Source organism: Rhododendron vialii, chromosome 3a, assembly GCF_030253575.1.
Source record: "Rhododendron vialii isolate Sample 1 chromosome 3a, ASM3025357v1".
NCBI classification, from domain to species: domain Eukaryota; kingdom Viridiplantae; phylum Streptophyta; class Magnoliopsida; order Ericales; family Ericaceae; genus Rhododendron; species Rhododendron vialii.
This window is the reverse complement of record NC_080559.1, coordinates 5,849,993-5,963,695: the sequence shown is the minus strand read 5'-3', so window position 1 is coordinate 5,963,695 and position 113,703 is coordinate 5,849,993. Positions and strand designations below refer to the sequence as shown.

General features: G+C 38.4%; 11 protein-coding genes across 14 annotated transcripts; 6 read left to right on the top strand and 5 right to left on the bottom strand.

The window, feature by feature from the left end:
* Window positions 1-4,789: 4,789 nt before the first annotated feature.
* LOC131319269 (probable lysophospholipase BODYGUARD 4) lies at window positions 4,790-9,214 on the top strand. The gene is made up of 4 exons (XM_058349453.1): window positions 4,790-5,306; window positions 6,720-7,072; window positions 7,260-7,456; window positions 8,491-9,214. The coding sequence occupies exons 1-4, from the start codon at window positions 4,868-4,870 to the stop codon at window positions 8,825-8,827; spliced, it is 1,326 nt and encodes a 441-aa protein (XP_058205436.1). The 5' UTR covers window positions 4,790-4,867; the 3' UTR covers window positions 8,828-9,214.
* A 4,477-nt stretch (window positions 9,215-13,691) lies between these two features.
* On the top strand, window positions 13,692-22,142 carry LOC131319272 (NADH--cytochrome b5 reductase 1). The gene is made up of 9 exons (XM_058349458.1): window positions 13,692-14,186; window positions 16,125-16,266; window positions 17,330-17,420; window positions 17,532-17,609; window positions 18,595-18,675; window positions 18,797-18,886; window positions 20,550-20,615; window positions 21,453-21,539; window positions 21,793-22,142. Exons 1-9 carry the CDS (start codon window positions 14,081-14,083, stop codon window positions 21,883-21,885), a joined length of 834 nt encoding a protein of 277 aa, XP_058205441.1. The 5' UTR covers window positions 13,692-14,080; the 3' UTR covers window positions 21,886-22,142.
* A 6,245-nt stretch (window positions 22,143-28,387) lies between these two features.
* Window positions 28,388-34,088, top strand: LOC131319267 (probable arabinosyltransferase ARAD1). Its single transcript, XM_058349452.1, has 2 exons — window positions 28,388-30,230; window positions 33,358-34,088. The coding sequence occupies exons 1-2, from the start codon at window positions 29,289-29,291 to the stop codon at window positions 33,913-33,915; spliced, it is 1,500 nt and encodes a 499-aa protein (XP_058205435.1). The 5' UTR covers window positions 28,388-29,288; the 3' UTR covers window positions 33,916-34,088.
* Window positions 34,089-39,230: 5,142 nt separating this feature from the next.
* Window positions 39,231-39,977, bottom strand: LOC131319274 (mini zinc finger protein 1-like). The gene has a single exon (XM_058349461.1). The coding sequence runs from the start codon at window positions 39,855-39,857 to the stop codon at window positions 39,444-39,446; it is 414 nt and encodes a 137-aa protein (XP_058205444.1). The 5' UTR covers window positions 39,858-39,977; the 3' UTR covers window positions 39,231-39,443.
* A 1,772-nt stretch (window positions 39,978-41,749) lies between these two features.
* LOC131319270 (S-sulfo-L-cysteine synthase (O-acetyl-L-serine-dependent), chloroplastic) lies at window positions 41,750-63,027 on the top strand. 2 transcript variants are annotated; one of them, XM_058349454.1, is made up of 10 exons: window positions 41,750-42,105; window positions 43,173-43,282; window positions 50,684-50,741; window positions 50,896-51,159; window positions 51,272-51,409; window positions 51,646-51,697; window positions 51,800-51,849; window positions 54,253-54,312; window positions 60,369-60,449; window positions 62,561-63,027. In XM_058349454.1, exons 1-10 carry the CDS (start codon window positions 41,836-41,838, stop codon window positions 62,648-62,650), a joined length of 1,173 nt encoding a protein of 390 aa, XP_058205437.1. In that variant the 5' UTR covers window positions 41,750-41,835; the 3' UTR covers window positions 62,651-63,027. The 2 variants fall into 2 exon arrangements, with proteins under 2 accessions (XP_058205437.1, XP_058205438.1); XM_058349455.1 differs by having other exon boundaries at window positions 41,964-42,105; window positions 43,154-43,282.
* A 13,941-nt stretch (window positions 63,028-76,968) lies between these two features.
* On the bottom strand, window positions 76,969-78,945 carry LOC131319483 (transcription factor MYB60). The gene is made up of 3 exons (XM_058349735.1): window positions 78,592-78,945; window positions 78,171-78,300; window positions 76,969-77,912 (listed from the first exon to the last, which is right to left on the bottom strand). The coding sequence occupies exons 1-3, from the start codon at window positions 78,836-78,838 to the stop codon at window positions 77,228-77,230; spliced, it is 1,062 nt and encodes a 353-aa protein (XP_058205718.1). The 5' UTR covers window positions 78,839-78,945; the 3' UTR covers window positions 76,969-77,227.
* Window positions 78,946-79,082: 137 nt separating this feature from the next.
* On the bottom strand, window positions 79,083-79,903 carry LOC131320370 (uncharacterized). Its single transcript, XM_058351066.1, has 2 exons — window positions 79,800-79,903; window positions 79,083-79,726 (listed from the first exon to the last, which is right to left on the bottom strand). The coding sequence occupies exon 2, from the start codon at window positions 79,690-79,692 to the stop codon at window positions 79,222-79,224; it is 471 nt and encodes a 156-aa protein (XP_058207049.1). The 5' UTR covers window positions 79,693-79,726; window positions 79,800-79,903; the 3' UTR covers window positions 79,083-79,221.
* Window positions 79,904-82,649: 2,746 nt separating this feature from the next.
* Window positions 82,650-90,316, bottom strand: LOC131319370 (F-box protein SKIP24). 2 transcript variants are annotated; one of them, XM_058349594.1, is made up of 5 exons: window positions 89,873-90,316; window positions 88,412-88,585; window positions 84,136-84,298; window positions 83,891-84,041; window positions 82,650-83,732 (listed from the first exon to the last, which is right to left on the bottom strand). In XM_058349594.1, exons 1-5 carry the CDS (start codon window positions 90,175-90,177, stop codon window positions 83,695-83,697), a joined length of 831 nt encoding a protein of 276 aa, XP_058205577.1. In that variant the 5' UTR covers window positions 90,178-90,316; the 3' UTR covers window positions 82,650-83,694. The 2 variants fall into 2 exon arrangements, with proteins under 2 accessions (XP_058205577.1, XP_058205578.1); XM_058349595.1 differs by having other exon boundaries at window positions 83,897-84,041; window positions 89,873-90,315.
* An 839-nt stretch (window positions 90,317-91,155) lies between these two features.
* LOC131318453 (presenilin-like protein At1g08700) lies at window positions 91,156-93,109 on the top strand. The gene has a single exon (XM_058348246.1). The coding sequence runs from the start codon at window positions 91,395-91,397 to the stop codon at window positions 92,760-92,762; it is 1,368 nt and encodes a 455-aa protein (XP_058204229.1). The 5' UTR covers window positions 91,156-91,394; the 3' UTR covers window positions 92,763-93,109.
* A 2,399-nt stretch (window positions 93,110-95,508) lies between these two features.
* Window positions 95,509-105,535, bottom strand: LOC131318452 (probable ADP-ribosylation factor GTPase-activating protein AGD14). Its single transcript, XM_058348245.1, has 13 exons — window positions 105,122-105,535; window positions 104,005-104,066; window positions 102,954-103,041; window positions 102,811-102,872; window positions 102,627-102,723; window positions 101,782-102,228; window positions 99,080-99,736; window positions 98,822-98,938; window positions 98,619-98,730; window positions 98,442-98,530; window positions 97,321-97,450; window positions 97,200-97,245; window positions 95,509-95,855 (listed from the first exon to the last, which is right to left on the bottom strand). Exons 1-13 carry the CDS (start codon window positions 105,215-105,217, stop codon window positions 95,801-95,803), a joined length of 2,058 nt encoding a protein of 685 aa, XP_058204228.1. The 5' UTR covers window positions 105,218-105,535; the 3' UTR covers window positions 95,509-95,800.
* Window positions 105,536-107,432: 1,897 nt separating this feature from the next.
* On the top strand, window positions 107,433-112,480 carry LOC131319240 (uncharacterized). 2 transcript variants are annotated; one of them, XM_058349406.1, is made up of 4 exons: window positions 107,461-107,871; window positions 110,710-111,225; window positions 111,499-111,636; window positions 111,957-112,097. In XM_058349406.1, the coding sequence occupies exons 1-3, from the start codon at window positions 107,596-107,598 to the stop codon at window positions 111,601-111,603; spliced, it is 897 nt and encodes a 298-aa protein (XP_058205389.1). In that variant the 5' UTR covers window positions 107,461-107,595; the 3' UTR covers window positions 111,604-111,636; window positions 111,957-112,097. The 2 variants fall into 2 exon arrangements, with proteins under 2 accessions (XP_058205388.1, XP_058205389.1); XM_058349405.1 differs by lacking the exon at window positions 111,499-111,636 and having other exon boundaries at window positions 107,433-107,871; window positions 111,957-112,480.
* The last annotated feature ends 1,223 nt before the right edge of the window (window positions 112,481-113,703 follow it).

Here is a 113,703-nt window from a genome sequence, read left to right as displayed (position 1 = left end):
TCCTTAAAATCACGTTCTAAACACATTGGGCGGCTCGGATCATCAAAATTTGATCGGGAACTATGAGATTAAGATTTGGAGGGTTTTTTTAAGTGTCTCCGGAACCGCCCCGATATACATATATATATATATATATATATATATAGAGAGAGAGAGAGAGAGAGAGAGAGAGAGAGAGAGAGAGAGAGAGAGAGTTCTTTTTAGGTCCGGCGCCTTACGGTCCGGACCTCACATTTTCCGATCGAATTTCGATGATCTGAGCCGCTCAAAGTAATCAGAACGTGATTTTAAGGGTACCCGCGAGAAATCAGCAAAAAAAATAATCGGGAAGGGCTTGATCCGAACAATTTTTTATTGAACGGTTCAGTAAAAAATTGTTTGGATCAAGCCCTTCCTGATCATTTTTTTTGCTGATTTCTTGAAAGTACCCTTAAAATCACGTTTTGAACACATTGAGCGGCTCGGATCATCGCAAATCGATCGGGAAAAGGAAAATCCGGACCATAAGAAAATCCGGACGAGTGGACCTGAAAATTACTGATATATATATTTATGCATACTATCTCAAGATTACACTGACATCATATGTTCTTTATTTACTTCAATAATTTTGCGCATTCTTGACTTCGTTCCAACTTACACATGTAAATTAGTTATAGTTGTTCACTGGCCACTTAATATTGAAATAAAAATTTGTAAACAATATTATGGTGGGGCTTGAACCATACACATACTACAGTGAAGGCATTCTATATGCATAAATCCAGTGGAAGCTTAGAATATTTTTAGAATGTGACCGGCATGTCTGCTCCACGGAACACACTATTTCGTAGGAAACAATGGAGTTCCGCACACGAAATTCTCTCTCCCTCTAGTTCTGTAGTTCTCTCGCACCTCTGTCTATCCGCGCTCTGCTCCCCCCTCTGACCATACACAATATACATGTTACATATATGTAGGAGAACAAAAGAGAGAAACAGAAAAGGCCTTATTTCAATGGCCATCAGGCTTGATCAAAGAGCTTTTTGTCAATAGCCTCCTACCACACCTTTGATCCACAGAAGCACATTGTTATGATATGCATTTCTCAGAAACTTTTCAATGTTCAAAATTTATTAACAGTAGTAGTAGTATACAAGAGTAGGAGTACAAAAAGTATAATAGTTATGCAATTAATGAAGATTAATTAGCATTAATTGAAGTTAAGAACATGGCATATATCTTCCAACAAAGCCTAAAATAGTGTGGACCAAACATAAAAATTCACCATTCCAAGGAGGAGATAATTAAGATACCAAACAAATACTATAAAAGGGAAACATGTACCAACCCCAAAGTGTCAACTGGAGATTGTTTAATCATTCACCAGCTAATATTGTCCAAGGGAATCTTATTGGTGAACCAACCTTGATAGCTTAGTTTAGTTTCCCTGTCTCGCCATTCTTGACTTTAGAAAGAAATATTGTAGTATGAGTTAAATAAGAAGAAGAAAGAACTGGGAATTGAGGCCTGCTTGCTTACCAACACACTTGACAAGCTCGACCAACTACACTAGCAAAAAAGAAGAAGAGAGTAGAACCCCAAGAAAAAAAAAGTGTGGAGGAGGGGATGACCAGGTGTAGCAACCTTTCCTTAGGCGTGATCATAGGGACTTTCAGCCTTGCGGCACCCCCATTTTCCCATAAGGAGACCCGAAACCCATAGGTACTGCCCCACCCGCTCGAGGCTGAAGGCAACAGGCCATAGCGGATCATGGGATTCAAAAGAGAGCAAGGGAGTGCAGGCTGCTAGTTTTTGGTTATATTAAAAATGAGACGTTGCACTTTATATGAAAAGTCTTGCTACATATACTAAAGAGGCGTAAACCGCTTCACACTGCTCTTCTTTGCTGAGAAAATTAAGTAAGAAAATCATACAAAATTTCACACCACCCTCTCCTCTTTTCTAAACTCTCTATCCATTTTATTTTTCCACCTTGCACTTTCTTTCCCAAGTCATTCTTTGGCCTCCACCCTCTTTCATCTCACTCCACTTTCTTTCTTCATCGATCCTTTCACTTTCCCAAGTCACTTATTAATTATCAGCTAATATATATTTTTTTGGAATTTAAATTAAAAATGAGACGTCGCACTCTAAATGACAAATAATCAATGCCACAGGGGGCTACGTGAAGTCTGCTCTCATATTTTTTGGTAAGGTCTTTTTAACTTGCTTGGTAGGCACTTAAATTATTCATGACGTGGTGGTTTAAGTTTCAAAGAGTTCACGTTTAGGAAGTCAAATATTGTGTGAATTCTGTTCACCTACTTCAAAGATAGATAAACACAATCCATCTACCATCCAAGTGCTTCGACTAACTTTTTCAAAGTCAGCTATATATACAAGAATAATGTATATCATATATTATACATATATGTACATGAATATACATTCATTATCATGTACATTTTACAGATCATTAGCAACCATTTTACTTAATTATTTTCGACGAGTTAGGCCAGCAAATCCCCTTCTTGAGTAAAAAAAAGCGTAAGCTCAAGTGTTCGGGCCAGCTGACTAATCATGTGGTTCCAATCCCACCGTGCAGTACTTACAGGGGCAAAAGTCTATATGAACTGACCCCAAAAGAATTGATAGCATAGGTTTCGAACCTAATATCTTAATTGGGAGGGAGCAAACCCTTAAATCTTAAGCATTGACCATGAGGCCATGTCACGCCCTGGATTTTTAAACATAAATATATAATTCATTTCGATAAAAGATATTCGCATAAGGTAGATAATACCCAAAATGAGTTTCCCACCTGCTTAATTACAACCGAAGTCCCCAAGTTAAAGGAAATATACAATATTGGCACACCGACCTCAAAATAAGACACAACAACGGCTATTATCCACCCTTTTGTTCTTTTATTGTGTGGTTTGATCACCAAACTTGATGGTGTTGCAGTTGTTCGAGTAATTGTTAATTTCATGCTCATGGGGCATTACGTGGTGGTATTCTAAACTCTTCTCTATCACTCATTTTGTCATGGTGATAACACAAATATGTGGTGGAGAAAAAGTTTGGGGCACGCCAATGGGGCGGTGCCTCATAAGCATTGATAATTTTTCCAGTTTTTCGGGTTTACGACTTTGTATTACTAACAACTACGAGCATACCATGCCGAATTTATACAAAAGTCTTACCTGAACTCCACTTTCATCTGTCAACTTTATTACTTTATTCTACTTGTTTATCAATTCCGTTGTACCACTTTATTTTATTGAAGGGCTAGTAGCACATTTTGATTTTATACTAGTAGGAATCACATATTAATTTAGGTATAAATAAATTACAAAGGGCATCCGCACAAGCCTCTTTAAATTTTGGACCAAATTACACCTTAAAAAGCTAATTTTTTACTTTAGCTACTCACTTTTAAAATATCTACTATATCAGGCTCTCTATATTAAAATTATTCCATTAAAATATTGATTCTTTATTCTTCTTTATTCATGTTTCATATAGTACACGTACAATCAAACAGGCTGCAAGTTGAGATGCTACGGAATAATAATAAAGTAATGCTTACCGAATGAACAGGAGCTCGTTTACATAAACGAGGAACTGTAGCTACTTTAGTTTTCCCCGAGTTGTCAGCAAGGCTGATGCTCACTGGTTTTGGTTGACTTTCTCGCTATAATAGCGACAAGAGCTGGTTTAACCAGCTTGGTGCGAATGCTCTAAAAAAAAGAAGAAAATGGCATTTATTCTTTGTCATTTGAACTTTTTGACCCAGGAAGCTTGATGCCACCTTCCATGAGGGAACCGTACTAGTCGATAAAGGTTTTTTATTCAATTGAAAGAAGAGATTGTATAATAAGCCCATCATACCAAAGGAATAAATGCCTTGTTTCGATTGGTTTTGGAAAAAAAATTTTCAACTCAAAAAATACTCATTACCCCTACTTTCAATCATTACTTTTTACTTCTTACCTTTATTTTCAATCATTATTCTCATTTCTCTCTTTATCTCTCTCCACTCATTATTCATACTTTTAATCATTATTTTATTTCTCTCTCCATTCATAATCTCAAAAACTGATCTAAACACAGCAAAAAGAAAGAAAGGAAAAGTTTTTCTAAAAGAAGAACACCCACACGCAAAATGGAGATATGCGAACTTCTGAACTCATAGTGAGATGCAAATGTCCTGATCAACTGAGCGGGCCCAGTTGGTTAATCGATCTGTTTATAATTTTAAAACACAACAACGGACATAACATCATTTTAGATTGATCTGCTCAATACATGTGGATCTACATACATCCTACTGTTCTAATACAGTTGTGTCTGAAAGATGTGTTCCAACACTTGTCCATACGAAAAGAAAAAATAGAGAAATGAGCTCTTTCCTTTTTTTTTTTTGAACTGTTTTAGAATTTGTCGAGAATACAATTACAATGAAAATCGCTTTGATTATATCATCCAAGATCTATCCGATTAATGTGATTTTCGATATAAATGATGCTTTTAATAAATTTTTAAAATGCGGATAATTTCTATCATCATTAAGAAAACTTGAAAAAATAAAATAAAAACTGAACTAGATGCTCCAGTTATCAAGCGAACGAGAGGTAAGTCACATAACACACGTGTGAGCGCGTGAGTGCCACCGCATGCAAAAAAGCGTCCTTTGAAAAATACTCCAAAGTAGTTAAATTCACGAGAGCGAAGTTTGAGAGGACAAACACATAGATGGAATTAAAAGTAGCCTGTAAACTTCTAGACGTGGCCCAATCCCCACCCTTTAAATGTCCCGCGGATCCAGTACGTTCCACGCTCCAATCCCCTGCTCTCTCTCTCTCTCTCTCTCCACGTCCACATGGGCACGGCTTGGCCAATTTCCTCCGGAAAATGGCCGAGAAAAACTGCCGAGGTCCTTGTTTCAGCCATAAGTTGGGTTGTTTTCCTCGTCCTCGACTTCCTCGACACTGTTCTCTGCATTTTCTTCAGAATCGCAGATGAATACATTGAAGGAAACGCCAGGGAGTGTTACTGCCACAGCAGGGGAGAGAAAGGAACGAGTGTCATGAGCGATGAGAGAGAAAGTGAAGTTTCAGAGACTCTTTATGGGAGGAAAAACCTGTTCAGGGAAATCGGTTTTCTTGGATTTCCAAGAAAGTTGGAGGGGTTGCAGGAAAATGGAGGTGGGAAGGGGGTGGTGGGGAGTAGGTGGTCCGACTGTGGGTGTGAGTCTTGTGTTTCTTGGATGAGCAATGGTGATCAGAGGCTTCATGTTGTTGTGAAAGAACCATCAAAAGGTATTAGTGCAATTTACAATTGAGCCACACAATTTTTTAGTTGCTAATGGTAATTATTTTCGTGTAACTTTTTAATCGGTTTTCGGAGTAAGTAGGAGTGCTAAATATGTGAAAGTTATTCAAGCTTGTACGACTCGTTAACAAGGTGTAAGAGAGGTCTGATGTGTGAGTCAAATGTTTTTTGTCTCCCTTCTGGGGATCATGCCAACACTTCTCCCCTTTCTCGGGCTCTTTGTCTCCGTTCGAGCTACCTGGAGGAGCTATCTCTTTGGTGTATCGGGGCTCGCGCCCCGGCCCTCCCGTCTCTTGTAGTGGTCGCGAGAGAGGTTACATCCCTTGTGAATCTCTCGCGGGCACTGTACTAGCATCCCACGTGGCGTAGGGTTAGCATCACTTTTACTGCTGTGTCACTGTTGCGACCCTTGCGAGCCATTCGTCACCTGAACCCATTGCCACGTGTTAGGCTCTGATTGAAGGGTCAACCAGGTCAACTGCTTCTCGGACGCTGACCTTCCCTACAACGTGCATTCAGAATAATCGGGAACAAAGATCGATCGAGGAAGAGTACTCAACCCGATGAAAAACACGATTTATCCGACGGAAAAAGAGAACAATTATCACATTGTCGATTTTCTTGGGCTTATCTCATCTAAATTACCTCAACGAGGTAAGTCCAAGAAAATCCTTCCCTAAACTTAATTCATTATTGACTAATAGTGTATGCCTTACACAAACACATATGTTTTATCTTACACTTTGGGTCCAAAGAGTGTCGGTACTTCATAGCCGGTTGGTATCGTTCGATCCTTCCAATCTCATTATACTGCATGGCAACGATTACATATCTCGTTACCTATATAGAACCTTGCTTATTAAAAAGCTTGGTTTCGTACATACTTGCATACTTGAACAAAACAAACTTGAGCACATATTTAAAGCTTCTTAGGTTTAGAATCAAGCTTGAACAAATCACTACCAGTCTCCATAAGTCTGTACTGCTTGAAAAAAAACCCCCAAGTAATTGAGTTTGACTCGGTTAAAACTCGTTTTAGATTGACTTGATTAATAAACAACTCAAAGCTTGGAGGTGTTTCTGAAACCTGTATATGCAGGCTTGTTTACGAACCTAATTTTAGACGTGCGAAACCTTGGCTTCTCTCTAATCACATCCCCCACAGATGCCCCTAAAATTTTAAGATTATTCATCTATCCAAGTGAACCCTTTCTTCTGTAAGTTGTAACAGGAGTGGGATTTCCTTTGCCCTCAAGTTTGCTTTTTGATTTCACTGATACGTGTTTATACTCCATCGCATGCAACAGTTGTTGAAATTTAGTTAAGAGATAGCTACAATTTTCCTTCTCTTTGGCAGAAGCAGAAGATGGTTACTTATGTTTCCATTTTGTGTTTCACAGCTACATTTGGACATGGTTGCAGTGAAAGGCCAGCAGAAAATGTGATATTCTTACATGGCTTCCTCTCCTCCTCCTCACTTTGGACAGAAATGGTGTTTCCTTGCCTATCCGAGTCCACAAACCGTAATTACCGATTATTTGCGGTGGACCTCTTAGGCTTTGGAAGAAGCCCAAAGCCAAGAGACTGTTTATACACTCTGAGGGATCACTTGGAAATGATTGAGGAATCAGTCATCAGTCCTAATGAGTTGGGTTCTTTCCATTTGGTTTCACATTCCATGGGTTCTGTAATTGCACTGGCATTGGCTGCAAAGTACTCCAAGTCTGTAAAATCTATCACCCTTATAGCACCGGTAAGTGCACAAAATGTTTCCATGGTATTGTTCAACCTATAACCCTCTACTTGGATCACGGATTTATGGAAGAGAAGAAATGATAAGCAAAAAATAATGAAGTGAAAAGACATTGAATTCCAGTTGTTTGGTTTCCCGTTTAGGTTCTTCTTGTTATGTGCTTATGTCAATGTTGCTGTAATTTCAGCCTTATTTCCCTTCTCCTAGAGATGATGCCAGTTTGACAGCACTAGGAAGGCTTGCAGAAAGGAAAATTTGGCCACCATTGTCATTTGGATCAGCAGTTATGTCATGGTATGAGCATTTGAGTCGATGTGTATGTTTCCTCATCTGTCGGAACCATAGGGCATGGGAGTGGATTCTCAAGCTACTAGCTAGAAAAAGGTAACAACATTTCATTAAGTTCCCAAATATTGGCAACCCGTACTCATTTGACTTATTGCTCCTTGTCACATTTGTTACAAAACGTTAGAAAATGGGTTTTGATAACACCATTGTGGCATACTTTGAGCAAAAATGAATGTGGCATCAACACATATTTTACCCGGGTTCATATGGTAATGTTTTTCCCTTCATAAGGAGATTAATGTCGTATATTTCTCTTTTGATCTAAACCTTTTTAGGAGTAAATGAGAAATTGGCTCTAAATCCCATTGCATGGACGTTGGTTAAGAATGGATAGAAGGTTCTTTCCCGTATCTGTTAAGTACAGTAGCTTGAGTGGCTATATATCATTTCTTCTAGAACAAGGGACTCATCCCCTCGGGGTGGGTACTGAAGTCTTTGTAGGAGGACCCATCCTTGGGTTGTTTCGGTCTTGTATAAAACTCAACCCCAAAAGCAAGGCAATGCGGAACTTCGCTCCACAAGGTTCACTATCACACGCGCCCACCAAGCCGGTCAGGCCAAGTTGGGATTTGCCGTAAGAGGTGGGCTATGTTGTATGCATATGTGTGTGTGTGTGTGTGTATTGAGATATATATATTTGCAGGAAATTTTGCATCTAATAATCACATTTTCCAGCGGTTAAGAAGCTTCTGTTATTGATCACCATTAACAGTCAAGTCTGTTACCATTTGATTGATTCGGGTAGTCACTTCTTCCTAAATGAATTACATCCATCATTCTCATTTTCTGCATCAATTTCTGTATCTTCCTACATATTGTGAGTCCAAACACTGTCCAGATTCAAGTCACACAACTTTTAAACACAGTCGAGGTTCAAGTCACACCACTTTTAGTAGAGCAGTTAACACTAGGCATGAGCTCTTCAGCAAAGGTGTCCCAAAATTGGCTAAAGTAATCCCTTCAAGTCTAAACTGCATTCTTCTGCATAAATATAAACTCGATCCTTCTTTTCTGTTCTCTTTCTCTTTCCTCTCGAAGCATAATTTGCTTGTTTCTGTTTTCTCTCTCAGGGATTTACACTTCCTGGTCTTGGACTTGGCAAGACACACTCATCAGTCAGCATGGCACTCCATGCATAATGTGATATGCGGCGGTGCAAAATCAATGGACAAGTATTTGGACGCTTTGAATGGTTCTGGAGCAAAGGTCCACATCATGCACGGTACTCAGGACCAGTTAGTTCCTCCGGAATGCAGCTTTAGCATCAAGATGAAAGTTCCTCACACACAGCTTAACATTCTTCCCAATGCTGACCATATAACTGTAATTCTCGACAGAGAGAAGCATTTTACTCGGGATTTAGAGCGTATATGGGCATCAGCATCTGGTGTTAGGATAGGAGAATAATGTTAGGATAGGAGAATAATGTACTTGAAGCCTATATATTCGGTTCAATGGAGTCAAAGTTGATATGGAATGGAATTGAAGACCGGAATAAAACCGAATGGAATAAAGCCGGAATGGTCATTCTTATTCCTATGTTTGGTTGTGCCTAGGAATCACTATGTTGGATGAAAACCGAAACCCAGGAAAGGGAACATCTCTCTCATGTGTGTATCAGCATGCTGGACGGATAAGTTATTTCCTGAGCATTTAACTCCCGTCCTTCTCGTCTTCCATCCTATGCATAACGGCTTGTATTTTCTCAACATTTCATACACATAAAGATACATACGTGAATACAAAACAAAATGTCAGTATGTTCAATATTGATTCTCGTCTTCGATTGGAACTGAGTTGCATTGTGATTTTCATTCATAGATAACTGAAACGAATCTCAGGGTTCTCCCGAAACAGATACGCTTTCTCTGTTTTTCATTTGAATGTCATTGATTTATATGCATGATCATAGGTAAATGTTTACACGAGTTCTGAAAGTGAATCCACGGGATGCTTGTATCCTGATTTTTGCGCTTTCAAGCGTTAGGCTAGGCTATTCTAAGGTGGCTAGGTTCCCTTCTAATGCCTATCAGGCTAAATTTTCCTTCTTCCGCGCCCCCATGGTTTTCGTTGAGCTTCAACTTGAGAGGCTGAGGGGTAAGTTAGTTTTTTGCGAGCTGTAGTACTAGGACAGTGTTATACTCTTTGAAGCTTTAATGCACTTTCTTTCTTCTTATACTGTTTTTTTGTATTTTTTTTTTATGATAATGAAATTTTCTTTGCTGATAAAAAGAACTCGATGCAGAGTCCTGTTTATATATGTCTATATGATCATTTTGTACACTATCTTATTGTATTTATTATCAATTCTTTTATTTCGTTAAAAGAATTAAAACAAAAATCCAAAACAACAACTTTGCCGAATCAAGTGTCTGGTTAAAACAAAGGTAAAAGAATCATATTTGAATGGAACATCCTCTCCGGTATGGACCAGACGACTTAGTTTCGATCGTCTTTTGGGTTCTTTCCAAAACTAATTGATGATCCAAAAAGGTTCGTATTTTAGAGCTGGTCGAAAATATCGACGATGCCAAAATCTCACATTGATACGTTTTGGGAGAATTACAGTGACTTTCCACGAGGTTTCTCACAAATATCATAGTGTACTCATGCAAACAACTATGCAATACATTAGAAAGGGAAGTAAATAAGTGTAATTCAAACTATTTCTATTGAGTTTATTTTGGTATTAATTACTCCCTCCGTCCCGATTTGTTTGTCTACTTTTTGACTTTTAAGTGTCCCAAAATGTTTGTCCATTTGACTTATAATTGAATCGATTTTCCTTTTTTGCCCTTTCTTTAGTGGAATAAAGTAACTTTAAAAAAAAAATGAGGGTAAATGTGAAAAAGTTGTATCTTTTTAGGTGTAATCATTGTGTTCCCTAAAAAAGTTGAATTTTTTTAGGTTGGACAAACAAATTGGGCCGGATAGAATATGTTCAAAGATGACGTTGTCATGGTAGACTTGACGGAACGGGAGAATCTATAACCATAGTTAATAGTTTGATTAGTTTCAAAAGAAAGAGGTGTGATAGTAATTTTCAAAACCAGATGGCAGGACAGTGCATTTTCAAAAACCTCATGGAGGTTTTAGTCTAATTCACTCATTAAGTTTTTATTACTTTTCGTGCACCTCGTGCGAGGTCGCCTATCAGTGTCCCATTTGCCTTTAAATGGAAAACTTATAATCAAAAGTTCACTAAAGAAAAATAGTAAACTAGAAAGGGACAAACTTTCAAGTGTTTTTTTTTTCCTATAATTATTTTAAAATTCAATCTGGGTTTTTTGTTTTTTTTACTTCTCGATTCCTCTCATCGAAGTAAATTCAAAAAATCAAACATTTAAAAAAAAAAAAAAACCTAAAGAAACTCATTAACAAGGCAAATAAGTCATTGAATTGCTTAAAGCTAGTAATTCCAGCTCCTCTTCACGCTCATGAAAGTATTAGTAAAAATTAAGCATTCACTATTATACCTAGATTAGTACAGGTTGTTGCCCACAGTTTTTTTTTTTCATTTTGTAGTCAAATGCTCACAGAATGTGGTGCCCATAGATTTTGAAAATGGTACATTCACAAACCTAGAGAAAATATCGAAAAAAGTACTCATTGACATTCTATTCAATGTCACTCTGTACCCTACACCTCAAATTAGGCCTTTCTTTTTACCAATATTGCATACATCAGTTTGGAGTTAGTGAAAAAATTAGTGCATGTGTTAACAACCTAGGGGGTTCAATGTCTCTCCATAGACTCGAACTCCAAACTTCTCCCTTGCAAGGCAAGAGGTACAATCATATAGGCTGAGAGCGACGTCTCTCCAATTTAAGCCTTTTGGCTCTCACAATTTAGGTTAATCTACAAAGTTTTCCTCTCTTCATAATCAGTTCGTTAAGAGGTCACGAAAAACATTTATGCGATTTCGTACTTAATTGTTACTATCTTATATTATGAACATATCAAGTAGTAATAATAAATATACCAAATAATGTGAAATTAAATTAATCATGAAATTTTTTTATCTGACTACTAATAAATTTGATAATCAAGTAACAACATAATTTAAGGGTATTAGGTTTTTTTCAACTTATTTTCTTTTCACTGTATCCCCTTTTTACTCTAAAACTCATTCTCATTATCCCTCTCATTTTCCCACCTCCACCAGCACTCCCCATCAGCATTGCCACCAAAAGTCCACTTTTTTCCTATTCTCAATTCTTTGGGCGACAACTGCTGTCATCAAGGACGGAACCAGAATTTTATCTTAGCAGTGGCGAAATGTATACTAAAAAAATCTAATAGTGGCGAAACTATATAAGTTGGGCATAATTTTTTTTTACATATAATAATTACATTTTCTAAAATTCTTGTCGTGGCGGTCGCCGCTACTAGACCCCCTCTGATTCCATCCTTGGCTGTCATGAAAAACACACACGCACACACTCCCTTTTTACTCTTATCTTTCCACCTCTACCGTGAGCCACCCTTCACCATTGCCACCAAAACTCATATTCAAACAACCTCTTACCCTTTGGATGGGAGTTTTCAGGAGAAAAAAAAAAAAGAAATAGAAGGAAAGAGTTTCTTCTCTCTTGTTTGGATGGTAAAGAGGTGCGAGATGGTGATAATCAAGAATTCCTTATGCGGCTATTTTTGTTTCTCACTAAAAGTGGTGAGATTTGGTAAAAAAAGAAAGTGTAAGGTCTATCCAAATGAGATGATGAGAAAACATACTCTCTTTTTTTCTTTTCTTATCATTAAGAGAAATTGCACCTTTTTCTTTTCATTTCGTACCAAAAGTAGCCTAAGGGCCGTTTAAGGATTAAAGCGTCATTTATCCCAAATTTTTCAACCCACCAAAAAAAAAAACCTTCTTAGGCCTATTTGTTTATTTGTTTAGATTCATTTCATTATTATGACGAAGTAATAATCCATACAAAAAATCATCAAAAAACTAATAAATGAGAAAAAACTAAATAAAGACAAATAAATAATTAAATAAAATAAGACCATGTTTGATAAGTGTGTTGGATTAGATAGGATTAGTAGGGAGGTGGGATGGTAAGGAGATGTGATTGATAATCCCAAGTGGGTGTTTGATTGTATAAGGATTAAATTATGGGATTGAAATTCAAAAGGATATGATAACAAATTGTATTTTTTCAATAATAACCATGGGTGAAAAACCAAATTCTTGTGTATTTTGTCAAATGCCACATCATAACCTGGTCTCTGTGCATGTATTTTGCCCCTGGTATCTGCATATGTATTTCACCTAATTCAAGTTCTTCATGATTTCTGCAAGCCACGAGAATGGATCCTAAACTTTTGAAGTTGATAAGTGTTACAGTCACCGCACTAAGTCTACCGCACATGTGTACGTGGGGCTTACTTTGGGTCTTACAAAAATACAAAAGAAAATATCCACAAATTTTAAAATAATTTTTTATGGAGCCCTATAAAAATCAACTTCAACGAATATTGGTAAGTATTTTTTCTGGAGTCGTAAGAACGAAATTGAGCAATTTAGCAATTTCACTCTACGAATTCAAAAAAAATACTTATTGATATCCGTTGGAATTGATTTTTTTATAAAGCCCCGTAAGAAATTAAAATTTATAATTATTTTTTGTATTTTTGTGGGATCTAGAGTGGCTCCACATGCATGCGGTGGACATGTGCAGTGAGCCTAAACTTTCTGACAAACTCGTAAGCTTCCACCACCCTCCCAACTGTCCCCAACATGTCTGTAATGCAAAAATGGTGTTCATATGAAGACAGAAAAGAAAAGAAGCAAAACCTAGGATTTTTGGCATATAGGTGGGTAAATACTAATAAGGGTACTACTGTTATTAACATAAAATATCATGGGCAAGGGCGTCTTTTGCATCATAGAGCTTGAGATAGAATTAATAATATCTAGTGGGAGGTGGTATTGATAATCCCATGAATTAAAATAATTAGTAATATCATGGTATTCTTAATCTAAAGAATTTAGAATAATATCAGGATTAACAATCCTATCCTAACCCCTAAGGCTCCGTTCCCCAACGCAAAAAAAGTCATTATTTTTTAAAAATGTAATTTCAAGCTAAAAATTTATGAACTTATTAAAATATAAAAATATGTAATATGAATTTTGTTATACAATGTAAAAAAAATTAAAATTTTATTTTTTATTTACATTATTTTTTAATTTAAAAATATAAAATAAACTGTTTATTTTGGAAGAAAATTTCTGGAACGGAGCAGAACTCACTTACCATGGCCTAAGAGTATACCTTCCGCCTATTATGCTATTATGCCAAAATGGGAGTTTATGCCAAACCCACCACCAGTCCAACTTCTCAGCCCACAGTTTTAACAGCTGAGAGTAGCGTAGTGGGTAGCTGGGAACCAGATCCCTTACTCCAACAGTCCAACTACTCCACCAACCCTCCCTCTATCTCTCCGTCCATCTTCTCTGTGACGTGAGATACAAACCCGTACCCAGATTCTCCTTATCCTTTTCGGTCGTGTATTCCTGTCCCAAGATTCAAAACAAATTTCCACCCAAATAATCAGTCCTTTTAATTATTTTACAACGGTTTCATTTTTTCTTGATTGATTACGTTTCCACTTTTGCGGGGGGATCTAGGCGTTTTTCCATTACCTATCCCGATGGATTTCTTAGAACCATTTCATATGCAGATCGTGGGTGTAGCTGTTGCCCTTGTTGCCATTGTCGCTGCCGCTGCCTACTTTTCGTCCAAGAAATCCAAGAACGGTTTGTTTCTCTCTTTCGATCGAATGCATTTGTGCGTTTGTGATGTGATTTATAGTGGGTTTTCACAATTTTTGGTTAATTCTTCTTAGAGCTTGTAGAATAGAGCATGTGGAAGAATGATGTGTAAAGATAGCTACTCAAAATTGATTTCTTATTTTATCTTACCGGGTCACTTTTTTTCTTGGCACTGCTCTCTATTTTCTTCATCTCCATTGCAATTATCGACACTATATATATATATATATATATATATATAGAGAGAGAGAGAGAGAGAGAGAGAGAGAGAGAGAGAGAGAGAGAGTCCCCTTCCTTAATACGGTAAGCCCTTACTTGAAGTTGTATATATATATATATATATATAGTCCGGTTCCCTTAAAGGATCCCGCACTGTAAGACCGTGCGGGACGCCCATTTCCCGATCGAATTAGGACGATCCGAGCCGCTGAAAGTGATCAGAACGTTAAGGGTACCCGCAAAAAATCAGCAAAAAAAATGATCGGGAAAGGCTTGATCCGAGCAGTTTTTTATTGAACGGTTCAGTAAAAACTGTTCGGATCAAGCCCTTCCCGATCATTTTTTTGTTGATTTCTCGCGGGTACCCTTAAAATCACGTTCTGAACACATTGAGCGGCTCGGATCGTCGCAATTCGATCGGGAAAGGGGAGGTCCGCGCGGTAGACTGGTAAGGGATCCCTCACTGGATCCGTGGTGTGTGTGTATTTTATATATATATATAATACACACACATGCATTATTCTTTGTGAATTCAAGTAAAAAGAAAGAAATTAAATAAGTGGGATAGAGAGTGTATTTTTGTACCCAAAAAAAAAAAAGCTTTCTTTTTCAATAATGCTAGGAACACAACAACGGGACACAACACCAACCACACCCGCCTCCGTGGCACTACACCAATATATATATATATATATATATATATATATATATATATATATATATATATATATATATATATATAGTCCGGTTCCCTTAAAGGATCCCGCACTGTAAGACCGTGCGGGACTCCCATTTCCCGATCGAATTGGGACGATCCGAGCCGCTGAAAGTGATCAGAACGTGATTTTAAGGGTACCCGCAAAAAATCAGCAAAAAAAATGATCGGGAAGGGCTTGATCCGAGCAGTTTTTTATTGAACGGTTCAGTAAAAACTGTTCGGATTAAGCCCTTTCCGATCATTTTTTTGTTGATTTCTCGCGGGTACCCTTAAAATCACGTTCTGAACACATTGAGCGGCTCGGATCGTCGCAATTCGATCGGGAAAGGGGAGGTCCGCGCGGTAGACTGGTAAGGGATCCCTCACTGGATCCGTGGTGTGTGTGTATTTTATATATATATATAATACACACACATGCATTATTCTTTGTGAATTCAAGTAAAAAGAAAGAAATTAAATAAGTGGGATAGAGAGTGTATTTTTGTACCCAAAAAAAAAAAAGCTTTCTTTTTCAATAATGCTAGGAACACAACAACGGGACACAACACCAACCACACCCGCTTCCGTGGCACTACACCAACCACACCCGCGCCTCCGTGGCACTGGATGATTGGTGGTTGCAAAGTGGTTGTTCCCTCATTACCAATCATGCAGTGCCACGTTGGCGGATCTAGTTGGTGTGGTGGTGGAGTGTTGTTGTGTCCGATGCATTATTGTTTGTGTGTGTGTGTGTGTGTTTAATGGGTGCATAGACAGTTAGTGCCTCAATACATTTGTTGAATCGCTAGAGCCCATACCAAATCATTGAAGCTGATGGAGCATCATTTCTCTAAATAGCTAAAAATTCCATGTAACTAAGCTTTTTTTAAGCAACAATGAGAAGAGCCGTATTTTTTGGTTGGAAATTTAATGGAATGGTGTACGAATTCTTACCCATTTTGGATTTTTGTGTACTTACATAATCCTATGTGGGATTTTCTTAATAGGGTGCTTAGATCCTGACAACTTCAAGCAATTCAAGCTCGTGAAGAAAACGCCGATCAGTCATAATGTGGCTAAGTTCAGATTTGAACTCCCCACACCCACTTCAGTCTTGGGCCTGCCTATTGGACAACACATAAGCTGCAGGTATTTCGTTTATTGAGTTAATGTAAAGTAACTATGCTTAAGCATTGCCAAGGCTGGTTGTCAATACTGGAGAAGCATACCTTTTTTAATTTTATTTATCGTATTAGGATACTCATGAGTACGGTAAGAAACGTCAACAACAAGCGTAGACATAGAAAATGAATCATACCCAAAATAAAATGCCAAATTTGTTGCACATGAAGACTTTGATTATACAAATTTTTTTCCTTAAATGAAAAAGTTTTGCGTACCACATCATGGCTCGTGCAAGAATATTTGCTTCAACCTAAGGTACTTTTCGAGATACATATTGGTTTTACCTCTAAATACATGGAATTGTTTGCATTTCATAAGATTTATTTAAACTTGACATACGTTTTTTTGATCGGCAAATTTTTTATTAAAAACGGGGAGAGGGGAAAGGGGAATCCAACCAATAGTTGGATAGTACACCACATGGGCCGAAACCCAACCACCTGAGGTCTAACGGGGAGCCCAAAAAAATACAGCAATCTAGCACAACCCGTTTCCCAAATATACAACAAAGCCCAAAAAAACAAACAGGCTCAAAAAGACCCACCTGGCAGACCCAAACCCACAATACCCTAACCCTCTTCCTAACCACCGCAGCACAAAACACCATAGGCATCACCGCCCGGACCAGCACCACCACCCAAACAGCCTCGCCGTTAAGCAGATCCGGTCACACCCAGATATTGAGACCGGCAGTATGAAGGAACCCCACAGACCCACCAAGATGATGTAAACGGCCTACAACGGTAGAGAGGAAACAACGAGAGGGCAGTGGGAAAGGAATATCTGCCGCCTAACAGCTGCCTCTCCACGAACATACGTTGGAGAGATACATACAATTTTACCTCTAAACTAATGGAATCATAAGATATATACAACGTATCATAGACTTTGAACACAAAACTAATTCTTTGTTTGCACAATTGATCATTTACACATTAGGCCTGTTCATTCTTTTTCCGCATTGTCTTTTTTCTTTTCCTTTTCCACCCGTGCTTACCTTTTTATTTTTATTTCATTCTCAAAACAGGGGTAAGGATAGCCAAGGTGAAGATGTTATCAAACCTTACACCCCAACTACTCTAGACTCTGATCTTGGACATTTTGAATTAGTCATAAAGGTATATGGGACGAACTATTCTAAGTCATGTGTTGTAAGTTTTATCTAGTCTATATATGATGTTATAGCATTTTGATAGACTTAACCGGATTGGTGTTTTATGCTTAAACAGATGTATCCACAAGGAAGGATGTCACATCATTTCCGGGAAATGTGTGTTGGTGATTATCTAGCTGTTAAGGGACCAAAGGCATGTACTTCCTTCTCTGATGTTGATATCAAGGAACTTTTTTTGGTCTACATGCTTTTTTGTTTCTTGAAGCGAACTTGTGGCCTATAGAAGGCAGAGACTTTGTGCCGTATTATCTTTTTTACTGGTGCATTTTAGGCTAGATAGATTTCTAGCACTGGAAAGAAGGCATAGTTGATCTGCATGATACATGTTCACAAAAATCATCTTGCTGGAAGCTTCTACATAAGTTGAAGTCATGGTCTTTATGCCCCTTGCCTAGCTTTTATCTTTGCGCGCCCCGCCCCCCCCCCCCCCCGCCAATGGCCATCATATGTCAACTTGACAAGTTCGTAGTGGCATCCTACATTTCAGTGAAGTAATGCGAACTATGCTGTCCAATCTATTCAGAAACTTGTGAACTTGGTTTAATATTTATGAACCATGGTGTTACAGCGGTGAAATTTTTCACAGAAAAAGACACCATCAATTTTCCTTGAGAAAGCAAAAATAGTTCCTCCAGGTGTTTGCAAAAATGTGCTTAGTGATAATCAACCATGTATGTCTCTGTTTAGCTCTGTGGTTTGCCGAGTAACTTAACCAAACCAAACTAATCCAATTGGGGTTGGCTTCATGAATCCTATTTTACATTGAGTTTTTTCCGGGGCTACCTGTTCACTTAGATTTAGCAAGCCCAAATCCTTCCGTATCACTTCATCGAAAGTTGCCACGCAAAATAATTTTGAGAAAATATGGACTTTAATGATTTATTTGAAGTAAAAATCTTTTTGAAAAGCAGCGATTGCTGGCTTGTCACAAATCAATTTCCTAATTTCACTTATAGCTTTCAGATGTGAAGTCAGTAGTTCTTGAACTTAACTAACCTGTATTCTTATTATTGCAATGTATATGCACTGGGTACACATATAGCCATTCATCCTTTATAGAAATAAAGTTACTGCTAGCATTTGAAGGTGCTAATAGGAGGGCAATATTATCTTTCCAGGGGCGTTTTAAGTATCAACCTGGCCAAGTGAGAGCATTCGGAATGCTTGCTGGGGGTTCTGGCATTACTCCAATGTTCCAGGTATGTTTCTGAGAATCTATCGTAGGGTGGTTGATGAACTACTAAGTCCCGTTTATTCAATGCTATTGTCTTTTAATTGTTACTATTTTGCTTTGTTCCTGTACTATTCTGTTCACTTTAGGTTGCAAGGGCTATTTTAGAAAACCCGAAGGACAAGACAAAGGTGCATCTCATTTATGCTAATGTTACACATGAGGACATTCTTGTCAAGGTAATTTCTAAGATATCTTGAGGTTACTATGGGCCAAATGCATGTTTACAACTTTGGCAATGATTATATAGACTCAGAAAAAGCCATGTGGACTCTCTTGACAAATGAAATTTTGCATTGCATCTCGCGGAAGTAATTGGGGGTGAGCAAGACTAATTGAAACCATTTTGACCCAGTCAAAACCGAGCAGATGTAGTTTGGTCTTGGTTTAGAAAGTGAAAGATTGAATCAAATAGTTTCGTTTGTGAATCTCTGCCAAGGGTTCCGATTCCAATTCATTTTCAACCGCAACTAGATATGTATGGATGTAATAGTAAATACATAAAGTTATAATGTTATGGTGGATCACCCTTTAAAAATGAACTCATGCATAAATGACGTACATTGGATTTTTTGTAGCTTTTGGTAACTTCCAGTGGAATTTGTTCAAAAATAATTTTTGAGTTGATTATTTTACACGATTCTAAGTATAATACTCCCTCCGTCCCAAAATGGATGATCATGTTAGGGATTCTAAAAATATTAGGAGACACAATCATTACCCTTTTCAAGGTACAACTTTCCAAGAACACCCTTCAATCATAACTCCTTTTGTCCTTTTGTTTGGTATCTAAAATAGTTAGAGTAAGGGCAAAGGTGGAAAATCAATGGTTTTGTCCCTTATACTTTTCTAAATGGACAAAGAATCTGGGACAGCAAAAAGCGTCAAAATGGTCATCCATTTTGGGACAGAGGGAGGATCTCAACATGAAGCAGGTTTGAAACCGAAATCAAACGGCAGTTAAATGGTTAGAATTGCCCTGGTTCTATGAGTTGGACGGATTGCATTGGCTTTGACCTAAGATACAATGTAGTTTCAAGTTAAAGCAGTCTAGATTTTGGACTGGAATATTAAACATAACCTATCAGTAGAACAGTTGTGGAACTTTCTCTCTACCTGAAGCCTATTTTCTCCTATTAATGCGAACTAATGTAATAGTGAGAAGTGAGAACAGAAGTTCTTTTTGGATTTAAAGTAGTTATCATGAAATAGACTTGGGAGTGACAGTAGTCAAAACCATATAAACAGGTGTGCAGCACTTTACATATGTTCACATTTAAAAGTTATTACACGTATATTATGTAGAGAGAGAGAGAGACATGAGTTGGTGTGTTGAGCCATTGTTTTTACAGTCTTGGAGAATGGCATGGGGTGTCAAAAGTCAAAAACATATAAACATATGTACTGCACTTCATATAAATATTCAAGAGAGAGAGAGAGAGATGTGTAGTGCCGTTTTTTTTAATTAACAGTCTTGGAGAATGGCATGGGGGAGTAATGGCGTATGTTGTTTTTATATTTCTCACTGAATATACTCAAATTATTATTTTCCTCATTGGGACCGAATATACTTAGCTGCCTTAAATTTATGATTTACTTTTATGAGGTATAAAGCTTCTGTCTCTATTTTATGCTTGTGATAATGGCATGTGATTGTTTCAATTGTTTCACCATTTTTAGTTTTTATGCCAAATTGGATGATCCCGGCAAGTGACATTTATAGGGACCAGTGGTATTATTTGAAGTTGAAGTACAACGGATTTTGCTGTATTTTTGTAGGAGTATTAAGACATCTGGTTGATGAAAGTGGAACAAATGAGCTCACATTCTATGTCTTTGCAGGAAGAATTGGATGGCCTTGCTGCCAACTATCCTGATCGCTTCAAGATATATTATGTGCTGAATCAGGTCAGTCAGCCTTCTTGCGTAGCACATCTATTCTTGTTCTCATTTCTCTTCTTTCCTTACCATCACTTCTGGAGAATTAAGCTTCTATTTTACTTTTTCTCATGTTTGGTCTTAGAAGCCATTTTGCCTTACTTGCTTATTTGCTTCTTTTTTTGTGTGCTTGTGTCTGTGGGTGTGCGTCTTTTCTAGACTTATTCTCAACTTTGGGTCAAAATGATCTAAAAAGACTAAAAAAATCCAGCTTTTTGAAGCTTATTTTTGTGGTTTCTAAACTTTTTCTTATTGCTTCTGTTTGTATTTTTTCTCAATTTGTTCCTTGAAACGACAAAATTGTGACAACAAGTTAAAAAATAAAAATAAAAAATCCACTACAAACGAAAGTGAGTCATTATGAAAAATTGGTCCAGACTTATTCCAATTGTACACACCTAGGGCATGGACATGCTAGTGTTCTAAAGTGCCTTTAAAGAAACCAAGCAATGTCAGGATTTCCTTGCTGGTAGCTTAATTGAGAAGCTAAACGGTGTTATGAAGGCTATTAATCAAGGTTAGTCAATGGTTGAACATAGTTTCTTTTAATATTGATGCATTGGAGTTCTCTCTCTTGAATGTGCTAGTTACTTGCCAAACAAGATCAATTGCTATGTCATTTAGGGTTGCTATTTAGCATGTTGCACTCCATAATTTGGCACCGTTGAGAGGTTTTTTCAGATCACGAGTACACTTGTATAGTTGGAGAGTAGTTCCCAGTGTTATATAGCTGAAACTTTTATGAGCATGCGAGCTTGTATGTTTTTCTCTACTGATTTACTACTGCCTGCTTAAATACTTTTGCAGCCTCCAGAAGTGTGGAATGGTGGTGTTGGTTTTGTATCCAAGGAAATGATTCAAGCCCACTGCCCTGCGCCGGCTGCTGATATTCAGGTATATTTACATTTGCTTCTTTTTGAAGGCTAGGAATATTTCTTATCAATAGTTCAATACTATAGAAAAAAAAATTGACGCCTCTGTTTGGATCATGGGATTTGTCGCGTCAAAAGTAATGCCACAATAAGCCTAAGATCGCAGTTGAGGAAATTGTGTCCCTATTTATTACATTCTACCTCCACACGGCATTGCCCCGTCAGGCTTTCGCCCAGTGCGGGAAATTTCCCTAACACCAAAACCTTTTATGCAGGTCTTGAGGTGTGGTCCTCCACCCATGAACAAGGCAATGGCTGCTCATCTTGACGCTCTTGAATATTCTCCCGAAATGCAGTTTCAGTTCTGATCCTCTTCATGTGGGGTGTGGTCCTTTGCCAAATTCAGGCATATTTAGCCCTTTTCATTGGCTGAGCAAAACACTGCTTCGTTTATTTAGTGTTGTATTTCTCGGTGTTTTTATTGGAACCTGTCCTGTATCGGAGCCACTGTAAACTTTCTTGCCGACCACTTTTTTTTTTTGACAAACAAGATCATCCCAGCGTGAAAGGTGTTTTTTTTTTAGCCAACCACTTCAATAAAGAAATTTCCAGGTGAATTTTCAAAGCTCACGAGTTATCCCATTGTTGAGATCTTAGTCACGTAATCTTTCCAAAAGTTTTGAGCTCGCGTTCTCAATTCTTGCTCTCGCAACTTTTAATGGTTTAAGATGTGTTTCAAAGATGCTTACATGCTCACGCACGAGCACGCGGGTTGTGTGTCTCAAGGTTGAGATTGCATGTAACAAGAAGAAATGAACCAAGTATGCCTGAACTTAGCCATGTGTTTTGATCCTCGTGAAGATGTAGCTGCTAGTGGGAGTATTATTTTTCTACGTTCGACTTGGTTCTTTTCATTTTAAATAGTTTTTCACTATTAAGAAAAGACAAGGAAGATAAAAACGGGCTTGTTTTATAGCAATAGTAATTAATCATTTTTGTTTTAAGGTCAATCTATTAACTCGTCTCAATAATATTTTTTCTTGTGGACTAATTAATCGATTAATTACACTCATGTTTCTATAATCTGTTATTGGGGCTTATATCAACAAATGTTTACATCTTCGAGTACTATGGGATTAATGTGGCTCTTTGTCTTCTCAACCATGCCCACATTATGAGACAATTTCTATTCATCACTTAGTGAATTTTGTTCAAATTTCTCCTGGTTTAAACCCCTTAACTAGGAGTATCTAATTAAACTCACTTTAGACCCACCTCAAAATGTGTTTGGGTGACACTTTATTTTGGCTCAAAAAATGCTAAAACGTCCAACTGGATGAAATTAATTGGTAGAATAACTAAATGAAATTGGTAGAATAACGAACTGGAAAATCTACACAAACTCAGACATAGAATAATTCCTGCGTAGAGGAAGGTAGCTTTGGAACTCAGACATAGAATAATTCCTGCGTAGAGGAAGGTAGCTTTTGAGCTTCAATCTTCCCCGGTGAAAGCCTATCGATTTTACTAGCCAACCAGTGCTAGAAGTTATGTATGTCTCCACTTCAAGTTTTGTTATCTGCAAAAAAAAAAAAAAACATGCTTGCGTGCATTTTAGACTAATCTCTACAGCTCCTTCTATCCTCCAATAGTCGTTTCATACGCTTATGCGTAGGTGAGGTGGCTCCAGGAGTTATAGCAAAGAGAATTGAACCAGAGACCTTAATTTGGAGGGAGTAAACTCCTAAATCTTAGGCCAAGACCACTTGGCTAACCCTTTGGGGTTAACTAATGCGGGATGTTGAGTGTTCGTGAAAGAGAAATTCGCGCACTACATATTATATTATTATGGTTGATTTTATAACTAGGACAAAAAAACCTATTTTAACAATTAAAGAACACAATCTTCATGTGATAATCTTGTATTCGAAAACTTGACACAAACCCTAGATTCTAGGGACCCAGGGTCTTCCCTTCGTTTATTGTATTACATCATGCAATTATTCAAACTGTGGTTGTGTCATTTTGTGATGTGTGTGGATAGTTAATTCAACATAAAATAATGTGGTCTGTAAACTCAACTCTTCTCTATCATAAAAAATTTCGCAACCCAGTTGGACCGGAGTACCTCGTAAGTCGTATCGGTACGAAATTAAATAAGTTCTAGCCCGGTTTGTGCCGGACCTAGTTATGGCCTGGTTAATTAGTTGACTATCATGATGACCAAGTCTATCTTGGGTTTTAAATAATAGTAGTACAACATACAAGTATGTCATTTAAATATTCAAACAGGAATCTTGAAAACTTGCTGAGAGACCAAAACCATAAAATTAAGTACGTTTTAAGAAAGAAAAGAAAAGATGTTTAAGTACTACTGTACTAACGTACAACCTTGTTGGGAATTTTAAACTTTGAGTCATTTGAACGAGAGCAATGCTATCAACACGACTTTAAAATATAATTTCGAAACCTTCTGTTCCACAGCCTGCCATATCATTTGAACGGCATCGTGCGCCCTCCTTTGACGGGTACCAAAACTCGAAGAAATTTTCAACCTATTTCAGCCTAGTTCACATACGGGTCCCATCTTCTCTTCCTCATATGGTTCCAGCAATCAGAATGAAGATTCACAAATCTAGAAAAAATTTCAAAATGCATGCGTGTATGTATGTATGTAGTGTTGCTTTGGTGGTTCCGAGGTGGTGTTGGTTGCTTTCCGTGGTAGTGGCCAATGGGGATAGAGAGGATGGAGGGAGAGAACGACTGTAAAAGAGGGGAGGGAGGGAGAGAGTTTTCATGTTTTCAATTCAAACTTCTTAATGTTGTCCTTCAAGTATAATCTTTGGGATAGTTTTAGGGGTTTTAAGAGGGGAGGGGTATGTTGGAAACTTTTGGTGAATTTATTGGGTTGTATGGAGAAAGTTGTATTAGTAGAAAGGAGGTGGGTTGTATGAAGAAATTGGATTATATGGAGAAGAAAGTGAGTTGCAAATAGCTGGCCCCAACCCCTTTTGCTTAGGAGTATGAGAGTATCCAAATCCACTTAGACCCACCTCAAAATGAATATGGGTTACTTTAATTTTGCCTAAAAAATGCTAAAAAGTCTTAAACAAGCAACAATTTCTCCAAAAAATTGTCCATGTGAACGAAGTTAGATGAATAACTAGCGAGAAAAACTACACGGACTCTGAGATAGAGTATCATGAGATGAATAACTAGCGAGAAAAGCAACAATTACTCCACATGTTTTGTACTAGCCAACCAATGTCAGAACTTATTTTATTTCTCCACTTCAAGTTTTGCAGCTATATATAAATATACTAAACATGTGGAGTATAAAATATATATTGTGTCAAACTTGAAATATTACTAAGATACACATCTGTATTGATACGTACCATTTCAGTTGGAAAAAGTAAAAAAAGCACAATAGCAGAGACCAGATTGGCCAGTTCGACAGTGATAGTCACTGATAACCAAAGTGAATCTTTTGTTATCAGCAAAAGTTGTGTTTGGTTAACACTTAAAAGCGAAATAATACAATGTAGGATGTTGAGTGATGGTGAAAGTGGAATTTACGCACTACATATTATTAGTTATGGCCAGCTGGTTTTTTTTTGTTAATAATTTTAGTTGACTATCATAACGATTCTGGGGTGTTTCCACTAAGAAAAAATTTTGTTGTTGAAAAATTATTAGTGGTTTTCGATAGTGAATAAGTTGGTAAGAAATGTAAAGTTTGTTTTCACTAGTAAATAAGTTGTTGATGAGTACTATATGAGTAAAAAAATTGTTGAGAAAGAAGTTATTGTTAATAACTTTTTTGTTAGTGTAAACGAGATTGTAAAATGCTAAAACTTGTTGATTAGTGTGAACAAAATAAATAAAAAAAGCCTAAATTTTTTCCCTTTTTCCCTTTGTGGAAACACGGCCGCAGCAGTACTCCATTATTTTTATCTTTGAGTTTTAAATAAACAGTATCGTAGTGTCAAGTGTTGGTTATCATTTATATATATTCAATAGGGAAAGATCACAATACACATTTTTTATTTGGGTATGTATTATATGCACTTCCAAATATTATGAATTATAGAGAAAATGTTACGAATCGTATTGCTAAAAAGTTACGAATCGTATAAAGATTATGAGATATACCAAAATGTTACGAATTGTACCGGTGAAAGGTTATGAATTCTAGAACAAAAGTTACGAAACACACTAAAATATTATGAATGAACCATAAAATAGGTGCATATGATACAATTTTTTAAAGAATGTGTATTGTAGACTTTCCCTATTCAATAACATACAGATGCCATTAAGATCTTCAAACAGGACTCTTGAACACTTTGAGGGACCAAAAGTAAGTGTGTGTATGTGTGTGTGTATATATATGTATATTAAAAAAGACAGATGTCATTAAAGTAGTACTAACGTGCAACCTAGTTGCGAATTTTAAACTCGAGTCGTATCAATGAGAGCAATGCTACGTACCAACACAACTTTAAACAGAACTATGTCCGAAGCTGTTCGACACACATGAATTTACATGTATCGAACGATTTCGAACACAATTATATCTAAAGTAGTATCTGTAGGCTTTTTATTTAAACTGTGATGATACTCATCTCCCCCGGAATTTGAATTATAGGAACACGTCCCATTTTTCATTTTACCCCCTTCATCTAAAAATCCTTGTAGCTTGCCTCCTTAATCTCTCATTATCGCTTAATTAGCCCCCTCTATCACTCTTTCGTTCGGATTTCAGCCTTAGATTCTAATATGACATGCACGAGTGAGTAGTTTATGACCGAAATATCTCTTTCTCTATGAGACGTTGAATATGTTTCTCATAGTCATTTATTTGCTCTATGTAGCTCACTATGACTCTAAATTTCACGATTCAACAATTTCTAAATATTATAAATATGAGACGTAAAATGATTGTATGCTAACATCTCGGTGAACACACACATTTACCGTATGAACTATTCGTATCATGTGTATGTCACATTGGAATCTGACGCTCAAATTAGGACACGAAAGAGTAGTAACAAAAGTTGCTAGGAACATCGAAGTCTGTCCCAGGAAGACCGTGTGTGCTGTAACCAAACAAAACCCCACTACCGCAATATCAATAAGTGTTGGAAAAATGGATGTTCGACAAAGAGATTTGCTCACTTTAAAGCAATTCATTGAAGTGGGTCCAACTCACATTACCTCCATTCCTTTAAACTCATCTTTCTTCTTCATATATTGTGTCTGATTCGTTTTTTTCTGAATTTTTGTTAGATTCAAGTAATATTTTTTGGATTAATCATTCGTCGAGATGAATGATTAATCCTAAAAATTACGATGAAAAGGTAAATAAAAAGTTACGAAAAATTAAAAAAAATACTAAAATAAATTTCAGACTTATAAATTTACAAGAACGCAATCTACTAGTAGAAGTTGTTCCCTCTTCTCCGGGGATTACATTCATGTAATTATTTTGAAAAAAAAAAAAAAAAACAATGTATAGAGTGAATGATACTCCTTAACTCCAAAGTAGGCCAAGCAGTAATTGAACTTGAGTCACACCATTGAAAAATTGAAAGAAACCAAGTGAGTATATAAGTTTCTAACTTGCAATTTTAGTAGCATGCATGGGTCGCAACTCGCAAGGATTACTCTAGTTTTGTTAGGGAGAGATGACATACAGTATTTTTCGTCTTTATTAAAAAAAATTAGGTTTCGATCGTATTTTTTACTTTTTAGATTCATTTCATCATGACGAAGTAATAATCTCCAAAAATTTAACGAAAAGCTAACAAATGCAAAAAAAAATTGAATAAAAACGAAAAAATAAATCACTTGGCTTATTTAACCGAACGACCCCTAAGTGAGCTTCGACCCATTTATCAGTTATCACGCGTGCCACCACCGACAGATCCGGATCGACCCCATGCACATCTAAAGATTACCTATTGGACATTGATAAAGTCTCTCTTTTTCTAAACCGGAAAGACAAATTTTCGCTTAAATGGAAAATCTCACTTTCCTTTAATTCTCCTTTTTGTTCTTTCTATATATATATATTTGCAGGATGATAGTTCTTAGTTGCGGGGACTTTGTAATAAAGGAGTATAGTTCTATTATTACTATGCTGTAACATAATTATGGTTGAGTTTCAGTTAAGCACTAATTAAGTACAGTAGTAATAAAATAGGAAATGGTTTTCACTCTCTCCAAAGTGTGAAAATCATTCTCCAATAAATGAACTCCAAAAAATACTATGGAGGAGTATTGGTGTTTCACCGATGACTTATTTTTTAAGAAGGCAATTTTAAGCTCAAAAATAATGTGTTTACTCAAATAATTTTTCTACCAATATGAATCTTGTTTAATAAATCTCATCAAGATCTTTAATACAGTGCAAAAAAAATTAAAAAATTATTTTTCATTTACATTATTTTTGAGTTTGAAAATGTGAAATAAACTGCTTATTTTTTAAGAAAGTTTCTGGAACAGGGCCTTAGAACTTTTTTTGTTCTGTTCTTATTTGTATTTTTTTCGCGTTTGTTATTTTTGCACCTCACTTTTTTGATTTTATTATTCGTATTGTCAAGACAAATCGAAAAAGTAAATTTTTTACTTTTACTAAAGTATTTTGGGAAATAACCTTTTTTTAGCAAAAAGAAAATCAAATTAAAAAATGATTATTTTCTAAAATATTTGGATAAAAGTATTTTTTTTGTACTTTTTTGATTAATCTCATCGAAACGAATAATAATTCACAAAAATTTGGCACAAAACTACAAAAAAAAAATTCGAATGACAGTCAAAAAAATGCTACTAAAAGTTAAGAAAACAGCGTTTTAAAGATGGCAGCCAGAAAAAACAGAATTAGAATAAAAAAATACACAGGGAGAGAGAGAGAGAGAGAGAGAGAGAGAGAGAGAGAGAGAGAGAGAGAGACATCAAGATCCAGATGTTTGAGTGCAATGCGAGAAGTCCGCTGCCACAAAGACCCTATTTCCCCGCCACCTACGAAGCCTTCGTTCCAGAGAGAGAGAGAGAGAGAGAGAGAGAGAGAGAGAGGAAGCTGGATCAAAACAACTCTGGGTTTGTGTTTTTCTAGGTGAGTTGTCTCTTTACGTTACTTATCACACCATTCGTTCCGGCGAACCGACAACGCCTTTCCCTCTCCCTTCTCCTTCACTCTTTCTTTCATCACATCAACCTCACCTACTCTATTTCTGTTCAAAATTGGGTTCAAAACTAATCTGGGTTTTCCTCATTTCGAATATTGTTTCTGAATTTGGTTTCTTCTTCTGAATGTGGGTTAGTTGAGATTGGGTTCAAATTCACCTGGGTTTGCATTTTCTTGACATTTGGGGGATTGTTTTAGAAGTGGGTTCTTTTTCTTCTCTTGGTATTAGCATCAAGAACCAATGTAGAGAGAGAAAGAGGCATGATTCAGTTTGTGTAGCTTTGAGAGATTGAATGACTCTAAAAAACTATATTTTGATGCTCCTTTTTTGCATTTGAAAGGAAATTAGACTGTGTATGTTGGTATTCAAGAAATTAAGGTTCCAATACTTCTGTATGAGCCCTTTTAGGTAATTCTTGAGCAGCAAATGAATAGCTGGTTTCTGGTTTTGTCCATTTGATCTTTACAAGTGCTTTGGAATTTGTAAGACTGGTATTCTCTCTGTTTTATCGATTGAAACTTAAGGCTCGGTTTGGTTTCATTAGGTTGTTGAGTACAAGTTCCTTTGATATTGGGGTTATGAGTATAATGGGAGAGAGAAATGCATCTTCCATTGGGCATAAGAAGTCTTTGTTTTATTTGTTTTCAATAACATCCATCCTGTTTATATTATCTTGGTTGTTTGTGCTGCGTTCAACTGGCCATCCTTACTTCATTGACCATAATCTGTTACCCAATCACAAGCTTTTTTCTACATTTCACGGCGGGAACCTCGCAACCCGAAGTCGAAATGGTAATAATGACCCCTCAATCGCAGCAAACCCAGTCATTCTTGAAGATCAAGTGGCAGCACTGCGGGGAAGTAATATGGTGAAAGCAAATCCAGATAATAAAGCTGTCCTTAAGGTTTTTATGTATGATTTACCTCCAGAGTTTCATTTTGAGCTATTAGATTGGAAGCCTGAGGGGAAAGGTGTTTGGCCTGATATTCGAACCAAAGTCCCTGAATACCCTGGAGGATTAAACTTGCAACACAGCATAGAGTATTGGCTCACATTGGATCTCCTTGCATCAGAATTCGCTGATCCTTCTATTGCTCGTAGTGCTATAAGAGTTCACAACTCAAGTGTAGCTGATGTTGTGTTTGTCCCTTTCTTTTCTTCCTTAAGCTATAACCGGTATTCTAGGCTGAAGCCGCACCAAAAGGGTAGCACCAACAAGTTGCTTCAACAAAAGTTGGTGAAGTTCTTGGTTGCACAAGAGGAATGGAAGAGGTCAGGGGGCCGGGACCATATAGTTTTAGCCCATCACCCGAACAGCCTCTTAGACGCAAGGATGAAGCTTTGGCCTGCAACATTTATACTTTCCGATTTTGGAAGGTATCCCCCAAATGTAGCTAATGTTGACAAAGACGTCATTGCGCCGTACAAGCATGTCATCAGAACATTTGTGAATGATTCTTCTGATTTTGATAGCCGTCCAACGTTGCTTTACTTTCAAGGAGCCATATATAGGAAAGATGTAAGTGACCTTCTATCCTTAGTTATGTTCAAGTTGTTTTAGCCATTCCATACTTCATATATTTGCTTATACTGATTTCTGTTTGCCTGTTATTTCATATATCAGTAGAGCAATCTTACAATCTTCATGTCATGTTCAAAGCTTTCTAATAAAAAATGCTAGTTATCTTCTTGTCCCCGTCCCATTTATTACTATTTTGTACGCTGCTAAGTTGCAAGTTCTCTTAAGAAGGATTTGGAAAAGGCTCCAATGTCAGATTGGTGGTCTCCAGAATAAGTTTTCAAAACCTTCGGTTGCTATCTTAGTTTTGGACGAGGAAACTAGTCAACTGTTGTATCTGTTGCAGATTATTTTAGGTGTGGTGAAGGCTCAGCTAAAAGCAGGCATCTTTTGTCTTAAGAAAGACAATAATTTTAGGTCCTGTACATTTTAAAATCTCAGCCATCTTCTATTCTTCAATTTTATAGCTTCTAGGCCTTGATTCGAATAACTATTCAGGGCTTTCTTTCATTCCCTTTCCCCTCTATAGATCATCTTAAATAGCAGCTTCATTTTGCTTTTTTTGTTAGTTTACTGACATGCAGGAAAGTTATTGGTAATTGGCTGTGTTTATTCAAGGAATAGTACACTTAATGATTGACACATCTATGCTTGTTCGAGAGGATGAGTCGTTGCACTCGTGCATCAGTCCACTCAGCAAGTCACTGAGAATGTTGTTTAGGTGATAATTAAGAGTGAAACGTCGTAACTTTGCCATTGTATGTCGCTTATCTTGAATATTGAGGTTTCAGGGTAACTCAAAAAGGGTTATGTCCCCGTATTTAAATCATAGCTGTGATGGTTGAACACCACAAGTCACACTTAACTTTGGCATACTAATCGGGCCCAAATCCGTGGTTTTTAACCATGGCAAAGATTTCCATAAGAGCACTTCACTGGTTTGTTGGCGATGAAGGTTTTTCTTTTGGGAACTGTAGAGGTTGTTTCTTTTGTGAATTGTACTAGTTACAAGAAGACGCCTCTGAGGCTAGGTAGTTGCTTCTATCCTTTCTGCATTGGGAATTGTGACATACATAGATTCAAGGTCCACATCCCTTGGAGGGGAAGAAAAGCGATGCCTCCAAGGTTAAGTAGGTGGTTTTTGGCCTTGGGCATTGTGAATTAGCAGTGACAAGGATTCAAGGTCTGCATCCTTTTGAATGACAGTGGTATATGCCTTGTCTGTAAGGCTGCAAACGATCCGAGCCGCTCGCGAGCGGCTCGGAGCTCGGCTCGACAACGGCTTGGCTCGGCTCGGTTCGAGACACAAATGAACGAGCTTGAGCTCGAGTCCTAGGCTCGTTTCATAAACGAGCCGAGCTCGAGCTAGTCGAACGAATTGGCTCGCGAGCTCAACTATATTATATATATATATATATATCGGAACGGTTCAATGGACACCCTAAAAAAACACCCAAAAAAACACCCATAATCTCATTCTCATAGTTCCCGATCAAATTTTTATGATCCGAACCGTTCAATGTGTGCAGAATGTGATTTTAAGGGTGCCCGCGAGAAATTAGCAAAAAAAATGACCGGGAAAGGTTTGATTTAAGCAGTTTTTATTTGAACCGTTCAATAAAAAACCGTTCGAAACTGTTCGGATCAAGCCCTTCCCGGTCATTTTTTTTGCTGATTTCTCACGGGTACCCTTAAAATCACGTTCTGATCACATTGAGCGGCTCGGATCATCAAAATTTGATCGGGAGCTATGGGGTGTTTTTTTAGGTGTTTTTTTAGGTGTCCCCGGAACCGCCCCGTGTATATATATATATATATATATATATATATATATATTACATATTTATATTTATTTATATATATTTGTTTCATAAACGAGCCGAGCTCGAGCTCTGTAAATACATCTCGAGCCGAGCTCGAGCCAACTAAATTTTTGGCAAGCCGAGCTCGAACACTCTAAAACTCGGCTCGGCTCGGCTCATTTGCAGCCCTACTTGTCTGTAGCAGCCTTCAATGGTTAGAAGTGATATTTACCCAACAAGTCATGGACAATTCATATGACACTAAGGTAACATGGATTGGTCGCTGATAATAATATTAGGTTAGAGCAGTCATGTTGCGATTGCTCTAAAAATGTGATATTTGACTTAGTCATGAGTAGGGAAAGATAAACTGTTCACAGTAGAGCAGTATGAAGATTGGTTGCTCCGTCTAAGATGTGGTTTTGTTTGTTTCTTGACCCCATACATGGTACTGCAATAGTGTTGTTGTAGCCCAGCAAATGGCTGTTTGCATGTGCAGAACTGATGTGTCCTATCTTGGATACTTGTGATGTCTCGCAATTTCATTTTGGAGCCTGGAGGCTTAACCTTAATTTTAACCATGTCTTTTTTTTTTCACTTCTGTAGAAGTCCTCTTTAACTGTCTTTTGTGTGGGGATAAGATTTTGTTTGCTACAGGGTTGCTGTTCTTTTCCCAATATTTTGAAGGGGCATACTCGGTCACTCTTTACTGAAATGGCCTTTTGGTTACAAGTACCTCGAGGGAGATGGTACAGGGAGAATTTTAATCTATGTCAAACTATTCTTTACACTTTGGTCATTTGGCTTTTGACATCTTTTTCGAGTTTAAGCCCTGATACCGTAGTTGACTTTGATTGGAAGAGTCAAAAGGATTATGTTGCAAATCGAAATGTGAATCTGGGGATCTCTTCTTTTTGTTCTAAGTTTGTGTCTGACTTCAGGGTGTTAGCTGATTCTTTCTTAGTGGATGAATAATGAACCAGGTAATTTGTCGGTGCTTGCGATGAAAACATTCTAACATAATCAATGCTAACATGATGTCCGTATGAATCTCTGATATCTAACTGATATGTCAACTTTGCAGCTGAGTACTGTCCACTGTCCTTCATTGCCAACAATCTGTGTACATCTCTGATATACTGAAATGTCCACTTTGAGGCCGAGTACTTTCTACTGGCCTTTTATGCTGTTCACCATTTCCTTTTATGAAATCCACAGGATAGTTATGGGATTGTGGTAGAAGGATTTCTCTCTGTATGTAATGAAAAGGTAGCTTTACTATGAAACAATCCTGTTTCCTTAACTCTTAAATTTCTCACATTCAGGGTGGATTCGCACGACAAGAATTGTTCTACCTTTTAAAAGATGAAAAAGACGTACATTTCTCATTTGGAACTGTCCTAAAAGATGGGATCCGTAGAGCCACCCAGGGAATGCACTCCTCCAAGTTCTGCCTCAACATAGCCGGAGACACTCCCTCATCAAACCGCCTCTTTGATGCCATTGCTAGCCATTGTGTCCCTGTTATTATCAGCGATGACATTGAGCTCCCTTATGAAGATGTCCTCGACTACTCAGAGTTCTGTGTATTTGTCCGTACTTCAGATGCCGTCAAGGAAAAATTCCTCATCAATCTCATTCGAAGCATAGGGAGAGATGATTGGACCCGTATGTGGGCCAGACTGAAAGAGGTTGAAAATTTGTTTGAGTTTCAATACCCCTCAAAGGAGGGCGATGCCGTTCAAATGATATGGCAGGCTGTGGCACGGAAGGTTCCAGCTATCAGAATGAAGATTCACAAATCTAGGCGATTTTCTCGTTACAATCCCCTTAGAAATAGAAAGCCAAGGTCTCTTCCAATTCCAATTAATTTTTCTAAGTGAGGATAATACAGATTTTCTTTCTTTTGGTAGGTGACAAAATCAGTTACATAGCTTGAGGAAGGTGAAGCTGGAGTAGAATTTCCTGCAGATTTTGGAACTAGTGTGTAGTGCATTGTAAAAAGAAAAACAATGGAGGGGAAAAGGAAGAAATAAAATTATTTTTTAGGAGTTTAGCTGCCAATTGGGAGGAAATACTTTACTGTTGTATTGATTCATTCTTTCTTTGTTTGTTTGTTAGGGCTTTTTTTTTCTTGCTATAAGCAGAAGTTTGTAAAGCAACAAGCATCATGACCAGAGGTGTCAAATGGGCGATGATGTGCCGGCCTAGCCCGTTTATTTCCTCATCCAGCCTGTTTCGTGCCCATTTATTAAACATGTCATTGCACACCATGTTAGAAAGCTCGAGGCCCGGGTTCGCTCAAGACACAAGTAGTGTCGTTCCGTGTTTGTGCTTGTGTTGCGGTGAGTTTGTGTCGGGTCTTGTAAAACCAAAAAAATAGAAAAGAAAAAGTACAAAAAAAGCAGTGAGCAAACCAATTTCTATTTCTTTAATCCTTTTCTTTTGGGGATTATGTTGTTGGGATGTTTTTATTTTATTTTATTTTATATATAGGAGGAGAGGTGCTTAATTTGTTACTAGGAAATTTTTTGAATAAGGTGCAGTCGTGCAGATTTTATGCATTTTAGTTCGTTTTTTATTTTGTTTGTCTTGGAACTTTGGGACTGCACATGATCATATTCATATTCAATTTTTTGGAACTTTGGCATAAAATAACATCTCACCATATAAAAGATGCATGCCCTATACACGAGAAGTTTTTGGGTGCCGGGCGGTACTACTCACGTGGTATTCTGTCGCCGATTTCAACCATTCAAATGTGTTTTAGATTTTGACCAAAAAAAAAAAGAAGTGTTGTAGACAGTCTGATTTTAGAGAGAGAAAAAGAGGAGAGAGAGTGGTCGGATGAGGAGAGATAGAGGGAATAAATCTAAACCGTCCAAAATACGTTTGGACGGCTGAAATTACCGACAGATACCGCTCGGCCCCAAAAATTTCTCCCTATACACAAGTGGGGGACTACCCCGAATCCCTATACATAATGCTTTTTGGGGGGTTAACTTAGAGAAGAAATTGTGTGGATAGGATGTAGCCATGGCCTATACACTTCGCATTCTGGATCAGTAAATTCATTAAATCTGGATTCAGTAAATTTTTGCTATGACTTCGAATGCGTCAAAAGCTTACGTTTGATAGGAGTGCCTCAACTTTATTAATGTAATTGAGCGAGCGTACTTGCGGTAGCTGTGGATATATATATTTTACCTTCAAAATTTATATTCTCGATTTCGGATTTTAGCATAAGCATATAAACATGTTTACTATAGCTGTAGGGTCGGTACCACATTTTGAATTCTGTGTGACGTGTCACTGTTAAAAAGTAGAATGTTACATGACATATGGGACACAGCCTTGCAATTGTTTCAAGTTTTTCCTTAAAGAGGATTTCCATGATCAGCCCACTATCAACACCCACTTACGAGTTGCGTCACATATTTTCGCTAAAATCCTGCATGACATATGGCTTATCACGTGACGGTATTCTCGGACTATTTAATAATTATTCCTTGTACTATTACTTCAGTTTTTCCGAAGATCTACGCAAGAAACAAGTAATTTAAATGGACACTAACAACTAAACGAGCCGTAAACAAACCGAGCCGAGCCTAGCTTTGTCGAGCTCGAGCTCGGCCCGAGCCTTAACGAGCCGAGCTTAGTCATTTACTAAACGAGCCTCTTTAATCGAGTTGAGCCTCCCTTAACTAGCTGAGCTTTTGTCAAACAAACCGAGTCAAGCTCGTGAGCTGCTCGATTTGTTTACCACCTTAGGGGCCAGTTGTTGAAATGGCTGAGGTTTGTGTGATGGCTATTAACTGCAACCTCCCTTTTAGGTGAATGACGTTTTTTTCCTTGCAATCAGGCATGCCCATAGGAGGGAAAGATCTCAGTTTCTTCCAGTACTGTACTTCAATCAATTTAAGTACTATAGCAAACTAGATCTCATGCCTGAATTAAGTACTGTACTGTACTTCAATCAATTAGTTTCTTCTTCAGATTCGTATTGTCACTTCTTGTACACCTGGCTCTCATGTGATCCAGTGATGGACAATGACAAGGAGCGCGCAGTGGGGTCACGTACGATGGCAGGAGTATCGTATAATACGTAACGAAAATCGGGCGTGGCGGTGGTTATGGGTTTCGAAATTTATTTCTTGGTTCCAATGCGCTCTTAAAGTGGTCGCACTCGCATGCAATTGTCAAGTATCGACCGTACGTGAAACATCAAAACAGGGCGATGCGTATTTGACTTTGCTGATACCGAGCAAAAAAAAAAAAACTGACTTTGCTGATACACTTAATTACAAAGTTTGTAACGGTATCAGAAAACTGATAAACCAATACATAGCATTCGGCATATGCTACGTAGGGCCGCGATTTAAAACCTTAGCTCGAGGCTGGACCAACACTTTATAGCGAAAACAATCTACCCCTCAGGCCTTCGGATCAGTACTGGTAATATTTTTGGGAGAGGGACTGTACCTAAGAATGAGTAGGGACAAAGTTTCCGAACACCTTTTATCACAATTATAAGCAAATGAAGGGACCTAATCAGCAATTAAATCCAGCTACTTTAGAGGAGCTCCAAAAAAGTGTTATTGATTATTGGCCTTGTGCATTAAAAGAACGGAAGAATTAGCTAGCTTCTGAAAAGGACTTGGTCTAAAAACTCAAATCAGCTACTTTGGGCACTTTTTCTTGGAAGAGCAAGAAATAATACAGCCGGCTAAATTTAATAAGCGACCTAATTAATGCAACTAGGGAGCAAATACATATCACATCGACAAATATATATACCCATATCATCAAGAGTAACATTATGCGGTGAAATAAGCCATAGGATATGTCAATGAGCTTTGATAAGACGAGACGATGCCGGAGACCAAGGACAAAACCAGGATTCAAATCTGCCCTGGGCTAATCCGAAATATATGTGTGTATATATATATATATATATATATATATATATATATATATGAACCAATTTTTTTTATAATTAATGTTCAGCATATTTGTACATAAATATGGCAATATTCAAAAATAAACAAAAAAAAGTATAAAAAATATACACTATTGAAGTTGTACCCTACAGAACCATGATTCGAATCTGCCCTGGGTTGAGCCGAAGTATATATATGAACCAATTTTTTTTATAATTAATGTTTAGCAAATTTGTACATAAATATGGTAATATTAAAAAATAAACAAAAATAAAGTATAAAAAACATACATTATTGAAGTTGTACCCTACTGAAGTTGTGTCCTACGTATGTTGTTTCAGAGAGCAGAATTTAATTTTTATCAAATTTGAGTCGATATCTTCAACAAGATCCCTTTCAACATAGATAATCATAGAATGAGGTGGACTAAAAATTTAATGTGCTAAAATTATACATATAAATTTGTTTAGTATTATTTTGAAGTCCACCTGGACTATAGGCTTATAGCCCAGCCCACATTGGCTTTAGTTCCGCCCTTACCAGAGGCACATGCATATACAATGTCGATGAGTAGCTGTTACAGTAGTTCGACGGACCGGTAGCTACTTTGATAGACCTCTTGATATATAACATTAATTGAGTGTACTTGTTAAAGGTATTATACCTATAACCTAATTCCAACGACATTGTTGGATCTTCCATTTCGACTTCAGCCAATTGATTGGTCTTTGCATTTTGTTGGGAAAGAAAAGGAAGAAGAATTAATTAAATGCTTCAACTTCCATGGATATAGTGTTAATTTCCTTAATTAGAACATGCAAGCTTAGGAGTCCTGCAAATTCGTTTCAACCGCTTCCAAAGCTCAATTTTAATGTTGCGGATGGGACGTCGTTCCATTTATGCTAAGTACTTTAAACACCTACTACTCAGTACTCATGCTGTACTTATAATTAATGCCACATCTGCCTATCTCGTTCTCTTTTTTCTCTCCTTTCCAAATTAATGATATCACATGTTAGAGGGCCCCTCCGTAAATAAATTTTTTATTTACGGAGGCCAATTTAGTTCGACCGTTCAAAAGTGTTTTGGACGATTCAGATTAAAGACAGACTGTTAACGTCGATTCTCGATTATTGGTTGCCAAGATGAGATCCGAACTGTCAGATATACAATTCGACGGCTTTTGCACAGAACCAACCCAAAGTCCGAAACTACCACCGGGTAATCGGTTGCCCAATTAATCTTCGATCTCCTCCGAGTAATCTGCCTCCACTATTCTCAAATTTCGAACGTGTCCCAATCTTCTCGTTGCCATCCTCCATTGTAGAAGAAAACCCAGACGGCCAATAAGATGACGATTTCTACATGGCCCGGATTCGAAAAGTGCCTTATCTATCTTAAATATTTGAATTCATTTTTTCTTGATTTATTCTGTTTTAATGAATCGATTGGTGCGTGCGAAACAATATGAGCAGATTTGAATTATGGTTAGAAATAAGCGTGTACCAATAAACATGGTATATTAAATAGTGCCAGAGTTAAAATGATAAAGATTAACAATCACCCTTGAATCATGGTAAAAAATAAGTACATCACATCAAATATAGTAAAATGGATCTGATGACACTACTATGGTTCGATCTTCACTACCATGTTTTCTTGTAAGCTATGATTGTATGGTAAAATTTGTTTTTTTTTGAAAATTTCCATGTTTGTTTGATATGCTTTTGTTATTGTTACAGGAGTCACAGCATGATTGAGTAAGATGGCTAGTGGGCTGGATTTGTGTGTATCTACAAATTGTGATAAAAATCAAGTGATATAGTTATCATGATAAATTTTGTACCAATGTAACTTTTTCTAGGTATCATGGTAAAAATATTTGGGTTTGGGGACATGTTGGCTTGCCCCAGGGTCAATTATGTTTGGGTTCCTTGTTCTATGTTATTGCTATTGTTTGATTTTTCTTCGGCCGACTCCTTGCCATGTGCGCATGATTTTTGTATCTTCTTCGAGTTCAGAGTGGTATATGACTGTCGGTGGTAATCTCTCTCTCTCTCTCTCTCTCTCTCTCTCTCTCTCTCTCTCTCTCTCTCTCTCTCTCTCTCTCTCTCTCTCTCTCTCTCTCTCTCTCTCTCTCTCTCTCCAAGTATTAAGAGTCGGACATCATGTAACTCAAAAAATTTCTCCAACAAACATTTCTTCAAGCAACTGGCCGGAGTGTTAGCTAAATAGTATACAACATGTACTCCAGTGTATCTGACAGAGATTCAAAGCTCATTAATTAAAACTACCAATCCTGATTTCTGCAGAGAAGAAAAAAGACGAACATTCCTTTAAGCACCACCCTCGTACGTATCATGCCCTCGACCTAAAACATCACTTCCTGTAACTTATTTCAGACTACTTATTTCACATCTGTAGTAGTACTATATAATATGCATTAGATTTCTCAATCTAATTGATTAGAATTATTTAGTAGTAGCAGAAATGGCAGAACAATCACAGTAGCAATCATTAATGCTCTCAACCTCCTTCCTATGGAAATTCCTATGGCAGCTACAAGCAGCACACTTGAAAGCCGCCGCGGTTCCTTCCTCCCCGGCTGGCATGAACTCCCGGCACCCGTCCACAGCGTGCCCGCCGATGCTCGCCGCATGGTTCTTCCTGCACTCCTTGTACCTCACCCCCATGGTCTTCTCCTTCAGAACACCATTTGTGCCGACCGAGACCTCCTTGATTTCTTCTTTCGTGAGCTGCTTCATGTGGTCGAGCTCGCGGTCGTCATCGCAGTCAGCCGGGGATACAAGGGCAGATCTAGAAGTTGCTGTTCTGAGTCTCTTGTTAAATTTGCTACTACTATTAGCCGCAGAATTGGTTGTCATATGGAGGAGAAAGGAGGGTAGAGGAAGAGTCCATTTCCAACGTCATATATTTATATAAGGTAGATATAGTATATTTTAAGGCCGCCTTAGTATGAAAATGTAGGTAGGTTTGTTTGTTGTTGGTTGCAAGTTAATGATGCCTAGGTCTCCTTTTTGACTTGTTACACGATGAGTCTCCCTATTTCTCACTCAAGAATATTGCATGCAGCCAAAGTAAACGGTACACACACACATCTCTATTATAATACAGAAGGGTGTGGGGACAAGTTGTTGCAACGGTTCAGATTTGTTTGATCCAAGGGTTAAGATGCATTTTTTTCACATTTTATGAAAGTATCCATATTTACCCATCATATTACATAAATGACATCTGTTGTCTAAGAGGAAAAAAATATCAGAATTCAAATTTCACAGCTCTCTCTCCCTTTCTCTCTCCGTGTGTGTGAAAACAAAAAAGAGGGAAAGCAATTCTCCTTGCTTCCTTTCTACGAGACCTTTCCTCCCGTATGGGTTGACTGTCTTTTGGGAAGAGGCTCCCCCCTTGGACTGCCGAGCACTGGGACCGTCCACCGTCCACTCCTCTTCGACAGTCAAATCCCTCGAGAGAAATCAAATCGGGAGAGGTATTTTTTGTTGCCCACCATGTATTTGTTAAAATGCTCTCTTCAATTTTGTATACATTTCCTCCAAAATCTGGAGAGGTATTTTCTGTTGCCCACCACGTGTTTGTTAAATGCTCTTTTCTATTTTGTAGAGCTGTAGAGACTTTGTGGGGGTTTTTCCCCCCCTTTTGAACAGCGTTCTGCATAATTTCATGAGTTGCTAATTTCTTCACTACACTGTTTGCGTATTCGCTTACTACATATCAATAAAAAAAAAACTTCGCCGTTCAAAAAAAGAGAGATTAATTTTTAGCAATTTGTAGCTACCTAAAAATTGAAATAATGTTTTGAGCCACTATCAAGATTTAAAGAGTATTTCAATTCCAATCGGAGTGAGTAGTGCCGTAGGCACGGGCAAACACTAGTATATTTACAAAATAGAAGAATGTGTGATGTCCCCGTCTATTAGTTGGGGGACATTTAAAGATGTCGGGAAATGATCATAGTCGTATGAACTTGTCCTATAAAAATTCATAGCACCTAAAAAATTTCGAACACGAATTTACTAGGAATAAACAAACTCTTAAGTCTCACACTAGCCATCCAATGACATAGCTATGACTTGTTTAATTCTAATGAGCGCAATCATGTTTTCAAAGTTCCTTTTTGCAAGGGAAATTTATTTCTAATTCTTCGTATCGATTCTGCTAACTACAGTCTACTAGTTTACTAGGCAGTGAACAATGCCCACATATTGTCAACAAAAAAGTAAGAGTTCCAATGCAATTTTCACAAATATCAATGTACTTTTAAAAATATTTATATATATTTCAAATGCACTTTTTGGACATTAATCACCGCCAAGTAGATGGTGATTGTGATTAGCATTTTTTTTCCTTACAGGGGCAGATTAAAAAAAAAACATTTACTTTCTATTTGAACCCAAGAATGTTCTCATCAGCCCCATTTTCTCTCTACACTCAGTTGGTAAAATTAAGAATTAAGTATTTCAAGAATGAGTTTAAATTGTTTCCACCACTATTATCTGTGGGTCTCAACATATTTATTATAATAATCTGAATCGTTTATCTTGTAGAATTTTACCATAAAATATATCCATACAAAAATGAACTTAATCGGACATCAATCAGTCAATATATCAAAAATTGAATTTTAATTTATAAGATGATTGAGTTTAACTTTAAAATGATTGACCCTCCATTTCATAAATCAAAATTCAATTTTTGAATAAAAAGGGACGACTAATTTGTATTGATTCCAACGTTCCAAACACGGCCCAAAATTCCGGTTCTCTTTGTTTGATCTCCGAACCTCATTTATCCAAAACATACCTCTTCTTCAGACCGGTTCCTGTAATGGCGGCACTATCTCCCCCTCCTCCTCTTCTCCTCCCTCTTCCTCCTCAGCAAATACCTTTTACTAGAGTCAGCCCTTTCCAACCCACTCATTTCCCACCCTTTCTATCTCTACGGCGTCACCAGCACCACAACCGTTCCTCTTATATCACCAATGCGGCCACTTCTTCTTCTTCAGGAGTAGTTGCCACCACCACCACCACCACCGCTTCCGGCTACGCCACGAGCGAAGAACACGACGCCGTCAACATCGCCGAGGACGTAACCCAGGTTCTGTTTTAAGTCTCCCTCGAGCAATTTTCTTGCTTCTTGTACCCAGTGGAAAATTACTCATTTTGCTTGTTTGCGTGTGTGTTTGTTTTCTTTGTGTTATTAATGTGCTCTTTGGAAAAACTGAAATGGATTTTCCTGTTTCCGCTTTGGACGTTTTGGGTTTTTTCTATTTCCAGCTTCGAAATCAGAAATGTGCTTGGGAGATTTTTTTCAGTTTGGGGGAAAAGTGTATGGTTGTTTGATTTTTGTCTTCAACCTAATGTACTTGTTGCTAAGTGTTATAGCATCCAACTCCAAACCAATTGGCAATAAGTGGAGAGGCCGCCCAGGCTCATATACTAGTTTTGATACTAGTTTTGGAGGTTGTAATTAAACAATGTGGGACAAGCTCTAGCATTAGTAATCCAGAATTATAAAAAAAAATATTGCTCATTTTCCTTGTCTAGGTGTTTGTGTCATTTGAATGTTCTCTTGTTCAATTCGACTTTCGACATTTTGATTTTCAATGTCCGTGAGAATGACTTAGTTGTAGGAGAATTATTCGTGGAGAAAACTGATTTTGATTTAGTTTCCTTGAAGCTGTTGATGTTTTCTGTGGCTAAGCGTGTCTAGCAACTGATTAGCTGGCAATATATTGGTTTAGTTGTCGGGCTTTGTTCTTGGGAGTTTAGGCTAACGTGATTCTCAGTGGAGTTCATTCTGTTGGACAAAAAGAGTACAACAACTTAGACCTTCTACACAGCGTGGAGTACTAGGGGGAAGCCACAACAATCTGGGAAGCATTTATTCTCTTATGGAATTTCACATTGGGAAATGACATTAGTACTGCACTTTTGCCGTGTCACACTCCCCTTGCGAGAGGCTAAAAATAAAAGGACCTGAGAAGCTATAGTGAAGTGTAGAAATCAGTTTCCTTCCAATTTTTTTGCTGACTATCTACTGTTGGAGAATCTTTCCCCATTTTTTGGGACGATGCAATGTGTGTAGTATGATTGGTTACGTATCTTCTGTGGCTTATGTCTCAATCCACTGACTAATTTAGCAGTTGCGACAAATTGATATAGTTGATTGGGCAAACGCCGTTGGTATATCTCAACAAAGTTACAAAGGGCTGCGCGGCAAACGTTGCTGCAAAACTTGAATCTATGGAGCCTTGCCGAACTGTCAAGGACAGGTACCATCTACCTGGAGCATAGAGATGCTTTTTGTTGAATTAATGATGTTCTAGGACTCTTCCGATCTTTGTGGATATGTTGTACCTTTTAGTTGCCTGATGATAAAAGCATATTTCCTAAAACAAATTAGCCAACTATCAAATGAATGGGTTTCCCATATTATTTGAGATTATCCATGACTCATATGTAGACACTCATCAATTTCAAGAGCATCTTCAACCATGCTCTCTAACTCCTAAATAGAGCACCAACTCCCTCCAAGTGTGTTCCATTTTGCTTCTCTAAATGGATACTCCATTTTGAGTTTACAAATGATTCAAGATACGTATTGTACTGTTGAAATTCGATACCTCCAACTATCTATTTGCACCTGAGGTGTGAATCGTAGAACATGAAAACCATATCATTCACGTTACATATCCATTCAGTTCGATATACCTAAAAATCAAATTCAGTTTATCAAAATGCTTTACTTGCAAAAGGAATAATTGGAATCTCCAGTGAGATGTTTGAAAAAGTATGTGATTTGGGTATTGACAAAACCTTTCAAGTGTGGAATTACATAGATAGGCGAAAATTTATTATTCATCCTTTGATAAAGATAGAAGAATACAAACAGAGAAACTTCCAATTTTTTAGTTATTTTCTCACTCGTTTTTGAGGTCTTTTTCTTATACATGTATAGATGGACATCAATGCTGATCCAAGATACAAACATTGTTACTGAAATTTATGAAGTTAGGAATCTTGAAATGGGGTACATGACATGCTATGCAGCCGGGACACTTGGTCAAAGGCAACATACCAGTGTTAGACACACTGGACACAGACATGGACGCACTCTGGACACATGTCCGAACTCAATTTCAACGTGTTTGAAGTTTTTTTCATTAGTTTCAATTGGATACTCTCCCAACAGGCTTGGACACTCCAAGGACAAGCACAGGACACTTTCTGGGCACTTTAGAGTAAAAATGCAATTATTTTTAGTGGGTTGAAATTATAAAATTCGGAAGTCTTGAGTTCAGTGAAAGTATGACTATTATAGTACCCAAGATATAAAAGATAGGTCTCTCTCCCCATCTCTCTTCAACTGTCTCTCCCTTTCTCTTGCTCACTCCTCTCCTACTCTCTCTTCCATAAATTTGTGCCATGGATTAAAACATCATGGCGCAATATGTAATATAATAGAGGGAGATAAAGAGAAAATATATGTAACAACCCTAACGACCTTAAAAGGGTTATTTGTATTATTTTCAAGAAAACTGGAGTCAAATTCACATCTCTTGCAATGCAAGCAAGGGTAGTTTACGTAATAGTATTTGGGAAATTTACAAAAAGCGAATTTAGAATTACACACCTACATGAGGCACTGTATATAAAGTGTATAAAAGGACTTCTCAGTCAATCTTCTTCCTCTGAAGCAGTGTTCTAAAAATCGGCCTAGGCAGCGCCTAAGCGCTAGGTGGTGGTCCGCTGTCTTGACTAGGGGCCTAGGCACTTAATTACACGGCGGGACGATTAGTCAGCCACTAGGCTGGATTAATTGATGATTAATCGGCTAGGTGGCTGGGTGGGATTGACAGGAGAATAGGCTGCTAGGCAGGATTAATAGGAGAATTAGGCGGCTAAGCGGAATCAATCAGAGAATCAGGTGGCTAGGTGGTATAGTTGGGGGATTAAACACGTAATTTTGCAAATCTAAGTGGTTAAAATGTTGGGGTAATAAAGTATTAGGATTTTATTGTAGTTCTAAATTACATGTTATATACTTATGCACTATATAGAGTAGCCAATATATCTAAACCTTGTCTTCTCTGCTCATTGCTACTACAAACGGACCAACTGTCTGCTCATTGCTACTACAAACGGACCAACTGTAAACATCCCCCCCCCCCCACACACACACACACACTCATCTCTTTCTGTCTGGTCTGTTTGTTTGTGTTCACTGTTTTTTCATCTGTTGTAAAATAAAGTGAAATTATGTGTATGTAGGCTCTGTTTGTTGGGAAATTATATGTAGGTTCTATTTTCCGCATTGGATGTTATTTAATGTTTTGTTCATTTTATGTTGTTCTACTTACTCAAAACTTGGGGAGGGAGGAAGAAAATATTTTTAGGAAATAAAAAAGGGAAAGACTAATCTTTGGGCGCAGATTAGTATCCAATTAAGTGGCCTAGGCACTAGGCGGTGCCCAGCCGCCTGACTAGCAGAACAACATTACTCTTAAGGCTGGAAAATTGGAAGTATATATTGTTGTAACGAACGCTATGAATGCAAGCTAAGAACGAGAAATTGAAAACTAAACAAGAAATCACAAAGACACAAGATATACGTGGTTCCCCAAGATGGGTACATCCACGGGCGAGGAGAGAGAGGATTCACTAACCAACGTGAAGAAGAGATACAAAGAGCCGGCTATAATCCGTAACTCTAGAAAGGCCACAATATGAAAGCCCAAAAGATAATTTCTAGAAGTACCCCAAAAGCCTTATTTATAATAGGCTACAAAAACGGGAACAACATAATTAACCAATGTGGGACTAAAGAATACAAGACATTCCCAACAATTCTCCACCTTGACTTGAATTCCACCGAACTAAATCACCAAATATAGCTATCCCCTTCTAACCTCTCACTCGCCAAATGCCCCCGAGGGGCGATCAACTGCAAATACCAAGCAAGCCCAAGCAATGCTTGAACTTGGCAACCGGAACCGGTTTAGTCAACATATCTGCTGGGTTATCTGCCGTACCCACTTTCTTCACCTCAACTTGCTTCTGTGAGATGATATCCCGAACGAAGTGATACCTGACATCGATATGCTTAGTCCTCTCATGATACATCAGATTTTTAGTCAAATGTATAGCACTCTGCGAATCACAAAATACTGAACTCACACCCTGTGCAAGACCAAGCTCACAAAGCAAACCTCTCATCCACAATGCCTCCTTCACAGCTTCAGCAATGGCCATATACTCCGCTTCTGTTGTAGACAGCGCAACTGTAGCCTGTAAAGTAGCTTTCCAACTAATGGCACTTCCGGACAGAGTAAAGACATAACCTGTCAGAGACCTCCTCTTATCGTGGTCACCGGCAAAATCCGAATCAACATAACCAACAGCATGATCACCAGAATTGACAATCCCAAACAATAGACCAACACCTGCAGTTCCGCACAAATACCGTAGTATCCATTTCACAGCCTCCCAATGTGCCTTTCCTGGACGCCCCATATAACGACTAACGACACTAACTGCATGTGAAATATCAGGACGAGTACATACCATGGCGTACATAAGGCTCCCAACTGCGCACGAATATGGAACCTGAGACATATACTTCTCCTCATCCTCCGACTGTGGTGACAACTCAGCTGAAAGTCGAAAGTGTGCTGCCAAAGGGGTACTGACTGGCTTCGAGTTCTGCATGGCAAAGCGCTCAAGTACTTTAAGAACATAAGACTTCTGATTCAAAAATAATTTGCCAGCTACTCGATCTCTGCAAATCTCCATACCCAAAATACGTTTTGCCGCACCCAAATCTTTCATCTCAAATTCACCACCTAACTGTTGTTTCAACCTGTTGATTTCTGACACACTCTTGGCAGCAATAAGCATATCATCAACATACAACAGTAGATAAACAAATGAACCATCTGGAAGTTTTCGAAAATATACACAACTGTCATACTCACTTCTTGAATATGACTGGCTTATCATAAAAGTATCAAACCGCTTATACCACTGCCTAGGGGATTGCTTGAGGCCATACAAAGATTTACGAAGTAAACAAACGTGATCCTCCTTACCAGAAACAACAAATCCCTCAGGCTGACGCATATAAATCTGTTCCTCAAGCTCGCCGTGCAAAAACGCAGTTTTGACATCAAGTTGCTCTAACTCAAGATCATAACATGCAACAATAGCAAGTAAAGTGCGAATGGAACTATGTTTTACAACTGGTGAAAATACCTCATTGTAGTCAACACCCTCCTTCTGGCTGTATCCTTTCGCCACTAGCCGAGCTTTAAACCGAGCGTTTTCTACCCCTGGAATACCTGGTTTGCGCTTGAAGATCCACTTGCATCCAACAATCCTCTTCCCTTTCAGCGGTTCTACTAACTCCCATGTCTGATTCTTCTGAAGAGACTCAATCTCCTCATTCATAGCAACAAACCACTGTGCAGACTCAGTGCTCGAAATAGCTTCCGTATAGCTGGAAGGCTCTTCATACTCAACTGTCTCAGCAACTGATAAAGCATAGGCCACCATCTCAGAATAAGCCGAATACCTTTCAGGAGGCCGAATCTCCCTCCTTGGCCTATCTTTAGCAATAGTGCGTGGTTGCTCAACTAATGCATCAACCTCTGTGTCTGAACTCTTGAACTCCTCTTCAATTGGCTTCTCAATGTGCTTCTTCCCTGAGTCGGAAGCTTCACCCAAAAACTCCACCTGCTTTGGAACACTATGTTCCTGAACTGTATCATCAACCTGCTTAGACCCCTTAATCAGATAATTTTCATCAAAAGTCACATCCCTACTGATCAAAAACTTCAAATCATCAGAGCACCACAACCTGTACCCTTTGACACCTGCTGCATAACCCAAGAAAATACACTTCTTGGCCCGTGGCTCCAATTTACCCTCATTCACATGAGCGTAAGCTGGACACCCAAAAACACGCAACACAGAATAATCAGCTAGATGACCTGACCATACCTCAAACGGAGTCTTACACTCAATAGCAGTCGACGGAGACCTGTTCACCAAATAGCATGTTGTGGAAACGGCTTCAGCCCAAAATTCTTTGCCCAATCCGGAATTGGACAACATACAACGTGCCTTCTCCAAAAGAGTCCTGTTCATTCGTTCAGCCACACCATTTTGCTGAGGGGTTTTTCTCACTGTGTGATGCCTCACAATGCCCTCATCACTACAAAATCTATCAAACTCGCCAAGACAAAACTCCATACCATTATCAGTTCGCAAACGTTTTATTTTCTTACCAGTCTGATTCTCAATCAAAGTTTTAAACTGTTTGAATGTATTAAAGGCGTCACTCTTATGTTTCAACATATACACCCAAACTTTACGAGAGAAATCATCGATAATACTCATAAAATATCGAAAACCACCTTTAGAAGTTACCTCTGCGGGACCCCAAAGATCCGAGTGAAAATAATCCACCGTGCCTTTGGTGCGATGAACAGCTGTACTGAATTTTACCCTGCACTGCTTGCCGTAAACACAATGCTCACAGAAATCCAGCTTCTCAATTTTCTGGCCACATAGCAAATCCTGTTTGCTCAAAACTGTCATCCCCCTCTCGCTCATATGCCCAAGGCGCATATGCCACAAACGAGTCAAGTCTGAATCTGAAACCTTGGATGAAGCAACCGTTGCTGCAGCACCTAAAACTGTACTGCCCTGGAGTGTATAAAGGTTACCACGCTTTTGACCCTTCATCAGTACTAATGCACCCCTTGAGACTTTCAAAACTCCACCTTCACCGAGGAATTTGCAACCATGAGAATCAAGAGCACCCAGGGATATAAGATTTTTCTTCAAATCCGGAACATGTCGAACCTCAGATAAAGTCCTAACAATACCGTCATGCATCCTAAGCTGAATCGTTCCTGAACCAACAGTCTTACAGGCCATGTTGTTGCCCATCAAAACTGTACCACCATTGACCGCCTCATAAGTAGAAAACCACTCTCTATGCGGACACATATGGTATGAACATCCAGAATCTAGAACCCACTCGGTATTAGAGCGAGAATCGCCCTCTGTAACTGATAACACATTATCTGACTCATCTGAACTTTCAGCAATTCCAGCAATTACTTTACCCCCTTTCTGGTCTTCTTTTTCCTTCTCCTTGAGTTTTAAACAGTCACTTTTCCAGTGCCAGGGTTTCTTGCAATAATTGCACTTTCCCTTCTTCTTACCTGATGATCTGGATCTTTCCCTATTACTCGACTCCACCCTTTCTGTTGTTCTTCCCCTAACAAACAAACCCTCCGCATGTGCATCACCCTCACCTGACACTTTTTTCCTCAATTCTTTCGAATATAGGCTGGCCTTAACATCCTCCATGGATATCGTGTCTTTGCCATACAATAGGGTTGTAACAAAGTGCTCATACGAAAGTGGTAAAGAACATAGCAAAATTAGGGCTTGGTCCTCATCCTCAATTTTACTATCAATATTTTTCAGATCCATAATAATACGGTTGAACTCGTCTAAATGATCTTTAACAGGTATACCTTCTCGCATACGAAACGTATAAAGACGTTGTTTGAGATATAACCTGTTGGTGAGCGACTTCGTCATATATATGCCTTCCAACTTCAGCCAAATTCCTGCTGCTGAAGTTTCTTCTTCCACCTCGCGAAGAACATCATCTGCCAGACTCAACTGAATAGAACTCAGAGCTTTGGCATCCGTATCATCCCAATCTTCCTCTTTAATTCCAGAACTAGTCTTGCCTGACAAAGCCTTGTGCAATCCTTGTTGGGTTAACAAAGCCTTCATCTTTACTCTCCAAAGACTGGAACTGCTGCTCTGCCCATCAAACTTCGCAATCTCAAATTTAGCCGCCATAGCCACAATCGGAAACGAAACCCTAGTTTTTGCAACCTGGCTCTGATACCAGTTTGTTGTAACGAACGCTATGAATGCAAGCTAAGAACGAGAAATTGAAAACTAAACAAGAAATCACAAAGACACAAGATATACGTGGTTCCCCAAGATGGGTACATCCACGGGCGAGGAGAGAGAGGATTCACTAACCAACGTGAAGAAGAGATACAAAGAGCCGGCTATAATCCGTAACTCTAGAAAGGCCACAATATGAAAGCCCAAAAGATAATTTCTAGAAGTACCCCAAAAGCCTTATTTATAATAGGCTACAAAAACGGGAACAACATAATTAACCAATGTGGGACTAAAGAATACAAGACATTCCCAACATATATTACCATTGATGTTGAACTGAAGCACACATTATAACGAGCTAAAACTATCTGAGTTAAGTCAGCTTGGCACTCTCTTCAGTATTCACTTTTCAAGCCCCGGGTTCAGCTCTCCTCTCCCCCTCTTGTGTTTTGTTTGATTTAGCTAGCTTCACAGACCATTTTGTTCTAAAGAACCATCTAGAAACTTAAAAGTGAACCTTGAAGAACGCCCCATGGACAAGGCACTCTGTCTCACAAATTTGAGCGCCTTTAGGCTTTTTTTTTGGACGTCTGGTCTTGAAGAGGCGAGTGCCTACTATGCTTTTGAGAACAATGATTATTTAATGGACATCTGAACTGGGAAAACCCAACGCACTTTTGAATAAGTATTTCTTGAGAACACTGATTCCTGTTTTCAACTGGTTGACGTTTCAGAATTGCATGTAGCATGATATTTGATGCCGAAGAAAGCGGAGCAATTTCTCCTGGAAAGGTTAGCATCGTTCTTCTATAGCCTGAAATTACAGTGATGCTTTTCATAAATCAGGTTACGTTTTAGTCATATAAGGCCATTTCCCATACATTGCATAGCAATTAAAGCCTGATAAAATACATCTTCTTTGTGCATATTTTGTGACTGTATGCAGAGCATACTTGTTGAACCGACTACTGGAAATACAGGGCTTGGTATAGCTTTTGTTGCAGCAACCAAGGGATATGAAGTCATTGTCACCATGCCTGCATCGATCAATCTTGAAAGACGGATCCTTCTACGTGCATTTGGAGCAAAGATTTTTTTGACAGACCCAGTGAAAGGTCTTAAAGGTGCTGTTGATAAAGCTGAACAAATTGTTTCGAGCATGCCAAATGCATATATGTTTAAGCAGTTTGACAACATGGCTAATTCAAAGGTTATTTTTGCTTATCTTTCAAATGTTCTCCGGCTGCTCTTCGGTATAAAGGAATTTTATAAGTTTACTTTTTGGTGTTTTGGTATTGAGAGTTTAGCTTGTTGAACTACAGGTCCACTTCGACACCACGGGCCCAGAGATATGGGAGGATACCATTGGTAGAGTTGACATCTTTGTCGCAAGCATAGGAACTGGTGGTACTGTTACAGGAACTGGGCGTTATTTGAAAATGATGAACAAAGATATAAAGGTAACAACTGTTTTTCCATGACTGCCTTCATTTTAATCCTTAATGTCTTTTTGCTATCTAGAATGGTGTAGACAGAAAGTTTAACCTTTGGAACATCATCCTTTTCACATTTCCTCCGGTAGAACACATGAGTTGTTTAAACTTTATTATATACCTATGATGCTGGTTTGGCTTCAATCCCCTCTTGTAGATCACGTGTAATGCAATTTTATGCATGATATATTTTCTATTCTCAGGTAGTTGGAGTGGAACCTGCCGAGAGGAATGTAATATCTGGAGAAAACACAGGTGAACGAATTGTGTACAGAAATGTTTTCATGGCTTTGCCCTATCCTACTGTCATTTAATATTTATTGGATCCTCTCTTACAAGATGTAGTACATTGTACAGGTTACGTGCCAAGTATTATGGATGTTGATTTGCTTGATGAAGTTTTGAAGGTGAAACTTCCCTACTCTCGCTGCCTCCATTGGAATTCAAGTATATTCTCTTATTTTTGCACAAAAGGGTTCGTCTTTGTCAATCAGTTTCCACCCTTTTTTATGTTAAATTTGTATCCGTAAAACTGGAATGAAAGGCTGTGTTGCAAGGTTTGGCATCTATCATTGAATTGGGGAGGTCCTACTTCCACATAGCCAATAGTTGGTTCCACTTCCAACACCTTGAATGAACCCTTAGACTATGGAACTACAAAAAATGCCGCTGCCAAGCAAACAACTGCTTCAGTCTCTTATCTTCCATCTCCCCTTGCTTGTTGAGGACTCTGTGTGGCTCCATTACGATCCAGGATTCTTCCTTTTACCACTGGGGCAGTGAAGATCACTTTCAATAGACTGTCTCATATGATTGGACGCTTTCATTCTGAGATATATTAAAAATCTTCCATCGTGGAAACCCTCCCATTATTGTGAGATTGATTAATGGTTAATGCAATCTGATTTGTTTATGTACTGGAGTTGTTAGATAGTCCTTATTTTGGAGAAAAGCCGGTAGTTTGAGAGCTCATTGGAGTACTAGGTGACAAGTATGTTGGTTGTGAAGTGAAGTTATAGCATGAAAATGAGTTTACTGCTTGTGTCTGCCAAGAGAATGAGATTCTAGAGTGGGGTACCAAGCAAGACGTCGACGAGTACTTTCTGGAGCTGATAGATGCACCTGAGGTGAGTGGCGGTATGGGACTGACAAGGGTTACAAGGTAGAGAGGTGAGGAGTGAATGGGTCTTGGGTAACAATTGAAGGTTGAAGTTCTGAATTAGGGTGGTTATGGTCTTTTGGTTAGGGGTTGCATGGTGGCTTGGAGCGAGAGAGGAGATGTGATCGTCTTTTTTCCAAGATGGTACCTTTGAGTTTCAAACTTCATGATAATTACAAAAACAGTTGAAGCAACAATTCATTTTGTGGCATTAAGGACACCCTTTTGTTCTCGTCTGTTTTCTTGTTCACTTGTTAGGCTTCGAGCTACCAGAATTGTAGCGTATCCACAATGATGGTCCTATCATTAGCACACATTGTTTATTAATTGTGCTTTTCTTGTTGAACCTCATTTCCATAGTGGTGTGCCGGATGTTGTATACATTTTACCTAAAATCTGGGCTCGAAGAGAATTGGGTTTACCTATGGCTTAAATGTTGACTGGTTGACAAAGAAGCTTCTATCCTAGTTACTTGTGTGTCCACTATCAGGTTAGCATCATCTGAACTCGAACATTTATGATATCTATTCCCTCTTAACTTCCCATACTAAGTGAAGAATATCTTGCACCGTAAAAAGCACGGATATGGATACGATACAGATATGCCGATATGTGATTTTTCCAAAAACTAGGATACGTTGGGGATACGTGAATATAAAAACAAATAAAAATAAAATTCCATTAATGATTTAAAAAAAAAGCAGTTTTGCCTTTGTTTCTTCTGCCTTCTCGTTCCATATACTGTTGAAAAAAATCCTGTAACAGCTCTGTATCTATATAATGTTATATATATAAATACGTTATATATATACATATATATCAATATATACTACACAGCGATGAGAGAAGAGAGAGATGATATATATATACACTACACAGCGAGAGAGAGATGAGAAACGAGAGAGATGATAGATATATATATACACCCTACACAGTGAGAGAGAGAGAAGAGAGACTTTGAGGTCGAGAGAGATGAGAGACGACAGGGAGGAGATCGATTGCCTTTTCTCCTGCCTTCTCGTTCTGTTTTTCTGGTCGGTGGGGGAAAATAAAGAATATATAGTCCTAATTGCAGTTCAAACCCATATGTTTTAAGAAATAACATATTCACCCCCACACGTATCCAAAATGTATCCAAGCGTATCCGAAACGTATCCGAGCGTATCCGAAGCGTATCGGGATACCAAAAATTAATTCTAAAGACTGGATACTCTAAAAAATGTATCCTATACATATCCGGAGTGTATCCGTATCCGATACGCGTACGGTACGTGATACGGAGGCCAAAATAGAGTATCCATGCTTCATAGCTTGCACCCATTAACTTGTTAAGATTTTGTGATCTATTTGGTTATATCCTCCATTTGGATTTCTTTGTGGCCTTGAAGTCAGTAATCCATGCACAGTACACATATTAAATGGTTAGAGTAATCTAGGGGATCAAGCGACTTGTGTTTGCCTTAGTGGATTCTAACTTCTGTTTGCCTAAGTTGATTCTAACTTCTAAGATCCACACTGCTTCGATCAACGTTACTTCTGCACATCTTGATCTTCCAGCAAAGGTTTAACTTTATGCATTTGATTTTGGGAAGCATCCAATATAATTCTATGGGCAATTTGACATGAATACTTGTTTCTGTCAAAAATCTAGGTTACCAGTGAGGAAGCTGTTGAAATGGCAAAACGGTTGGCGTTGGAGGAAGGTTTGCTGGTAATTATCATATATGCTCAAAGTTCAAATGTTAAAGAAGTCCTCCTCATTTTTAGTTTTCCGTTACAAACAGCTATTTAACGATTTTCCCCAGAGAAATTAGTCAGCATTATAGCTGTAAAGAGTTTCGTTAAAACTAGAGTCATTTATAGAAGTAACGAGGTAATGGGAGCCCAGAGATGATCAGAGATGGTCCACGTACCCCAGTATGAACCAGCTCCAGTCATTAGTATTTGGTGAAACTGACACTATTTCTGTTTTCCCAAGGCACAGTCTCCACAGAAATCAAAGTCCAAACACTTAAACTCAATGCTTTTCCTTCTTTATCAGACCCTTCTGTTCTCTCACATGCCTAGGCCCGCGAAATGCCAAGTGCATGCTTCAATTTCTGATGATGCAAGTGTGATAGCACTGAGTCCCCAACGTTATATATGACTACATTCTTTTTCACAACAGCTACCAGCATAGATCCCTTAGTCATTTGCCTGGAATCACTGCAAAATGCGAATGTTGTAACAGTACCTGTAACTGAGTTGCCTGACAGATTAAAAATTTCTTCAAAGACTCCACAGGTTGGACATCCTTGATTCCCACGACTTTTCCACTGGGATGGTTTATATGATCTTGAACTTTACCAATAATGTTACAGACCTGATCATTCCCAAAATTTACGTAAGGCTGCGAACGAACAGAGCCACTTGCGAGCGGCTTGAAGCTCGGCTCTATAATAGCTCGACTCGTGATCTTAATGAACAAGCTTGAGCTAAGGTATTCAGCTCGTTTGATAAACGAGCCGAGCTCGAGCTAGCCAAAGCTCGGCTCGAGTTGGCTCACGAGCCAACATTATTATATTATATAGTATATAACTTTTTTTCCTATGTATGCTTGACGAATTCCTAGACCTAAAATAACGGGTTGCCCCAAGCGTAGGGCTGGGACCGACGTAGCATAATATCCGGTAAGACTGAAGTCGAATCCACAGAGACGGTGATGTGTACTGACTCAAAAACTCGGGTTGTTACTTATTTAAACTGGCTCTTAGGTAGCCACCCCTTGTCGATTTGATTGAGATTAACTAAAACTTAAGGAAACAATTGTTCTTTTCAAATAATTAAAAGGAGGTACGGTCATAGGGTTCATAGCTCTCGTAACCAGTCCGGATTAACCTGCTCCATTCGGTGTTCTTAAAAACGTTCAATTTTATATTGAAAAAGATACCCCGCAAGATGTGAAACCTTTGGGTCGCCGTTTACCTATGCGCAACGGAGAATAAGTTTTGGACCCCCATTCCCCCGTTCACATGGTCTCCGACAATGCTCGGATTCGTCTACGGGAAGTATTTTTTCAATCTAAAATCGTTTTTTTTATTGTTTGAAAATAGGAGCAGTACCCGAATTGGCCACGGTGTGCTAATCACCCTGCGACCCTACCTATACGATTACTCACTAATCATTATGCATGAAAAAGAATAAACCCTAATTTGAACCATGCTTCTAATACTGGAGAAAGAAAATAAACGAGAAATATAAACTAATCAAATACCAGCAAATAACTTTTATTAAAAATAGAAATTAAAACTAGTTACCGAAGTGCGAATAATTGAACAAAGCATCAAAAACTTGAAAAGAAAAGAGAACACTAAACAATATTGACCGGAGTCCCTGTTCTTCGTGACCAAGGCAGCCCCATCCCTCTGTTATGCGTGCGTGGGAATAAAGATCCTGTTCTGCGTGTGATGCCTCCTCCTTTTATAAGCTGCTGCCTCCCCATAACAAAAACCCTATTGGCCAAGTTATTACTCCCAGCCACGTACTTCCAATTTCCCTCCATGGTCCACTTAGTCAAAATAATTACTAACTATTGGGCCCACTTGTGTATCAAAGTCCAAGTCCAAGGCCAATTCTTATTTTTACTTCCTGAGATAGTCTAATTCTTTGGCCAATTGACTTTCAAATATTACTCCTTTTCCTCTGTACTCATGCTTGTGGCATGAGCTAAACTTCGAGTACTTCCAACTTCGTGCCTTTTGTATCAAATTGTCCAAATACCTACAATCACAAAAATAAAGTATAAAACTCCGAATAATAATATAAATAGGACATAACAAAGATAACTTAGGGGGCGCTTATGTGAACATTTACGCGCCTATCATATGCGTGTGTGTGTGTGTATATATATCTCCTCGTTCACTCACCTTTATATTTCCCCTAGATCTGACATGAAATGAGTGAACAGTGAGTCGAAAAGGTGAGGGACGAAGAGGATCACAGCCTCCACAAGAGCTTTTAAAGAGTTTTGAAAGCCTCTCCAACTTCTTTTTGCCAATGTGGGACAAATGGGAAAGCTTCCCTTTCTCCTTTAGTCCATTTTTTCTAGTCCCACATTGCTCCTTTATGGAAAAGAGGAGTGGGAACTTCTCTATAAAACCCAACCTCGAACATCACCTTCAGTGTTTCCAACGTTGCTTCTGCTTTTGAGCCGAGCTCGAGCTGAGGACTTTTTCCTCAAACTGAGCTCGAGCAGACTGTGTGCAGCTCGTCTCGAGTTAGAGCCGAGCTTGAGCTGGGTTATTTTCTTGTGAGCCGAGCTTGAGCACTTCAAAGCTCGGCTCGACTCGGCTCGTTTGCAGCCCTAAATATACGTTACCTAAATTACATTGAACATGTGAAGGGGTGTTGAAATGATTTAACCTAATTCAATCCCCCACGTTTCACTGCAAGTCTCCAAAGCTAGAAACAATGTGCCGGAACTATTTTCTTTTGAGACATTAAAAAAGTTTGTATTAGTGGTATCACCTTAATTCTTATCGTCATGTTTCTTTGATGCTCTGCAATGTCACTTAATGTGGCCTTTTTTTCCCTACAATCCCAACGCTTGCCTTTGAACTTTGGCTGGGTATGTGATCTCCAATTCTTTTCTATTAGTTTTTCTCTTAGACGGATGCAGTGAGGGATAGGAAGACAAAATTATTGTTCCCAGGGCTTTGTGATCAAGCAGCTTTGGGTTGTTGGTTTTTGTCACTTCAGGATTTTTCAAAAACTCACAATGATGGAAATAAAGTTCCTTTCGGTGCAGATATGAAACTTGTTTCCAAAATGCACTGGGAAAAAGACCTTATTCAAAACCCAAATGGACTAGGACTTTTTCGAATTCCATAAGGATTAGGTTGTAGGATACGAAAACAGTCCCAACCACATCAAATGCCTCTGTTAAAGCATCCAATTCAAATCCAATTGGCAATGAGTGGAGAGGTTTCCCAGGCTCATGTACTAGGTTTGGAGGTTATATTTAACCAATGTGGGACAAGCTCTAACACTCCCCCGCAACCCCTGACTCGCACATGGTGAGGTAAACAAACGATTTAACACATACGACAACAATCAACGACAAACAAAGGGAGAACCAACCATCAACGACATAGAGTCTTGTCCAAAAGCCTCCGAATATCTAGCTCTAATACCATGTTAAAGCATTCAACTCAAAACCAAGTTTGCATTTAATGGTGAAGCTCATGAGAATGGTATACTAGTTTGGGAGATGTTATCTTACCGAATGGGACAAAGCTCAAACGAGGGAAACGAGGGAAGCTATTTCCATCGTTTGGTAGGTTGGATTTATAAGGGAAGAGAGATGCATTAGGAGCCTCTTTTCCACTATGGTCCAAAAGATTTCATCTGCCAAAAAATGGCGGAAGACATGAGCAAACAAGGCTCCTCTGGATTTTATAGGCATAGCTTGCCCCCAGAAGTTCCTGAAATGATAAAAACAATTAAATTAGTCACTCAAAGCTATTGTAACTAAAGCACCTATAATGTCTCAAATGCAACCTGTTAACATAATCCAATGATTTTTCTATTCTAGAAAAGCCTATTCTCCTGCTCAAGCTTGGGCTATTTATTTGTGGAAGAGGAATTTCCTATTAGATAATGCAATATCACAATGCTAATAGTTCTTAAATAAAGCTGAAAGTTAGAGATAATAATCTAAACAAGCTCAGGGAATGTTTTATCATGGAATCAGTATTAAGTGAACTTTTTTTTTGAACTGAAGCATTAGGTAATTCAATTACATAATTCAGCCACTAATTTTTCGGAATACATAACAATCTCTATACTAGCACGATACGCCACCTGCGGTCCCTAGGAATTCTGATGATCAGTGACAAAATAAAGTACATATTGCATTTGTAAATTAGTAATCTGTCTCTTTTACAATGATAAAAAATGAGTCTGATCTCTGAAGTTTTGGAAGTGTAATGAATCTAATGACAGCATCTTTAACTTCCCAAGTACAACCGATGATACAATAATTTTGCAGTGAAGTTACCTCTAAGTAGTAAGTACAATGTGTGAACTGCTAAGGTGTCGTACTTCTTGTCATTATCTAGTAGAGTCTCTACTCCTACTCAAGGTTGGTTGATGTTTTGAAGCAAAAAAATAACAAGGAAGTGGTTAATAACCTCTGCTAATTATACAATATTACCGAAAATTTGTAATTATGTGAAACCCACAACCCCTCTCCCGTGTTTATACTTCTCAAACTTCTCTTCCCTCCAACCAAGCATAGTCTTTTGACATCAATTCATTTCTTTTTTCCTGCAAGATGTGGGAAAATAAATGTAGTGGCAGGTGGGATGCACAAATCTCTCTCCTCTCGGAATCCTGAATACATGTAGAAGGAGAGGGTTTAAACTGGACCGTTGCCCCTAATTATGCTTAATTTTGATCTTGATTCAAAACTTGTACCCCTTACCCAACAGAGGCCCAGTTGGGTCATAGTGTGTAGTATCTTCAAGGAAACTGTGGCGACCCGAATTTTTACATTGCCTCAAAATTAATACATCTCCAATAATTACAAATCCTCAAGAACAAATATACGTGGTGGGCCCTAAAAACTTCCAAAATGATACAGAAAACTTCCAAAATGATACAGATTTTCTGAACAATCTCTATAAAGCTTAATCCTTCAAATACTCCAACTCGGGTCCCCACTAACTTTCTCTGCACGTGAAAAATATAAAACGCCCGGGTAGTATATGCAATACGAGGACAATAACATGGCTAGCAATAAGAATATGCTCAATAAACGAGGATAACAAATCAAGTTGGATCATTCCGTACGCTTTTCATTTATAGCCTCATACCCGGCTCATTTCGATAACATGCCAAGCACCACCCAAGTCAAAACTCTGTATTGGGCACTTGGGCCCCATAAACATACTGGACTCCCCGTGGGTCAGTCCATCGTACATCTTTCATAACTCTATGACCCAGTGGGCTTAAACATGTACCAATTTGTTCTATGGCTTTTAGCCAAATACTTTCTCTGTCACAAAACAAGAAGTGACAACAACTGAATCAACAAGCTTAGACATCAAATGAGTACAAATATGAGAGAATCAAAGAATACTCTTTGCAAAGAGATTCAGCTAGGAATGTATTGCACACTACCCGGTACCTCAAATGAGTATCTTATGATATATTAACACCGCCTCAAGAATTGACTCCATAAGTTGTACGACTACTGGACCTCAAATCACCAATTTTTCTTGCTCCAAATGATGGATAACTCACGGCTTTGCATGTGTACAGTAGGAAACTCCATGTAAAAATGGGAAAGAATCAATTTACTATCTAAGAGGAGGACAAGGATTCTTCACCTTATAAATTATGCACACAAACGTGCAAAACCACATAGGTGTGCCACCTGCCCATGGATTCTATACAATCACCATGTGTACAGCCATAAGATGACTAGGTTAACACTTTGCTTATCAACCCTTTTTTTCCAGCCTACACGTTGCACACAAGGCACCGAGTGGCCCTATATTTTCCTTTCCTGTGTTGTCTAATTACCCAACTCAAATAAATACTATTTAGAAAAATACGGGATATTACAGAAACCTGTCCTGGTTTTCCGAATAAGCCCTTTGGTTTTCAATATCATCTCACTTGTATCTCCTTTGTGGCTTCCAAAACGATACTGTCTACTTTTCCTGTCTACTTTAAAAAGCTTTTTTCTTGGTTGCTGTTGCTTATGTATGGAACTTGTTATAGGTCGGTATATCATCAGGAGCTGCTGCTGTTGCTGCCATAAGTATGGCGAAAAGGCCTGAGAATGCTGGCAAACTCATTGTTGTAAGGAGTTGTTTTGCTCTCTCTCTCTCTCTCTCTCTCTCTCTCTCTCTCTCTCTCTCTCTCTCTCTCTGTATATATATACATGTGTGTGTGTACAGAATTATATTTATATGTGTTTATGTGTGCATGCATGTGTGTGCTTCTACACTTTCTTTATTACTTTGAGCTACTTAGGATTCGATTTGTTTGTATTCTCTCATTTACTTTAGCAATTACACTTCCGTTATATACGGAGAGTTGTTATGATCAATTTCAGCAATACGAGTGATTCAAAATGTTAGAAAACCACATCACAGAGGTTGAATACTTCACTCTTCTGGTTTCTAGAGAAACATGCGAATAGGTTAAAAGAGATCCTTTTGTCTTTTATGTATGGTGGTTTCTGGGAAGATGGAGTCTTAGTTTTGGGAATTTTCAGATTTGTTGAACTATTTGGTATTCTAGGTTGAATGGGCTTTGGTGTACCTTTTAATTTTTCAGTATAAGCGTTTGTTTTTTGAGTGTTTTTTCTGTATTGTATGAGCGACCCTTAGTTTCAGCATCCTCGTATTCAGGGTGACGAATGCGATTTGAAACCTTGCTCCCACCCTCCTAGTAGGATACACGCTTCGATTGAGTAGATGGAGTAGGGATCACCTTCCCTAATTGGTTTGAACCTTATATGCATATGAATGCTTGCAAAGAAAAAAAATTTAGAGTGATGGCGTAACAGTTAATTGTTCAGACTTGAGAGCCTAATAATCCTCTTTGGAAGCCTCGGATCAAGCCACAAGGGAATAAATTGTTTGGGTCCAATAATTGTGCTTGGTAGTTTAGTTATTTGTTTTTGTTTGAATTTTAGGATAGGATTTGTTTAGTTTGAAGATTGAAATAAGATTTTATCTGTGTGTTTGATATTTTGAGTGTATCTTCTATTTACGAAGTTAAACTATATAATAAGATGATTTATGGTGTAATCATCAAGAACAGATTTTGAAGAGCAAACGTTGAGAGTTGTGTGAAGGTTAGGGCTTTTGGCTGTTGTTTGATTCAAACTCCCTCCTCATCTCCGCACTTGTCCTGCATAAATTTTGCCATCTGAGTTTAGGCTCTTGCTCCCACCCCAAAACGTCGCAGTCTACCAGCCTCAAGGCCCCTGTCAATCTCCAACCCTTCTTGGATGGTAAAATGGCAATCCTAGCCACCATCACAACCAAAATTCTCGTCCAGAATCCACTCGTCCAGAATCCACTACCTGATTTGTCACTGAAAGGATCTGACCTCAGCAGAACAGTCCATCATTCCATCGCAGCACAGCCCACTTCACGATCTTTCTACATGTGACTTTATGCTTGTGGAGATATGGCCTTCATCAATACTCATTGCTAGTTCATTGGAATAATTATTCGAGTTGTCTTCGTTGTGTAGTTACATAAGAATATATTCACTATTCAGCATTGAACTTTGATGGAAATTGGAAAATAACAATAGGAACTCTTGGATCATGCTCAGGAAACCACGAATGTTTGGATATTAAATTTTTATCGCGGACCAATTTATGCTCAATGGAGTTCATGGAAGCTGTTTTATGCTTATTTGGCCGTGATTTATTTTGGTTGACAATTTACTGCCCTAAAAGTTCTAGTGGTAGAAAAGAGTAGCGTGTTGCTGTTTTTGTTTTTTGAACTTGCCCTCCTCATGATGTAGTGTGGGAATTGGAATGTAAGACCTGATTTGCTTTGGTGACATTTTAGTCAGTTGTTACTCTGATCCCGTAAGCTGATAGTGAATGTTTAACTTGTTGCATTAGCAGATTTTTGATGGATTCTTCAACCTCTTTGTTCTTTAGTATAAATAAGGTCGATAGGCATTTTCAGGAATATAAATACATACGCCCGTGTGTGTAGATAGCAAGACGTATACGTATCCAACCTCTCTCTGCTGTAAAACTGGGCATCTCGTGTGCTGGATATGCATTCTCACTCACGGATACTTTTTCCGTCGTGAAGTAGAATTTGTGGAAATGTATGCATATGAAAATTAACATGAGTGAACGAATTGATAGTTTTCTCTGCTGGTCTCCACTCTCTAACTCCTCTCTCTCTCTCTCTCTCTCTCTGTGTGTGGTACAGGTTGTATTTCCAAGCTCCGGAGAGAGGGATCTTGGCAGTATATTTTTCAACCCAATTGAGGGAGAGGACCAACAAATGCAACGAAGGTAGCTTTCAACTTTTTCCAGATTTTCAAGTCCACCAGATGTCTTGGTCCGTTCCCGCTTTACCATAGCGAGGATGGCCATCATTTTTGAGTTTGTAGGCTGAGGTTTCAAGCAGTCACGGACTTAAACTTTCCGCGAATCAGGATGTAGGTTTTGGTTGGAATTAGGAAAGTGTAGGAAAGAACGTCACCGAAATCTCCTCAAATCAAAATTCATCGACAGCCTAAATATAAAGGCATGCGAACTTCGATAACGTTCTTCTCGGCTCTAGTGATTTACTTTCACATGGCACAACGATGTTCGATCTGAACATCTGTTTACCTGTACGAAAAAGGAAAACATTCGATTGAAATTCATGCTCGCGATTTTTGAGTGATTAAAGATGTCCTGAAGTTATTTAAAATTGGATTATTTTGAAACACAAGTTCTCGAGTGGTAACTTTGCAAGGAGGCCCAGATGAGCGAAACTCTTAATATCATTCCGTCAAAGATGATGACCGAAACGAGTGTTGTTTATTACCACTTGCGTCCATCTCGACTAATTCTGGAGACCAATCTCACCGTCAACGGGCGTCTTATTAAAGATCAGAGCAAAGCTTTGTATGAAAAAATCCAAAAGAAGTTAATAGCACTTGAGAGATTTTGAATCTAAGAGCTTAGGAGGGGAACAAATCTTTAAGTCTCAGGCCTTGATCGCGAGGCCCACCTTGGGATTAACAAGGAAACGAGTAAGTGTTAAAGAAGCTGGCAAGGAGAGGTACTTAAGCATAACTAATAAAAGCCGAACATGTAGATGATAGCACTCACTATCTCCCTCTTTAATAAAAAGTGGAACAAAATAATTCCAAAAGCTACATTAATGCAAGTCAAATTATGGTACTTAGTTGGTGAGGTGAATTATTGGTTGACCCTTGAAAGATCATGTGCAAATCTTATCACCAATTGAGCATTTTGAAATTTAAAGCATAAAGAAATCACCCAATGCTAGCGTGCATCAAACGAGACTGGAAACAAAAAAAAATTATCATTTTTATCAACTAATATTGTGCCTGTTTGATACATGGAGCCGAAATAACACCAATATGATATATATTTTTATTTCGTGCATTGACCATACACAATAACGCTAGTTCTTTTATATTCATAGATCACATAAAGTGTGGTCCTCTTTTGACATTTGTCTTTTCCTCGCCCAAGAATCTAAGAAACCATTAGAAAGAACGAGAAATTTTTAGGTGCCGGGTGGGTACCATGCACTCACGTGGTACCCGTCGGCAATCTCAACAATCCAAACATATTTTGGACGGTCTGGATTTTTTAGAGAGAGAGAGAGTGATCGGTTGAGGAGAAAGAGAGGAAAGAAATTTGAGCCGTTCAAAAGTGGGGATGACCAACGTGTGCACCCAAATATTTCTCAGAAAGAACACAAGCAGTGTACGGAACTTGCTCGCTCGTCCTGGGTTCAGGTCGGGGGAAGGTTTTCCCATATCAAGTTCGGTTTTTGGGTCTTCGGAGCTGCGCCTACCCATCACAACTTATTATTACCAAATCGCAATGACAAGGCATAACGTTATAACTGACATCATGGTTTAAGCGTCTGTGGGACAATCTAGCGGTCCGAGACCTTGCAGGGCACTCCCTGTAGTGCAACATACAGGGCAGATTCAAACCGTCTATCTCGGTAATTAATGATTAAGATATGTTTGTTATCTTTTGCTGGTAATAATTAACTTTGATTAGTAAAAGATAACGAACATATTTAAACCATTAATTGTTGAGATAGGCGGTCCGAATCTGTCCTGCAGGATTCACTACAGGGGAATGCACCGCAAAATTTCCAAGTTTGATAATACAGCGCCCACCCGTTAAGCGAGAGACCTACTCTTGTTGGTGACACTGCCGGGACGGGAACAGAAATTTGCTTCGGGAGTGCCGCAAACTTGAGAGATGCAATTTCATGAATTGGTATTGTTTCTATACTTTGAAGTTTTTATTCACAGATATGTAAATTGAACCATGAGAAATTTAGTAGAATGCAAGGCAAAAAATATAGAGTGTGAATAAGTCAATGGACCGATCAAAAAAAAAAAAAGTCAATGGAAGATATATATATATATGCACAGTCCGGATCAAATCCACACCCTTATGATCCGCACCCGTCCGCACCTCCCCTTTCCCGATTGAATTTCGATGATCTGAGCCGCTCAATGTGTTCAGAATGTGATTTTAAGGGTACCCACGAAAAATCAGCAAAAAAAATGACTACTTTTCCAATATTTATTTTGGATAGGGCAGTTTAGAGCTTAGAACTTTGAGAGTGCCATAAGAGTGTGTATATAAAGGTCACTCGAGCTTTGCTTACTGTGAGATCACTTTTCCACAATTTCTCCTAAATTCAATTGGTGCGAGGGAGAATTTCAATTAAGTCTTTTATAGAATCCGACATCGCACCAGCAAATCTGTTTTTAGAGTGGTCGCAAGGAGCAGTATTATGTAATCAAATTTATGAAAACACTCTGGACTCAACACTTGTCATTAACCATTCAAAAGAACGCCTATCATATAGGTAGCAAGGCTTTAAATAGCGGAAGAGTCCACTTAACAGTACCTCTAGCGCAGTGTAATGGTGGCATGAACTATGGGATGACACGTAGGGGAATCAGGCTAGTGTAATGTCGACCTTGAATACTTCGAAGTTAATTATTTTCTGCTCCAGAACAATTGAAGCTATTTTTTTTTTATCAACAAAAAGATTATATTGTTAAAAACTTGATACGGGTACATCATGGAAAAAGAAAACCTAAACCATGGTATTGATACATGGAATAGGGAAAAGAAAAAAGACTTCCAATAGAGCATTGGAAGAGAGACAAGACAAAAAGGCCGAAAACACTAGGCCAGAATTAATGAAACTACACTAAACCAGCTAACAATTGAAGCTATTGTACCGGTCAAGTATCGGCCGTAGCACCCATGAAGCAGGCAAAATTAGGTAACTACCACTGTTTAACTCTATGGCATGTAGGTAGCTAGGTTTTGCAATGTGAAAACAGATGATATGGCTGATTGGTAACCTTTTGAATAGGGCTGTAAATGAACTGAGCCGTTCGTGAACTGTTCGAGGCTCGACTCGGTAAAGGCTCGTTCGAGTTCGATTCGTCTACTAAATGAACCGAACCTGAACCTCAATTTTAGGCTCGTTTCATAAATGAGCCGAACATGAACGCAGTAGTATTCGACTCGATTAGGCTCGCGAACGCGAAGTATATGTGTATCATACGGATTTTATATAGTTATATAGTAAAAATTTTAAAACTTGTACAAGTCTAAACGTTTACAATTACTAAAAATTTACTTATGTATATGTTTTTATCTTTTTATATGTATATGAACATATTTATGTACATAATGAAAATTTATTTGCAGTTTTAGACCTGTATAAGAACATAAAAATATGATATTATTGAATCGTTAAGGCTCGTAAACAAGCTCGAGTTCGACCCAAACCTGGGCAAGCTCGGTTCGAGTTTGGCTCGTCATAATTTTCATTGAGTTCGGCTCGAGCTCGGGTTCGCTAAAAAACTTAACGAACGAATCTGAGTATTCTAATATTCGGCTCGATTCGGCTCGTTTACAGCCCTACTTTTGAATGCTGATCAGTACATTTCAGTTTTATTGCTGTATTTAAGGTTTGAATTGGGGCACCACCAGAGCTACTGTAGTCATGAGATCTGTGGCAGTCCTTCATTCCTTTAATGTTGTTTAAACTTTACCAATTTTAGCCACATGCACTGTTCACTCTATTACCTAAGACAGCCTACATAGTACAACATCAAATCGGGACCATGTAAAAGAGAGAGTACATATGCATGTTAACTCTTTGCTTTGAACAAAATTACAAAATTTTTAGGTTAAATTTTTCTGTATCGTTCCGATTTTATTGGACGGTTCTGGATGCTCAATCTGCATACAATTACATCATGTCCCCGAACGGACTTCTGGGTTAAATTTTTCGTGGATGGAAAATGCCAGTAGCAAACTTGTAGAAATTAGAAGCAACCTCCCATTTTGGTAGTGGTATATGCACATCAATAAATAAATGACTGTAGTACTGTGCTACAGTATTACAAAGAATTTAGTTTGGTCATTGTAATTTTAATTTCCAAGTTGGTTCTATCGGGTTTTTGAAGCCTGGGACGGTTTGATTTACATTTTAGTGGGCTATGACGTGGTTAAAACAAAAACCTAAACCATGGTATTCTAGTAATTGGCGATGTAGAACCCTAGCATATGTTATTTGTTATACACAAGAAGTCAACAACCAATGTATTCTGTAATTGAGGAATCACACGCGTTAATCTTTGGGATGTCATTCGTTCGTTGTGATGTCTTTATCCCTTCCATTGTCTTATCTTGTACTGTTTACTCGTTATCAATAAAATTGCTTTTGCCTTTCAAAAAAAAAAAAAATCTTTGTGTGTTTTGCTTGATTATGATTCTATATGCGATTGTGTTTTTGTGTGTGTGTGTGATTTTGGATTGATCGATTCCACAAAAAGTTCATTTGTCTTCTTGCTAAAATTGCGGGGACAAGGACATAATTTATCTACATTGTTATCTTTTTTGACTACTTTCGACACTGTAGTAAGCTACATAATATATGATTTTGACATATACATTTTGACACCAGCTAGTGAACTTGCTCGATCTAATTAAGGGTTCTATCAATGGCAATGATATAGGAAGGCATTCTAAGTGGTTTCTCTTTCTTGTAAGTGATGTATTTCTCATAGTGGATTGTATAGTAAAGGTTATCAATGAATTCCCCATATGCATAAGTTAGTCTATTGTACTATTTGTTTTGAGAGAAACTTATTCATGGCTCCGCTCAATTTTATCCGTCCATTCGTGCAATCAATAGCTGAGATGTGTTTTCAATTTTAACCGATTAAAATTGGTTTTCAATACGGACCGTTCAAAACGCTTTTGGGCGCGCGTGATTTAACAGCGCCGTAAATCTTCTTTCCCCGTAAAGAAGTTTTTCTCATTTGTTTTAGCAAGTATATGGTCCCTGGTGCTATTATAAGGTAGGTCAGTTTCAATGAGGAAATGACCAAATGATATTTATCACGTCACATACAAATGGCCCGCGTGACCTTAATTGAGCCTAATTTGAAGGCCATAAAAGTGGTTACTTAATGCATGTATAGACTTTGTAGTAAGAAAACCCCATTTCGTTCTCCATTGTATTAATGAAAGATGTTGATTTGTGGTACGAGAGAGAGAGAGAGAGAGAGAGAGAGAGAGAGAGAGAGAGAGAGAGAGAGAGAGAGGTGCAGTGATTGGTTTTTTAAGATATGACCAAACTTGAATGGCATTGAAAGCAGTGGGATCATAATAGTGATTGGGAAATAATTATGCTGGCAAAGCATTTGTCTAGTTTTTCGATTGCTATTGCAATTTTCTTTTTTTTTTTTGGCCTTACGGAAATTAATAGTGAAAAGATATATAGGATATATATATTTAAAAAATACAAATGAAAAAACACCCACATGTGGCAAGACTGAAAGTCCTGAGCCTCCTAGCGAGATGCAAAAGATCTTTAATCTTCAGCCATCATAATTCATCAATAAAAGGTTTGCCCAGCAAGCCTTGTGCACCACGAGTCCCATTTGACTCAATAAGATTGCGTTCTTATAAACTTATTTGTCCAGAACTCGTTTCGGTGTATTCTACTTTTTGCTACTTTTTGTTTAGCTTTTCGTCGTAATTTATGGGGTTAATCGTCCATCTCAACAAGAAGAGTCGGAAAAATATAAAGTTATGGACCGACGTTGAAAAAAGTTCATATGAGATGACACCTTAGACACAAAAAAATACACCTGCTTGATACTTTTTTCTTCTTTAGTGAAATTTTAATTTATTTAGTTTGGTCATAATTTTTTACTTATTAGACTCCTCTCGTCAAGATGGATGATTAATCCAAAAAATATAACGCAAATCTAACAAAAATTCAACAAAGATGAATAAAACACATAAAACAAAGAAAAAAAATTAAAAGTTCACAAGAACGCAGCCTATGTGATCTCTAGGTGTACCGAGTAGTGAATTTAATTTCTTGGTCCCCTAACTATAATACTATTGTTTTCTTGTCCCTTTCCCCCCGCCCCCCCCCCCCCCCCCCCCTCAACTATGGAGAAAGTGCGATCATAACCATAGGAGGCGGCTCTTCACATCCTGCATGTTAGGTGGAGAGAGTAGTAATGTGTGAAAGTGATGTACAAGATCTAAGCTTCTTCTAACCTAGCTAGGGTTCTTATTTGAGAGAAACTTATTCACGGTGCTGTGAATAAGTTTTTCACTTCTTCGCGCAATCTCAGCCGTCCGTTTTTGCAATCAATGGTCTGGATTTTATAAAAACCATTCGCTAGAAGAGTTTAACTATTCTAGCAATTTTTTATTTATTTTTAAATCTAAACCGTCTAAAACACTTTTGAACTCGCACGATTGAGCGCAGTAAGCTTTATCTACGGGTTACTCCGTAAAGAAGTTTTTCTCTTCTTATTTAAGTACCAATAAATAGTACTAGTAATAATCTTGCGGCCATGCCGTACCGGTTAATTGATCCATGTACACTCCTTAATGAGATTGACCGTAATACAAAGTACAGAAAGAAAATTAAGATGGTCTAATCTAATAATAGGGAAAAACACCAGTAAAATTTCAAAAAATGCAAAGAAATTAGAGCCTTTCTGGCATTTTAATTAACCGGCTATGTAGGTGAATCAACAAATGCGAACAATTTGTTATTTTCTATCGAAGAAGGAGATGAATATTATCTGTGTTATGTGCCGCCCGCTCCGAGCTCATTCCGATGGTTAGAGACCTGCTGGTTCTATATATAGAACATGTCAAAAATATTTTCATAGTATTGTAGTATGATTTTTCAGGACCAACAACGTGATTATAGGGAAAGAGGTGTACAGTAGTAGTTCGAGAGCTAGGCTCAGCTGTGACAATGCTCAGAAAAATGGGACTACAAAGCAGCAGCATTTTATAGATTCGAGAAGTTTTTGGGTGCCGGGTGGGTACCACACACGTGGTACCCCATCGGCGATCCCAACCGTCCAATGGTGTTTTGAACGGTCTGGATTTTAGAGAGAGAAAGAGGAGAGAGAGTGTGGTCGGGTGAGGGAGCACAGAAGGAATAAATCTGAACCGTCCAAATGTGTTTGGACGGCTCGGATCGTCAACGGTTACCACCACGTAGAGAATAGCACCATCCCTCCGTCCCAAATTGGATGTCAATTTTTATTCTTTTACATACCTACGATCTATTTTTGTTTTTTAACTGTTACTTACATATGGGTTCTAAGATTTGAAACCAAATTAAATGTTAATTTTGATATCTAATGGTTCTGGTTATGTCTTGCTAATGGTGATTTGTAGTGGACCTGAAAAGCGTAACTTAAGTTACTCAATTCGTCCCAAATTGTATATCCCCTACAAAAAGTCTTCGAATCAAAAAGGATAAAAAGTAATTTCAAGCTTCATTTTTTTAAGTTTTACACCAAATTAAAGTACTTCATGAGCTCTTTAATATGATGCAAAGAAATTCAAAAAAAAAAATTGGACAAAAGTATTTATTTTTTTATCGCAAAATTGCATGTCTTCTTATAGGGATCCAGCAGTTTGGGAAAGAGGAAATATTGTTTAATTCTTTTAATGACTTCGTCGCATAGGCGGAGGTAATTGGGTTTTGTAGAAGAAAGGGCTTTGGTTGGGGTCTTGTGATGGTGAAGTATTAGTAAATTAGATTAGGAATAGGAAAGTATTGAAAGAGATACTAGTAGTATTTTTGCAGTAGAGATACGAAAAGTTACTTAGGGGTAGTTTAGGAAAGCTAAATAGAGGAGAAGTTAAACTAATATTAATTACTAGGCAGTGGGCAATTAAGCCATTTCAGCATTCTACGTATATAATTAATGCCCGTGGCATTAACAAATCCTTCTATGACATTAACAGCCTCCTTTTTAAATGGGTGAAAAGACCAATAAATCAATCATATTAGTATCGATCGAAAAATTTGGAAAATGATATTGACACTCCAAAAATTGATGGAGGCACTCCAAAAAACAAAAGAAAGTGGCTTTAAAATTACACTGATTTTGGAGTGCCTGCATCAATTTTTGAAGTGTCAATATCAGTCTTCTTCTTATTTTCTCACATATTACAATTAAGTTCTCGTATAGTTATGGGTTTGGAGGTCAGATTACAATGACATGCAACATCTTTTATTGGCAACTAATTTTATATTTTACGCTACCCATCTATATAATAAGATAGCTCGGTTTTTGAATCTTACGTACTACGTACATAAATCTAAGGGCCCTTAGCTTTTCAAGCTAATCCAACGGTGCGTCATGGGCTAGAGAGAGGGGAGAGATTTGAATGGATAAATCAAATAAAATCGATCATATCCTATTTTTATGGAAACTATCTCTCCCCTTAATCAAATTCCACAAATTAAGCCCACGTATATATCTATATTTGGATATATCAAACTCCATTTGCAGTCTTTTGCAAATACGCAACGTTTTTGCTTTTTGGGTCTAAGGTTTGGTTTTAGAGGTAGCAATTCCCCTGTGGCTCTGGCCTTCGCCACCGAGGCCGCTTTCCTCATGGCTCGACAGGACGGCACCAGTTTCCAAACGAATCGAGTTCCAAACGTTTCCATCAAGGAGTTCAAAAACTGAGCTAGGTTATTATGGATTTGTGGCATCGACTCTTGATTGTCGTAAGCAAACTTTATTAACAAATTTTAACATGCGTGCTAAGTAATTGGAGGGTCTTGAGTTATGTTTAGTACTTTCATGGTCTGTAATTTCATGAGCTCATCGTTTATTTATGAGGTGATTGACTAGCTGTTGAATGTGGATTTGACATTGGAATATTAATTATCATCCTTTTCCTCTCTTGGGAAGTTGATTCCATTAGGTACAAATAATTTTCTAGAGGAGAAATTTGGTTCGTTGATGGGGTGGAAAACAATAACGGAGAATCGGGTTCATTGATGGGGTCTTGAGTTATGTTTAGTACTTTCATGGTCTGTAATTTCATGAGCTCATTGTTTATTTATGAGGTGATTGACTAACTGTTGATTGTTGAATGTGGATTTGACGTTGGAATATTAATTATCATCATTTTCCTCTCTTGGGAAGTTGATTCCATTAGTTACAAATAATTTTCTAGGGGAGAAATTTGGTTCGTTGATGGGGTGGAAAACAATAACGGAGAAGCGGGTTCATTGATGGGGTGGAAAATGATAATTTATTTTGGTTGCATTCACAATGCTTTGCGTCGTGTATTCAGGCACGGGCAATTACTAGTAAGTTAATATTATCCAACTCCGTCTTTTTTTATCCGCAAAAAGAAGATTTTATTAATCTTTGAAGATGATAACAAAGATTAAAAGGATCACGGACATATCTGCAAATGTCACCTGAGAACCACATCGATCCAAAAGAAGGCAAGATCGAAGTCAACCAAAAACTCCACAAGAAGCACGAAAGCCGAAAAATAACCCAACAGCCTAAAACCCAAATAGCCACAAACCAAAAGAAAACAACCCTAAAAGTGCCAAAAGACAAACCGAAAGATACAAATTCGACAAATCAAAACCGCCAATCTATGGAATCAAAATTCCAGAGAGAGATAGACGTCATATATCCTCAAAGTAGGCATGTCAATAGGTCGGATCCGATTCAGATCTGACAAATCCGAATCCGATCGATAAGACTCGAATCCGATAATGGTAATCCGAATAATTCGGATCCGATCTGAATCTAGTCCGAAAAGTTTTTTACTTCAAAAATTTTAGCAAAATTTTTTTTTACCAAAAAGAAATTATTTTCCAAAAAAAATTTAAAATAAAAATACAACTTCTTAAACATTTTTTTTCAAAATAAAAAATTTACAGTTTTTTTTTTAAAAATTTAAAAAATAAAATTTCGGATCGGATTGATAACGGATTTAATCCAATCCGTATTTGGATTACCGGATTCAGAGTATCGGATCAACGTTATCGAATTCGGATCGGATTTTTCGAATTGAATCTAGTCTATTGACAGGCCTACCTCAAAGTCCTCATCATCCTCCAAACCCGCGTCTTCCAACTCTGTCCTTGATTGCTTAAATGTTTTTCTTAGGGCTGATCTAGCCAAGAAGATCGACACCAATAACCTGGATTCACTGGTGTACAATACAGCTCATATATAGATCCGTGTATAGTACATTACTGAAAATAACTACAGCAAAAATGAATGGCGATAATAGTGGGTCAATTAATTACTTACATTATCAACCACATTTAATTTGGTACATCATGCAAGGGTTTATTAAAATTGGTAGTTCTCTGCTATTATTTTAATTTAGTGGCACTGTACAGGGGTATTCTTGTCATGGATCTTGTTATTGATCGTACAGCCAGCCGGCGTAATAAGTGAAACAACACCTAATTGTGTTAGTATTGGCATTAAATTAGGAAGATTATTGAACAGTATTCCCTCCGTTTTATAAAGTTGATGATTATCTACAAAACTAAGTACAATATTTAAATTTAAAAATAATGTATTTACTAAACTAATTACTCGATTTTCTTTTGCATCATTCAGAAGATCTCATCGAGATGTATCAAACTAGATCTATATTGTAGAAAAAATTATTTCGATAAGCACATTATTTTTAAGTTTAAAAATTGCACGTAATTTTGTAGGTGACTAACTTTACAGGATAGAGAGAGTATTTTATGCTTTTTTGATGGAAATCAACTTGTATTGTTATATAAAAATATGAAAAATAAGGGTTAAGTGTAACGTGAGTACGTACAATAATGGTTTTTCTTTTTAATTTTGGATAAATTATCAAAATCACTCCGGAGATTTTTTGCAAATTATAGATTGCCCCTCATGTCTGGAAAATAACAAAAATACCCCCAGTCGCATAACAAATTACTCTATTGTCGTGATGTAGCAGCCAAGATACTCGACAAAATATGTTTGACATCATCAAATCCTATAGCGATGAACCACGCAACACTGTCGTTTTGTAACTTGTGAAATGCTACAAGGATGTGAAAATAGTATTTCACTGTGACCACCAATCTCAAAATGCTGACACAATGCAAGCGGTACAGAACTAGACAGTCCTTGTACCCCATAATTTCTCTGACTCCGTTCGTTTTGGGATTTTGGATTCGGATTTGTAAGTAATAAGTGTAGAGAAAAATAGAGTAATTATTGGAAATAGGGATAATGGTTGGGGAGAGATAGAGAAAAAAATGAGAATAATGATTGGAGATAGAGGCAATGAGTGAAGAGAGAAATAAGATAATAATTAGAATTCAAAATCCAAAACCCTTAACCGAACAAGGTTTCTAAGAAGAGGTATGATGTATTTAAAATTTATAATACATGAGTTGCAATGCAATTACGATTTTGGTCTATAAGACTATAAACAAATTCAAGTTTGGTCCTTAATTCAATAATTTTACTTTACATCTTGAAAATATTTCTTACCTTCTAATGAAAATATAACTACATATAAGTATCTTGATCATAAAATTTTTACGTATTCTATGTGATTGAAAAGAAAAAACACAGAACAATGAGAGGTTACGTTTCCAACGGGTAAAATTCATATTGTTAATTTGGCTCCTCTCGAATCTAAATTCTAACTTCGCCGTTGAGTGACATGATGCTCCTCACAAGTAAGAGTAACAATCACGAGGTAGTCTTATTGGGGATATGTAATTTCCTCGGTGTTGAAAAGGACAGAGATTTCAGACAGAAATGAGGCATATATATATATATATATATATATATATATATATATATATATATATATATAGGTTGATATCTCAAATAAATGAGTCAAAACATGCAGTGCCTTGTCTATCAGGCAATAGTTTCATGCATTCATTTCTCGGCTAACTGAATTCCTTCTTTTTCACTTTGGCTTAATATTCTCACGTGTCCTTCTCCTTCCTCAGTTCTTCCGATGAGAGAGAGAGAGAGAGAGAGAGAGAGAGAGAGGGATCTATATTCAAGAAAAAATGTTTATGGGACGTCAAGTTCGATAGCTCTGTGAAGATCGACCTGCTTCTAAGCAATAAATAACACAGTCAAATTATTTTTTATGATCGTCTTATTTTCAAAGCCTGCAGCCAAATTTGATTTTTTAAATGAAATGGACATTTCAGGCAATGGAACATGTCAAGATGTGATCATTGGTGGTGCATATATATAGATCAACGCCCCCTTCCTTCCTATTTGACAAAGTAAAAAAACCAAGGTTACTAGTACATCATTTGTTGTACACCAAATCTACGCCGTATTGTGATGGGTCTCACACAAATGATTGAAGCCATTCAATGTGTATATATGAAACATGTATTTCAGAGTTCATGCAAAATATCAACTCATTTGAATATCGTTAAGGCCTTTACCGATATTCGAATGAACTGATTTTTTTGTAGAGACCCTTATTTTTCAAACAAATCGAACGGCGCCTTTTTTCCTGAAATACAAATGAGCTGATTTTTTGCAAGAGATCCTTACGTTCTAAAGAAATTGAACGGCTCTGGACATTAATATTGGATTTTAAAATGGATCTTACACAATCTGGTGTACATTTGGTGTAGACCCAGAGTTGGGTTCTTTTTTTTTTTTGATAAGCAAAAAATTTATTAAGAAACCTGACAAATGGTACATAAAGTTAGGAGAGAGGGAGGGAAATTCAACCGAAGGTAGAATGAAAACACAAAAAACTCCCGAATAGAATTGAAACCCAACTACAATAAGGAGTAGTACCCAAAACAGCTCAAAGCATCATCTGTCAGCAGGTGGGGTCAACACCCAAACACCGTCTTTCGACCGTAGTTGGGTTCTCTACAAAGTCCTGTGAAAGTGTTCTTTTAGCATGGTACCCATGATGGATACAGCATGGCTGAGAGGCAGTAGCTTCCCACACCGAAAGGTCATTTAGTTCACATGTTTCCCTCTCATGCTATTGTCAAAAGAGAAGTCTTGAAGCAAATATTTACCATATTTGGAAGCAAGAATTTCGTGACACTGTACCAAATTCACTTCAATGGTTATTATTCCCTTAATAGGAATACCTCATAATTAAATCTTCAACTCAATGGCAATTATTCCTTTAATTTCCAACCTCATAATCAAGTCTCTAACCTCCTAATTATATACAGTATGAGGTAATGAAGCATATGTGTGGGGGTAAAGATTAATTTAGCCCACAAGTTAATCAAACTAGTTTTCCAACAAATATTGGCTTTACTCTTAAAGGAATTCCTTCAAAAACGTTTTAAATAAATCCACACCCAAGCCACAAAAATAGGTATAGCCATTAAATCCAGCGACATTGACCTTGACCTCAACCGTGTATTTGTCGTGTAAAAGAATACGCACTCACTGTCCACTAGAGCCAGTTCTGGGCAAATGCCGTCTTTCACTTAATTACTACAGTATTTTTACTGCTAAAATTCGAGAAGGGGTGATGTTTAAAAAATACATTTTGAAATGACAGAATGGTAATCAAGTTTTTTTTTTTTTTTGTGTGCTTATATTTGTTAATACTTGTAATATTTCTCTTCAAAGTTCATTCTTTTTTGCATTTCTTATTTCTTATGTTTGCTCAGAGGGATCATTCATTTACAGAGGGATATCAGTTTTTCGTCTTTTCCCTTTAGTTTTTTTTGTCATATTTTTATATTTTTAAGATTCCTCTCACGACAATGAATGATTAAATCTACGAAAAATAATAATAATAATTGCATGACTCTAACGAAATTCAGAAAAATTAACAAACTTACCCTAGAGCTCTTTACCATCCTGTCCTTGGATTTTGATTGAATGGAGTTTTCACTTTTAATGTCCTAGTTTTTTTGTTGGTTTCAATCTAATCCACGTAGCTAGTGGACGATTAATTGAATGATGGTCCTTGTCTTCACTAAGTCAAGTGCTCGTACACAAACAAATTACTAAGTCAAAAAAGACTAAGAGAAAGTTCGGGTACGCTGTAGCGCAAAGGTAGACTATAGACTACACTACAGTGGTATAGTGTCGGATTGTGTAGTGCTAGAGGTAGACTATAGACTACAATACAGTGGTATAGTGCAGCAATCCGACGTAATTTTGCTCTCTTATTTTAGAAATATTTAAATGGTTGTTTAAACAGTTAAAAAGTGAATACAGTGGACGAACTAGATTCAAATTGCCTATAAAAAATTAAATAAAAAAAACTAGATTAGTTCAAATAATTCATTCAGTAATTCATACATCACTCAAGTTACATCTTGCAAAAGAGATCCCAACTTTTCAGGATCCCGAAATTAACAAAAGACAAAAAAGATTAACCCTAAGAGTACAATCAACAAAGTTAACACACAATTTTTTTTTACTTTTTTTTGGCTCTTTTATTGTTCTTTCTCATAATTTAATCTGCAGCTAAAAATTAGGAAGCAAAAAAAAAAAAAAGGAGAGAGAGACTTTGCACTTGATCATCATCAGAATATCTGAGGCAATTCCATCATTTCCTCTACCTGGCCACCATTTTCTCCCAACAGCCAATTCTCAATAAATGATAAAGGAGGCTCATTTTCTGACCTTTCCTTCCTCTCATGGACAAGATTTTCCTTCTTCTGATGATGATGATGGTGATGATCAGAATCACATGAGGACTTATCCCAAGCAATATTGCTCATGTTATCGAACAAAAGAATCGATTCTAACTCCTCGTTGGATCCGAACTGGCCACCTTCTTGTTCTGACTTGGGTGCTGTATTTCCTTTGGACATGCCAACGGTACCGAATATCTGAAGGGTGTTGTTGCTTTGGTGAAACTTCTCAGTTTTCGGAGAAGATCTCATCCAGCCTTCGAGAAGTCGCGATATGTTTTCGGTGCTGGAGGCATAGCTGGCTGACGTTGAACAAGAGTGATTCAAGTTGAGACTAGTGTTTGAGGCATGATGATCAGTAGCAGTACTGCTAGTATTGATATCAAAAGAAGCGTTTTTTCGGTCGCTGAAGCTCTTTGATACAAACTGATAGGTTGATGAATCTGATGACGTTGCCATTTTCGGATCCAAGGCGGATTGGAACTTTTTGATCTTCTTCTTCAGGTGGGTGTTCCAGTAGTTCTTTATGTCGTTGTCTGTTCTCTGTGGGAGGTATGAAGCTATGGCTGCCCATCTGCACCCCATGTTTGAAAAACCCTTTTTAGATTGCATACACAGATACATAATGGTATCGGTGATATAGGTAGGCACCGTACCATATATTAGACGATGATAGACTACATAAGCTGATATTTAAATAAATAAATAACCGTATCGGAGGTCCAAACTCTCGTTGCAAAACGGCCCATACGAGGCTAGTTAACAGCCAATATGTAAGACACAGATGAATAATTGTATAAACTATCTCTATGAGAGGTTCTTGGGGAATTACTTGTTACCCAATAAAGCTTGCAGGTGAATGATCATCCCTTCTTCGTGAGGGGTGAAGTTTCCGCGCTTGATTCCCGGTCTGAGGTAATTCGTCCATCGAAGCCTGCAACTTTTGCTGCACCTTAACAACCCTGTTGCAACCAAAAAAACAATGAGATTGTTTATCAAAAAAAGAAGAAGAGAGATTTAGGATAATCGATCGCATGAAAATTCTTCGAAAAAATCTTCAGGTTGTATTTAGATCGTGAACTTTTTGAGAGATTTACTATGGAAAAGAAAAACTATATGGAAAATGGAAATAAAGAAGTGAATTATTCACTTCATTTTGTTCTTATAATTGGAATTATCTTCCGTATATCGCTTAACGAATCCATGAGCAAAAGAAAAGAAAACCGAAAGATTAGGTTTCTATTTGCAATTACCAGTATTCGTGGGGACTGATCTCCAATTTCCAGGGCCATGTTCTTGGATGTAGGAGACCAAGACGATGTCTTCTTCAGGTGTCCATGGACCTTTCTTGATTCCAACTTTGTCACAACAAGGAGGCCTCCCCATGGCCTTTCCTTTGGATTCTCCCCCTCTCTCTCTCTCTCCTCTCTCTCCTCTCTCTTGAATTTGCTCTCTCTCTTGCTGGCTTCTGTGGAACCTCCTAAATAGAGACATGAACATGTGAGTTCATTATGTATACGAAAGGTGACTTCACTCAAAAGAGGACTTGAAGCTACCTATATATTCATCTACCGCGCCTCGTCATCACTATTTTAAGTCGCGGCATCGAGATAAATATCGGTATCGATGATACGTACATATATACATAAGTATATATTTTGAACAATAAATATAGATCACTATATTAGCAATCATCTGTATGTAAACTCCATAATTAATTCAGCTGTTGTGGCAACTTGCTTCCTTTTTTTTTTTTTTTTTATGGGCAAAAGATAAAATTTTATTAAAAACGGAGGAACATGGAAGGGAATTCAACAAAAATTTGGATGAAACATCACAAATGGCACAATTCATAACACCCAAAGGTCTACAAAGGCCCAAGACTAATAAAACAATAAAGCTCGACCCAACACCCAAATAATACAGAATAAAGCCCCAAAACACCCTAACCCGGACCAACCAAGGACCGGCCCACCCAAACCAGCCCCCAAAATCCTAACCACTTCAATCACCACCGTCGCACAAACCAATAGAAAACTAGCATCGCCGTTAATTCGAGCCGGCCTCTCCCAGATGTAGAGACCGATGGCGAAACCCAACCTACGGCAATGAAAATCAAAGCAATCAAGGCAAGGAGGAGACCACCACCACCAATCAACAGCTTGCCCCAAGCAACCCCAACTGCTCCGGAGAAAACCAGCAACAACAGCAAATTGGAATGATGAACTACTGGCCCCGCGCCCGAATGAGAGCTCGGAGAGGCCGTTGACCGGACTTCGGCACACAAACGACTTGAGCATCCTAGCCATGGGGGCCACAACCACCTCACCACCACCAGATTGAACCACCGCCATCTTCACCAATCATTTTCTGAAATAAAAGATTAACCTGCAAAACAGAGATCAGAATTAAAAACACCTACAAGAACACGACTCCACCACCGCCCACCACCTACACAGACCAGATTCAGACAGTGCCACCAAACTGGACAACCCACGACCGACGAGACACACATGCTGCTAGGCAAACCGGCGGAGCCAAGGAACCACCGGATGGAGACAAAACGCCTCACTTATAACTTGCTCCCACTTTAGCGGCTCTTAGGCGAAACCTCATGGGTGCTACTCCTTCCGTTCCAAATTGAGAGTCCATTATACCATTTTGGATTGTTCCAAAATGATGGCCCTTTTCCAAAAATGAAAGAAAAAATTTGGTGATTTTCTAAAAGTGTCCCTCAAGAGTGAATATCAGTGTTATAATAAAATAGGTAGAATATAGAGGTAATGGTGAAAATAATAGGCATTGTAGGTGTAATCATTGCATATCTTTTTAAAAAGTTGGAATCCCCAAAAGAGACTCTCAATTTAAAACGGATGGAGTATTAATTTTTGTGGTCAGGCATATGAGATTTTATCGTGACTTTAAATTGGGCCATAGCAGACGGTAAGATTGATCCCGCTAGCTCTTGTGGCAACTTGCTCCCTCTTAGCTCTTGGGCCTGTGAAACCTCCTAGCTAGGTGCTACCATCTCTGTTCCAAAATAAATGTCAAATCAGTAAAACGAAGACTTCGAAATAATTCATTTTCTTCGAGAAAAAGTTTAATTTTTTTTCCATAAATTTAAAGAACTCATGATAAATACTCCCTCTGTCCCTAAATAAGTGTCCGACGCGCAAACCTAGGCCTTTAAAAAGATGCATTTGTTTCTTTAAAAAAATCAAAATTTTTTCACAAATCAATAAATAGCAATGAGTTCTATTAGATTGTGAAAAAAAATTAAATTTTTTAATGAAAAACATGCATATTTTGTAAGGCCTAATTTTGCGCGCCGGACACTTATTTAGGGACGGAGGGAGTATCTAATAAAGTGTTGAAAAAAGTTAGCATTTTTCTTGAAAAATTCGTATTATTTTTAAGTTCTCGTTTTGGGGAGCAGACATTTATTATTTCGGGACGGAGGGATTACTAATTTTTGTGGTTAGTTCATACGGAACTTTATATATCGTGACTTTAATTGGGCCCCTCGCTAGTTGGCGGTGAGACTGGTTCACATCCCGCGTAAACTTGCTCAAACACTCTTAAGTTTTGTTTTTTTTTTCAAAGCAAAAAGTTTTGTATTAATCTATAAAGAGATTACAAAGATTAAACGGATCACGGACACATCGACAAAAAAAACACCACCCGAGAATCAAAACCCATAGAAAGCAAGAATCCAACCAAAAGTACACCACAAAAAAGAGCCAAAACATCCGAAACAAACCTTGCTAATTAAACGTCTGCCTTTTGTTTTTTACAAGCTTTTTATTTAAAATGTAGTCAATAGGGCAACCAAAGTGGGATAGAAAGTTGAATTTTTTTTTTTTCTGATGCATGTGTGTCTGGGCCCACTACTAGGGATCACGTGCCATCACCTAAAGGTTGGAGGAAACTTCATAATCTTTGTCTTTATTTCTCTTACTCCCTGAACCTCTCAATTATATGGCTCTATATCGTTTAGGTAGGTTGACCCCCTCTCTATAAATAAAGGTGAGCCTCACTGAGTACAGATCCTCATTTAATACGGTTCCATATGTAATGCAAAAACCCTAACGGGCCGGTCGTCGGGTATGTAACGGTCTCAGTGGTACGATCATATATAAACTGATGGGTACGTATGTTTTTTTTTTTTTTTTATCGGCAAAAATAATATTTTATTAAGAAACTTGATAAATGGTACATCGAGCAGGAGAAGTAAATGAGAATTCAACAAAAAGTTGGATGAAAAAACGACAGCAGTTGGGATAAAACTCAAAACACCCAATGGGCCAAGCCCACAATACCTAAAGCAAAGCCATAACACCCTAAAGGCAAGGCCCAAAGGGCCAAGCCCAACCCAAGAATCCAAAACTAACCCCAACAGCGCAGCCACACATCACTGCCGCCACACGCCGCAACCAACGACACTAGATGGATACGCATGTTATCATGTAGCGCATTATTTACATAGCATACGTTGCCCGGGCGAAATCGGAGCCAATGTAAAATCATCGTTTTTTGACGAGCTTGGCATTGCCTCGGGGTTGGCCATACACGACCCACTAAACACACGTCAATTGGCATGATCTAAACCAGCTTTTGGCATTGTTTTCTGGTTTTCTTTACCGATTGTGACGATCCATATTTTATCTCGTGAGCTTAGCTACCAGTGCACATCGGGGCAGGCCAAGGGAGACTCAAACCTTTAAAAGTAACCAAGTATAAAAGGGGTATTGTGTGTAAAATTCTATTGTAAGTTTGTAACAAAAAATTGGAGAGAAATCCTACTAGCTATATATTCAAGTAAATTGATTTGGACCCTCCAGTTTTAACCACTGGCACTATATAGAGTGCTAAAAGTGAAGTGTTATTGGTTAAAAATAGAGTGCTAAAATCACATCCCTATATTTAATTAGATTCATATAAATTTTTCCATATCACTAGCCACGAACCTATAATCTCTCCGCTGTGGACATGTCTTGTCTTTCTTTTCGTGAAAAAAGGCAAATAAACAGCAGCGGTAGCAAACTCCTTGAGAGTGTAACTTAAATGATGTAAAAAAAAAAAACCCCTTAAATGATTAGCTACACAAATAGGAAAATTACTGAAAGAAATTAATTCGTTGAAACCCATCCCTGAGAGAATGTCAGCACATGGATTGGCCTCACGGTAGAAACACATACATGCTCGGCTTCCAATGCATTGGTTGTTTGGAAATTGAATTTTAAACTACCCAACTACAGCGTTTCGTATCGGGGGAATGGACGGTTCTGCTCATCGATGTGGACCCGAGAAGAACCTAAAGAGACGGTCCATAAAACAAAACTATATTCAAAAACCATAAGAATAGTTTCTCCGCAATATAAATTTGGCAGAGGGGGCGCCTCCAGACTACAATCCTACATCAAGCAAATCATGTACAAAGACATCACATCAAGCGCGAGAGACATCAAAGCTACAACCACGTGGTAGTTCAAGCGGTTGGAGCAGCGAACATAAGGCGGCTCCTCTCCTACCGGTCTCGAGTTCGATAATTGGAACTCGGATGGTTGGGAGAGAGGGCTCCAAATTTAACTTGCATTTCGGTGGGGGCCTGGTGAAGGAGCCTGTGACATCATTATGGATCAATATTTTCTTCCCGGTAGGGGGAGGCTATGGCTTAAGTCCGAACATTCTATGCCAGCGCTGGTTCAATCCAACCCACCCTTTCGCTTAGCCAAAAAAAAAAAAGATATCAAAGCTACAAGCTCTTAGAACGTGCTGACACAAGTCCACCTTCAACACTTGAATACATCCAACGGGGAAAGCTCCAAGGATTGAAGCCTCCAAAGCCCCGAAGGTGTTTCCTGTCCAAGTTGGCAGCTTCAGGGGGAAACCTCCAAGGATTGAAGCCTCCAAAGCCCCGAAGGCATTTCCTGCCTAAGTTGGCAGCTTCAGGGCAATCGTTCATGATGAAGCTCCGTCAAACTCCTACCACACCTGGAGATTGGAGTCACAAACAGTTTGTCCTGAAGCCTCAAAACTCAACACATTCTTCTACCCAGTTGAAGAAGATCGTGAAGACTGATTTGAGAAACAAACTGCGAAGCCCTCAAGTGAAGGTCCAACAGATTCCGTCATCTTCGCATCTCAAAGACCGAAAAAGATCTTCCCATTCGAGTTGCATAGAAGCTGCCAAGCCCTTGAGTCAAAGCTCTAGAAGAGAAGGATTAGAGTATGTGTTTCTGTGAATAGAAATCCCCGAGCAACTGTACTTCTTAATTCAGAATCAATAACATCTGACCTTGCTACATCAATTTCTGTCTTCACTTTAGACTCAAAATTCGTATGATACACCAGGTTCATTGTTTTCTAGCCTCTTGTACTTGAGTCGCAGCCCCTGCAAGTGAACTTATTTTAATTATGCAATACAAACAGAAAAATAGTTTAGCTTGCTAAAGGAAAATAGAGCAAACACACACAAGGGGAGACAATATTAATCGACTTGTTCCCCAACTTACGTAATGTATCGTACAGAAACAAAGAAGGAAATCCAACCCTTACATTTAATATTGTCTTTTCTCGACTTTTTCCTCTTAATGCCACATTCATCGACCCTGCCACTTGTCGAGGTGAAATCTCGTAGAGGGTGGTACTTTATGGATCCCAACTGCTCCTTTGTTGCATCAAGCCTTGTACTCTCATCTCTCTGGCATGTTACATAAACCATCATATGATGTACAATTAAATTCAACAAGTGAAGCCCAATAGCATGGATTCAGTAAAGTTCACACTGCACATACATAAGCCTTATCAAGACCCGTAATCTGCTGCTTGCAAAGCCTAACTTCCATCTCAAGTGCATGGATTCTCGAGTCAGCAGGTATAGCACATTGCTCAACTATTTGTTTATGCCTGCCCCGAATAACCTCCGGCTGCCACACATTTAAGGCCACTGAAGCTTGCCTGGCAGGATCAAACCAATTGTATGATCTCAAAAGCTCCAACTTGTTCTAACAAAATCCCAAGCATTCCAGAGAAAGATTAGGCAGAGATTCAATCATATAAGCTATCCCCACAATATATTTTATTTTCAATTTACACCACAATAGATGACCTCAATCATTAAACATAAGGTTCAAACTGGCAGACAATATTGTTGGATTAAGAATGCATTTGCAATTCAGATACCAGAACTGCATTTGAGCAAGAGTTGCAAAACTCTTCAGATAACACAACAAACTCAAGCACAACATGGACATTCTAAATGAGTATCATATCTTGTCCTATATGATTAGGCATTGACTTCCCAGGATCATAGCTCCTGAACTGTGTATGTTTGCTCAACAAGCAACAAAACTCTGAAAGCTGTTCATCATGATGTCTACAGGTAATTACGATGTTGATTTTCCTATTTTTGATGGTGCTAATCCGCAGCCTGGATCAGTTCAGTGTGGTACGGTTTCTGGTTTCAGTTCGTCAGTTTCTCCACAGAGAATTGACCTTATCGACATGCTGGAGAAATCCAACTTGCCGATTATGATCACCTGTTGGTAGATGAATCCGATGGTCCTGGTGCTAGGCATATTACAGGATGAATGCCGAACTGTCAATGCTACGCAAGAATTACAAGGAAAAGGTCTTCATCTGCATACGAGCCGATCTTTGCCTGTGAATCCCTCCATGGATAAAAGTTAAAGCTTCCTTCCATGCCTACCGTCCCTTCAAAAGATAAATTTGCTGGCCATAATCCCGTGATTCATTGCAGGAGCCAGGAAACTTCAATTTTTCCTTCCCACTTTAGCTACGAGGCAGTTGAATGTAAATGGGTCTACAAGAGCAAAAGGGACTCAGATGGCAAAATTGAAAGAACAAAGGTGAAAGTGGGCCTTAGCTGGCTGACCGTCCCCGTTTTCGTTGGGTGACCAGCCCATTCTTAGACTTGGTGAACTCCTTGTGAGTCATCCTGACAAAATTGAAAAGTACACGTATCCCTAAGTGGAAAGATCGCATACAAGGTTACTATGAGTTGATAGGAAATTACCCTTTATGGCTGTGAAGAACACTGCTAGGAAAATTTGGGCAAATTTTGGCCTAACAGAAGTTTCATCTGATGGATATACTCAGATACCTTCTTCATCAATAGAATTTGGAGAAGGAGCAGTAAGAAATCCCCATTTGGGCTCACCACTATAATACCATCTACAGATATGGACAGAAGAGAGGTTGAGCTATGTGGCAAGTGCCATAAGGAGGCCCCTGTATGCTGTATGTTGTATGCCGATCAGATGATTGAGGCCTGTAAAAGTCTGCTCTAGTGCTCTCCACATAATTTTGACTTGGTTAGGTCCAAAGGTTCTCGCTTTAATAAAAGTCTGGTATCATGGAGACCCTTGAAATGTGTTAAATGTATGGTCTTTGGACAAAAAACATGTCAAGGGATTGAATCTGCTGCTACTAGTACTGGGGGAACTCAGAACAAAGAATAAAGTTTGGATGATTAAGGATGGCTATGGAGTAAGCATAATATGGAGCAAGAGGATGTTGATGCTGGAATAAATAAGGGTGATGGTGAGTGTGGATAAGGATAAAGTGATCAGGATGTTGCCTTGCACTTCCCCGGAGTCTAGGGACTAGGGAGAGTCATAAGGGGGTGCCAGTCCTAATAGTGGAGCGGGCAGGCAAAGTGTTCTATTGGCTTCAACCTCGTTTTATAAGGGAGGGCCTAATCAATTTTCCATTTCACAACGGCTACCTGAGGGGGATGATCAGGAGGATATTCTGATACAGTAATTGATGTGATCAAGAGATGATGAATTGTTGATGACATGGACCAAGCTTTGATCCCTGAGAAATCTCCACCAAGGGAAAAGGAAGGGGGAGGGGTAGAGGTATGTTATCCCTGGGAAGGTGGCAATTGTAGTAGTAACTGGCAACCAGGGGAAGGGCCGGGGAGAGGTAAGAAACTAATTCTCAAGATCAAATTTTTTTTTTTGTTGGACAAGTAATTATATTAGAAAGATGGCATTAAGGGAATGCCGCTCGTATACAAAAAGGGCACCAACACAAAAAGGCCCTATACACCACCCCTATTTGACAAAAAAAGCTCAAACCAATCTAAAAATTGATCAACAGAGGGATTACATTCTCCCTTGTCCCAACTATACAAACTACTAACCACAAAACTCTTGATTCCTTGTCCCAACTATTCTACTTCTCAAGATTTTTTTTTTTTTTGTTAAGTAAAAAATTCTCAAGATCATGATAAGTGTATGAAACATTAGGGGGCTCAATGATTCCCTTAAACCAAAAAAAGTTGAAGTCTTTAATTGCTACAGGTAGACTTAGCTGATTGGGTGTAGAGCAAACCAACGTTAGAGGGTTCAACATTCAATCTATAGAAAGTCAGAGTTTTCTTTTGCATTGGCAGTCTTTGATAACTCACTACTGTAATATTGCTAGCATCCTTATAGGGTTGGACCCTGGGAGTTTAGCATCTCTGTTCTTCACCTAGTAGCAGGATCGTCCTATCGGGGTGGTGAATCCATCTTAGAACCTCACTCCTGCAGTCCCATCTACAGTAGAACGCCTCAGTATATAACTTCCTATAGAAAAGATACCAAACAAGAGAAAAAGGATTCACGATAAGGTAATAGAAAAATATTAACTTGAATTTTCTCAAGTACTTAGTAAAATAGATAGTAACTTATACTCACTAAACAATATTTGCAGTTGTCACGAATTACAACTTGACAAGTATGCTAGGACTAAAAACAAAATCATATTATTAGAGTATCTATTCTACGTATTATAAAAGTCTATATGTGCACACGCTTCTAGACAAGCTCCCAACCTTAAATTCCTCCTTATCCTCTCGCTCCCGTGCACCTACTCTCGTTTCATGCAACTAAGAATCTCCACACATCTGATGATCAGATTATTATTGCTGAAACTGGGGTCTTGGAAGATAAAAGAGGTTAAATGTACCTCTAGTACACGGGCATAATAAGGTGGCTGATAAGTGAAGGCTTTGAGCAGAATGAGGTCAGTTAGTGCTACTGCTATGGTTGGAAGTAAAAGTAGTGCATCGATGCAGGTGACTGCAATCCAGTTAAGGTGATTGCAGAGAAGTTAGTGGGTGTTGATGCAATTGCTGCCTCTGAGTTTAACGATGGGTATAGCTGGGAGTCGTGGGACAAGACTTTGTAGAAGCTCTCACCTACTTTTTTGAGAAATGGTTTATGCTTAACGAATATAATGCCACTTCCATCTGGTACCCTGTGGTCTAAATGGGTACATTCCTATAAAACTAAAGGGCAATATTGCCCGTGGAAGATGGACACTCCTACTGATGCTTCATGGAACATCATGAAAGTCATCAACATTAGACATCTGGGGCAGCCTTGGATTCAATATAAGATAGGCCATGGAAACCTACAATCTTATGGGTAGACAATTGGCATCCATTAGGCCCCTTGCACAAAAGATTTGGAGACAGTGTGACATTCGTTATAGTTGATCGGGGCTAAAGGAAGAGGTATTTTTATGTATGTCCCACATTGGTTAATTATGACCTCCAAACTAGTATTATGAGCCTGGGCAGCCTCTCCACTCATTTGCCAATTGGTTTTGAGGTGGATGCTTTAACAAAAGTGAATGCAGAAAACCCATATTCCCCCGAGCTTGTGGTAAAATCTTCTATGTGAAACACAAACTCTTAAAATTTTCACAATAGAATCTCTAGTCTCTACGGATACTACTAAAGAAGGAAAAGTCCAAAACTACTGAATTCACAAGGTTTCCTAGTATCTAAAATCCACAATCAGAGCATCAAAATATCTTGTTAGTATTATCACAAGGTTTCCTATTCTCTCAACTCTAGTCGATATATATATATATATATATATATATATATATATATATATATATATATATATTTGGATCCGCAACTCTGGTGATATTTCTGCATATTCTTTTTGCATATTCAATGAGTACCTAACCAGTAGACGAATGATTGTACGTACATACAAAATTAATCAACAAAATAAGCATAACAGACAATTCCAAGGTCAATATTACCTGGCTTTGCATAAGTTTGATAGTTCTGCAACTGCTGTCTTCATTTTTTCAGTCTCCTCTGCTGCCCGAAGCTGTATCTCTTGCAACTTTCTTGAATGCTCAGCAATTTGACTCTCAATTCTAAGAACAGCCCGCCGATGAGCTGCAAGCTTACGCGCTCTGTCTCTCTCAAACCTATTTCCATTTTTCAAAAATATTAAGCCACTTTTGCACAATCAAATTGGTTAAACCGAGAAACATAAGGAAAAGGTAGAAAACACTAGCAAACCAAGAAAAAAAAGGGCAATTATAAATCTTCGGACTACAGTTGCAGATGAGGTCTTAACCAATCATCTACAAAAGAACTGTTGGACCAAAAAGAAAAAAAGAAGCACAGAAAACAAGAAAGAAGATTTTGCAATCTTGGAGTTCCATTTATCTTTGTTGGGTTCATTTTTGTTTTCACGTTACTCCACTAAAAGAAAAACAAATTTACTAAATGCTTAAAATTTATTCTCTAAAGATCAAGTCATGTCCCATTCGCACTTGCACTCAACAACCAGATAGGCGTCATATATAAAAGCTCCTAAACCCCAACGAATTGACAGTCAATGCCTGGATTTCGTAGTTTGCTCCCTCCTAGCTCAAATTCGAAACCTCTTAAGTACCATCAACTCTTGAGGACCAATCCATACCCAGTTCTTCCCAACCTTAATTAGGATTCCTGTTAGTATATGGAGCGATTGGTCCGTAGGAATCAATTGAGGTATAGTAAGCTGGCCCGAACACTCGACTTATCAAAAAATTACTCCATAGACAAGCTCCTCCATTATTATGTGGGGGTAGAGAGATGGAAAGAGACCAATTTTCGTCGAGGGTTTCGGTTGATGGGCTTAATTTGGTGACGGTTTGTGTACATGATGATGGTGAATCACTATACACCATTTCAGTCACCCAGAAACAGAAACAAAATGAAAATCCAACTAGCTTCATAGACAAACACAAAATTCATAGCTTGTGCAGCAATAAATAAAATACTACCTCCGTCACAAAAAAGACTGCGCTTCCCGCAAAACAATAACTTACAACCAATGCATTTTTGTCAGAAAAAATTCAATTATTTTGCCACTATACGTGTATAAATCCTAGCAAATATCGAATTTATACTATAAATTCGATATTGCCCTAAAATTGTCTCACGACGTTCTGAACCCAGGTCACGTACCACTTTGATGGGCGAACAACCCAACCCTTAGAACGTACTACAGCCCAAATGGCGAAGAGCCGACATCGAGGAGGTAGTTCTTTTAATTCATCAAAGAAAGTTCGAACATTCCTTGAAAAAAATCAACTTTTTTGCCGCTAGTTAGTTCTTTGAATATATCAAACAAAGCTTGAACTTTTCTCGTTTCGCGGATCACAGTATATATTAGAGAGAGAGAGAGAGGGAGAGAGAGGGAGAGGGAGAGGGAGGTTGTGTACCTGATTTTGTAGAGCGATTTGGAAGAGGAATTGGGAGATGGTGGGTTGTTGCTAGAAGATGAAGAAAAGTGAAGTGATGGTGGTGGTGGTGGTGTTGGGTGGTTGTGAAATTGGGGGAAATCGGAAGAGAGCAAGGAGGACCAGAGGGATTCCTCGTTTGACAATCTGTTGAGGCGTCTGCAAGAGATGGAGAGGCAGCAGAGATCTTTGTAGTTTAGGCAAGATTTCTTGATGTTATCACTAGGGTTTTGGATCCCAATTTCCAGTATCCGTCTCCAAAGCTCGTCCGGTAGAGCTGAATACATGATTGATCTCGCACAAGCTACAAGAATACGAAGCTTGGTAGTAATTTATATAGTTATGGTAGGAGGTTGAAATTGCAATGGCGATCTAAGTTCCCACAGTCATGAGCAATCCTACCAATACAATTAGATACAACAGTGTCCGGAGTCATTTGATTTGGAGCTGTGCTATGTGCACAGACTGCTGTGCACAGCAGCTGTGCACAACAGCCGTTTTCTCCCGCCTCAGGTCGTACAAAGATGATCGGAGCCGCTCATTTTGTTCAAAATATATCGTTTAAGGTCTCTGTAAAAAATGAGCTTCGTTCGATATCGTTTGAGGTGTTAACAAAACACCCAAAATCACTTCAGAATTTAAATTCTGATTCTGAAGTGATTTTGGGTGTTTTGTTAACACCTCAAACGATATCGAACGAAGCTCATTTTTTACAGAGACCTTAAACGATATATTTTGAACAAAATGAGCGGCTCCGATCATCTTTGTACGACCCGAGGCGGAAAAAAATGACTGCTGTGCACGAATCATTTCTGTTTGATTTGATCCATAGCTTACAATATAAGCTCGGAGCAATTTTCAAAGCTATATGCATCCAACAGTTTTGTACTACGTCTGTAGTAGTTTGATCCACAGTTAGCACCTTGCAATTTAAGCTCGGAGTAATGTTCAAAGCTCAAAGCTATATACATTAAATAGTTCTATACGACGTCCGTAATAGTTCGATCCGTAGTTAGCACCTTACAATTTAAATGAGTAATATTCAAAGCTATATGGTTGAACAGCTTTGTACCGTGTTCGGAGTTGTTCGATCCATACTTAGCACTTTGCAATTTCAGAAGTACGCAATTGTGTCAAAATATATGTTTGTGAAGTTGTAGGATTAGAGTTCTGCAGAGTCACAAGCCTTAATGTATTACCAATAATATTGGAGTAATTGAAGGAAAAAAGAATAAAGATTACACCTAATATTTGGACCCGTTCCACTTTCCACTTTCCACATTCTCTCTCTCTCTCTCTCTCTCTCTCTCCTCACTTCATCTCTCTCAAATGGGGAAAACATTATACTACTAGTAAAATCCATATCCTCCAGCAATGCTCTCCTCCGTTCCCACCTTCGATCCCTAGCCGCCACTACAAACAAAACCAAACCACCGAATCTCCATCCGATCCAATCCAATCCAATTTCCCACCACCCATTCGACAAAATCCCCCAACCAAAACCATGTCCAGAACCACCGCCACCACCACCAGCATCCTCGACTCAATCGGCCAAGAAATCACCACCATCCTCTCCCCCGTCTCCATCTGCATGCTCCTCGTCGTCCTCCTCGTCTCCTCCCTCTCTTCTCCCTCCTCTCTCTCCTCCCCCACCACCCCCATCCGCTCCGCCGCCAACCTCGTCTACCTCGAAACCCCCGACGACACCCCCTCCCACAAGCTCCAGGGCGCCCTCCTCAACGCCCTCGTCTTCGTTCTCCTCATCTCCGCCGTCACCTTCCTCCTCGTTCTCCTCTACTACTACAACTTCACCAACTTCCTCAAAAACTACATGCGCTTCTCCGCCTTCTTCGTCCTCGCCGCCATGGGCGGCTCCATCTTCCTCTCCCTCATCCAGCACTTCTCCGTACCCATTGACTCCCCAACTTGTTTCCTACTCCTCTTCAACTTCTCGTCCGTGGGCGTCATATCCGTGTTCTCAAACGCCGTGCCCATTCTGCTGAGGCAGGGTTACATGGTTGTTTTGGGGATCATCGTGGCGGCCTGGTTTACCAATTTGCCCGAGTGGACCACTTGGGTTCTGTTGGTTGCGCTCGCGCTGTATGATTTGGTGGCAGTTTTGGCCCCCGGTGGGCCGCTCAAGATCTTGGTCGAATTGGCTTCAAGCCGCGAGGATGAGCTCCCGGCTTTAGTGTACGAAGCTAGGCCCACGGTTTCGAGAAATGGGAACCGGGGTGGTTCTAGTTTAGGTCTTTTGGTTGGTGGGGTTTCAGAGTCGGGTTCGGTTGAGCTTCAGGTGGTATCTAGTGAGAATGAGAGGGTAGAGGATTCGGAACACACTGTTATTCGAATTGGGGAAGGTGGGATGGGAAGAGAAGGGGAGACGTATCGTTTAGTGAATGATGTGAGGGAAAGACGATCATCGAGTAGTGAATCTTCGGACTATTCGGTGGATGTTTCGGTAGATAGAAACAGGCAATATGGACATGAGCAATCTGAGATTGTTGTTGATGAGGAGAGGTCCCCGCTTGTGGAAATGTTGGGTTCGGGGAATGATAGAGAAGGTAGAGAGGAGTGTGGTTCAGAGACCTTTGGAATGACTACTAAGGGCATAAAACTTGGGCTTGGGGACTTTGTGTTTTATAGTGTTCTTGTGGGTAGAGCTGCAATGTATGATCTAATGACTGTTTATGCCTGTTACCTTGCGATTGTTTCGGGACTTGGGTGCACTCTTATCCTGTTGGCTGTGTGTCGTCATGCTCTGCCTGCGCTGCCGATTTCCATCTTTTTGGGGGTTATGTTTTACTTCTTGACTCGGTTGTTGATGGAACCTTTCGTTGTTGGGACTTCCACTAATTTGATGATGTTTTAGAGCTCTGTTTCACTTGCACACCAGCGATTTAGAAAATGAAGTGATACATACTTCTCCGTGGTCCAACATGCGGTGGTAGAATTCGTGCTCTGACACAATCTGGTATGGGATTGATGTGTAATTTGACTGGCTGCTCAGGTTGGTATGCATTACTTATCAGGCAGTTTTTCATTTTTAGAAGTGCTTAAAGATAACCTGTTCATTCAGAATAATTGCAGATGGTTCAAATGTAAGCACTCCGGACATAGTATACGTTAGAAGGCATATAGAGAGTATGACATTTATTTGACCAAATGGATTCTAAAGGAAATTGCTTATTTGCTTCTTGCTGTTATTTTTATACTCCAGTATTAATTGGCTCTTTAATTTTGAATCCAGCCAAAATTTCTCCCAAACGTCCCCTGGTTGATGTTCAGCCACTATGGTTATGATACGTCGTCTAGTGTGATGAATTTCGCATTTTTAGATCTCTTTTATCCAAAGGCAGTAGGTTTGTGTCCGATTATATCCTTAAGTTTGCTAACTCATATACAAATTAAATAATTGCTCACTTTTGGTAGTAGAAGTTAGTAATTGGCGGCTGGTGAGTTTGGTTTAAAAGCTTATAGAGTTTAAAAAGCATTGACAAGGTTCAAAAAGCTTTAGTCTGGTCTGTAGTTAATAAATTGTGAAAAGCTCAACCGTGCTTGAGGAAAGACCTCATGCGTTCTTTCGAAAACAAGTGCATATTGTGCTGTTGAGTAAGAGAATGGCTGCTCAGGTTTATGTGCAGTATGGTAAAACAGTTTTTCTGTTTTAAAGGCTTGGAGGTAACTTGTTCATTCAGCATTATTGGAGACGATTCGATTGTAAGCGCAAATGCTATTATACCTTAGAAGGCATGGATAGAGTATGGCATTTCTTTTACAAATGGATTCTGAAGGCATCTGCGTATTGGCTTCTTGCTTTTATCTTTGTATTTCCAATTCTACTGGCTCGTCTGAATCGGGTTCAAACTTCTTTCAAACGTCCCCTGGTTAAATTGATTTTCAGCAAACGTGGGTTACCATACGAACATTGTCGTGTGATTAATATCTAAAGTTTTGAATATTTTCATACAATGGCAGTTGATATATCCTGCTATATCCTTAAGTTTGCCAACTCATGGGCATGTGCAAATTGAAGAATTGCTCACTTGTGGTAGTAGAAGTTGGTAATTGGTGCGTATGTGTTACATGCTTGTAGAGTTTACAAAAGCTCACAAGGTTAACAGCTTTAGTCTGGGCAGTAGGTAATATTATGTGAATAGTTCAAACATGCTGGAGAAAACATCTCATCTGTCGCAAACAAGTGCATATTCTGCTGTTGAATACGAGAATGCTCCGCTATCTTGTAACTTCCTTTTTCTTGGCTTTTGGGAAAGGCTCATTCGTCTGGTGAGCAGCAAATGAAATGATCCCCCCAACTCATTCTGTTGCCTAGTTGGTGGTTGGAACGATACCAGAATTTGTTTTCCATTTTCCCAATGATTTGGAATGTTAGGCTATTAAGAGGATAATTTTTTTTTATCATTGAAGCAGACGTAAATTTTTGTGCTGGACAAAATCCATTGTCTACACCATGGTGCAATTTTGTAGTGTAAAGTTATCATTTTTTTCCTTTCGGGGGGGTGGGTGTGCAGCCCCGCTTTAAATGGCAGACTGAAGCTCAACTTGGCATTGTTCATAGGCATCTTTTTCTTGCCAATAAATTCCGATCCTCATCAGTGAACCGCTGAAATGGTGAAGATGTATCGCTTAGACTTCATATTCTCACACGATATGGCATTGCAAGACAAAATGAAATCGTTTGCAGTTTAGGTGCACCGTTTCTGCTTTTGATTACTTCGTTAGGAGCATAATGTCAGAAGTAGTTCGGCCTTGCTCGTGGCCTTGCTTGTTTCACATCCTTTATTAGATTATCTTTGACCATCATTGCTTGTAATAGTAAGTACATACAGTACTTCCGAACTCATTGTTGAAGGATTAACTTTTCTGCCATTTTCATCAGGTTATGACAAACCCTTGGCTGTGCATATTCCATGTGCTGTTCTTTCTGCACCCTTGGCTGCTGATTTTGGTTAATTTTATGGATAAGTCTATTTACACAACCATTTGTACAACATGCATAAGTGAATGGGAATGGGCTTTGAGTTTTCATTCATTGAATCGAATTCTATGCACAGCCAAACACAGAAATAAGAATGATCGTACCCACCTCATTCCATTTTATTCAATTCCAGTCTTTATTCGATTCCAAATCCACAATGATTCCATTAAACCGAACATATCCTCAGGATTTGGGAGAAAAAATCAAGTTAATCAGCTACATACTCTTATTCACAAGCCAATCCTAGCCCCACCAACACCAAAATAAATAATTCATGTCATTCACATCAATATCATCGAACGCTTAGAATCCAAATCAAGCAAAGAGACAGCTTTGTCTTATGAGCAAGAACCATTCTTGAAATACAGCAACCCCAGTAAATGGTGGATGCAGAAGAGACCAACTCAGCTAGCACATTTGACAAATTTTTATCAGCGCGCACACTAATCATCTTCAATGCATACAAACAAACAAAAAAGCTCAATGCCAAAAATAGTACACTCTCCGTGGCATCCAGCCTTCAAAGGAAAAAAATGCAAACGTAATTACAGGATAACCTTGAAACGATAGAAGATTAAATACAAGCATCCCTAAACAACTCAACTTGTCAACTGGCGTATGCAAGGACTCGAGACGGCCCAAAATGTGGAATCCAATTCAATGTTGATGGAACATACGAACAAAGTCTAGATTCTGGAGTCAAACCAGGGGCCTAATTTTGGAGCAGAGTACTATATGGAGTACAGAGGACTTGCAAACTGAAAGCCATCTTTTCGGAACAACATTTTATTCAGGATATATAGATGAATTTATAACAAGAAAAAAACGCATTATGATCCAAGAGATAGGGAACCAATTCACAGGAAAACTTGTAACCCCAAATGAAAATAATGATTACATTGAGTGACACCCTATGCGAAAGGATTTCCGCCCACGGAAGCAAGAGGGCCTTGCGTTGGGACATTCCTGGAAAATTAGCAACTTGACATGTCAGACAGTGGTACAACTTATTGTAGAATGCAAAGCAGCAGTTATTTCAAGATGAGACCAATTCCATATCTCAAGCGTCTTGAGAAAATTATCTATCATGTCACTTAGAAGCCACAAAGAAAACCTAAAACCATCGAAAATATCCACCCCACATTTTTTTTGGAAGGTGCCCACCAAACATTAATCAGCAGTTTTTAAAACAAAATCTTAATCGTATTGAAACCGAACTGTGGATATAATTATGAACACCATTACTCCAATCAAATCGACTATGTAATGACTGTTATCCCTATTCTCCCACGTCTTGACAACCCTTATTGAGCCAGAAGCATCTTATATTACTTCTATAGGTGATCACTAACTTACAGGTGAGTTCCACCAAAATACTGGGAATGAACATTGTAGATCACTAACTCATAGTTGGACACTCCTACGTTCCACCCATGAATGCTGTGCATGCCAAACACTTACAGAAACTGAGAATTACCCCATCAAATAAGACAAAATTTTAGCTTCTGCTTGGGAAAAAAAGAGAGGAAACCATCACGGGTAACTTTCTATCTCACCAAAGATAAGAACATCCAAATTCCAAACAAGTGACTTGACTAAACTAAATCCCTATGTAAATCATCAACTATTAGTGCACATATAGGACACACCCCCGGTGATTTGAGACTGGATGACTTTACTCCCAACGGGATGAAATGAGTGTTGGCTTCCAAAACAATTAATCAGACGGCCGTATACTCAAATGAATTGCTAACACTTGATCATGGCCACCACCTGCCGCTATGAAAGAAAAACAGATGCACACCTGAATTCACCCCAAATAATAGGAATTGGAGCAAAAACAGAACTCCTATATTTTTAACTATAATCTGTCCCCGTAATATTTGACAATCAAACACAGGCCAGACGACAGTTAAGTCCAATGGTTTTGACTATGAACATGTATCTCCAGTGCACTATCTCACTCAATGATTGCAATCATCAGCCTGCTGCAGATTGAAGGGAGATACACAAAAGAAGCAACAGGACCACGGCAACAGCCCTTCAAACTATTATGAAATGATTACAGGACTCTCTATACAATGATACTGAATAGTATCACCCGCAAATTTGAGGATACAGCAACCCAAAACCTCAGGCAGACAAATTTATGATCAATTTTAGTAACCTAACTGCTTTAAGATAGTCAATCATTTAGGTTGACCAAAGGAGAGAACGAGTAAGAGTAACAGAGATTGCATAAAATCCTCATCTGTACCATCATGACCAAGGCAACTATACAACAATGAGTGCAAGAAGAAAACGACTTACGGCATTTGAGTGCTGGGTGCTTGCCCTCCTACGAATCCTAAGGCACCTGCAGAATCATAAAGGAATCAGACTAGACAGTAGTTCAACATTAATAAGATTCCTGGAATTAAGTATTACTTGCCTCGCTGCACACCTGGACTGAAAGGTGGAATGGGATTTTGAGGAAGCCATGGCTGAGTACCATCATCAAGGAACGAATTGGGAATCTGACCACCTGGCAGTGCAGCTTGCAAAGAACTCATGTCCAAGAACTGCAAATAAAACACAATGAAGTTAGTATTTAATTACTTTCAAAAAACCAAGTTCTTAGTATAGACATAGTATTTAACAAAAGAAAATCTATTGAGTATAGACATAGCAAATAAAACAAAAGAAAATCTATTGAGTAGAAATATGAAATAAATTAAATAATGATAAGATACTAAAACCAAGTTCTTAGTATAGACATAGTATTTAACTACATTCACAAAACCAATATTTGCAGTTGACACAAGTTACGAATTGACATGTGTACAAGGATTAACAACAAAACATCACATAATGTACATATATACACATGCACACACTCCTATAGTCTATAGACAGTCCCAACCTTAGATTCCTCTATATCCTCTCACTCCCCCGCATTGCTTCCGCTCACGCACACGCTTTCACTTCGTGAATAAGAACAATTAAGGGAGCCAATGAAGTTATGAAAACAGAGGAGTTCTTGTGTTCCTCTTCTCAAGCAACAAGCCACGAATACTAAGGGAAACAAAGTAGCAATAATGTAACATGGATGGGATCATGGCATCATGCTATTGAATGTATTAGAGAAAACTGGCATGAATCTTGGAATAGGATTGAGGTGGTGAGGGACAGGCTTTCTGAGTAAAAATTCCTCTATCTACCATTTCCAGCCAACTAAGGTATCATCTTCAATACAAGGAAATCTGAAGATATTTGTGATATGGAAGATGATTTTCAGAAGGTCCTATTCAGGCTAATGTGGTTTAACGGAATGCAAACCAGATGAATTTGCAGACATTATCTGGGTCATATAGGGGATGGGTTCCTCCAAAATGTACCATTCAACTTAGAAAAAATTGGGGAGGCCTAGGGTTAATAATTTCGACCAAAAAACCCAAAACTTTTCAAAACTTGTTGGCCGCAAGAACTATAATGCAAGAGGATCTAAGCAGTATTCATTCCAGCACTGTGGCAAAAGTTTGACTTAGACCAAAACCAATATATGAAACATACCATACTGCTGGATTCGAAGTCAGAACCATAGGAAAGATCAAAGGGATTCCCAGACTTGTGGTCAGTCACATGGGATTGTTCTCCTACCTGTGAAAAGGAAATATTCTCTTTCATTCACACGGTGAAATGGGGAAAAAGAGATGCCAAAATAATTAGATTGCAGCAAACAGGAGAAAGTACAAACCATTGAAGATGAAGCATATGATGGTTCATTGATATGTAATGGAACATTAGGAATCGGAAGTCCGATATCCACAGCAGCTCCATGAATCCCATCCCAATTGAAGTCCTGCAAAGCTAAAAATCCAAGAATAAGCGGAATTCTTTGTTTAGAATATAAAACTACATAAAAACAATCCAGGAACTCTTAATACTCTTACATCCAAATGGTGATTCACAGTGGTACTAGAATGTACGTGCAAAGCTAATCCTTCACTACTTTGGTGAATGCTCCCAAGAGGTAGGTTTCCACTGGCATCTTCAAAAGCATTCCATGACTTCTCAAAAAATTGGAAAAAGTTAATTCAAAATAATTCGAGTTTATTTGTTCAGTTTCTGCAGATATCACCACATTGCACCAAATAAAACTAATAGATCTCAATACCGCAAAGAAGTTTCAGGGTAAAGGTTTCACTTACCTGAGTGTTCAATACATTATCGGATATTTGGACATTGTTCAGACCCTCATCCCACGGATTAGTGACCGATGAAGGCCCATGGACATTACTATCTTGAAATGCTGGCCACTGCAGGGTTGTACTTGGCAACTTTCCCAGAGATCCTTCATCAGTAGGAGGTGCTACTGCAGGTGTAGAACCCTCAATGCCAAGATTTGGTGCCACAAATTGAGGCAAATCAAATGTCGCCCATCCTTCATCCTTTGGAGTAACATCAGGTGATTTGTTAGTCAAGATTGCAGCTGGCTGCTGTTGAGGCATATCAGAGAATAAGTCTAAAGATGGAGTTGTTTGGGTTGGTTGTGGAGCATGTGACACCAGAGCTGAAGAAATAGAAGATGGCTGGTACAAATCTACTGGAGGAGTTGTTGTTGTCACTGGCAACTGAAAAAAGTCAACGGCTGACGCCGAAGTGATGGGTTGGGGCACAAACGGTGCATCAAATAGGTCCAAACCACCGAAATTCCCAGAAACTGATGATTGTGGTAGAGAGGGAACAGCGTACTGGTGGTGCCCACAAGACACTGCAGGTTCTGAGGAAGCATCCACTAAACTAACTGACTTGGGAGACATGGGATTGCTGTCAAATGACCCAAAGCTGCCCAGAGATGCAGTTCTCTGAATAAGAAGGTATATAGCCAATAAGACAACTCAGTGAAGAAAAAACATCCTGTGCCTGACTGTGTAACAATTTAAATTGCTCGAGGTGGTTAACATTAAGGTAAAAAAAAACTCTAGAATATCTTCATTTAATTGGTTCCACCCATACTTACCATAAGCATGAATGCATAAGTGGTAAAACTCATACAAAACGTAATTTTGACATTTAGACCAACAATTAACAACAGTGGAAAAGGCCAAAAAAGCCTCGAAACACTCAAGAATCTGTCATTTAGTACCCCAAAACTTATGCCTATCATAGAGGTCATACACCAGCTTAAAAAGGCAAACATGGTATAGCATGTTAGACAACAGGAGCAATCAAGAAGGTTTATACTTCCTCTCGAGATCTGCAAAATGTACTAAGGAATAGATTTCTAAATGATTTTGGATAGACAAAGAATCTTGATAGTATAAATGGCAGTCAGAAGAAAGATTTCAAAGGGGATGTCAGAACTCATAAAATTTCTTTTGTGGCCAATATCATCTAGGGTTGTCCAGCGAATCAACCAAACCGCCCAAACATGACCAAACCGAGGCATGCTACGGACGGATGCGGATCTAAAAATACTGATTCTGACAGATCCAGATCGGTTCCGGTTAGCATCCGCTACTTTAAAATTTTTAAAATACAGAATAAATTAATAAAGTCATAAACTCACTCCTAAACTGGAACCAGCACATTCCACGTCTCATGCTAGTGTGTTATACTTTGATATCATTGTCTTGCAACTGCATAAATTCATTTAACTATTGTTTAAGTGACACATACCCATGTTAGCCAAGAAATTTCTTCCACAATCAGAGCGCTCGAATGTTAGACTTGTTTGACTTTGTTTAGACTTGATTGCACTCGAAGTTTTACGGCTTTATTTTTCAATTTTTTGGTGTTTATAAAAAGAATAATTTGCATGTTCAAATCTGCCCAAACCGCCCAAACCGATCGGCCCAAAATGCATCCAAACTGAACCAACCCAACAACACTACGAACGGTTAGCGGATGGAGAAAACGACAATCTTTCGCAAACGGATCGGATTGGGAACTGGACCGTTCCGCACCAAACCAATCCGCGGGCAGCCCTAAATTATCATCCCAGCTAATAAGTTCTCAGCCTAAGCCTCCCACTACATACGCTTTTCTCTTGATTAATTGCCCCTTCGTTTGTTCCTTTAGTGCTCCTTGTTTCTTAGTGAGCTCTATGTTATGGATCATTTGTTTAGTAGTCTCGGAAAGACGACCTTTACACTAATTGCCAACTAGTTTTGACTTGAGCAGGATGCTTTAACTAAGCAAAATCTCATGAGAATGACCTCACAGACATTGACGACAAATTCAATCCATGCATTCCTTCTTCGCAGTTTTGAACATTGGGTCCATGTATCCATAACCACTTAAATGTGTGATAGTTTTGCACTTGCATGCACAATCAAAACTTAAGCGAAAACATGGAAACGATGCCTCTTTAGCAATGTCAAAGTGTAACCCAAGAATATACAAATACAGATATTGAGGACAAAGACTCCTACATCTGCATTTAACAATCTAAACATCATTCGGAAACATGGAATAAAATGCCCTTGCTATGACTATGAACAAGAGAACTCAGATGGAAAACCAGTAGGATATATATCAATTGTGCATAGTATCAAATTTATCAAACAAGAGACTTAAATATTCACTTGAAAATTCAGTCCCCTTAATCTAACCACAAAACCTAAAGAGGGAGAAAAGTATAACACAGAGAGGAAGAACTTTGTGCAGTCAAATAGATAAAGAACCATCTTCATATGTTTCAAATCTGCCCTAACCTACATGTTGGACACAATCCCACTGTCATGTCATGGAAATCACTTACAGTACACAAAGACAAAGAAAGAGAAAGACCTTAAGTGTGCATTGCAGTTACATATTATAGCAATTTGTCCAAAGATAAGCCTAAGCTCCTAACGAATGGCACCATCATATCATCGTCAAAAAATAGCAGGTGTAAGAATAACAAGACCTGTGGGCGGTGAACCTTGTCTGCATCTGCCATGGCATGCGACTCCGATAATGTTCTCATAGTTTGACGTGGTATTTGTTCATTTAGCATGTCTCTTGAAGTTTGATAAGGAGGACTGCTGAATCCAATGTTTCTTTGGAAACTTGGTGACTGGGTATCAGACCTGAATGCATCACTAGGGCTAGACACAGTATAGTCTGAAGCTCTGAGGTTTGATCCCTCATTTGCAAAACTGTCCTCATGCATTTGGTCACTGAAACGGCTAGGACTGAAGAAACTAGAGATTCTCCCCTCATAAAGGCCCCGATCTGAACCAGGCTTCCTTGTAAGTGCAGGGGCTTGTTTTCCATACCGCCGTTCTTCATACTGATAATCATACGGTGGACTTTGAGAATAGGAGTGATACGAACTGGCTCGTCGTGTCTCCTCTTCATGGTGTCTAATGTCCTGTTTAAATTCATTTAAGAATTCAGAGGTTAGCCCATAAACTGAAGCGAGATAATTTAATGGAAAGCAAGTGCAGCACAATTAAAAAAGGTTTCCATGTGAACCAACACTAAGGCTCCTTTTTTATTTTTGACAAAGAATATTCTATGTCATAAAAGATTTTTAACATTTAAAACAAATTTGCAGAAACTTGCTTTTTCTGCATGTTTTCCCGTGTTTGGTTGGCATTTGGAATTCATGATTAGAAATGTTGACCAACCAAAAAAGCTATGTAGTACAAACGTATCAAACCTTAGCTCCCAAACCTTATCTATAAAGTATAAATTATCGGCTTGGATATATTTCCCTGTTTTTTGTTTTTTTCTTTCTCAAGTAAAATTGGTTTAGGAATAGATTGCCTGCATGTCCCTTGGAGGTTTGTCAGAGGTTTTTCCCCCAGCATATTTTCGGTCCACATATACATTCTTTATAAACTCCCGAACTTTATCAGCATTACTGCAAAGACAACAACAAAATGAGAATCCCTTTTTTTGCAATATCTAATTTGCTTAGCACCAGAGCATCAGGTTGTGAATCTTGCACCTGCTATCAGGCAGTCTTTGCCTCTGCGAGTCCCAATCCTTCAGAAAAGTTTCCCTTGCACGCTGAAGAAAGTGAATGTCACGTGAGCAAAAAGCTAAACCTTCCTACCTAAGAAAGAAAATAAAATAAAACTGCAACTGTACCTGATTACCACCTTTTTGAAGAGATTCAACTTCCTGGAAAGTAAACTTGGCCATGGATACAGACTTTACACGATGGGTGAACTCACGGCTGTGATACACAAAAGGTGAATACATAACAAACAGTGAAGTACAAACAGAAAAAATATGTATAAGAGCACCCATGTCAATCTATACCCTGTAATATAAACCAGGAAAAAAAGAAGTGCAAGAACAAACACGGATACATAACTTTGAGCATTAAGAACATTGATACATGATATTTTGAGAACTGTACACATCCGACTTCAATTGGCTTTATGGGGCCCAAGTAGGTTATGGCAAGAACTTGTCAGTTGAAGCTGCCTACAAATAGGTTTCACAGTTGGTAGAGGCAAACAACCATTCTACACGTTTGCATTTGAAAGATCCTACAAACAAGCATCCTACAAATATTTTGCGTCGCTAACTACCACTACAACCAAGCGACTTTGATTCTTAGTGCGGTAATGCCAACTCCAACATGATTATTAGAGTGCCAGGTGGACCTTCATTACCAGCAGCGACCAATACGTAATACTCAGAATACTATACTGCAGGTACTAGATACCCAACCTACCAAGTTTAGATTTCAAATAGCGTTACCTCAAGGTTGGGACATGATAAGGGTGACCCTCTTAGAAAAAAGTGGAGGCTCGCCTGTCAAAACCCACCCAGTTGCCATCCCTTAATGTTCATCCTTTAGAAGTAGTGGCTTGAAAGCATCATTACATAGCCGAAAACATTATTTAAACAGGATGTTTTCGGACATCAAGATAGATATTTTTAAGTCATCAGCTATTACAATCGTACACATTGGCACAGCATTTTATTGCATGTATCTACAATAACCAACATTTAGGCTTTAATCCCTCGTCAAAAAAGAAAAAGGCCCAACTTCTAATTTGGTCCATAATAGAAAATCAGCTCCTGTAGAAACAATCTTTAAGTAGAACACAAGGACATCTTTTTCCGAATATACATATCCAAACCATTAACGAAAAGAAGAAGTAATAAAACAAACTACAATACTCACTGTATCCCACTGCACGTCATACAGACAAATGTCCAAAAGTTTGTACAAACATACTGAGGTCCCTGCAAACATATTAACATCAAGATAGTAATGTGAACAACACAAATAATAACAAAATAAATTAGAAACTAAAAGAGGGAAAAGAATAAACCCAATAAATTTAACAAGTAGTTATTGACTTATGTTTCTCAACAATGTTAAACTCACTTTGTCACTTGGCCGCCTAAGAGAATGAAAGGGAAAGACAGAGACATAGAAGTTGGATGCCGCATGACGTTCTATGGAAACACAAATATGGTACGTTACTAAAGAAAGAACCACTAAAAGGTGCAATAGATGCCCTTACTGAGTACCAAACTGTCATAATTCTTAATAAAACAGAGTTAATTATGACTTCAACTTCTACTAGGCTATGAGGGCTTGTTCCATGTTTATGGTCAAACAAAGTTTGTCTGCTCGTAACCCAGCAGATAAAGTACCATACATTGTCCATTTTAGGGATTAGTGACTTGCCCATTTAGTAACTTTCGCACAGGACATTTTCCCAAATGGGCATCGGCATTGTTTTTGAAGCTTTAAGGTTTTAGTTACAACCCAAAGACATGTTTGTATGAACCTAAGCGGCATTTCTTAGGAACAAATGCACCTAATGTTACCATAGCCTTTCCCTACACAATCGAACAAAATCTCAGGTCTCGTAGGGTAAATAGCTCTGACAAGTGATAACCCAAGTTGAGAGAGCATTTCAATGGCAATTTCATTTCTCCAAAAGGAGCTTATCCATTATACCCTAAACTCCCCTTGAACGGGCGCGCGTTTTACGATTCGGTTTCTACATCTTCCAAACTAACCAAATAGCTTTGGCAAGAACACAATATTTGAGGCTCCATCAACAACAAAACGGGTTAAAGCTCGTGTCCGTTTTCCCTTTCGTCTAAAAGGACTAAACAGGCTAAAGCCAAAAAAAAAAAAATATTACGAATTTCGACACAGTTCACTCTCCTCACATACATCGAATACAAGTCCCTTTAGCGGAAACAAATTGTCTAAAGACAAACTTTTTAGGGAAAACCCACCCTAAAACATGGAAAACGAAAGGAAGACAGAGAAATCTCACCAAGCTGTTGCAGTTAATGCATCTGCGATTCGGGGGAAGCTTCATTAAACCCCTAATTACCTTCTCGTTCCGCTCTTCTTCCCTCTTACTACTCATTTTCCAAAAAAAAAATTCGATATGAAAATCGAGAGCTTCTAGATAAGATTGGTGTGTTGTTCGATGTAAGAAATCAATTTTCTAGCGGGATTCGAGGGGAAAGGAGGGGTTTTTTTGACAGGGATTCCAGGGATCATTGACGAGGGAGGAGTGAGAGGGGTGGACGAATCTAGGGTTTTAGGATTTTTGAAAATTTGAAGAGGAAAAGAGACGAACTTTAAATTGACCGGCCTTTTCTCTTGGAGCGGAGAGGACGTTATCGTACGTGCACTTTCTCTGTGTACACAGAATCGATGTGGAGTGGTAGTAGTACTAAATTAATCAGAAAAGCTATGTGCACAGCAGCTGTGCACAGCAGCGGTTTTCTCCCGTCTCGGGTCGCAAAAAGATGATCGAAGTCGCTCATTTTGTTCAAAATATGTCGAAAGTGATTTTGGGTGTCTTGTTAACGCCTCTAACGATATCGAACGAAGCTCATTTTTTACAGAGACCTTAAACGACATATTTTGAACAAAATGAGCAGCTCCGATCATCTTTTTGCGACCCGAGGCGGGAGAAAACCGCTGCTGTGCACAGCTTGCTGTGCACGTAGCACAGCTCTAAATTAATTAATCAAAGGATCTGTTTGAACGTTAGATACTTAGGCTCTGTTTGGAACCCATGGAAAGAGAAAGAACGAAGAAAATAAAAATTGCAAATGCAGTGAATAATAAACTTTTTCTCCAATTTTCCTCTTATTTTCCTTCTCTTTTATTTTCCTTTCTTTTCTTTTATTTTCCTTTGCTTAGGTTCCAAACAGAGCCTTATATTATTCGGATCAAAAAAAAAAAAAAAAACGATAGATTATGGTCATTCAGTAGTTCACGTTCACTGCTCCGGATCACTTCACAACCACATATTTTCATGAAATCTATGACTAAGTGAATATGGGATTCTAAAAATGTCCAGAATAAAATGGTCCAAATGACTGCATGGGAGAGTGTCTCCGTCTACTAATTACCATGAATGGTAGAAGTAGCCGACTAGTAGTTGTTGTTGTTTTGGGAGCATTGATGCAGCCCTGCCACATACAAATCTAGACAAATTAGTTTGAGGGAAAATGTTATTATATATAGAAAAAAATGGTTGATAGTACAACGTGACACTTTTACACAACCATGCATAATGTTGTGCATGTTATTGTATTTGTGAATTTTTTTATTTGGGTTTGATGGGGGTTTCGAGACTAGCTGACACGCTTCTTAATTAATCATGTATTCGGTTAGGTCAAAAATAGCTTCCGTTCTTATGATCTAACCCAAAGAATTGAACCTAGTCATTTACATGGAAAATAAAACTCACTAACCTACAACTGCACTAATAGGCTCCGTTTCAGAACACCTTCTTAAAAAATAAGTACTTATTTCACATTTTCAAACTAAAAAATAATATAAATGAAAAATTATTTTTCACCGTATAAAAGATCTCAATGAGATCTATCAAACAAAATCCATATTGATAGGAAAATTATTTACGTAAACATATAATTTTTGAGCTTGAAATTACTTTTTTTAAAAATAAATACTTATTTCCATTTCCGGAACGGAAAAATTAGACAAGGACGAAATCAACCATCCAATGGAGACTGTTTGGAACTTGTAGAAAGATGTGGAAAAGAATATTTAACTTCACAAATTTTCCATTCCTTATCTGGTACATTAAAAAGGTAAGGGAAAATTTTCAATTCAATTTCTTTCTCAACTCCTTCTTTATTAGTAGTGTGTGTGTATATATATATATATATATATATATATATATATATATATATATATATATATATATATATATACAAGGCGGTTCCGAGAACACCTAAAAAAATACCTCATAGTTTTCGATCAAATTTTGATGATTTGAGCCGCTCAATGTGATCAGAACGTGATTTTAAGGGTATTCATGAGAAATCAGCAAAAAAAATGACCGGAAAGAGCTTGATCCGAACAGTTTTGAACGGTTTTTTATTGAACGGTTCAAATAAAAACAGCTCAAATCAAACCTTTCCCGGTCATTTTTTTTGCTAATTTCTTACGGGCACCCTTAAAATCACATTCTGCACACATTGAACGGTTCAAATCATAAAAATTTGATCGGAAACTATGTTAATGAGATTATGGGTGTGTCCCTTGAACCGTTCCGATATATATATATAGTACTCCGTAGTATTTTCTCTTCTTATCCTTTTCTTTCTCCAAGTTCCAAACAGACCATAAAAGAGGAACATTTCTTTAAGCTGCAACCCGCCGTTTCCTAGCCGTACCTTCAAACCCTTCAAGAATCTCTCACCTTCCCCTCTCCTATATTTTTATCTTCTCTCTCTCTCTGGTCTCTTCTACTCTCTTCCAATGGACGCCGTCCTCCTCAGAACCCCAATCCTCCGTGTTCCTCCTCCTCGCCTAACCCACACCAACTCCTCCAAATCCCGTAAACAGCTCACTTGGGTTTCCTTCAGACCAAAAACACAGACATACCCAAATCGCTGTTACAGTTACTGCCCCTCTCCTCATTCTTCTACCAAACTTTCCCGCCGCCGCTTACTTAATCTGCTGCCCTTTGCGTCCGCCGGCGGAGAAACCACCGAAGTCGACGAAGAGGTAGCGGTCCAAGAACCCGAGATTCAGGTACCCTCTTGTGTTATATTACAGAGCTGTATTTGTGTTTTTACGCCTCAGTTATTTTGATGGAGTAGAGATTGCAAATGGGTTATGGATTATATGGTAGGTACACTTAGGGCGTTTCCGCTAAGCTAAACTAAATGTACAAATTGGACAAAAGCAAATATTTTCACGGATTTCTAGGCAAATCATTCTCTTCACATATACCAACTAAAATACCATTTAGCGGAAACAACACTTAACTATTGTGATCAATTGTAGCCTATAGTCCAATAATATAACGGAAATGCACCCTAATATTTGTTGTAAAGGAATTGGTCAGAAGTCATGTTTAGGCTCTAAAACTAAGTCATGTAATGCGTGTTGCATGAGTGCGAGCATGGAAGAGTCTTTTAAAAATATTTCGAAGTGCTAAGATTCGCGAGAGCGAGGATCGAGAGCATGAGGATTGAACCCGGGTCCTTACTAGAATATCTCTAACCCTTGAATCTCTGTGCATCAACTTACTTTGCTATAACACGCCTGTTTTTCATTTTTCAGCTTGTGTAAACTCAGCGAAGTTAACAGCTTGGTATGGGTGCACCTGTATGGCTGTATCTATGTGGTTTCCGATTTTAGATATACCACGAAGTCATTTCTTCTTGCTTTAAGAAATCATTCCTGATTACTTATAACTATTGTCACAAGGTGAGCACTTTAGCCATAAGAGCTTGGCCCCCATGTAGTAAGGTCATTTTGAACTCCCAGGAGAGTGGGGCGTTTGGTATGATATTCTTGGACTTCTTGTTTGACTAAATTTAAATTCTCGTTCTTGTGAAATTTGAATAATTTCATGGATAATAGTATAGAGGCTCTTACGATGGTTGTTGAACGGAGATAGTGGAAATACACTGTAATTAAGACGTGCGCCAATTCTCTGAATGAGTGGTATTAAGAAGGGTATGGAGAGGGTGCAGGTGGAGATTTCGCTATCATCTTTGTAAAAAAGTCCATGGGATATTGATCCTCTTGCAGGGGTTGGACGGATAGATGGCGAATTGGCTTGGCCAAAGATGGGAGAAGCGATTGCAAGGAGGAGGGCTTGCCATGGATTGAGTAATAAGATATTGTGAAAACTCTTTTTGAATAGAAAGATAGGATATAGAACTTGGTGGGAAACCCATGCCTTGATATTGATCTCCCTCTGTATATAGAAAATAGCCTATAAAAAGGGACTCGAGTCTTACTTTTCATGATGGATATTCTTTTGATAATTGCCTTCTGTGAATGCTTAGTATTTCCAGGCTGCCCTTGAATAGTACTTTTTTGTGACCCAGCCATCCTTCGCCACTAACCAGTAACCACCATTGTGCTTGGCGGACTCAGTTTAATGGAGTGCAAATTTCTCAAGTTTTGGCCTTGGAAATATTTTGTTGGATCTTAGTATCTTACTATGACTGTTTACTTGTGGGGTTTTCATGCTGTTCAAAAAAAAACTTGTGGGGTTTTCATTATGTATATTGGTACAAGCCCCAACTTTATATATGTAATCTACTCATAATTGTTAAAAGGCATGGTACAGTTACATTTCTAGGATTAGTGGTGTGTTTCACCACCTTTTCTTCTCTAGATATTCGGGGAAATAGTAGCACTCACTTAGCAGTTAAGCATACTTTCCATTGTAACAAATGACTGCTACAATGAAGTTAAGTTTGAACTATTAAAAATACAACTTTTGGGTTCTTGGAATTTGTAATGTTATTCTGAGTTAATAGAATTTGCAATCAGCATTGTCTAACAAGAACTCAGTATTGATTGTTGATACTACCTGCCAAGTCAAAAATTTATGCATGCTAGGTAAGCTTTGTGGCATTTCCTGTAGTTGTCAAGTCTCTCAGAACTCGTCATTCTCTTTTAATTTCTCTTATATACTATTTCTTTGGATCAGCTTCTTGTCGAAAGTTGCTAATACTCCACAGCCCCCCTTCTTTGGTGTGTCAATCGTACTATCCCTGCAATGTCTGCTTTGATGATGCATAGGGGGTCTCTAGTTGAAAGTAACTCCGACCTTGATTGTATACTAGTTGGTGATGATGCGTAGGGCATAAAATTAATGTACTTTCCTGAAAATTTGTGGTTGGTAACGTGCCCAGGGATGTTGAACTGCTTGGCTAATGTCGTAGGTCAACTTTCTCTTTTCTCTTGTGGCCAACTTGTTAGTTTCCATTTTATGCTACTTCCAATATGTCAAGCAAGACATGTTTTGAGTTTCACAGTCCACATTCGTTTCATGCCATTCCTTTTTGTTCAATGCCTATTGCGTGCAGGGTTGTATCTGCAAAGTGGATCTGTTGGATGACTTGTGACTCTGACTCATATTAGCCATTGATCCTCTTTTAACCTATAGTTTAGCAGAAACTTGTAATCTGATTTTTTGGAAATTCAGTTGATCGAATGAGGTTGCACTCATGTAAGCAGATTATTTTTAGTGACTTATGTTCTCCTACTGTTACTATATCCTTACTGTCAAGATACCTAAGAGCATCCCTTCGAACTCTTTGAAAGCATGTGTTATGCCAAAAGCTGATGATATTATTGAGGTGCCCAATGTGTGTTACAAGTTTGTCAGTCTACAGATCAGATGTGTGCTCCATTGGGTGTGCGCTCCTTGGTCTTCAGTATCTGTGGCCTAACATGTTTTAACTGCTACAATTGATAAGATTATTATGTTTGGCTCGCCAAACTGATTGTTGGCACTAAAAATTGTGTTGAAGAGTGTAATGCAGATGCTCTAAACTTAGTATTAAGATATCATTGGTACATTCTTGAAGGCGGTACTCTTTCTCTAATTGGTTTACTGAACAGGATAATTTAGATGGTGCTGTTGCCGTGGAAGATGGTGAAAGTGAGGGTGATAGTGGCTATGCAGAGGAACCTACCTTAGCCATTATTGCTTTACTGAAATCGTATAAAGAAGCTATAGCAAGCAATGATGAGTCTAGAGTTTCTGAGATAGAGGCTATCATCAAGTCCATTGAAGATGAGAAAAATGAATATGAGAGAAAAGTGGTTGTATTGTCTGAAGAACTATCATCCGCCAAGGAACGGATTCTTAGGATAAGTGCAGACTTTGACAATTTTCAGAAGAGGACAGAGAGGGAGCGGCTTTCACTGCTGACGAATGCACAAGGGGAAGTTGTGGAGGATCTGTTGCCTGTTTTGGACAACTTTGAGAGAGCTAAAGCCCAGATAAAGGTGGAGACTGAGGCGGAGGAGAAAATCAACAACAGTTATCAGAGCATCTATAAGCAGTTTGTGGAGATTCTGGAGTCCCTTGGTGTCGTCCCTGTGGAGACAGTAGGGAAACCCTTTGATCCATTGGTGAGTTCATCAGCTTTTCTGACCTCTTTTACCTGTGGTGTGCCGACTCTTTACCAATTTTGAATATGGAAACTAAAGGGTTTATTTGTCCTCTTCTTTTTACTTCTCATAAGTGTAAGATGCCATAGGATAAATCCTAAACACCCAATAGAGAAATGCTCCCCAGTATAATTAGGTGGAGAGTTGTCCCGGATGAACCATGTAATTGAATTCATGGCCCACTATACTTGATTGCAATAGTGATTCTTGTACTTGATCTTTGGCTTAATGCAGGCGAGTTCTCGAGTTGGCTCGAAAATCAGTAGAAAACTTCTTGAACTTTATCAAACACTCCATAAAGCTGGTTCAGGTTTTATGAAGACCTGGATACGTTTGTAATTCAAATGAACTCTTGAGTTTCGAGCCAACTTGGTGAGTTTCATTTAAGTACCATATTTGTATCATAAGTTTCATAAGTTGCTGGATTAGTAATTCAGCAGTTTGACTAGAGAAGAATGGGTTCCAAATTGACAAGTACATTTTTTTGATCATGGAGTTGAGAATTTGATGACTACCTCATTTATATCACGTTCTGTCAATAATGCACATTTGAAAGGCTTTAACTATTCATGTTGATGAAACTCCCGAGTTCAGGCTTGGTAGGCTTTAACTGTTTAGAAGTGTTTTTGTTTCTTAGCAATTATAATTTGCTCCAAGTATTGTTTCTAAATTTGCCTTTTTTGGTGTAAAAGCTGCATGAGGCCATTATGCGCGATGAATCCACAGAATTTGAAGAAGGCGTCATAATTGAGCAATATCGAAAGGGGTTCCAACTCGGTGATCAACTTTTGCGTCCATCAATGGTGAAGGTATCGGCTGGTCCAGGGCCTACGAAGCCTGAACCTGTGGAGCCAGTTGAAGTAGCAGAAAGTGGAAGTGAAGCCAGTGACGAGGGCAGCAAAGAAGCGGAGTCCCCTGAGGATTAACTTAACCTAAATGCAGTTTTGTATAAACTGTAGCTATAGTGATGTCATCCTTGTTTTGAGACTTGTAATATTGCGGACGTGGTTGTTTGCGACGATGGTGCTATTTTGAGTTTCGTTTTCATCCAGAGTCATCACCACCGTCGATTTGAGGGAACTAGAATGTTGTCGTCGTTGACCGGCGACTGTCTTGCTCATGGCATGGTATTGTTTGATTGATGACCAAGGACATACATTTTTTCTGGTGCTATTAGAAAGAGGGAATACAAGAATTGAAGTCCTGATGTTGTATCTGGTACAATTGTCTGTTTTCTATTCTTACGTTTACATGAAAAATGTTTGCAGAGAATCAGAGGCATTTGAATTTTGAGTGATGAGTTCGGGGCGCATTATCTCTGTCTTCTTTATATATGCATAATGTTTGGTGCATCATAGGTAAGGATTCGAATCCCGGAAATAGTCTCTCTGCTTAACAGGTAAAGTTGCGCACATCTAACTCTAACTCTTCCTCGCACTCTATAGCGGGAGCCTCATGCATTCTGTAGCCCTTTTTTATATTGTTTGGTGTTCTCAATATGCCTGCAATTTTTTTATGTAAGAACCCTCTTTTTGGTTTCAGTAATTCAATTGGACTCGAGAGTAGTTATTTTTCGTGTTACAAAAGCTTTGGCTTACCTTAAATCAATTTTTTGGATTCTTACCGGAGGATTTGGAGTTTTAGAACAGGAGAGTAATTTTGTTCACCCTTGCTTTGGGTGAGGATAACTTTACTTACATTCGGTGAAGTATGTCGGTTGATTTGTAATTAGAACCGCCTATTTTGTATATATTGATATGTTAAGAGACCACGCAAAAAATTGTCGTTGGAGATTGAGTATCTCATTATTATGATAAATATGCATCTATATAATATGGAGTAGCGGTTTTTGAATTCTATATAATATGAACCATTGGATTTGTTCATATTTTTTCTATGGCGATTTACGGGTAGTAAGACTAGAAATATACGTGGAAAGAATAAATATTTGGAAGAAGGATGAAAGAAAAACTAAAATTAATGTTTCCAAATCTTATTCTAATTCCTAATTTTTTAATTTTCCTTACTTTCCTAGCAGTTATCAGTCAAAAACAATTACCGTGAGTAGGGCTCTCTCTCTCTCTCTCTCTCTCTCTCTCTCTCTCTCTCTCTCTCTCTCTCTCTCTCTCGTTAATTTCAAAACGGATTCCAATTTTGAATCCAAAATTGCTTTCTCTCTCACACATACATTTACTCTCTCTCTCTCTCTCTCTCTCTCTCTCTCTCTCTCTCTCTCTCTCTCTCTCTCTCTCTCTCTATATATATATATATATATATATATATATATATATATATATGTGTGTGTGTGTGTGGGCCCTGTAATTTTTTGAAATGTATTCAAATTGTTAAATGTTTAGTTGGTTGAGTGATTGAGGGGAAAAAACTGATTAATTATAAAAAAATTTGGTTATTTGATTCATTGCAATATGTTGGTGGCAG

Excerpts from the sequence above, each read along its gene's own strand:
- LOC131319269 (XM_058349453.1), top strand. The coding sequence starts at position 4,868 with ATGGGCACGGCTTGGCCAATTTCCTCCGGAAAATGGCCGAGAAAAACT. Across the intron at positions 5,307-6,719 it reads TGTGAAAGAACCATCAAAAG|CTACATTTGGACATGGTTGC; the intron begins GTATTAGTGCAA and ends TGTGTTTCACAG. Across the intron at positions 7,457-8,490 it reads AAGCTACTAGCTAGAAAAAG|GGATTTACACTTCCTGGTCT; the intron begins GTAACAACATTT and ends TTTCTCTCTCAG.
- LOC131319272 (XM_058349458.1), top strand. The coding sequence starts at position 14,081 with ATGGATTTCTTAGAACCATTTCATATGCAGATCGTGGGTGTAGCTGTT. Across the intron at positions 17,421-17,531 it reads ATTTTGAATTAGTCATAAAG|ATGTATCCACAAGGAAGGAT; the intron begins GTATATGGGACG and ends ATGCTTAAACAG. Across the intron at positions 18,676-18,796 it reads GCATTACTCCAATGTTCCAG|GTTGCAAGGGCTATTTTAGA; the intron begins GTATGTTTCTGA and ends TGTTCACTTTAG.
- LOC131319267 (XM_058349452.1), top strand. The coding sequence starts at position 29,289 with ATGAGTATAATGGGAGAGAGAAATGCATCTTCCATTGGGCATAAGAAG. Across the intron at positions 30,231-33,357 it reads GAGCCATATATAGGAAAGAT|GGTGGATTCGCACGACAAGA; the intron begins GTAAGTGACCTT and ends TCTCACATTCAG.
- LOC131319274 (XM_058349461.1), bottom strand. The coding sequence starts at position 39,857 with ATGACAACCAATTCTGCGGCTAATAGTAGTAGCAAATTTAACAAGAGA.
- LOC131319270 (XM_058349454.1), top strand. The coding sequence starts at position 41,836 with ATGGCGGCACTATCTCCCCCTCCTCCTCTTCTCCTCCCTCTTCCTCCT. Across the intron at positions 51,850-54,252 it reads TGCTTGATGAAGTTTTGAAG|GTTACCAGTGAGGAAGCTGT; the intron begins GTGAAACTTCCC and ends TCAAAAATCTAG. Across the intron at positions 54,313-60,368 it reads CGTTGGAGGAAGGTTTGCTG|GTCGGTATATCATCAGGAGC; the intron begins GTAATTATCATA and ends AACTTGTTATAG.
- LOC131319483 (XM_058349735.1), bottom strand. The coding sequence starts at position 78,838 with ATGTTCATGTCTCTATTTAGGAGGTTCCACAGAAGCCAGCAAGAGAGA. Across the intron at positions 78,301-78,591 it reads ATCAGTCCCCACGAATACTG|GGTTGTTAAGGTGCAGCAAA; the intron begins GTAATTGCAAAT and ends TGGTTGCAACAG. Across the intron at positions 77,913-78,170 it reads CAAGCTTTATTGGGTAACAA|ATGGGCAGCCATAGCTTCAT; the intron begins GTAATTCCCCAA and ends CATGGGGTGCAG.
- LOC131320370 (XM_058351066.1), bottom strand. The coding sequence starts at position 79,692 with ATGGCGGTGGTTCAATCTGGTGGTGGTGAGGTGGTTGTGGCCCCCATG.
- LOC131319370 (XM_058349594.1), bottom strand. The coding sequence starts at position 90,177 with ATGTATTCAGCTCTACCGGACGAGCTTTGGAGACGGATACTGGAAATT. Across the intron at positions 84,042-84,135 it reads CGGGTCTTGATAAGGCTTAT|AGAGATGAGAGTACAAGGCT; the intron begins GTATGTGCAGTG and ends GTAACATGCCAG. Across the intron at positions 83,733-83,890 it reads AGACAATATTAAATGTAAGG|GGGCTGCGACTCAAGTACAA; the intron begins GTTGGATTTCCT and ends GTTCACTTGCAG.
- LOC131318453 (XM_058348246.1), top strand. The coding sequence starts at position 91,395 with ATGTCCAGAACCACCGCCACCACCACCAGCATCCTCGACTCAATCGGC.
- LOC131318452 (XM_058348245.1), bottom strand. The coding sequence starts at position 105,217 with ATGAGTAGTAAGAGGGAAGAAGAGCGGAACGAGAAGGTAATTAGGGGT. Across the intron at positions 99,737-101,781 it reads ACAAGGTTCACCGCCCACAG|AGAACTGCATCTCTGGGCAG; the intron begins GTCTTGTTATTC and ends CTTCTTATTCAG. Across the intron at positions 97,246-97,320 it reads CAGTCCAGGTGTGCAGCGAG|GTGCCTTAGGATTCGTAGGA; the intron begins GCAAGTAATACT and ends ATGATTCTGCAG.
- LOC131319240 (XM_058349405.1), top strand. The coding sequence starts at position 107,596 with ATGGACGCCGTCCTCCTCAGAACCCCAATCCTCCGTGTTCCTCCTCCT. Across the intron at positions 107,872-110,709 it reads TCCAAGAACCCGAGATTCAG|GATAATTTAGATGGTGCTGT; the intron begins GTACCCTCTTGT and ends TTTACTGAACAG. Across the intron at positions 111,226-111,956 it reads GGAAACCCTTTGATCCATTG|CTGCATGAGGCCATTATGCG; the intron begins GTGAGTTCATCA and ends TTGGTGTAAAAG.